A 136,868-nucleotide genomic window follows, 5' to 3' on the forward strand; every position below is an offset into this window, starting at 1 on the left:
GAGGAGGATTATGTACACCGCCTTGGGTTCCTTGGAGGAAAGAAGGCGGGATATAAATGCAATAACATGCCCTGGTGTGTTTATTGCTTCATGCAGATCCCAAAGAACCTCAGCCCCTGGCAGAACAGCCATCATTTTTCTCAGTAGTGTCTCAGTAGTAGGGTGACTATGGGCTCATCTACACCAAGCAGGATATTCCAATATGAAAGCGGTATATAAAAGGCAGGAGCCACACTACGGCTTTATAGCAGTATTGAAGTGCATTGACAATGGTTGGGGCCCTTTGACACATACCATATACCGCTTTCAAACTGCTACATCCTGCTTGGTGAGGCTTCTGCCTTTTATATAGTGCTTTCTTAGTGCAATATCCAGCTTGGTGTAGATGAGCCCCATATGAAAAGGAGGGCAGGGTGCCTGTATCTTTAACAGTTGCATAGAAAAGGGAATTTCAGAGAACCTGATGAAATTCTATCTTCATCACAACAGTTAAAGGTGTAGGAGCTATACTAGAGTGACCAGATTTAAAAGAGGGCAGGGCACCTGCAGCTTTAACTGTTGTGATGAAGAGGAAATTTCACCAGGTTCTCCATATATATATATATATACAAATGACACCTGCTGAAATTTCCTTTTCAATACAACTGTTAAAATACAGGAGCCCTGTCCTCCTTTTCATATGGTCACCCTACTCAGTAGAAGGAACAATACTCTGGGACATTAAAATGGCGCCCCCTGGCCATCCAGCATGGAGAGCCCATGGCAACTTGGAGCATGGAGCACAGAGTCCTGGCAGCCATTTGGGGATGCTACTACATGATGACATCAAGCCTGTTTGGCTTCTAAGATTTGCAAGTTGCCAAATGTTCACTTTTTTTTTTTTTTTTTTTTTTTTTTAAAGCAGCTTCTTGGGGGGGGGGGCAAGCAGGCAGAGTCATGGTGGGATCTGGTGGGTCATGGGTGATCCCAATACTGGATAGAACACAGTTTTACTGATCAGATCAGTAAAATATTGACTTGTTGGCAACCCTTATTTAGGGTGACCGTATGGAAAAGAGAGCACTGTTACTGTATCTTTAACAGTTATATAGAAAAGGGAATTTCAGCAGGTGTCATTTATATACATGCAGCACCTGGTGAATTTCTCCCTTCATCGCAACAGCTACAGCTGCAGGAGCCCTGCCCTCTAGCTAAAGTGGGCAGGGCTCCTACGTCATTTCAGCAGGCATGTCTTTAACGGCTATCCGCTGAGCCGTTAGGGCCAGAAACTTGCTTTAAAAAAAAAGCAAACCCCCACCCCCCTGCAATCTCTGTTTCTGAAATACTGGGCAGAATATCAAATTCTGTGGTTTTGTTGCATTTGCATGGAATATACAACCCTACCTTTGAGGAATGGTGTGGTAAATAAATCAATAAAGACAATATCCCAGCACTCTGAAAGAGCTGATCACACCTCTGAATACATATTTCTGTGTGGACGCTTATTGTTAATGTGTGGTTGTTTCATTTTTCTTCAAGGTCAACATTGATATATATATACGGCTAAACTTGAAATAATCATGCAAGATCTTGTCGGGTCAAGAAGCAGAGAGACTAGGGCAAGGTCATTGGAATAGACTGATTGCACAAAGTGAAGTTAATCTGGCTAGCACTGAATGTAAAATGTTAATGGGGAATGGAGGATAAATGTCATGACCTTAAACTGATAGAAACAACAGTATGACAGAAATGTAATTTTTTTCTTAGGAGGCTTTTTTGTTATTATTATTGATGTTTGCTGGCCGAACAGGAAATGCTTTCCCTATGTGATGAATGGATGTCTCTCCTGCCCCTGTCATGATTCCGGATGGTGTTAGTGAAAATTATACTTACACTCCCCACAGCTGGCCAATTTGTACCTAGTTTTTAAAAGATATTGAGAGATGAGTATGAAAGAGATGATTATCTGAAGTCAACATTGGCTTTCTTGGGCTTTTCTGTATGCTCTATATATTCCTGTCATGGCTGTGCAGTTGTGCCTCAGTGTTTATATGACGCAGCTGGTCACTAGCAGCCATGTCATGCTATTCTCTGCAAAGCTGCACATTTTCGATGTGTCATTTTGCGGCAAGTCTTTACATTGCTCCAATGTCACCCCAGTTGTTTGTGCGTGTGTCAGTGGTGGCTTCAGTTCAGATTAAGGGAGTGGGCGTAGTTGGGGGGTGGATTCCGGTGCAGGATAGGCACTAGAATACGGGGCACGGAATACAGGGCAGACTTGACAAGTCCCAGATGAGTGTTTAGTAATGGCTGCCAAGGTGTTATTAAAGTCTAGAATGACAGTAAGGACAGTTACTATGTATAACACATAAATTCAATGAACTGTGGTAGCGCAGATGCGCAGATCAGGCTTTCAAAACTACAGTGTTGTGCTGCCTCCCTTTGTTTAGACAACTTGCTGCCACCCCACAGCAGCGATACTGTGGGGTTTCGTGGCAGAGCAGTGCCAACTCAGTGTCTTGAAGGCAGGGCCCAGATGAAGAGTGTACAGTTTTGTATTCTGATCTCATCATGCATAAGACAGTGAGGACATTGCGATTCCCACCCCCTAGTATTTAACAGCCACACATGATAGGCGGAGATTCAAGGGGCCAAGCATTTCCCAATTGCCTTGAAAAACTGCACCTGCTGAATATCTGCCTGCCATGTTGCTGGGAAACTTGCAGCAGCACTGCCAAAAGAGAAAGAGAGGCACAAAGAGTGCCGGATCCTGTGGGCTGAAAAGAAGAAGAAGAAGAAGAAGAAGAAGAAGAAGAAGGGGGAGGAGGAGGAGGAGGAGGAGGATAATTGCCTATTTTTGTAACAATGACACCTGATTGCTCAGGTACGAAGTGACATATGATGTTCTTTGTGTCCTGGCATGCTACATTACATAAATTGGCTTCCTATCTTTAAATCTATAGGAAGGTGGTGGTGGAAATAATCGCACGGAAACCGTTCACAGCAGCCACCATTTAAATACATACATTGTGAGAGACTAATTAGGCTCCAAAGTCTTAGTACTAAGTGGTTTATAATGACAAGCAATATAAAGAAGCCTATAAACATTCTAGAAAGATTTTCTGTCCATTCTCTTGTCTCCCTGCTGGCAAATAAGATATATTTTCTCTAGGGTGGGCCACATTCCCCCCCCCCCCCCGCCCAACAAAGGATCAGGAGAACAGAAGTGTGTCTTTCCATAGCATTCTGCCTGTTATGCAGCTGTTAAGGGTGCAGGCTCTCAGTCAGTTAGAAAAGATGCCCTCCTTTGGGGACAGCCTTTAGCTCAGTAGCTAGGAGCTGCAGAACTGCTGCCCGAGGAGACATTGGCCCTGTTCAGACAACATGCTAAGTCAGGATGGTTAAGTGTTTTGAGCTTACCATGATGGATTAGCATGTCATGTGAATGACATTTTCCTAACCATGGTGGCTACGTAACCATGGTTTAATCCTGCTCACTAACTGCAACAGGGTTAGAGGCCCTAATTATGTCTTAGCATGTTATTCGAACAGGCCCAATGTTGAGTTAAAGCAGGAGTATTTAACTTCTTTCAGCCTGAGGGCTAAATTCCATCTTGGATGAGCTTTCTGTGACTGCATTCTAGTGATGGCTGGAGCCGAAAGTAAAAGGTGGTAGGGCCTGAACCCACCCACCCCAGCATAATTTAGCTTAAGGGTCTTACTACCAGTAATAAGTCTTTGGAGAAGGCGTTTCAACATTTGAGAATGGTGAAAGAACACTGCCCAAAATCTGGGATACTATCAGTGGAGGCTGGGGCTCCAATATCCATGGGATGGTAAATCTGCTCTGGGTTTCAATCAGGACTAGTCAGAACTCTAAAGGAGCTATCCAAAATGTCAAAACCTACCCCCCAAATAGGCCCAGCACCTTGGATAGCTTCTTTAGATAGCCCCTGGTGTCCTCTGGTCATGTTGAAATACAACTCCAATCACTCACAGCCAGCATGACCATTGTAATTCAATGCATCGGGACGGCACCAGGTTAGTAAAGGCTAAAGGCTCCTGTGTGAATCCATGGATAATTTATTCTGTTCTTTTGCATTGGGTGCAGTGAAATCTGCCATTCATTCACACACACAAAAAGCTCCCCAAACCAGGAACTGATGAGTCTGTCAAGGTCAATCTTGTTCAGGTTCCCATTTTTCCGCTGCCAGGCTCGCTCAGCCCTGGTTCTGCATCACACGGCAAACCCTTTTTCCCCTGCACAGAAATCCGTACATATTTTCTCCCCGCATTTTAGCGTGTGCCTTTTTCAAACGCACCCATTTTTGTACGCAGTTAACCATGTTTGAGTGCGTTTTTTCCATGTGCGTTTTTTTTGCGGTGAACATTTTTCTTAAACACTGTTTTGATTTGTGAAATACACAGCAGACTGGAAATACACAGATTTCTAAACACAAATTGCATTTGGGTCGTCGTTTTGTTCTGGGAGGTGCGAATTGGGTAATCTCGCATTAAAATGCTGAACCCAACCACTCTCACTCACTCGTCCCCCATCTCTGTTTTCACTGCTATTAACTGTGACAAGAAGGAGACGTAATGCTGGAAGAATCATGGCATCCATTGCCCTAAAATGCTATAACGGCTGTCCACCGTTCATTGAACTGTGTGTCTTCGTTTACATCTCATTGCCCTGTGCACCATTCCAAATTTTAGGGCATTTCTCATTTGTTCTGCCTGCTTTGCTTCACCATCAAGATAAGTAGCGCAGTAAAGAGGGAGTTGGATTCTTTTTTTGGGAATAAAAAACAGTGGTAAGAATGAAATAAATATCCCGAACATATATCCCTGCCTATAGTCCAAACATATTTTTTAAAATCAACGTGTAGTCCTGTTTCTCAGGGCTAAGCTAACGCATCTCACAATAATCATTGCATTTCTTATCAGTTGTGTTGTGAACTCTTTGATGATCTTTGAAAAAGAAGAGCGGGCACTTGTAGCAGGAACCATTGTGAGAAATCAACAGAACCCAGCCTCACTGAAACCTTCTCAAATCCATCTCAAAGCCCATTCTGACTCGAGTCGGTATCAGATTGCGAGCTTTGTTTCCCCCGCCCCTTTTCACATGAAAATCCATGAGTATTTTTATGTGTATTTTCCCAAATGTATGCAATGATTTTGCGCATCTTGGAAATATATGCATTCTCCTCCCATTGATTAAAGCGTATTTAAGCACATTTTTCAAAAGTACACATTTTTAATGCACTTTTTCCAAATGTGCATGCTGTCAAGCATTTCTTTTTTGGTCCGCAAATCACACTGCAAGCCAGAAAAACTACAGACTTTACAGGCTGTATCGCAGTTCCTGTTTGGTCTGGAAGGTAAATCTGGATCAAACTGAGTAAATCTGGATCAGAACCAAACTGAAACACATTTCTCATACATCCCTATTCACGACTGATACTCTAGGGCAGCCTTACCCAACCTGGTGCCCTCTAAATGTGTTGGCCATTGGCCATACTGTTTGGGCATGATAGGCATTGTAGTTCAACAAATCTGGCTGGTGTCAGGTTGGGGAAGGCTGCTCTTCAGGAGAGAGTGAGTTTGTTCCTAGTATCTAACAGGATTTGGGCCAACATTTCAAAACAGCTTCATTTATTGATTTACTTATTCATTTAGAAAATAGTATAACCCTAGGATGACCATATGAAAAGGACGACAGGGCTCCTGTATCTTTAACAGTTGCATAGAAAAAGGAATTTCAGCAGGTGTCATTTGTATATATGGAGAACCTGGTGAAATTCCCTCTTCATCACAACAGTTAAAGCTGCAGGTGCCCTGCCCTTTTTTGTATCTGGTCACTCCAGTATAGCTTCTGCAGCTTTAACTGTTGTGATGAAGAGGGAATTTCACCAGGTTCTCCATATATACAAATGACACCTGCTGAAATTCCCTTTTCTATGCAACTGTTAAAGATACAAGAGCCCTGTCCTCCTTTTCATATGGTCACCCTTATATAAGACAATAGCTTCTCAGAGTGGCTAATGTAATTTACAACTCTAAAAGAGCACTGTAGAATCCTCCTTGCCTGTACATAGTTAAAACACACAGGCAAATAAGATGGTAGAGTCCTGATTTGGCAGAATGGTCTGTACCACTTCAGATTAGAAGTAGGGGGTCACATTTTCAAATCTTCTCCTATGTAAGAACAACACTAACAACACTTTCAAACAGAAACAATGCCTCCTGCATATACAAAAATAGCAAAGCAAGCAATGAACTGGGCTGGGCTCTCTGAGCTGGGCTGAGCTGAGCTTTCTCCGTGATATGCTAGATTTTTTTTTTTTTAGTTGCATTGAACTTGTTGTTTTTTAAACCTAGGAGAAAGCATTAAAAGTGTCACCCACAGCCTGGAGTGGTATATTCCACTCTACTCTTCCCCCATCCCCAAACTCCAAATTATCACCTCATTCTGTTGCCTATCTTGACCAGGCCCTAATATCGTTCCCGGTGGGATGATTGTTGGGATGAATGGAAATGTTTCAGAAAGGATGCTGTCAATCAAGTCTCACAATGCAGGGCAGGGTAATTAATATATAGTGAATTGGTCCTGTCAGTAATTGCCACTTCAGATCCTCTCAAAGGCCATTTGGTTAGTTCTAGTCAGCCACTCCAAGGGGGGAAAAAAGGGGGTGGGTGGGAGAGCAAAACACACACAGAGTGGTTTCCTAGGTTTTATTCAAGTGTCTCTCAAGTGACAATTGATTGCAGCCAGTTGAACTGTCCTCCATGTTTCTTCTCTTTGCTTATCACAAGGTCAAGCTGATTTATGGTGGCCGGAATCAAAAAACAAAAAGTGACAGGGATCATACACTTTTAGCGGTTTAGAAGAGGGGATTTTGTGCAAGCTACACCTGTGTACGTTTTTCTCTTCTACACAACTATCAAAAGTGTAGGGACCATGTCATCTTTTGCATATGGGTATGTCTGTGAGGGGAAAAAATGCACCAAATAGCATGGGTGCAAAAGAGACAAGCTCCGGTGCTTAGAGAAATCGTATAGATTTTTTTAAAATTATTTGTATCCAAAGTTGTTCAACGTTTCGGACAGGGAGTCCTTCATCAGAAGCTTAGACGAATTCTCTAAGCACCAGAGCTTGCCTCTTTTGCGCCCACAATCTTTTTGCATATGGCCACTCCAAGCCAAGTAGGGATAGAGCAGATGTTTCCATTTTGCTTTCTCCCACCATTCGTATATTTTAAATCGAAAGTTCTTTCTGCCCTGAAAATGAAGAAATTTGTGAATTTTGGTAAATTCTTATCCAAAAAGAAACAAAACAGAATTCTCACCCGTCTGCACTGGCCAAATTCAATAGGTATAGCTATTCCCAGCATGGAGAGGACCATGTTCAACCTATGTGCCATAGAGCTGCTGTTAAAGATGAGAAGCCTTTCAGAAAAAAAAAGAGATGGCAGCCTTAGGGGTCATCTACACCAAGCAGGATATTCCACTATGAAAGTGGTATGAAAGCGATATATGCCTTAGGTGATCATATGACCAGATTTGCCCAGATTTGTTTGGGTTTTTGATGGCAAATCCAGGAGGGAGAAGGGAAATCCGGATTTTTTTTCAAAGGGCAGCTCTAATGGGAATTAACAAAAATGCTTATAACTCCGTCATTTTTTAAGATAAAGACAAAAAACTTGGCAAAATGGTAGCTCCTAGGAGGGGCTTTATTCATACCAAATTTGAAACAGATCCGTTCATCCATTGATTTTTTAGGATTTTTTTAAAAATTGAGGTTTTAAATTTATTATTTTTAAAATCATCATTTTTAAAGATAAAGAGATGAAACTTTGCACCATGAAAGGATTTAGGTAGAGCTTTAGCCACACCAAATTTGAAACAGATCCATTCATCCATTGATTTTTTAGGAATTTTTTTAAAATTGAGGTTTTAAAATTATTATTTTTAAAATCGTCATTTTTAAAGTTAAAGAGATGAAACTTTGTACCATGATAGGATTTATGTAGTGCTTTAGCCACACCAAATTTGAAACAGATCCATTCATCCATTGATTTTTTAGGATTTTTTTTAAAATTGAGGTTTTAAAATTATTATTTTTAAAATCGTAATTTTTAAAGTTAAAGAGATGAAACTTTGTACCATGATAGGATTTAGGTAGAGCTTTAGCCACATCAAATTTGAAACAGATCCGTTTATCCATTGATTTTTTTAGGAATTTTTTAAAAATTGAGGTTTTAAAATTATTATTTTTAAAATTGTCATTTTTAAAGATAAAGAGATGAAACTTTGTACCATGATAGGATTTATGTAGAGCTTTAGCCACACCAAATTTGAAACAGATCCGTTCATCCATTGATTTTTTTAGGAATTTTTTAAAAATGAGGTTTTAAAATTATTATTTTTAAGCTGTCATTTTTAAAGATAAAGAGCTGAAAGTTGGCACCATGATAGCTTTTAGGTAGAGCTTTAGCCATACCAAATTTGAAACATATCTGGGGCCAGCAGCAAACCCTGTTAACAACAACAGCAGCTTGCAATGAGTGAAGATACAGTCAGAAAAGATATTTGAGGGAAGGGAAGAATGTAACACACAGAGTATAGCAAAAGCTTTAAAGTACAGCAAAACCTACAAAAGTAGGAGTGAGTGAAGTTAATTTCAGATACATTGAATCTCTCACTTGTTCTTTATTTCAGTGATTTTAACATTAAGATGTTATGTAGAACAGATTTGTCTTAAATGTGTGCTGTAAAATCAGACATGTGACCAAGGCTATGTTCGGGTGGGCACGCCCCCTTGGTGCTGGACACGCCCCCTTGGGGGCGACCATGTTGTCCTCCTTTTTGGTTTCCAAAATATGGTCACCCTATATATGCCACTACTTTTTTATAGCGGTATTGAAGTGCACTGTTGGGGCCCATGACACATCTACACCAAGCAGGATATAACGCTATGAAAGCGGTATGAAAGCAGTATATAAAAGGCAGGAGCCACACTACTGCTTTATAGCGGTACTGAAGTGCACTGACAACTGTTGGGGCCCATTGACACATCTACACCAAGCAGGATATAACCCTATGAAAGCGGTATGAAAGCAATACATGGCATGTGGACTCACAGTCGGCCTTGCACCAGCTTTCCTGCATGAGCAGGCAGTGGGAGCTGCCCACCCCTGCCCCGAATCAGCCTAAGGCATCTTGGGGTGCTTTGGAACTGATCCGTTTCATATCGAGGTGCCTTAAGCTGACCCGTTGCCACCTTGCATTTGGGCTGAGGTGGGCTGAATTGCTCACCTCATCTCGGATTCAGGGGTTAGGCCCAAGGCGGTGCACAGCCCTATTAATTGGTGGTCTTTCTTTACTTTTCATGGCACACTAGAGTACCCATAGTTTGAGAATACTTGCTTTAAATATTACTTCAGCTGGTTCAATGGCTAAGAGCCACCTTCAGTTGTGTGAGACAAGTAGCACCGGGCTTCAGAGGGAAAGGAACTTTAGTGTGTGTGCGTGCGTGCGTGCGTGCGTGCGCTATTTTTTCCATTTCAACTGATAAAGGAGGAAATGTTTTTTCTTGTAATGCTTTAACTTTTTTTAAAAAAAAGGGGGGGAAGGAAGGGGGGGAAGCAGCAGCACTGAGAGACAAAGGAAAAGTTCATTCCTAAGTGCTTTCTCTTGTTTGTTGAGGCACATCCATCTGATCACTCTGCATGAAGCCACTCGAGACAAACGCTAGACTTTTCCATGCAAAGTAAAATGAAGGTCATTGGAAGTCACTGTCAGAAAGCCTCTAAACTCTCCTCTAGGTAACTATAATGCATTCTTTTAGAACATGGCCTACATTGGATGGCTCCAGTCAACAATTAAAAGATGCCTGCCCCACTAATACCTAGGCTCTCCAAAGTCAATGCGCCTTTTAGATATGTGAGACTGATTGGTTGAACAGTCCTCTCTAGAAAATCCTGGGCCCCATCTTGATGGCCTCAGGTCTGCGCCTCGGGCTCCTGAATTGGCGTTCCTTCCCAGCATCTGCATGAGAAGGAGTGCCAATTCGGAGCTGCTACTGCTGCTGCTGCCAAAATTGAGAAATGGGGAGGGACGGGGCAACTGGCTTTCTCCCTCTGAGCTCACTCTGGCTGCCCCATTCCTCCCCCACTCCCTGGTGCTTGTCCCGGCAGCGGCGTCTGACTCCTGGCTGCCCCATTCCTCTCCCCACCTTTCTTTAAAATGTGTGGAGCCCAGAGCTCCCTGTCCGGCCCTTCCAACACCCCTCCTTTATTATTTTTTTCTTAAAAGGGCTCTGCAAAGGTGCAGAGCCTGGCTCCAAGCTAAAAAGGTTGGGGTAAGTACCCGACTTCTTTAGCACAGAGCTTTAGGGCTTTGCCCCAGATCCCTTCTGAGTGGCAGCTGCGTCATGTAGATCACCGGCTGCCACTCCGAAGCTACCCTGGGGTAAAGCGCCCGTGTAGATGAGCCCCTGGAAGTGCACGTTGTCACAGAGGCCTAGGAAGGTGGTCAATTTAGCATTGCCAAAAACAGAGGGCAAAAGAGGATGCAAATTTGCATAACATTTGCATATGCTAATTCATATGTATAAATGCACATTTAGGAAAGATAACTATAATTTAAATAGCAATATGATACACCTCACCATAGTGGGGAAAACTACGGTCAGGTGGCCCTGTGTGCCTGCTGAATGCAGCTTGCTGAGGCACCTTCTGCTCTCACTACTTATTGTTAGAACATAAGCACGTAAGAGGAGCCATACTGGATCAGACCAGGGGTCCATCTAGTTCAGCACTCTGTTCAGACAGTGGCCAATCTGCTATTGACCAGGAACCCACAAGCAGGACATGAGTGCAACAGCACCCTCCCACCCATGTTCCCCAACAACTGGTGTACATAGGCGTACTGTCTCTGCTACTGGAGGTAGCACATGGCTATCAGGACTAGTAGCCATTGATAGTCTTCTCCTCAAGGAATTTTTCTAATCGGCAGAGTCTTGCTATTTACTGTTTTACTCTGTACAGCACCATGTACATTGATGGTGCTATATAAATAAATTAATAATAATAATAATAATAATAATAATAATAATAATAATATTGGTGGCCATCACTACATCTTGTGGTAGTGAGTTCCATAGTTTAACTATGCGCTGTGAGAAGAAGTACTTTCTTTGATCTGTCCAGAATCTCCCACCAATCAGCTTCATGGGATGACCCCAGGTTCTAGTATTTCCAAAGAGGGAGAAAAATGTCTCCTTATCCACATTCTCCACACCATTGTTCTTTCGCTTTAAGATTGACTCAGACTGGGCAGTCCTTCAAATAGAGGACTGTCCTGTAGGACACCTTGCCACGTCAGCATGCCAGGATTCTTTGTGGCCAACCATGACAGTTTTAAAATATATAAGGAAAATAACCTTGGTGTAGAGATCAGATCAAGCGTTAGCTTTGCACAGGCCAGTGAGGTAGGTCCTCATAGAGCTTTGGGGACAACACCTCAGTCCTGGCTTCACTTCTCCCTCTCCTTTCCTGATTGGGGAAAGATTGCTGGTGTGGGGAGCGAAGCTGAGCTGCTGCTTCAAGGAGTGCTCCTTGAGGCTGCAGCTCGGTCTGGTTTCACTCTCCCATGCTGGCTGAGTTCAGATGATATGCTAAACAATGGTTGTTTTCCGTTCTGTTCCTATTAACGCCCCCCCGTTGATTAGCATGTCGTCCAAACTCAGCCTTTGTCTCCCTCCTCTGAGGTGGTGAGGCTGTTGGGAAGGGGAGGGGCCTTACCTGAGGCCTTCACAGTTTGGATGGGAGGCCTTGTGGACTGAACTTAGCTGAAGGACCAGCCTCTATTTTGAAATAAAAACTTGATCTTTGGTGTACAAGCTGTGCCAGGCGTTTGCTTGTAAAAAGAACAGTGCAAGTGGACTGATAATCCTTATTACTACTCCTGCAGGAAGGAAGGAATGAAAGAAGGAAAGACCAGCAGCCATTTTAGAATAGAAATGTGATTTTCCCATTCACAGTATGGTGACCATACATCCAGTTTTGCCCGGACATGACCGGAAATGGGGGGGCTCAAACCAGATCTGGGGGGAAATCCCAATTTTTCCTGTTATGTCATGGAAAAGCACAGTTTACGGCCCTCCAGGCTTCCATCCGGGCCTTTCCTTGGAAATGCGCGGTTTAAGGCCCTCCCATGCTTCCATTCGGGCCTCTCCATTTCCAGCCCTACCCAGAGCTATCTGGGTGTTTTTCTGGGCCAGCACAATGGTGCTGGCCCAGAAAAAAACCCGGATCGCCAAGTGGGAAGGGCTGGAGGATGTGTTTCACAGTAAGCCCCTCCTTTTGATATTGCTTCTTGCCACTTCGTGGTCTTCTCTGATAATTCCATAAACATTATGACTGCCATCACCCCTCCTGGAGGAACATTGTGACTCTTAACAACATTCTTTAAGCATTACTTGAAACTTCCTAGATGCTTTGTCTGTACAGCAACTTCTATTTAAATGTAGTCTCTATACTCTGCCCTGAACTCCTTGAAGCAAGGGAAGAATGATTTCTAAAAATCTTTTAAAAAACATTTTTCCCTTGCTCTCCTGTGGAGTCTTTCTGTGAGTAGTTTGGGGCCTCCTGCAATCTGGCCTGGTAGAAGGAACCGTCAGTAGCATGCTGGGTACTTTTAAGTTAAAATCTAGGTACATGTTTGCTAGGACTTTTAAATTAAAATCACTCACATTTGCCAATACCCGGATCCCATTGTTAATGTAGTTTAGCCAAAGTGGTGTCCATTTTTTTCTGGATCCATTTCAATAATTCAGGCCTGGTTTTGGCACTGAAACTTCCTTTGTCACCATGTGTGGTAATCTTTGCAAAGAGAAAGATGAGGAATGTAAGCCTCTTGATTCTTCTGGGCTTCTCCTGGATTTGCCATGCTTGACTCAGCCATGGTGTCCTGGAGAGACTGTCCAAGTTGGAGGAAATCCTGAAGAATCACTTTTTGGTGATTCCAATTCCACAAGGTGGTGCTGGGGGATTTTTGATCAGATCCTTGACATTTCTGTTTTGGGGTTGCACAAGGTTTAATGTTATCACTCACACTTTTTAACATCTACATGAAACCACTGAGTGAGATCATTTGGAAATTTGGAGTGTAGTCTCATCAATATGTGGATGATACCCAGCTCTACTTCTCCTTTTCATCTAATGCAGGTGAGATGGTGGATGTCCTAATTCAGTGCCTAGAAACAGTAAAGGATGAATGAGGGCCTGTGAAGATTTCAGGATAACAGAAGCAAGGCAAAAAAGGGCTTAGAGGCCTGGGGTTTTCTGTAGGGAAAGGATATTCCTGACAGGAGTAGTTTCATTGCCCCAGTTAAGTTTCTTTTCTTCAGGTTTGAAACAGTACTTCCAGTTTTGGGAAGGAGAGGTCAAAAGGAGAGAGCTAGCTAGAAAGTGCAGAAAAGGGCAACTAAAATGATAAAGGAACTGCAGTGTCTCCCCTATGAAGGAGTTTACAACAGCTGGGGTTTTTTAGCCTGGAAAAAAGCAGGGTAAGGGGAGACCTTGCACAAAATTATGCATGGTGTACAGAATGTTGATAGGGAGTCATTTTTCTGCCTCTCCCATAATACTCCCATGAAGCTGATTGGTGGGAGATTCAGGACAGATAAAAGGAAGGACTTCTTCCCAAAGTGCATAGTCAAACTGTGGGGTTCACTGCCACAAGGTGTGGTGATGGCCACCGATTTGGATGGCTTAAAAGGGGGTTGTAAGAATTCCCGGAGGAGAAGGCTATCAATGGCTACTAGTCCTGATGGCTGTGTGCTACCTCCAGAATCAGAGGCAGTAATCCTGTACACACCAGTTGCTGGGGAACATGGGTGGGAGGTGTTGCACTGTTCAGAGGGTGGCTGGGTTGCCACTGTCTGCACAGAGTGCTGGACTAGATGGACCCTTGCTCTGATCCAGCATGGCTCTTCTTATGTTCTTATCAGCACTAGGGATGTCATCAGAATGGAGAAATTTCTGTGCATTTGGGGTTCCATGTGTGTTCTAGAGCCCCAATATGTGTACTGAAGTCCCTGGATTGAGACACATGGTTCCTGATCCTGAACTATCAATGTCCATCTTTCCATTGGTGGCACATGGTATGTCTCTGCTCATGGAAGAGCACCTCTTCGTTGTGCAAAGACACAAAAATATAGGCTTTTTCTTCATTTATTCAACTTTGACAAACCATAAGTGTTTTTTTCTTTATTTTCACATCAAGAACTATAAATTAAGACTTTTGACACATATACAGTAATTTGTTATTAAGGTAAAGGATGTCTGTTGGCACAAATAATTGAGTAAAAACCATTTAATAATAAAATAACATTCATTCTGTAGCTACTTTATTTGTCTGGAACACTCGATTTAACATATCACCTTCACAAAATAAAAACAAAAACAAAACGAAACCCAAGACATATAATGGCATTATAAAATATACCTTAAATTACAAGTATTCTTGGCAAAACTTCATAAGCTGGACTACCCACTGTTTGTTTAAACAGGAGGCGGCATAGCCATTCTCTCACGTACCCCTTATTTCCTTTGGATTGAAAGAAAAAAAATGCATTTGAACATTTATGCGAACATTACAACAACTGCATTTTGGTTAAGTATGATTTGTGAATGTTAGCATGACTGCAGTTTACTTGAAAGAAATATTTGGTTTGGCTTATTGCAGAAGAACATATAAAGCTTTTGGAAAGTTTTAACACTATTACAATCATTAACTGTCTTACCAAAAAGAAAAGAGAAACCTATTTAAAATCCATGTATCCATTACCATCTTTGGCAGATAAATAGGAAAAAAATAAAATAAACTGACTATAGTACAAAGCTTTCATTTATCACAATCTACGATTATAAGGCCAAATAAAAATATGTTCCTTTGCACTAATGTAAGCACACGTCCAGTATATTCTTAATGACAAAAGACATATAAACACGCTACTGATGTTCATGTTGGACGTCGTCTTGTATAGCAGACTGCCATTTTCCACACACCCCTATTTCTAAGTTGCACTCTCCTAAACAAAGTAAAGTGGACTTAGCAGTTTCTTTGGCTTTATGGTGTGGTTGGAGAGATGGATTTAGGCAGATTGTTTGCAAATGGGATCAATTATGTATCGAAATATAAAAGATAATCAGTGCATCAGTGCCAAGCAATTCTGCTATATAATACGTCCCTCTTGTCAAGGCTGGTTCAAATATTCTTTGCTACCATTGGTAGGACGATGTGGTGCAGAGACGGGTCAAAGGCTTTCCCTTGTAAACCATGTGCACCCCATATCTATGAGTGCACCCCACAACTGCCAGTTAAATAACAACAATTCTGTGGCACGCTCTCAGTTCGCATGAGGAGTTAGCTGTGCCAGATGTAGCACAATAGCATGGACTCATGCTATACAGCTGATAGAAAAGCCCTCAAGCAGTTGCCTACATAGTTGAGCTGGCCTTGTGCTTCAATTACAAAATGGTGGATCAGATAATTGGTTCCGTGTGGGTTTCCACTTTTGCGTGAAGTGTGTGAATCAACAAAGGTACTCCAAACAAAGAAAATTCTATCGCTCAGGCTGAAAGCACTTACATTTAGTACTCTTGACCTGTCTCCAAAATAGTTTCAGAAATATTAACTTATAGGCCCTGACACCTTACTTTGTCCTGTGAAGGCCTGAAAAAGACAGCCTGCATTTTTGGGGGGGTGGGTGGGTGAGATAACAACCAAACACCCTTCAAATGCATTTGAGAATTGAAATACAGTTGCATAGGCAAGGTAGATAGATGAGTAGCAATTATAACTGAGTTGGGGCTGTTGTTTTAGACTGAACTGCCAAACAAGCTTGTTGTCAATCACAGCAGACAACAAAATTGTAACAGACCCTGCTAATTCCGGTGGGGTTTGGTCCTGTCAAATGTTGACCATCTTGTTACAACACACCCCAAAAGGAACAAAACCCATATATCAATGTGGTCATTCATTTCGAGCAAGCTGGGAAAACGTTGCTGCGTCTCAGAATTGCAATATAAATTTGCAATAATATTACATGTATTGCTGATTTTATTTCTTTTTAACCATAAAGCCAAAGGAACTGCTTTTGTATTGGAAAAAAAATGCACAGCTGACTTGTATTCCCAATAAGAGGTGTCTTTTCCAAAACATCCACATAGAAATGACATTTGTCTTAGAAACAGGGAAATACCAATTCGCCAATCTATGTTTTTAAAATTCATTTTAAATATTATAATTAGAATCCAATTTGGATTGGGTGTATTTTTTCTTTTTTAAATGTGCACTGATCTAAACGCATATTTGAATGGAAATACCTTCGCTTTACAAACTGATATTTCAACTTTATGAGACAGAACTGTGCACATTTTCACAGTCTAAATGCATGTATACACAAACTGTTCCACAACCGCTAACGGATAACAGGCTCCCATGCATAAATAAATTTCATTAAATGAAAGGGAAACATCTATTTCCAAATGAAAAAAAAAAGTTGCTATTAAGAACCACAATGCATTACACTGCTATTTTTTTCTTTTGCCTCATGCATCAAAATGATAGCACTGAAATTATAGCAGTTGCTAATTATAATACTACACTGTTAACACAGAACAATTAATTGTTCAGACCAAGTAGCACAAATGTCGAAAATAATCATACTTTTTTTTTTCAACAGAGCAAATTAACACAGATTGTTTCTTCAGCAAAATATGAAAACTGTAAACTTTGGGCTCAATTCTGCAACTTTCCCCAATCCAGAATAAATAAAACTCCAAAGGGAAGAAAGACGGACATACATCTTTAAGCGCACCTTTTTTTCCTGTCTATTACAAAAGCACAACCTAAAACGTATAAAGCTTTTTTTTATTTCTTTTAAATCACAGTTACCAAAATGAAACAAGTGAATAATTTATTACATACGCTATAATAACATTACTCTAAACACTATTATCTATGAGGTATATCTGAGAAAATTCGGTAAGGAATTGAGCGGTCTGCTTTGCCAACATGCCCAGGTTTATATTTTAAAGCTTTGGAACCATGAAGAAATAGAGAGGAGAGGAGAGGAAGAGAAAAAGAGGGAAAAAGGACCTTTGGTATTATTATTACAAATTGTGTTCTTTGCAGGGTTGCATTGCAAAGCACCACAGTACAATAAGCCCACCAGTTACAATATGGCGGCCCAGTTGACGCTGAGGTATTCACAGGAAGAATTAAAAAAAAAGCACAGAAAGGTCTAGACTGGCAAAATCGTTGCTTTGGTTCAAGCAAGGCACTCGTCCTGTGGTAAATTCACACTTTGCACGTGAAGCATGAGTCTGATAAAAAATGCAATTGCCGTCAAAGGGTCCTGCCAATTTTGACTTTTTTCTGTGTTCAGGTTTTTCGCCCTCTTTGACATTCCCTTGCAGGGCCGGAAGTTTCCAGAGAGCCCAGCTGGGAAGGGTTAACAGTTAACACAAAGGATCTGTCATTATCTTCCATTCAGTGGAAGGCATCCTGAGAATCATTATAGCTCTATGTTGAAGGCATATAGCCATAAAACGTACACAATAAGGATCCAAGAAAGGGGGAAATAAACCCGTGCTGCTGTTTAGAGGGGATGGAGTGGGGGCAGGAGGAAGAATATTTTAAGGTGTGGGGTTTTGTTGTGTTGAACCAATGGAGGACACAGTTTACCTGTAAAGAAAATAATGCCGAACTGCTAAAATCTTATTGGAAAAGAACTGGGAGACTACGACTCTAGCACGAAACAGTTTGGTTAGCCAATAAACTTTCTGTAGTTTGTCTTCCTCAATTCCATCTCACCCACCCTCTGGCATTAACATTTTAGAGAGCAGTTTTGGAAAGATAATAATCCCAAAGTCACAGAATGGTTGTTTCAGAACGACGCTTAAGAGGTAGCTGTTTCTGTAGCAGGGCTAGGAATTCGAGCACCAGCAATTTTCGAGCTCATCTAAATTCTCCAAAAAGCACTCGGTTTGGCTTGCTCCTCTTTCAGTTTGCGATGCTGTTTTCGGCTCGTTCAAATGAGGAAAGTGCGCATTTCAAATGGGAAAAGTGAGCATTTCTGTGTGTAATTTTCAAAGATGCACACTTTCCCCCCCATTGGCTTAAGTATGAAAATGTGTGTGTGTGTGTGTGTGTATTTCAAAGTGTGCATTTTTGAAAAGTACACATTTTTTTCCTATCACAAATTCAGGAATTTGTAAACATTTCTCAAACAAAAGTGCTTTTGCTTGAGTTTGCGTTTGAGATTGAAAAAGTGACATGGTCCTGTACATCATAAATTGGAACCAGCCAAAATGTTAGAAAGTCATGGTGAGCAAGTTTGGAGTTGGCCAGCACTCTTCATCTTGCTGGATTTTGAACAAAACTGTTTGAGTTTTGACTTCGCGCATGTTGGTGGGCAAGTTGGAAACAACTGGGCGGGATGTTGTTGGTTTAAAGCCTGAAATGTATAAGAGCCAGAGCAGGCATGATGCTAAATGTGTCTCTTGCTGCATTATTATTATTATTATTATTATTATTATTATTATTATTAACAACAACAACAACAAATACAGAGGGGATGGGGATACTCTTTCCTTCCTTGCTGCGGTCTCAAAGAAAACCACTCCTACCCATGACTGTCAGTTAGCCCTGGGGAGGAAGTTTCTATTGAATGGATGAAATTACTTCCCCCTCTCTCTGCACCTACTATTGTTTCAAAACCCAACGACGGAACAGAAAATGACACATTTGCTGTTTCGTCTAGTTTGGCCTGAACACCCTTAAAATGGCACGCAGGACGAGTTATGCAGATGTAATTAGATTAACTTCAGTATCTATTGACTATATTTCAGGATCTTCCCATGTCTACTGGGACAAAGAAAGAAAGAAAAAGATAGACCCAAGTAAGCATTAGTTTTTCTATTTTCCTTAAAAATTAGGAAATGGCCATTATTTTGCTTTTTGTCCCAGTAACTCTGAAATCTGAAGCAAAGCAAGAGAAATAGCTGCACATCTTGTTGACACTAGATTTGGGAGCAGTAGGCCATCCTAGACTAGAATTTAAGTGCTGATCTAGAAATGGATCAGGGAGCCAACCAGGGAGATGTGAGCAAGTAAGTGGCAGTTCATAAGGACAACAAGAAGAGCCAAATTGTATCGGATTAGATCTAAAGCCCAGCTAGTCCAGTATCCTATTTGCACAACGGTCGACCAGATGTGCCAATGAATGGCCCATAAGCACGACATGAGTACAACAGCACCTTCCTGTCTGGCTTCCTAGCCATTGACATACAGAGGTATACTGCCCCTGATATTGGAAATAGCATATAATCATCAGTAGTATCCTTCGATAGCCTTATCCTTCATGAATTACTCAATCCTCTTTTAAGGCCATTCAAAGTTGTGAGATATCATTACCCAAGGCCTTTTTATTTTTGCCTCTGATTTTCTTCCTACAAGATGACTTTTATTAGTTTTGTGGAATTTGTTTTTCCCCCACATTTAGCATATTTTAATTATATTTATGATTTCGATGCTTATCATAAGCTATTTAAGGGCCTAGTTAAAAGCCAAATGCCATACTAACTGAAGAGAAGAAAAGAGACTTCAATCTTAAACCTGAACTTCCTAATTTGTGTTTGTTGTTTGTTTGTTTGTCCAAGTAAAACAAAACCTTTATGAATAGTTTGAATTAATCTCAAGATGTCAATACTAGGCTTAGTCTGTTTCGGCTTTATTTTTATCAGTGTAGTCATAAGAACAGGGAAGTCCTGTTGAATGAGACCTAAGGTCTATCTCTGCCTTTCCCAGTCTGGTGCCCTTCAGATGTGTTGGATTGCAACTCCTGCCATCTCAATGCTGGTTGGGTATGATGGGATTGCGGTCCAATAATCTGGAGGGCCTCCTGCTTCTCACAGTGACCAAGCAGATGAGATGTCTCTTGGAAGCCCACAAAGAAGAAGGAGGAAACAGCTGTTGCAAGCTGTTACTCCCTAGCAACTGGTGCTTAGCGGCCTACTGTTCGTGAACATAGAGGTTTCCATGTAACCATCATCATGACCAGGACTTCTGTCTTAGGGAGAGAAAGTCATATCTCTTTTTCATGTTTAACTATTGGGAGATACCAATACCAGGATTGAATCCCCCCTATAGATCTTGTGTCAAATCTCTCAGAAATTTCCAGTAAGTTTTTAGCAGCCGGCAGAAAAATCAGTCAAGATAATTTTCGAGGAACAAAATAAAGTAAAAAGGTAATAAAATATAACTCATGTTCAATACAATCGCCTTCTTTCATTTCTAGGCCCCACACCAGGATCTCAAACACATATACTCTGATCCAGTGGGTCCTTGTACAGAAGTTGTGGTAGTCATGGGATACACATGTGCACACAGCTCTCATGTGTGCAAGGTTCCCTGTTCACTTCAATGCAGAGAACTGTTTAATGCGTTTAAAGGGGCGCCTTGTAGAGTTTTCCCTTCCAATGAAGTGAAAAAGGAAACCAGCTCATGCCAGAGCTTTCTGTGTGTGATGGAGCAAACCATCTGGAGCTCCATCTCAAGATGGGCACAATCCAGAAAAACTTAAGTGCACCTAGGGCAAATTGAAGCCATTGGGCCTGTTCAGACAACGCATTAAGCCATGGTTAGACTGTTAACACTTTTGAAGCAAATGATTAGTTTGCTTTAAACCATGGTTACATAGCCACCATGGTTAGGAATGGTCACATGGCATGCTAAGTCATGGTTCACATGACACACTAAGCCATAATGTTTAGCTTAACCACCATGGCTTAGCATGTCGTCTGAACAGGGTCAATGACATGTATAATCTAGCCATGGTTGCTCTGGATCAAGTCTCACTAATGTGGTCTTAACTTAAGCATACTGAAAGGCATGGTTAAGCCCATTCATTCATTTCTTTCACCCCAATCCTAAACATGGATGTTGCATTGATTTCAGTGGAGCTTACACCCAAGTATCTGAGCTTTGGATCACGGCCTTAAACCCAGCTAGGTTTGTCTGCATTGCTCGTCTCAAGTGGATGTTAAGTTCCATTAAAATCATTTCATGTACTGCCCCACAATGCCCAAGGCCCACTGGGCACATGGGGAAGTCTCAGTCATGTTTCTGCTTCCCTTTTGCTGGATGGGCATAATGGCTGGGACCCAAAGCTCTATTTTAAGCACACCCCAGAGGAAGTTGCATCCACCCCCACCAACCTTTGCACAGTAGATCTTTCCCACATGTTGTTTATCACAAGCAGCTTTTGAAACTATGTTCCACAAGTGCTTTGTTGTGCAGGTTTGGGGTTGACGCTCTTCAAGGTCAACAAGTCCAGGATCTTGCTGTATGACCAACAAGTGAAGCTACCTTATACTGAGTCATCTATACATTGGCCCATCTAGCCCATTATGTACTCTGACCGGCGGCAGTTCTCCACAGTCAGAGGCTGGGACCTTTCCTAGCCCTGTGCAGGAGATACTTTAAACTGGAAATGCCAGAGAAGGAACCTGAGCCCTTTTGTGCGCAAAGCATGTGCCCTACCACCGAGCCACTGCCTTCTTCATTAGTTCTTTGGATCCCAGCTAATTGCCTCCATCTGGTTGTAGCCATGGACAACTAGTCCCACATATCAAGTAGTAGTTTCAGAGAGGGATATGTAACCCCATCCATCCAGTTCAGGCAGCTCCAGAAAAGAAAAGCCCCCCCCCCTCTCTCTCTCTCTCTTAGGCTGCTCCCCACAAAAAGAAAGAGATGCGTACCCCTGTCCAACTGGCTCTGGCTGCGTCAGAAAGGGAAGCGTATCCCTGACCTTTCAACTCAGGCCAGTCAAGAGAGGAAGGCACGTCCCGTCCATCTGGTTTAGGGCATTCCAGAAAAGGACGTGCATCCTCACCCATCCAGTCCAGTTCAGTGTGGCTGGGGTGAGTATCATGACGCAGATGTGAATGTGTATCCCCATCAGCTGCGTGTACACAACCTTCCTTCTGTACATGGATCTCCTTTGCTGTATCAGGACGGATGTGCTTAAGACCAAGCTGTTAGAGGCAACTTTATTTAGAAGTCGGGGGAGGCTGGCGCAGTGGCAGAAAGGTAAACACAGAAAATGACATCAGAATTAGCAGTTCCCTCTAACGGTGTTTCTTTGGGGGGTGGGTTTTCTGAGTTGCAGCTGTACATACTGGATGTAAAAGAGGAAACAGTTAAAAACGATAAAGAGCACAAGCAAAATGCAGACCGCACAGAGAAAGAAATCTTTGGTATCTTTGGTATCATCAACACGATTAAAATTACAAATGGAAAAAGTCAGTGAGGTAGCCTCTTTGGTTCTCACTAGAAATAGAAAGTTTTTTTCTCCTTTTTTTCCTGTTTTCTTTTTTAAATCTTTTTATTTTTTTTATTATTTTTTTTACACACACACACGAAGTTCATTCTTGGAAGCAGCTACTTTAAGGGTTTCTCTCTTTTTTAAAATTTATTTATTTATTTTTTGCGTGTTGTTATTTTATATATTCCCCCCCCCCCAGCTTAGGTTTTTAAAAAGCCACAAAGTTCAGGCAAAGTGTTGCAGTGTCTTGTTTTTTTTATTTATTATTATTATTATTATTTTAATTAAATCCCCTGTTGTTCCTGAATGCATGGTTTTAGATAAAAGATTCCTTGCTTGTCCAAAAATAAAAAAATAAAAAACATCACTTTGTTGTTCTGACAGCAAATAAATTGTAGTGCTTTAAGTTGATTTTATAAAAAAAATAAAAATATAAACTATACAAGGGCACCTTTAGTAGATGCTGAATAAGTTAAATAAATAAGTTATATTATGAAGGCTTTTTATGTGCCATAATAATAATTAAAAAGGTATGCCTCACTGGTTTTTGGTTTTATTTTTTTGAGTGAGGTGAGAAGGAGGAATTAACTTAAATAACTTAAGGGCTGATCATTTTATAAACCATTGAAAGCAATTATATTATATAAAACATACCTCAGTTTGGGGAGAGGGGTGGGGGATCTTTAATATTTTTGGTAACTTGTCTTTTCCCCCATTTGGGTCTGTAACAGAGTCTGAAAACTTTACCAATTCTCCCCCGCCCCCCATCCCTAACGTTAAATTTACGTGCTGACCTCAGATTTGCATCTAGGATGCACTACAATTCTAGGATTGATAAATAAGCAAAATTAAACTCTAGAAAACAAAAGAGACAACCCAGTGGAAGATGCTCTTATGCCCACCCCATTGAAATCCATGACAGTCGCATATATCTGTGTTCTTGCGCAACTTCCATTCATTTCAATAGGATTTGCTCAGGAGCAAATTCAGGTGGATTGCAACCAAAATCAGGAATGTCGTCAAAATAATCATGAAAGATCATCAATAGAAGCCTGACCCTGCAGTTTTAGCTTCAGCTAAACTTGTGTTCAAAGCCCAAGATGGTACACCGGCTCTACGGAAGCCAAAAGAAGCTCAATTTTGAACCAATATTTAACAAGAGCTAAGACTTTGGGCTTGGGTCTAGATCTAATTAGATTGATTGATAACCGGTATAGTGGGTTATAGCCCAAACATGTCAGGAAAGAAATAACAAACAATAACAAAGAGAAATAATTCCCATAATAAATATAGAGTAGGCCAAGCATAATCAACAAAGATCACAAAATACTTAAATATGGTGACAAGCAAGAAAAACATCAGAATATTTTGTTCCCCCATAGCTATGTCATTGCCACATCTCCTCTTTTTTTGTTTGTTTGGGTTTTTTTTTTTTTGGTTTTTTTTTTGGGTAAAAAAAAAGGAGGTCGCTATTCCCATAAGTCGGTCTGAGCTTTACGATTTGCTGGTTATTGTCCTTCATAGGTCTTTGGATTTAGCTTTAGTTAAGAGAGATCCAGAATAAAGCTATTCAACCGAAGTAATCAAGCACATTCTTTGTTCCTCCACAGATGATTAAACAATATCCAAGGTTTCTTGAAAGTTGAATTCATCTTGGATGTGCCCATGAAAAATAACTCCAAGTAGATAGGTAAGAAAGATGTTGGGATACTATTCTGCTATAATTTCTTTGTTATACCATAGAACGGACAGTATTCAATGCAAACAGACACAAGTTTAAGTCAATGCATACATAAATCATGTTTAAAATGGCGGCTGGTCTCCTATAAACCCGTATGCAGTCTGCCATTGGCTGAGTGGCTGATGAGGAAGCTACCGTCACATACCGTTTACAAGCAGTGCAGCAGCAACAAAGGAAAACTAAGTTCGGACAAGGAAAACAGTATCACAGAAGAGGCTGTTTGGAGTTGTCTGTAATGGTGTCTCCATCTTGGGATTCCAAGAGGAGGGCTGTATGTTATACATTGAATAGAAATAACTAGCTAAACTATCGGCTGTCCTTTATAGTTTGGTGAAAGTACAGTGGGATGTCAAAAGTTAATGCTTTTGTTTTTATTCTTATAATTAAGACAAGATGTGCTTCTCATGCCTTTCTAGACACACCAGATGTCAGGATTTGACTGGACACAATTTGGGATTATCCCTTTTCTTCAATATGAAAATTGATGGCCCAATTTAGGATAGGGACCACTGGTAAATCTATCCATTGGACAGGAACACATGGATCCATGGAAATATATATTTGTGCACAAAGCATATTCTTTAAACACTTGGGCACTCCAATCCTAACCAAAACATAAAGCTGCAGTAACCAGGGACCTGAAGCTATAGTAATTTCTGGGCTTTGCTAGTTTTCCTTGTCCTCTTCCTGTAATGACTTGGCCCTCCATAGTTCCTTTCTGCCCGTTCCTAGGGAATCCTGCAGTGCATGTGTGCGTGTAATGTCAGTGCTGACCACAAGAACCCAGTGCAATGCCGGTGAAGGCTCTATGCATGCACTTTTGTTGGCCAAAAGACATCCTGTGATTGCCTTACCCTAGGTGACAAATCCCAGTGAGACTTCTGGACTCTTTATTGTTCTGACCTATGCACTAGCTAAAAATAGAGTAAAAGAGGAAATGAAAGTCGTATTGTGTGGCAATAAATACATCTTGTCACAAAAATGCACCCCTGTTTAGAGCCATAAAAAATATCATTGAAGAAGAATGTATGAAAAAATATCCAATGTCATAACTTAAAGTAGTTTCTCCAAGGAACCCTGGGAATTGTAGTTCTGTTAGGGGGCTAAAGATCTCTAATGGAGATTTCTCAGCACTTCTACCCAACTGCAACTCATTGGATTGTTGGGGGAAGCACACCATGTTTGTAATGCACATAATGCCATTTTACTTACTTCTCTAGACTTTTTTTGCCAGGTGTAATCACCCATACAAGTTTTGCCTGGGTAGAAGTGGAATGTGTTGTCCTAGTTAATATGAGCAAAAGCAGTGGCAAGCCAATCAATATGCAATGATCTTGCATCTGATATATGGTTCTTATTGAACATCCAGCACATCCAAATGCTTGGATAAAACTGAATACATCTCCATTAATGTCTTAAATTTGTGTGTCTCCTCCACAATTCTTTCGTTAAACTAGATTGTTGTCAGCTATAGGCTACTTGCCTGCAAACCACAGAACTGAAAATGTTCATTTGTTGCATGATTTGTGGTTCACAGAAACTAAAATCCTCTTTGGATAGGAAGCTTAGACCCAATATCTAGTTTCTTCTGGTCTCTCCATAGACAGCTGAGCACAGGTTGTACTTTTTGGGTGTGTGTCTATATGGTATGGTTATTATTAGATCTTGTCCATATCTTTGTCAATAAGTTATGTTTATTTATTTATTACATTTCTATGTTGAGGACCAAGCATCTTGTTCTGATACTGTTTCAATCTGGTGATTCTGGCCCACAGCACAGGGGCAGGAAGAGAAGGGAAACCCCATGAGGGAGTGCAAAAAACAAGCTGAAGGCAGGGGTGGAACCAAGGATAATCTTGCAAAATATTATTTGTATGGAAAAGGGTTTAAAAACTTTAAATATCAGTGCAAGAGTCTCTTGGCCCCAGGTAAAGAGAGAAATTCTCCTATGCAGTAACTCCCTTACATCCTTCTGGCAGCAATTTAAATGCATGCAAAATCTCTGTAATTGACATGGTGCCAATTGATAGGATACCATGCCTACATCATATAATAAATAATCCAACATCTCCTCCTGCAATTGACAAGATTGCATCTGTCAGTGGAAGGTGATCTACAGAGTAAGCATTTGAATATTAAAAATTACCCCACATTGACAACTGTGAGAAAAGAATCAAAAGAGATTCTAGATCAGGCATGTCAGCCAAGAAAAGGCAGCTGGATTATCTCTGCTAATGTTTTCCTGCCATGTTCAGCCACAGGGGAGGAGTTGGGTGTTGTATAGGGTACACTCTCGGTTCATGCAGGGCAACAGTGAAACCTGGCCAGTGTGCAGCTTGAACTGAGCATGGACCTTAAGACACTCCCCAGAATCCTTTGCAAGCAGAATGGTTTTAGGATGGAGGTTCTGGGGTTGCTCAGCGGATGAGGACTTGTAGAAAGAATTTCCTAGGAACAGGAAGAAACCATATTCAATGTCAGATTGTCCTTCTACGGCAGACTTTCCCAACCTGGGGCCCTTCAAATATGTTGTGCTACAACTCCTAGAATTCCTAGCCAGAATTCTGGCTGGGAATTCTGGGAACTGTAGTCCAACACATTCGGAGGCATCGCATTGGGGAAGGCTGTTCTATAGACACATGATCACTGATTCCAACATGGATGGTTAGAAAGACAGTACACCTGTCCTTCCTTTGCAAGCAAAGGAGAAACAAAGGGTAATCTTTGAACAGGTAAGAAATAGCATTCCCAATAAGTCAGAAAATCTGAGAAGTATTTAAGGCGGGGGGAGTCAACAGTATTGCCTAAGTGAACATTATAGATTACAAAAATGACCCAAGGTATAAAAGAGTTGTGTAGGGATGGGCCAAATCACAGCACTTTATATTAACATTGTGATCATATTTACTTACACAAGACAGCCTATCTGCAAAGTTGCTGTTCAGTCTTTGCAAAACTCCGGCAGTATTATGTTCTACAATGAGTCACTGCAGCAATGGGTAGACCTCAGTCCCAGCATGGAATTACTGCCTTCACAATCCTTAGGATCAGATTGTTAGAAGGGGAAATGTAGATTTTTCAGTCATAAATTTTGCTTCTTTTGATACGAAGTAAAATCCACCTTTCACACCAAGCTCCTCTGAATTTCAGGGGCTTTTGTTTTGTGTCTTCAGGCAAAATTTTGCAACAAAGGTTCTTTTTGAACTCCTCTTTCTCATGGAGGAATCATGTTTGCTGTATTGGCACTAGGGTTCCAAATTCTTTTTCAAAAAGAAAATAATCATAACTATTCTTTTTTTCTTTTTTGAAAGAAAGTTTGCTTTTTGCTTTATTTAGTTTTTATTTTAAAAAAAAAACAAATTTTAGCAGCCCAAAAGGGAAAAATCATAGGTAATGATAGGTTAGAACTAAGGGTATAGTCCAGCACCATTCAAACCAATGGGAGGTTTGCCACTGAAATCTTTGTATTTGATAGAAATAATCATATTGATTTTAATGGTACCAGCATGTCAATGTCTTCAGCTACCTATCAAGCTTAGGTCATTGATTCCCAAATGGCAAATCAATACCCTTCCAAATGGTTGTAAGTGCCTTGGAGGTGGTTCACGCCATAGCTGGTGACTAGAGGTGGATTTTGAATATAGTGGTTAAGCAAATTTCATATCTAGCTCTTAGACTAGAATTAACCATATGTTCCGAATGAAGGCAGAATTCCGTTGATGGGTTATTATAAAAGGATTAGAAACATCACGGGAGCCAGAGGGAAAAAGTGGTGCAGTGTGATGATGTATGAACTAGACAGATGGGCTGAAGCAGCATAGGGGTTTGGGACCTGCTATGGAGAGGGATGACAGAAGATCTAGGCCGTAGCTAGACCTAAGGTTTAACTCAGGATCATCCTGGATTCATCCCTGCTTGAGCGCTGGATGTCCTGTGTGGCAGTTAGATGAACAGGTTTGACCCCAGGACAATCCTGGGATAAACCTTAGGTCTATCTACGGCCCTAGTAGATTGGTGGCATACTTTCTTAGTTTGATAAACACTAATCTAATAGAAAGATCTGGACTTGGATGGCCAAAAATCAATGGACATGTGAATCATATTGAATAACAAAGTCAAACTGCCTGAAGATCTGACAAAGAACTAATTAGCATTCGTATGAGATTATTCCAGTATCAAACAACAAAATGTCATTTCATTTGCATTCGCACAAAACTTTTCCTTCAACCCCTGTTGCTTGGACCATCATTTCAAAAGCATGAAACATACACAATGGCATTGAACCAAATTTAGCATTTAACTAGTAAGATGTTCCTCACACACCAGCTCTGTTTTAGAGAAGATTTGGTTTAGCTTAGTATCCCAACATCTTTTACTTGGAGCCCATGGGATCTTTGAGAAGATTCCATGTGGGAGCAGAAACTGGAAAAAAGAAAAGAACTTAAAAAAATCATCCTTTTTGTGTGTTTGTTTGTTGTTGCTCAAAAGAAACAGAATCAATTTACCTTTACACAGGTCAATGGTGCTATAAGCATATTAGCTGTGCAAGGAGAGATAATGAACTGAACTAAAAGTCGTGAGAAATCCTCATTCTTTGGTATTGTAGCTGTTGAGGTCTCGGTTGCTCTGTTCCTTGTTCTTTTGAAAAAACTGCATAGGCACAAATTAAAGACAATCTTCAACTTTAAGATTACTGAGTTGTCAAATGAAGCAGCAATCCCGTTGGCTTTTCCATTCGTTTCCTTTCTTGTCAACCCTTTCTTTGAACTCTGCTTCCTAAAAATGTCCCAAGATGTCTGTCAAAACACAGTGTGTTATCATTGGTTTGTTTCCTGACGTGCTTTCCTTATTTTGGTTTTTTTTTTTTTTTAATTATTATTCATTACTTTTCTTTTCTTTTTTTTCTCTCCCTAAATGGAACAGTTTGTTGCAGAAGAAGTAGGTGCAGAAAAAGTTTCTTTGGTTTCGATTAAGTAGTACATAAAAGAGTCTCAAGTGTCTTTAAAGGATCGTTACAGCATTTGGCTTGCTATTGAACACTCAAGTGGTGTTCCAAGGAAAAGGGGGCTATTCACTGGTAAATATGCACATTATCTGACCAGAGCAATTCTGATGAGCAAGATGGTGTGAATGTGTCATTAGGTGAACATTGGTACCCTAGCGTGGTTAAAAGTTACTGTTGTTACTTCACTTGAGAACATCGTCTCTTTCAGCTCGCTGGAAGGGGGAACTGAAAGAGAGCTGTATTTTGACCGATGTTGATTTCTAACATATTCAAAATCTGACTACATTGACGATGAGGACGACAACACCGACAACAATGATGTTAGAAAATGGCAAGGTATAATGGTCTTTGGCTTGCAGTATCCTGCATCTTTGGTGTGTTGCATTCTTACATAAAGTGGTAGGTGAAGATGGTTTTATCCATGTAACAGACTTGGAGATCATAGTTACGTAAGTGCCCCAGTGGGCAGTGACACTGTGAAGGCATTTACTTCATTTTCCTGCCTGAAAACACCAACTAACTCGAATACAGAATTGACGCGGTTAAAAAAAAACACCCCCAAACACCCCGGTATTCTTAGTGTACTCGGACAATAATGACGTGATGAAATGAGATGCATCGGAACTAAAACAAACAAACTTATTAATGATTGTTTCTTTTTTTTAAAAAAAAATCTAGAGCTTTTGAAGTGTTGCATTTGCTCTATGTGTGGTAGTATCTAGATTGCCTTCCTGAGTGTGTGTCTGTACTATGTACAAATAGAAATTGTGAAGGTCTGCAAAAAGTGTGCTTGAAACCAACATGTTCACTAACACCCCCCCCAACTCTGAGCACGTCTTGTAAAAACAGGCAAAGAGTCCAGAGCAGTTCCTGTCTTCTACATCTATCGTTTTTGTGCTTGATAGTTTGGGTTCAAGGGAACTGAATCGTACTGATCCAAGACTAATATGTCCATAGACAACATTTTAAAAAAGAAAGAAAAGCCAAATGCGTTAAATCGGATCATTCTGAAAAGATTCAATGTAACAATGCCTGAGTTCCTAAAATAAAAACCCAATGTTCTTAGGTCTAGTTAAAGTTTGTGCTCAGTACTCGTGTGTTTCAATGTTTGTGAGCTTTGGTATAGTAGTGCGGAGAGTCTAAGCATCCAGAAAACAAAATTAGGTCAGACATATTTGGATTTCTTTTGGTGAACAATCTGCTAAGTTGGGAGCCATTTTGTTGGCTGGTTTTTCTGGCTCTCAAAGCAAATGAATACTTCAACCTTTGATTGGCTCTGTCATGTTGGCCCTGGATTAATTTGGGTCATGAATGACCTACTTCTGTTTCAGACATGCTTAGACTGCCTTTAAAAGTATTTTTGACCTGCACATCAAACAAATAACTACCCCCCCTAAAAAAATACTAATCGTCACTTAAATTCAATTAAATGTCCCATGCTGTAAATCAGTATTATTGTGTAAGAGAATTGTGCTCTCAAATCACCAGTGAAGGGCCCCATTAAGAATCCATTCCTTTTAGTATATATTAGTTGAGTTGTGCCCAATTTAGATTCTGTTCTTCGATCATGCTTTGGTACAAGAGTTGGAGGTTGAGGAGGATCCCCCGGTGCTCAAGTCATCCTGCCATTTCTCGAGACTCCGCCTCCTAGCATTCATGAAGAAGTTACTGACCGTGGTAAGTTCCAAGCCCAGCTGTTGAGAGATGGTGATCTGCATTTCTTTGGATGGACGTTTGTTCTCTTTGAAGATGGCAAAAAGTGTTCTGCGTTGGAGATCAGTGAAAACCAGACGAGATTTCTTCTGGGAGTTGTTCCTATCTTTGTTTGGTTCTTGTTCTTTGCGTTTGCATGCTTGGGAAAGAGAAACAGAGAAAGAGAGAGAGAGAGAAGAATCAATGCATGCATAAGTACCAATCAACTGAGCAGGTGATACATTGAAAACATTGATGAAGCTGTAGAATAGATGTAAACTTTATTGTGCAAATTGCAGAAACGTCAATATTTAAGCTGCTCAGGCCCATCTCCTCTGACTGTGAGTGACTAATGCAGACTGGGTGCATAGTCAAAAGAAACCATTTCAGTTAATACGGAGTGTGTAATTCACAGGGTTGCTATTATTATACAGGCGGACGAGGCAGCTGCCTGGAATGGTACAATTCTAGGGTGGCTGGCAGGCTGGATGGAGCATGCAAGAATCTGGCTCACCTGGAACCCTATTGGAGAATGGAGAGGATCCTTAAAATTGTGTTTTCTTTGAAGACTCTAATGACGCAATCCTATGCATGGCAAAAGAAGTCCTACAACTCCCAGCATTCCCAGTGACTGGCTGGAGAATGCTGGGAGTTGTAGGACTTTTTTTGTTCTTAAAAATGCATAGGATTGTGCATGTTGGATCAGACCAAGCGTCCATCTAGTCCAGCATTCTAGTCCACAGTGATCAACTAGCTGCCCACTGGAAACCCACAAGCAGGACATGAGAACAACAGCACCCTTCCACCCATGTTCCCCAGCAACTGGTATACTTCCTCTGATAGTGGAAGTAGCATATAGGCATAGCCATTGTGACTAGTAGCCACATTCTCCACTAGTAGCCACATTGTACACCTCTATCAGGTCTCCCCTTAACCTCCTTTTCCCCAAGATAAACCACCTCAGCTGTTGTAACCTTCTATCATAGGGAATAGTTACAGCCCCTTGATCATTTTAGTTGCCCCTTTATGCACTTTTCCCCAGCAATATATCTTTTTTTTAAGGTGTGGTGACCAGAACTGTACACAGTATTCTAAACATGGTGGCACCATAGATTTGTATTTTTATTCCTGTTGATGTAACGACTGTACTGCAATGAGGTACTGAGGCACTTTCTTTACAACAAGAGTTGTCGTCATGCTGACCAAGGTCCTGTCTAAATATACAGGTTTCGCACTTGATGACTGATGACCACTTGATGACCACTTGGTTTAGCACTTGATGTCCAGTGAAACATCACAGAGAAGGCTTTTGTACTCCATCATACCCAAAACTTTTCAATGGAAGCAGAGCACACATTCAACTATGAGGTGATAAGAGGAAAAATGAAGGGCATGCAATATATAATGTCCAGGCCCAGGGTCAGCACCCAACACCTAGCACCCCTGGACAGTTGTTGGGTTCCCAGTGCTTTGGCAGGGTCCACCATCACTGATGTCTTCCCAGGATACATTGGGCATCTTTACATTAAGGGGAAATTGTGTTGCTTACCCGGGGCTTTTGTGCATTGTTATGGGCTGCATTACACAGGCAGAGAGGGGGCGACCATGTGGTTTGAATTGAATACTTTCCATTCATTCAGTTCCATTGAGACAGTGCCATCTAGTGGTGGAAGATCCTGCTTTTTCAGAATGTTACCATTTTAAAAGTGGTTCTTTTCATGAAGGCATTTCCAACGAATGATGATGATGATGATTTATTACATTTGTACACCACCCCATAGCTGAGGCTCTTTGGGCAGTTTACATAGGATAAAAACACTTAAAAACAATATACAAAAATTTAAAATCACAAAAACATACAATTTTAAACCACAAAAACATACAAAAACAAACCAGGCTAATTACATATTGCTAAATGCCTGGGAGAAGAGAAAAGTCTTGATCTGACACCGAAAAAATAACTATGTCAGCGCCAGGTGGGGCTCATCAGGGAGATAGTTCCACAATTGGGGGGCCACGACAGAAAAGGCCCTCTCTCTTGTTACCGTCCTCCGAGCTTCCCTCGGAGTAGGCACCCAGAGGAGGACCTTGGATGTTGAGCGCAGTGTACAGGTAGGTTCATGTAGGGAGAGGTGTTCTGTCAGGTATTGTGGTCCCAAGCTGTGTAAGGCTTTATAGGTTAAAACCAGCACCTTGAATCGGGCTCAGAAACATACAGGCAGCCAATGCAAGTGGGCCAGAGTGGGTCTCATATGTTCGAACCTTCTGGTCCCTGTTATCACTCTGGCTGCTGCATTTTGCACAAGCTGCAGCTTCTGAACCATAGAGTGCATTGCAGTAATCTAACTTGGAGGTTGCCAGGTGTTGACAACTGAAGCCAGGTTATCCCTGTCCAGATAGGGACATAGCTGTGCCACCAACCGAAGCTGGTAGAAGGCACTCTGTGCCACCGAGGCCACCTGAGTCTCAAGTGACAGAGATGGTTCTAGGAGAACCCCCAAGCTATAAACCTGCTCTGTCAGGGAGAGTGCAACCCCGGATACTGCAGGAGCCATCCTGGTCATTGACAACATTGTGTAAAAGACCCACAAACATCCATAAGTGGCCAATCTCGAGTGTGCAATAAATCGCTCGTTTAGAGGAGCCTGCTGTGCCAACCAACTGAGTCTGTGAACCACCATTTTAAATTCCCCACTATGCCCCAGAGCGATGTTACATCTGCGATGTGAAAAATTTAAAATGGTGGCCGCCAGGTAACTTCATAGCACGGGATCCACTGAAGTATAGGGTGGCCACTTAAGGATCACCAAAAAAGAGGACAAAAGAGGACAGGGATTTCCATGACATTTGCATATGCTAATTTATACATCTAGATACAAATTTAGACATTATGGTTATAAATCAAATAGAAATACTGGGCATCTTACTATCGTGTGGAAGACTGTGACCAGGTGACCCTTGTGCCTGCCTGTTGAGTCTGCTGTCCGGGTACTAACTATGGATGGGCAACAGTTCTTGTAGTTCATTATCTTTAAAAAGGAATTGGACAAATCAAATAGAAATACTGGGCGTCTTACTATCGTGTGGAAGACTGTGACCAGGTGACCCTTGTGCCTGCCTGTTGAGTCTGCTGTCCGGGTACTAACTATGGATGGGCAACAGTTCTTGTAGTTCATTATCTTTAAAAAGGAATTGGACAGGACAGCCCTTCAGATAGAGGACTATCCTCTGTCAAAGAGGGCACCCACCCTTCCTATGGTAGCAGCAGAGGTCCACTAGAAGATACTTTGCCATGGACCCCCTTGAAAATGTGAAATGGCCTTCATCCATAATCGTTCAGGCCAGGGGTTGAAACATGTAGCCTTCCAGATGTTGATGGACTTCAGCTCGCATGAGCTGTAGCCAGCATAGCCAATGGTGAGGGATGATGGGAGTTGTAGTCCTCCCTGTACATCTAGAGGGCTACATTATCCCCATTCCTGATTTAGGCCATGAAAGGTAAATCTATCCTTGCAGGAAGTGAATCCCAATCAAAACGACTCTAAAATTAATTCAGAACAAATAAGTCTTTTAGCATAGTGGGTCAGACAATCTTGACCTGATATTTTATATCTACTCCTGTGAACTCTACAGTGCTATATTTCCTGCTCTGCTGGACTATGCTGAGTAAATGCAACATTAATCTGCTAAGTTAATGCACATAGTTGGAGACAAAGCTGAGCCAACATAATTCTCTCCGCCTCCTTGTTCTGAAAATACAAAGGCCTCGCCAAATACACATTTACAAATCAGAGGTTCCCTGGATTGAAATGAAGGCCAATGTGGAACACCAACATTTTACAAGCCTATTATCTGAATCCAATCAAACAAAAGAACAGTAGCAACAAAAAACCCACCATTATATCTGAAAAGGCCAGAAACCGTTGTAACTGAGGTTTAGTTCAGACTCTTAGCTGACCATATGTAATTGCTTGCAGGAAGCAGCATGTGGGGCTGGCAAACTGCTCACAGCCCTTAATCTCAGGAGCAGGATATTTGGGGTCACTTGCTAAGGCTTCAGCGACGTCGGACCATTCCGAACCACTTCGGGCTGATCCAGACCTCCCCTGATCCACTCTGGAACTGGGCTTTGGAGGTCCGGATCGGCCTGCTCCGCTTCGGATCCAGGGATCTGTAATGGAGTGGAGGACACCCCTAGTTCCACCTCTTTTCTGGCTCTTTGCAGGGACCTTGAAAAATCCATTCAGGGAGCTAGATTCTGCCCCCTGCGACTGCTCATTGACCATTGCTTCCCTAGTAAAATGCTATCTAGTCAAGTTGTTCAGTAGGCTTAAAGTGTTTCAGACAAAAATGCAACGATCGGAATATGTACAAGGCTCTGATAATCCACACACAGTCTGGAAAGCTGTAGGTGCAGAGAATTTCCATTGCTGGCTATGGTCTTATAGGTAGGGTTGTACTAGAATTTCCTTCCAGCTTGCAAATCATTCAGAGTTGTCCAGTTCACGACCCTGAACTTGAATGGCAGCACATTTCCCCCCCTGAAAAATGTTCCCATGTTCCCAAACTCGTGATCACATTAAAAACAAACCACATTTTTTGAAAAATGTCCACTTTGAAATGTACATTTCCAAACAGACATTTTCACATTTCAGTCAATGGGGGAAAGTGTGCACTTTTGAATAATATGCACAGGAATGCCCACTGATGGAATGAACCGGGGGGGAAAACAGATTGCAAACTAAAACGAGAGCAAGCCGAACCAAGCTTTGAAGTGAAGTGTGGAGAATGCTGCAAGCTCAAACAACCCTGGTTCTGCCATTCCCATTTATAAAGGGCTTTCCGCACAATCTCTCAGGGCAGGCCTCTTCCCGCTCAATTGCACCCTTTGCATGATACACCTGCAAGTTTCCTTACCCTGATAACCATGCGGTTGTTCCTCCGCACGTCATGGCTCCAATCCATGTCCATGTCCATCTGTGCATAGCCTGACTAAGATACCATGATCTCACCAAGCAGGTTATTGCACTATGAAAGTGGTATATAAAAGGCAGGAACCACACCAAGCAGGATATAACACTATGAAAGTGGTTATATGGTATGTGTGTCAATGGCCCTCAAGAGTTGTCAGTGCACTTCAATACCGCTATAAAGCAGTAGTGTAGCTCCTGCCTTTTATAGATCACTTTCATACTGCTTTCATAGTGCAATATCCTGCTTGGTGTAGATTAGGCCCATGAATGCTGCAAATCAACTATTCAACCTGGAGACGACTTCAGGACAACTATTCAACAGGGAGAAAACAACAGGAGTAAGGTTCCCATTGTAAACACACTTACTAGTGTGTAAACCCACTTGATCGCAGTGGGATTTACTTCTGAGCAAACATGAATAGAATTCCGTGGCAAGTATACACACACACACACACAGAGAGAGAGAGAGAGAGAGAGAGAGAGAGAGTATTTAGAGTATCTAACTGGGACTATGTATATCAGTGGAGGCTGGTCGCTCCGATTTCAGTGGGGCTGTGAATCCATTCTGGGTTTTAGCCAGAACTCTAAAGAAGTAATCCAAAGTCCTGGACACTATCCCAAAATGGGTTCAGCAGCTTGGATGGCTTCTTTAAAGTACTGACTGGCTCTGACTGAAATCCAGTGTGGATTTACAGTCCCACTGAAATAGGAGGCACCAGCCTCGACTGATGTATATGCAATTCCAGATGTTGAATCAGGCAGAGGAATCATGTTTGTGACAGTGCAATAATATGCAATTCCCCATCCAGAAAGGGATGGGCGCAAAGCAGTGTGTTTCTGCATGTGTATTCCCCTCAATGGGATTGAAGTAAATTGATGTTTGGGAACAGACTTGCTGGGTTTTAAGTCTGGCAAGATGTACATTCCAGCATGCAAAATAATCAGCGCATCACCTCCAAAGAACTTTAAAATATTAAACAGAAATGAACATGATGCTCACAATCATGTCTGGAAACAAAGCCCTATGAAGAGAGACTGAAAGAACTGGGCATGTTTAGCCTGGAGAAGAGAAAACGGAGGGGAGACATGATAGGACTCTTCAAATACTTAAAAGGTTGTCACAAAGAGGAGGGCCAGGAACTCCTCTCGATCCTCCCAGAGTGCAGGACACGGAATAATGGGCTCAAGTTAAAGGAAGCCAGATTCCAGCTGGACATCAGGAAAAACTTCCTGACTGTTAGAGCAGTACGACAATGGAATCAGTTACCTAGGGAGGTTGTGGGCTCTTCCATACTAGAGCCCTTCAAGAGGCAGCTGGACAAGCATCTGTCAGGGATGCTTTAGGGTGGATTCCTGCATTGAGCAGGGGGTTGGACTCGATGGCCTTGTAGGCCCCTTCCAACTTTGCTATTCTATGATTCTATGATTCTATGAAAACAATAGAGCCGGGAGCAGTATAGTACATGCTTTGCATGGAAAAAGTCTCCAGTTCAATTCCTGGCATCTCCGGGTGGGCTGAGAAAAGCCCTGCTCTGAAACCCAGGAGACCTGTAGTAGACAAAAACTGAGCGAGATGGACTAATGGTACAAGGCCGTTTCCTAAGTTGCTTTCCTGGTGTTTGCCACTTAAAAATGGAAGTACTCTATGTGGCTAGATGGGCAAGGCAGAATGCACAACTTTAAAACAGATGTGCATAATGATGCAGGCATAAGAAAAGGATAAGGAGCAGAGATGTCCAGCTTGCTGCTGATTAAATGACAAAGCCTGGGTTTGCACAACCCTCTAACCCACACACAGTGGTTGAGTGTACATTCTTTGTTGAACCATGGGGTAGGATATTGTCTGAACCCAGGACATTTTCCACAAGGTGGCTTGTTAACCATGCAGTGTGCCTTACTTTTCTTGAACAGGCCACCTTCAGAACCCTTGGTTTGTTGTTGGGTTGTTCAGCATGGTTAAGAAGCCACACTGCACGATTAATAAGCCACTATTGGAAAATGTCCTGGGTTCAGACAACACCCTAAGACTTGATTCAACAACAACCCACACTCAACCACTAAGGGCATGTCAACCCCTCCTGGCGTTCTGGGAGGGAGGGGGAGGATCTCGTGATATTCTGCTCGCGAGATCCTCCCCTTTGGACAGACACGCGTGTGACATCCTGGGAGGAATGAGGGATGTTGCACCCGCCATTTATAATTTTTTACTGAAGGTGAGCACATGTGTGCTCCAACGCAAAAGTAAGTGTTGTTGTTGTTTTTTAAAAACACACACCACCCAATCCCTCTCCCCCCCCCGATGGGTACGGAGTGCCTGAAGAGCTCTGTGCCCATGCCGGTTCCCGCCTCCTCGCGTTTACTCGCAAGGAGGTGGGGTGAAGCTGGGATGGCTGCCCATGCCTCCCGCGGTCTCAGGAGGATCCTGAGACTGTGGGAAAAGGCATGGTGTAGACATGCCCTAAGTGTGGCGTAGCATGTTGTAGAACAGCCCCAAAGATTCAAGCACATCCCACCCAGCAAACACAATAGTGTTGAAGAATAGAATTTCCCCATGTACGAGACGTGAAGATGGAATTCTAATCTATATAGCACCATTGAGATGAGGGATGGGGGAACTTGTGGCTCTCCAGATATTGTTGGATTACAATTCTATCATCCCTCACAATTGACTATGCTGGCTAGTGCTGCTGAAAGCTGTAGTCCAACTGGTCCATATAGCAACACCAAGACTTAAAGGGCTGTGTGGAGTAGCATAAGAAGAATGGAGAGAGAAAGAAAAGACGCAGCCCTGAGAGGTTTACAATCTAAATGTTGACAGGGGAGAAAGGGAAAACTGGGGGTGATGAGCTAAATCCCAGAACATGCAATTAGATGTAGTTAGGGTCCATTTTTAACTTAGAATGAAAACCAAGGAGTAAAGATAAAGGAAGGATCTGAAAGGGGGGAAGGGAGAGAGGGAGGGAGAGAGAGAGAGAGCACTGCATAAATGTTTTTTTCAGGGAAGATTCAGAGCATGAGGAGAAGCAAGCAAGGCAAGTGAACCAGTGTGGTGTAGTGGCTAGAGTGTTGAACTGGGACCTAGGAGGTCCAGATTCTAGTCCCCCGCTCGGCCATTGAACTCACTGGGTGATTTTAGGCCACTCCCTGACTCTTGTCCTAACCTATCTTACAGGGTCGTTGTTGTGAGGATAAAATGGAGAGGTGGAGTACCTATGTAAAGCCACCTTGGGTCCCTTGCAAGAGAAAAAATAGCAGGATATAAATGTGATAACCAAGAAGTTAATAAATGAGAGGAGCTGAAGACATTTGCACGGCTGAGGGTAGATCCTATAATTTGCCAGCCCAAGACAACCTGATGCCCTGTTGGACTGCAATTCCCATTATTCCCAGGCAGCAAGAATAATGGGAGTTACAGAGGGCATGGCTGGCTGAGGCATGCTGGGAGTTGTAGGCCTTTTCTTTTAATGTTTAAACATGCATAGTACTGTACCCCTAATAATATTCTTCACATTATGCTGGTGGAAGTCCAGGAAGACTTGCAAGAGTGGGATGAATACTTTGATTAAGCTAATAACTGTCATGTGCAACCAGACATAATTCTGCAACATTTTTAATTTCCCTTTCTCAGGTTTTTAATGCCTCATTGTCCTCATTAAAAGAATCTATTGATATGTCTGGCATAGGTTCATTGTAGGGGGTGTCATCATCATCATCATCATCATCATCATCATCAGCATGCTATTATTATATTTGATAGGGTGACCATATGAAAAGGAGGACAGGGCTCCTGTATCTTTAACAGTTGTATAGAAAAGGGAATTTCAGTAGGTGTCATTTGTATATATGGAGAACCTGGTGAAATTCCCTCTTCATCACAACAGTTAAAGGTGCAGGAGCTATACTAGAGTGACCAGATTTAAAAGAGGGCAGGGCACCTGCAGCTTTAACTGTTGTGGTGAAGAGGAAATTTCACCAGGTTCTCCATGACACCTGCTGAAATTTCCCTTTTCAATACAACTGTTAAAAATACAGGAGCCCTGTCCTCCTTTTCTTATGGTCACCCTATATTTAACAAACACCTCATAAAACAGACTTTTCTAGTTACTGTATAGTTCCATTTTAAAAATAATAATGTAATAAAAACACTACAAAATGACAATAAAACAATAAAATCCAACACAATAGAAAATCAATAGATATATACCAACACAGTATAAAATTTAATATGGATACAAAAACAAAAACCACCATCAGGTGCAAGAATTAAAGCCACACCACAGGGACTAAAATAGTAGATCTTAAATACCGATATTCCATGCTGGAGAGTAATAGAATCATAGAATAGTAGAGTTGGAAGGGGCATATAAGGCCATCGAATCCAACCCCCTGCTCAATGGAGGACAGCCGACAAATGGTTGTCCAGCTGCCTCTTGAATGCCTCTAGTGTGGGAGAGCCCACAACCTCCCTAAGTCATTGGTTCCATTGTCGTACTGCTCTAACAGTCAGGAAGTTTTTCCTGATGTCCAGCCGGAATCTGGCTTCCTGTTACTTGAGCCCATTATTCCGTGTCCTGCACTCTGGGAGGATCGAGAAGAGATCATGGCCCTCCTCTGTGTTTCTGTCTACCTTCTCTGGAAGCTTGCAACCTTTCCCCTGGCCTCCAACAAAAATCATAGAGGTGGAGGGATCTTCAAATGTCACTGGGTCCAACCTCCTGCCAATGCATGAAATCTGCTGCTACTGCATCCCTGATAAGTGGCCATCTGCTTAAAACCCTATAACAACGAAAGGTCTACCTCATTTTATTCCAGTGAAGGAGCTCATAACTCCAAGTAGCTCTTCCTAATGTTTAGTTGAAATCACCTTTCTTGCTATTTGAACCTCTCATTTCGGGTCCTACCACAGGGGAGGGGAACTTACTACTTTTGGGACCATCAGTATCATTTATTTATTACATTTATATTCCCTTCCCTTTTTTTCCTCCAAAGAACCCATGGTGGTGCACACAATCCTCTTCCTCTCCATTTTATCTTCACAACCACAACCCTGTGAGGTAGCTTGGGCTGAGACTCTGTTGCTGGCCCAAAGTCACCCATTGAGCTTTCACGGCTGAGTGGGGACTAGAACTCATATATTCTGACTTTCAGTCCAGCACTCTAACCCCTACACCATACTGGCTCTCCTTATGACATCAGTAGCCACTGCAGAAGTTTTCATCCTCATCTCAGACTGAGCTGCTTTTAATCTGATGAAAGGGGAAAGGCAACCAAGGGCAGGGCAAAAACTGAACAGGCCCAGAAGCAAATGTTCATGAATGAATGCAAGCATTAGCCAGAGTTTGCTTATCAACCCAGCTGCAGCCCATGTGTATGGCCACACAGTTCAAGACACATTCTCATACACTGGTGATTATATTACTAATATACGACTATTGTTACTATTACATTGCTTCAGAGTGCCCAAAGCATACCACATAAACAATCTCAGTATCTCATGCAACAACCCTGCAAAGTAGGCCAGTACTATTATTGTCCCCACATAAACATATCAGGCCTTACCTGTCTGGAATCTATTGTCGCAGTCAGGACTCAAGCCTTCAAACCCGTGAAATCCTGCCAAAGGCAAGAGTACCTCTGAGCATACAAAGAACACATTTTCTTTACTAGTGAATAACTATAACTCCAAGAGAAAGGTAGTAACTTCCAGGGCATAATTTACAAACATCCTTGATCAGCTTTCTCTAACCTAGTGTCCTCTAGATGTCTTGGACTACAATTCCCAGCTGGCTGGTGGATGCAGGGAGTTGCAGTCCAACATATCTGAAAGGCAACAGGTTAGGGATGGCTCGGCTTGATTTCCCCTGCATCTCTGATTTTAAAAAGTAAGCATTATGTACAAAGTATTATACAGGACTGTACACTTAGAAACCCAGATGGAAGCTAGGTAGAGCAACCTTTTTAAGAGTGAAGAAATACATTTATATATTAACCGGTCATTAACTTCTCACTCAGAGCCAAATCACACATTACACAAAGACATGTGTGTACTATCATTGACCCACATCTGCCTGGTAACATGGAACTGAAAAGAAGTCTGATGCATCATTACACCATATCATCATCTCCTTGTCCCCTGCTAGTGAACGTAGGGTCGATACTTATGTATCACACAAAAATAAATAAATAAATAAATAAATAAATCCCATCACCAAAAAAGAGGATGTGGATTTGCATAAACTTAGCATGTGCTCATTTATACATATAACTGCAAATTTACAAATAATCATTTAAATAACATAGAAAGAGCCAGGCTGGATCAGACCAAGGGTCCATCTAGTCCAGCATTCTGTTCCCACAGTGGCCAACTAGCTGTCGACCAGGAACCCACAAGCAGGACACAAGTGCAACAGCACCCTCCCGCCCATGTTCCCCAGGAACTGGTGGTGTATATGGGCTTATTGTGTCGAATACTGGAGGTAGCACATAGCCATTAGGACTAGTAGCTGTTGATAGTCTTCTCCTCCAGGAATTTATCCAACCCCCTTTGAAGCCATCCAAATCGGTGGCCATCACTACATCTTGTGGTAGTGAATTCCATATAGAAATTCAGTACATCTCACCATAGTGGGGAAGACTGTGACCAGGTGAACTGCTTACCTTGCTCAACCTGCTTTCCAAGTGCTAACTATTGAGGGGCAACTTCAAGGACTCTGCTGCTCTGCCTCCTTATGATTCTTCTAATGTAGATCTAGCCAGACTGTGGCTCGATCTACATTACCGCTTTATAGAGGTATTGAAATGCACTGATAACTGTTGGGACACAATCCACGTTCCATATACCACTTTCATAGTGTTATTTCCTGCTTTTTATTCCACATTTGTAATGATTTGACACAAGGTGTAGACTGGAAAACCCTTCAGGGATGGAGAAATTGTGGCCTTCCCAATCCTATTGGACTTCAACTCCCATAATCCTTAAACACTGGTCATGGAAACTACAGTTGGAGCTAGTTGTAAAGCCCAGAGCCACAGGTTCCCCATCCCTGAAACAGAGGACGCCTTCAAATAGAGGGCTGCCCTCTCTAAAGTAAGAGACCTGGCTACCCTAAGTGGCAGCCGATCAAGCTGAGCAAGGTGAGAGCACAGGAATGTGTTGATGTCACTTCCCAGTTGTTTTCAATGGCACATTTCTAAGGAGATGCATGGAGAGGGGAGAGGGAAGGCACAGGTTATCACCTCTGATGACAGGGTGGCCATTTTGTCCTCTTTTACAGAGGACAGTCCTCTATTTGAAGAGCTGCCCAGCCCGAGTCTGTTTTAAAGATAAACAGCTTCTCTATATGAGTGATTTACTGCGCTGTCATGACTGGCCACTCACGGTCGTTTACACAATGCCATCAACCTCCAGGACATCTCTTATACCCCCTTCCTCCAGTAATCTTGCTTTGAAAAAGGACTGGAGATAATGCAGTATTTAAATTATTGCAGGATGTCCCCAGTGTGTAAAGCTAGTGTAGTGCTATAATTCAGCCACTAGAAAGTGCTGTTTCATTGAACTTAATGGCATTGCTAAGAGGGGAAGTTTTTGATTCAAAAATCATGTGGTCTCAATGTAATGGAGCCTGTCGTAAATGCGAAAAGACTCCAGAAGAAGAAACCCCAGTAAGGATGCAGGGCCTTTTCTTTAATGTAGAGACACCCAAGGACTCACCAGAAGGGAGAACTGGTCCTTGAATATGCCCATCAACACCACTTGGACAGCAGACTAAGCAAGGCACACATGTTGCTTGGTCACACTCTTCCACACTAAGTTGAGATGCACTACATTTCTATTTAAATTATAATAATTATTTCTGAATTTCGCATCATACATATAAACTGGTAGTTGTTAATTTTATGCAGACTAGTGTCCTCTTTTGTCCTCTGTTTAGGGAATTCACCACGGGTCACCCTACCTGTGACGTGTAGTTTGGGCCTCACAATATTGTTTACAAGGTAAAACAAAGAATAGATTAAAAAAACCGTTCCTGTGCTTTGCATCATCCCTGTTTTGAATGTTCGCCGATTCCTGCGATCTCCAGAACTGTCCCAGAAAATGCAGCCAGAATGTTTGAAGAGCGGGGAGAGAGTTCAAAGTCGAGTGAACTGGGTGGCCACACAGAGGCCAGAAAATGTCAACAGTAGAGAGAGAAACTAAGATAACATTTTTCTTGTTAAGAGAGAAAAATATTGAAAGGAACAATGTCCGGCCTTAGAAAGCTTGGTGTAGGGTTGTTTCCTTCCTTGCTTTTAAGGCTGGCCCAAGGTTTGGTGCAGCGGGGTGGGGTGGGGTGGGGTGGGGAGGTTAACATGGTGTGTTTTCAGGCCTTTGTGTCCTTCAGTCTCATCTGGGCTGGCATACTGCCGCCCTTGGGTTCTGTTTTCAGCATGGGTCCTTCCTCTCTCAACACTGGCGACACTGCTGCCACTTTCCCCATGCCTGACGCCCACCCACTCCCCGCTATTCCCCCCTCCGGAATGAAGGATTGGGTGGGCGGCCTCTCTGGAGAGCTACCTAGGCCCGAATGCTGTGCTTCGAGTTGTCCTTCCTCAAAGCGATACATTGTAGGGTGGCCCCGGAGAGGACCACTCAAAGCACATCCTTCAGGCCTGGGTGGCTCTCCAGAAAGGCTGCCCACCTGATCTCTTGTTTGGGAGAGGGCTCAGAGTGAGAGATGGGGGGGGTGCTCCTCCAAGGAGCCCTCCTTGCTGCTCTCCCAGTGTGGCACCCCTTGCCTGCCACAACCCATCCCAGCAAGAGTAGGGTGACCATATGGAAGGAGGACAGGGCTCTTGTATCTTTAACACTTGTAATGAGAAGGGGATTTCAGCAGGTGTCATTTATATGCATGCAGCACCTGGTGAAATGCCCTCTTCAATACAACAGTTAAACAGCCCTGCCCTCTTGTATCTGGTCACTCTACAAATGAGGGCAGGACTCCTGCAGCTTTAACTGTTGTAATGAAGAGGGAATTTCACCAGGTGCTGCATGCATACAAATGACACCTGCTGAAATTCCCTTTTCTATGCAACTGTTAAAGATACAGGAGCCCTGCCCTCCTTTTCATATGGTCACCCTATGCAGCAAGAAGACCAGAAGAATACCTTGGCTTATGGTTCTGAAAGTCACTGAGAGGTCCAATGGAACCAACAGAGGTGCATATACCATGACTAGCTCCCAGCAAAGATAATCTACTAAGGCAAGTATGGCTGTTTCTGACCAAAAAAACAAACTGAAATAGGCCCAGATTTCATTCAGGAATTACCGGAGTTGGGTGACCACTATGGGCTCAAGGACCTTACCTAGGATTACCACATGGAAAAGAGAATGGGGCTCATGTACCTTTAACAGTTGTATTGAAAAGGGAATTTCAGCAGATGTCATTTATATGCATGCAGCACCTGGTGAAATTCCCTCTGCGTCACAAAAGTTAAAGTTGCAGGAGCCCTGCTCTCTTTTGTATCTGATCTAAAGCTTTTAAAACTTGATTTTGTTCTGACTTTATACTGTTAGTTTTACCCTACCCAGTGCCTGTTTACCCTACCCTGTGCCTGTTTGCATTCTCTTCCCCTCCTTATTGTTTTATTATGATTTTGTTAGATAGGGTGACCATATGGAAAGGAGGACAGGGCTCCTGTATCTTTAACAGTTGCATAGAAAACTGAATTTCAGCAGGTGTCTTTTGTATGCCTACAGCAGCAGATGAATTTCCCTCTTCATCACAACAGTGACAGCTGCAGGAATTATACTAGCATTACCAGATACAAAAGAGGGCAGGGCTCCTGCAGCTTTCACTGTTGTGATGAAGAGGGAATTTCACCAGGTTCTTCATATATACAAATGATACTTGCTGAAATTGACTTTACTATGCAACTGTTAAAGCTACAGGAGCCCTGTCCTCCTTTTCATATGGTCACCCTATGTTAGAATGTAAGCCTATGCAGCAGGGTCTTGCTATTTACTGTTTTACTCTGTACAGCACTATGTACATTGATGGTGCTATATAAATAATAATAATAATGATCACTGTAGTATAGCCACATCACACTGTTGGCTCATATTCAGCTTGTGATCTACAAAAATCCCAAGATCCTTCTTGCTTTCCAATATGGCAGGAGTGAGCCAGTCCTGCCATATTGGAATTGACTTATGCCAGGGCTCACCTGCTACCTGAGATCCCTGGAGAATTCAGGGATTGAACCCAAGGTCTTCTGCATGGAAAGCATGCGCTCTACGACTGAGCTATGTCTCTCCCTCCAGGAGCACCTTCATTTCATTACCTCTTAGCATTCAGCCCTCCTAACCTTGCCAAACCTCCACCGGTAGCTGCCACGAAAGTGTCCTTCGGATTGCCAACTACAGCAGCAAACCTAAATATTCTTTCTTGGATGTCAGTTCCATGGAAGTCAATGGGTTCAGTGCCCAAGGGAATATATTGAGAACTGGGATGCACCATGCATTAAGAAGCCTTTAGCTGCTAAGGCTTAATACAAAACCAGCTGACATGTTTTCCACTGTTAGTTGCCAGAGGTCATGGCTTACATTACATCAAAGTACACTAGTACTAGAACCTTAAGTAACTGTGCAAAAGCTGGTAAACCAACAAATATTTTTAGTTGGGGGAAAGTTTGGGGCCAGGACAAGGGTGTGTGGCCATCTGGGGAACCCCAGAGGATCTCTTTGGAACACCAAGGGCTAATCTACACCTGCAGCCATTTCGCTACGGAAGAGGGATGCTTCCGAATGTTCCCTACTTCCACGATCGCCACTCACGGGGCACATGTGAGTGATGTTTACCACAGTTACAGGAGTACCGTTGCGGGAACACGTGTGCCCAGTTATTTTCATTTTTTTATTATTGCATTTATATCCCACTTTTTTTCGTGCAAGGAACTCAAGGCAGTGTACATAATCCTCCTCCTCCTCTCTATTTTATCCTCACAACAACAACCCTGTGAGGTGGGTTGGGCTGAGAGTCTGTGACTGGCCCAAAGTCACCCAGTTGGTTTCCATGGCCGAGAAGGGACTAGAACCCGGATCTCCCGACTCTCAGTCTGACACTCTAGCCACTACACCACACTTCCGCATGTGTATTGGTAGAAGTGGGTGGTGTTATGCAGATGACGTCTATAGGATCTCTCAGCAGCATTGCAAGCTACCACGTCACACCTGGCTATGGGGCAGAGGTTTTGTTTTTGTTAATGAGGCATGAGGCATGTGCACAAGCGCAGACGTACAGGAACAAATGGGAGCACGCAAACTCCATCAAATATGCGCTTCGGTGCAGAGCTATGGTTGTATTAAAAAATAATCAAACACACTTGGCAATGAAACACGTTGATACCCATCCAAAACATGTGGCAGAAATGGCAGACAGGTCCACTCCAACACACCTCCGATACCCATTGGCACGTCCCTCACAGCTGATTGGCTGTTTGCTGAGCCCGCAACTCACCACGAACAGCAACGACATCACAAAGGGGGGGGGCACACCACATACATCCTTTGGAAAAGAAGAGGGAGAGCCGGGAAAACCACAACAAAAGCAGTCAGGGATATTCCGGGATAAAAGAGGGGTGGAACCGAGATCACTGGGGGAGCAGGTGAATGTCATGTGCCCCATTAGCGATGACTGCAATGCAATCCTGCAATAAATGGTTGATGTAGACTCTCCTCAAGTGGGCAAGATTTGGCCCCAGGGAGTATCTCTTGCAGGCAACTGGGAATTTGGAGATGTTCTCCAGCAAAATTTGTAGGGATTCTGAGACAACCTTGTGGCCTTACCCCACAATTGAGTATCTTGTATACATCTAATTAGTATGTCTGGTGAGTATGGAATGCTAGAAGTGAGTGGGTATGGTTTGTGATGTAATAGGTAGGGTGGAGGGAAGGAGTATATAAAGAGTGACTGAGAGGAGGAGCAGTTAGTTGTTGTTGGGGGTAGTGGCTGTGTGTGTTGAGTTGCTGTGTGGGAATTGTTGTGGAGTGAGAGGAGATTAATTGCTAGGAATTTAGGATTGGTGTAGACAGAGAGGAAGAGAAGTGGTTGGTGAATTTGGATTAGGCAGGACTGGAAGCATTATATTTTCATTCAAAGCTTTTAACATTACAATAAACTTATTATTATTTTGTTAGCTACCAATTACCATGTGTCAGCTTGGCATTATTTACCTGCCTCACAGTTATCAAACACCCACACCAGAATATACCCACAATACATTTAAAAACAGATCCTATATTTCACCTGTTTCCTTGATAGCTAGGGGAAAGGTTTTATTTAAACCTAACTCAGGTTTTCAAGTGGTGATGCTTGGCCTGAGAAGGGTTTATGTGGCGGGCCTAGTACAGGTGTAACATCGCAAAACTCTACACAGCAATGCCATTGTTTATTCACTTGCGCTTTCCAGTATTGTTGTCGATAGTTGTGGTTTTGATGAGGCGAGAGCTAGGGGAGAGGCTCTTTGCTGAGGTTCCAGTAAATTTCTCGCCCTTTTATGACTGGGTGTCAGTGGAATTGCTACAGGTTTAACCGGGTCATCTGAGATTCCATTGTCCGCTCTCCTCGCTTCACTTAGGTTATTTATTTATGATGCTTGTCTCCAATCCAGTTCCGCGATAAGCCAAGAGAAGTTATGGAATATCACCAGGAGCTCTTACCTATTCAGTGTAGTTCCTAAAAGGGTTTTTGGGAGGTTATTTTATAACATCACTAATTCATGGCCTGAGCCATCCTGCCTCTTATACTTATCAGTAGCTAATAATAAATAATGCAGAGACTGCATGCCTTCTCAGTGCAATTCGGTAAATACTTTCCTCCAACTGTTAAGTTTGTGTTGGAAAAGAAATGGTAGAGGTCTTATTCCCCCCAGCCCTGCCTCCGATGTGCATCTCTCTAAAAGGGAAAAATGGAAAGCATTCTCCGTGGTGAGATCTTTTATGAGGGAGGAAAGGAGTGGGGGAGATCCCTCTTGACAATAAATCTGATTTTTCTGGGGCCCTCCCCTCTTTCCACCGCTCTGCGCTTAAAATGCATCCAAGAATGGCCAAATCTGCAATCGGGATCTCATGGCTGCAAACAAGTCAAGAGCATGAAAAATACATTCACACAAATGTGTAAAATTTGCTCAAGTAGACTTGAGAGCTTGTTTCGGGACAGAGCACAGAATTTGCAGGGAATGAGAGGACAGCCGTAAGGGATAAACACAGGCCATCATTTCTCAAGTAGTAACTTCCCATTAAAGATGGACGGATCAGTCTGTTTTTAAACCATGTCAGTTTTCCCTGTGTTCATTTTGTCCTCTTTTGAACGCATGTTCTCTCAAAATACTGGGTAGGATGATACTACCCTGGGATACATTTGCTCCTACTTAGCTATCTGTTTGGGCTCAGAGTAGGGATACTAATGACTTTTGTGAATCACCCAGAGAGCTTTGGCTATTGGGCGGTATAAATAAATAAATAAATAAATGTAGGGTGTGAAGGTTTGAGGCCTACAGAGGCAAAGTAAAAAGGCCAGGTCTTAGAGGCCTGGGGTTATTCTATTGGGAGGGGGCATCCCTGGGGGGAGGAGTTTCATTTCCCAGTTTAAAAGTTTTATTTCTCCAGTTAAGTTTCATTTCTTCAAGGTTCAAATAGTACTTTCTGTTTTGGGGAAAGAGGGTATAAAAAGAGAGGAGAAAGCCAGCCAGGGAAAGAGCAGGAAAAGACAAGAGCATGACTAAAAAGCAGCTGGAAAAGCCTAAATGCAGCCAGGGTAAAAGAACTTGGGTTTTGCATTTTCTTTTCTTTTATTATTATTATTATTATTATTATTATTATTATTATTATTATTATTAATTTATTTATATAGCACCATCAATGTACATGGCTTTGTATCACTCAGCTCTATTGGCTAAATAACTTAATTGTAATTTGCTTGTTTTAATTTACTAGCAAATTGTTGTGTTAAGTCACAAATGTCTGGAGTGTGACTCACCCCACGTCTACACCCTAAACACCACATTATTGGGAAGGGGAAGGTAAAAAGAAGGAAAGTAGGTCTGGAGGCAGAAGATCATGAAGGAGTTGCTCCATCTCACCCTCTGAACATTGTGAATGTCTTCTAATTTTTTAAACCATGTACTGATTGTGTTAGGTGCTGAGGTTTTTTTATACACAATCATCAGGGTTATGTTTATGTATCCTGTTTCAGGCCAGGTGGGCTGGCAAGAAAGCAGGCCTAGTTGGAAGATTTATTTATTTATTTATTACATTTTTATACCGCCCAATAGCTGAAGCTCTCTGGGCAGTTCACAAAAATTAAAACCATAATAAAACAACCAAATAAATAAATAAATAAATAAATAAATAAATAAATAAATAATAATAATAATAATAATAATAATAATAAAATAATAATAATAATATCAGGACCTTGGTCAGCTCTCTGTGAAGCAGGAGTTGGATCCAGGCAAGCTGTTGCTTCGGCAGCTGTCCACAGCCCATAGTCCCATAGTCAGGAGGTTTTTTCCTAGTTCTGTCCCCTCTGAAAGAAGCAGTTTGTGGCTTAAAAGAGCCATGCTTTATTTCTCAGGCATTAGTTCTGGCAGGGTTGGGGAGCTTCCTGCTGCCTCTGGCTGTTGGGCAGTAGCTTCAGTGTTTTCTCCTACACCATGGAGGCTTCTGAGGAGGAAGAGTCCTTGGTACCAGAAGAGAGGTGGCTGGCAGTACTATCTTCTCGGGCAAAGCAGGTGCTGACAGTCCTAACTCCTACAGCTCCCCTCTTTTGGGATTCTCCTAAAAGCCTGGTATTTCTGGACTCTCTCTGGACATGTTTCATAGGAACATAGGAGGCTACCTTATACTGAGTCAGACCATTGGTCTGTCTAGCCCAGCACTGACTGGCAGTGGCTCTAGGGTTTCAGGCAGGATTTTTCCCATCCTACCTATAGATCAAATCTGGGTCAAATCTGTGACCTTCTGCAAGCAAAACATGTGCTGTGCCACTGACCCATGGCCCCTTTCAGGTCTCCTTCCTTTAGTCTGTGCCATCTTCTAAGTCATCAGGGTTTTATCCCAGGGGCATGACAACAAGCTGAGAGTCAAAGAAGCCAGGTTCTGCTCATAATTCAAGAGAGTTTGGGCCCGTCAACCTTGACCCTGTTAATTTCTATGAGGACATTAAGAATATGTTGGGTTATACCTACTGAATGGTGAGGCACACTGGTTGCCATGCAGACCTTGCCTGGTTTCACTTTACACTACTCTACATAGCAGGGGTATCAAACCTCTTTCAACCCAAGGGAGGCGATTTTCACTGATTCCCCTTTCCTCTGCAGCCCCTCTGTGTTCTATGAAACATTGACTGGGGGAGTTGGCAGACCCTCCAGAACAGCATGGGAGGGGTCACTGGGAGCTGTGGGAGGAACTGGCAAAATCACCTCTGCCCCAACTGCTTCCACCTGTGGGATCCTCCATTGGATCAGAGACCTTTCTGTTCATGGAAGGGCAAACTTGTGATTTAAGCCTATGTAATTTCTAAAAATTTATATCCTGTCTTACTGCTGAAACCTCAAAATGCCTAAGAATAGTACACAAAAACAAACAACTCTAAAAAAAACCCCCAAGAAACAGCAGATAAAAGCAAGAATCAAAGTACAAGAATAATTGACATGGGAGAAAAATCAAACCAAACCATAAAAGCAATTAAATGCCATTAAAAGCTTGTGAAAGCAAAACAGATTTTGCCAGGCATCTAAAAAACAGTAATGAGAGTACCTGGTCTGTTCATTGAGTTCATTGAAGCTTACTCCTAGGTAAGTGGGTATAGGATTGCATCCTAAAGGTCACATAATTGCTCACTGCAAAACCATCCATGCTATAATTATAAATCCTCTATATGCATAAATATCTAATAGTTGGTCACAAACGATTGAACCCTCTCTTATAAAAGCCTTAGATTAGAACAGCCAGCCACAGCAGGCAGGTTCAGCATGGAATATCTGTACCTATTGAATTTGGCAGGCGTAGATGCATGAGAATTTCACTTCAGTTCACTTTATATATGAATTTACTAAAATTCACAAAGTTCTCCATATTTGGGAGAGAAAGAACTTGAGAGTTAACTAATTTAAACGCAGGAGGGAATGAAATTGCCAGATTCACTCATCCTTAAATTTAGGGATGTTGAAGAAATTCGAGATGGACTAAAATGAGTTCAGATTTCTAAGGATCCAACTTGCAGAATAATAATAATAATAATAATAATAATAATAATAATAATAATAATAATAATAATTTTATTTATTTCTTACCCGCCTCTCGCTTTGGATCAAGGCGGGGAACAACATTAGAACAGGAATCAATACATCTTAAAAATTCTTGATTTTACATTGATCTGGATAGAATCCCAGGCCATGCGGAGTCTGCAGGCTTCTAGATTATATATTTACTTTCCCAAAATTTACCGAAATTCATTCAAAGGAAAATGTGCAAATTTATGCTGAGACATATGCCATGCTGGTAAATATACATGGGGACAAGTCAAACGGAATAGGGGACAATACGTTAAATGTTACGCACTAACATAAATTATGTAAATTGTTGCCAACTTTTTCATTCTAAAATTTTCAATTTACTATTGTATTCAGTTTTCTTACAGTGGGGATGAGAAGGGTTGTTTTCAGGTCCCTTGTCTTAAGAGACTGTTGAAAGATATGTTGTATTTCTCTTGGAGATGCCCCAAACCTGCTGATACCTCCTCCTTGCGTGTGTGAGTGGTGCCATTTTTAGCTACAAATGCAACGGCACTGAAATTCGGAAACACAGGGAATAATAATTATTATTATTATTTATTTATTTATATAGCACCATCAATGTACATGGTGCTGTACAGAGTAAAACAGTAAATAGCAAGACCCTGCCACATAGGCTTACATTCTATTAAAATCATAATAAAACAATAAGGAGGGGAAGAGAATGCAAACACGCACAGGGTAGGGTAAACAGGCACGGGGTAGGGTAAAACTAACAGTATAAAGTCAGAACAAAAACCAAGTTTTAAAAGCTTTAGGAAAAAGAAAAGTTTTTAGCTGAGCTTTAAAAGCTGCGGTTGAACTTGTAGTTCTCAAATGTTCTGGAAGAGCATTCCAGGCATAAGGGGCAGCAGAAGAAAATGGACGAAGCCGAGCAAGGGAAGTAGAGACCCGTGGGCTGGCGAGAAACATGGCATCAGAGGAGCGAAGAGCACGAGCGGGGCAATAGTGTGAGATGAGAGAGGAGAGATAGGAAGGAGCTAGACCGTGAAAAGCTTTGTAGGTCAACAGGAGAAGTTTATATTGGATTCTGAAGTGAATTGGAAGCCAATGAAGAGATTTCAGAAGTGGAGTTACATGGTCAGAGTGGCGAGCCAAGAAGATGATCTTAGCAGCAGAGTGGTGAACAGAAACCAATGGACTGATGTGAGAAGAAGGAAGGCCAGTGAGAAGAAGGTTGCAGTAGTCCAACCGAGAAATAACCAATGCATGAACAAGAGTCTTGGCAGAAGAGACAGACAAAAATGATCGAATCCTGGCAATATTATACAGGAAAAAATGACAGGATTTAGCTACTGCCTCAATAAGAGGAATAAAGGAGAGCGAGGAATCAAATATAAAGCCAAGACTACGAGCTTCCTTGACTGGAGTAAGCGTAACATTATTGACAGTAAGAGAGAATGAGAGATGAGGAGAAGGTTTAGGAGGAAAAACAAGCAATTCAGTCTTTGCCATATTAAGTTTCAAACGACGATGAAACAGCCAGGCTGAGATATCTGAGAGACATGCCGAGATACGATCGTGAACATCAGGAGAAAGATCCGGAGAAGAAAGATATAATTGTGTATCATCAGCATACAGATGATATTGGAGGCCATGATACCTCTATTTCTAATCAGAAATAGAGGGGAATGGAAAGGACTGGAAATCTGAAATCTGGTGAAACACTTTGCAAAGTCATTAGCATTCACAGCCAGAGAAGAAAACTTCCAGAGCTTCAGGTTATTTCTCAGAAGCAAAAGCCTCGAGAGATGAAAAAAAGAGGGGGAAAGACATGTCAAACAAGAACATTTTTAGTTCTTACCAGACATGTAACAACGCAGACCCTGGTAACTAGAGGACAAGGGGCTGGCTGCAAATATGAATGATGATACAGAGATAGTCAGGAGAATCAAGACACAGCATCCTTTTATGAACAGTTCCCCAAACTTTTAATAAGAAAATTTACAGTGCTTTATTTTATTTAAAATGTTTATATACGGCCCTTCGTTAACAAATTCCAGGGTGGTGTACGCCATTCGTTAAAACAACAACTTACATTGAAATAGAAAGCCACCACAAAACAAGAAGTCTTACTAAGCTGGGCATTTAACTCAGCCAATGCTTGGTTAAAGAAATATGCTTTTAACAGGCACCCCAAAATCACCAGGGGTCAGCACTTGTTGTAGTGCAAAGGGGAGAGGATTCCAAAGGTGGGGTGTCACAACTGAAAAGACTCTCCCTCTGGTTGCCATCAAGGGGACAGAGCAAGCAGGAAGTCCTGGTCTGAAGAGCTCATTGAGTGGCAAGTTGATATGTGAGAAGACCCTCCCTCAAGTAAAATGGTCCCAAGTTGTTTATACAGTATGTCAATAACGTTTCCTTGAACTTGGCCCAGTAACATATTGGCAGCCAGTGCAGTTCTTTGAGCAAAGGTGTACTGGGCTCAAGATAGGCTGCCCTATTCAGCAGTCTAGCTTCCATGTTCTGCGATAGCTGTAGTTCCTGGATCAGCCTCAAAGACACAGACATTTGCAGGGGATGGATGGGGGCTCATCTATTGCCAGATTTTCCAGCCTATAGCCACCATTGGAGGCATTTTCCTCCCTTACCCTGTACCCTCAAGTATAGGGGTAACTTAGTTATTGCTACTGTTAATAAAAAATATTTAAAAGTAGGGAGAAGGATAGGTGTGTGATAATAACCAGATGAGATATATAGCTGGGTGGAAGAGGATCTATTTCTTCCAGTCCTGGAAACCTCATCTAGACCCTGTCCTAGGCCTTAGCTAGATCTAAGGATTATCCTAGGCAAATGGAGGGGGTCGTCCCTGCCTGCTCCCAGTATCCCCTGTGTGTCATTTGGATGTACAGGGATGATCCCTGGACGATCCATGGATATAGGCCTGGTCTAGCCATGGCCTTAGTTTCTAAACCATGAGCAAGATTTTCTTATTCAGGGTGCCTGACACAGCTGGGCTGTGGCTGTAAGTGACAGTGGGCCATACAAGGATTGAATGGACAAGCTCTGCACAAAGACTCACACTCTAAAGGGAGACCTGACAAGTGAGAAAAGGGCTGCAGGTGAACATTATGGATATCATAGAATCACAGAAGGGTAGAGTTAGAAGGTGCCTATAAGGCCACCAAATCCAACCCCCTGCTCAATGCAGGAATCCACCTTAAAGCATCCCTGACAGATGGTTGTCCAGCTGTCTCTTGAAGGCCTCTAGGGTGGGAGAGCCTGCTACTTCCCTAGGTAATCAGTTCCTTTGCATTCCAAAGTAAAGTTATGGGCATGTTGAATGCTTGATCCCCTGACAAATGGGGATGCTTGATCCCCATGACAAATTCATGGCAGATAAAGCTATCAATGGCTAGAAGTCTTGATGGCTATATGCTACCTCCAGTATCTGGGCCAATAAGACTATGTATAGTTGCTGGGGAATATGTGTGGGAGGGTGCTGTTGTGCTCATTTTCTACTTGTGGGTTTCCCACAGGCAGCTGGTTTGCCCCTAGGGATGTAGGGACGTTGTTAAATCCATTCTGTCTGTGATTCACCTATTGTCAGCCTTCTTTCCTTCCATCATCCGTTCATTGACTGATTTTTCACAGGGATGCACAAGAATTTAGTTCCACTCATGCAAGTGCGAATTAGCAAAAGGTGCAAATCCACTCCAAAAGTTAAAAATGAAACAAACAAACAAAAAACAGTCCACAAATTGGTGGACTCCACATGACTCAGAAAAAGATGGCCCATTGTGGAATCCACAGGTCGGATTCCTAGAAATCTCATTTGAATCCAGTGAGTGAACAGAAAGCTGGACTAGATGGACCTTTGGTCTAATCCAGGATGGTTCTTCTTATATTCTTAGGACTAGTGCAACCTACTTTAACCTGAAATGTGGATCTAAGGCCTTTGTGGGGGCCATATTTGGGCTTTACCCAAGGTTCCAAGCAAATGTCTTAGTGAGCTGTCTGGTGATCTTCGCATGGTTCAGTCCTGGCCTCAAAAATGCCTGGTTTATTTATTTATTTATTTAAAATATTTATATCCCGCCCTATATCACTAAGATCTCAGGGCGGCGTACAGATAAAAACATACAGTATAAAACAATAAATATACACAGTTAAAAACAAATTAAACCATAATCCAAGTTAACACAATATATAATTTAAAAGCAATGGTTCACGTATGTGTACTCTTGATAACTATAACATCTCCCCAAACAGCTTTCCTTCTCAACTCATCCACTACAACTTTTCAATCAAGTCTGGTCACAATTCAAGGGCCTGTAAACAGGAACTGTTTCACACGTGTCTGTATTCCACTTGAAGATGGTAACATCTTGCTCATGTGAATTGTGCATTGCATATGTAAAACCACAGAAGAGTGCCTCCCATCACTTCAAATCCAATTCAAATTATACACTTCTTTAATTCTTTCAGTTCACACACCCTGCTGCTGTTCATCACCAGCTGGTTCACACATACAGTACCTGCACATCACTCGATGGGTTGGATCTAGATTCTGTACAACACAAACGGAAGGCATGCTGTGAAGGCACAACAACCTTTTCCCCATTGTGTGATGTCGTTCCGTTAATGCCAGGATCCTGACCCAGAATAATGGGTTTTGTAAGTGCTAGGATCTTGTGCAACGTTGTGCACAAGAGCCTAACACTCTTATTTCAAGGCCAGATTTCAACCTGTGTATGTTGTACTAACGCTTGCACAATGTTGTAGAATTCCATTACCACTACAACTCTTCCATGAGCACGTATCTGGATTCAACCAATTTGCAATATACTAGGTTATTGGGCTCACGACTGCTAGGTACCACAATTGTGGAATGAATGTGCTACCTGTAGTATTGTATCTGTAATGGCCCATTCATGCATGTTAACCACCACTTGATGCTGCAGTGAAGTGATGCACATGCATGTGACAACAAGCCCAGAGTCAATGGAAGTCCCCTCCCCGCCCCCCAGTTGATCGAGAAGCATGACAGCAGGTCCGCCAGATACACAATAGGAAGCAGGTGCATATCTCTTTGCAACGATCAGGGTGACAGTGTTCAACTAATTGTACAATCCATTCCTTAACTCCGGGCAGAGCATCATAACGTCCCTTTGGATGCATTATGGAGAAGTGATCAGATGTGTAATGAGGACGAGTGATTAATGAATCACTCTATATGTATGAACTGGAAAGCTGGTTCAATTAGCGTGAGATCTTTAATGAAACAAGCTTGTAAGCCCGTCCGTTGCAGAAGACTAAAAAATGCACACTTAATGCTGACATTAAAAGTGTTAGCATATTAGTTGATCCTGTTGTGAGATTAATAGAGGGCAGGGAAGTTCATGCCTCCTGAAGCTATCTTTCTGAGCCGTCTCAAGTCTCTGTGCTTGCACACACAATTCCCCTAGTCCAGTAAAACACAATCTCTGCCTGGAAGCTCAGGGACCATTTAAGGAGGATGCCAGCCAGGGGCTGGGTGTGTGTGGTGGGGAGTGGGGACTGTCTTCTCTTTCCCATGTTTCAGGTTACATGTAGTTATTCTTCAGTAACAACTATATTTGTTGTTACCACAATACCTGACGGAACGCCTCTCCCAAATTGAATATACCCAGTTACTACGTTCAACATCTAAGGTCTTCCTCCGGGTGCCTACTCCGAGATAGGCTCGGAGTGTGGCAACGAGGGACAGGGCCTTTTTGGTGGTGGCCCCCAGACTATGGAATGATCTCCCTGACGAGGCTCGCCTGGCACCAACGCTGCTATCTTTCCGGCGCCAGGTTAAGACTTTCTTCTTTGCTCAGGCATATGGCGACACATCTTAATCACCCACATGTTTAGTTTTTTTTAACGGTTTTAATGTTTTATGTGTGTATGTTCTGTGTTTTAGAATTTTAAATTTTGTATACTTGTTTTTATCTCAATTTTAGAATTTCTGTAAACTACCCAGAGAGCCCTGGCTATGGGAGCGGTATATAAGTGAAATAAATAAATAAATAAATAAATTTCTGGCTGCTTGACTGGTTCAGTCCATGAAGTGATTCCAGTTACAAACAGTTTTAATGGGGCCTGTGAAGGTGAAAGAGACACATTCCTTGGTTTAGTACCCCCCACCCCTTAGCTTCTGGAAAGCTGTTCCAACTGATGTTTGCCTGGTCCCTTCATTGCCAGATCTCAAGTGGATGCTAAAGACTCACCTGTTCCCTTTGCCCTATCATTGAATTGCAACCTGTCATATGTTACTGTCTGGTGTTAACTGTTCCTTTTGATCTTCTGTTTTTACCATTGTTTGATTGTATTTTATGGCTTTTAAAAGTTTCATGGTACACCACCTTGGGGTGTGTGTGTGTGTTACCCTAAAAGGTGGGTTATAAATAATAAATAAATAAATAAGGGTGGGTGGGTGATGGATGGACTTAGGTTGATAACTTTTCAACCCATTCTTATGAAACATTAAGAAGCAACCGTAGTAAGTGCTCTTACAAAATCGCCCCAGTTTGAAAATCAGTGCTATAGGAAGCACACAAAACACACACACACTGTAACAGAGAAGTGGATGGAAGAGTGATGGACAGGAGGGGAATGTGATAGAATGGCGTGAAGAGACAGAGTGAGTGACAGGGAGTCAAGAGTAAGTAGAGAAATACACTTAAGGCATGTCTACACCAGGGGAGAGGAGGCGGAGGATCTCACGATATGCTGATCATGAGATCCTCCCCCTCAGTCCACATGCAGCATGTGGCGTCCTGGGAGGAAGGAGGACGTTGCGGCTGCCATTTTATTATTATTATTGAAGATGAGTGCACGAGCGCTCCAACAATAAGGTTAGGGTTTTTGTTTTGTTTTTTAAAAATGATCCTGCTTCCCCCTCCCACCCCCAATGAGTACGGCGCTCTTTACTCGCGAGGAGCCGGGATGAAACCGGGATGTCCGCCCACACGTCCTGCGGTCTCAGGACGATCCTGAGACTGCGGGAAAAACTGGGCTAAAAGCCGTCCTGGTGATCCCGGGGAAATGGAGGGATCATCCCTCCCTGCCCCTGGGATCCCCTGTGCATTATGTGGATGCTCAGGGATGATCCCCGGGATAAGCCATCATCTAGACATGCCCTTAGAGGAGTGAGTTGAAGACAGAAGAGTTAGCGGGATCAGAGAGAGAGAAAGTGAAAGACAGAAAGAGAGAAAGAAGGCATAGACAATCTTCCTCAGCCTGGTGCCCTGATGGGTTAGACTACAATTCCCATCATCCCCACACAGTGACCATGCTGGGCTGGGAATGGTGGGGGTTGTAGTCCAACCTGTCTAGAGGACAGTAGGCTGATTTGGGTTGAGGAAGGCTGACAAGGGCAAAAGGCCAGAGCTGAGGATAACCTTTGAAAAGAGTTCTATTGGGTTAAGTTATCTGACGGAAGCGTTATTTTTTTGGTGCTTCATCAAATGACAAATTGTTCAGGTGTCAGTCAGAACTCTAAAGGAGTTCTCCAATGAGTTACCCCCAAAGTACCCCCAAAGCTCAACTAAAAACTTTTCTTTTTCCTAAAGCTTTAAAACTTGATGTTGTGCAGACTTTATACTGTTAGTTTTACCCTACCCTGTGCCTGCTTACCCTACCCTGTGCCTGTTTGCATTCTCTTCCCCTCCTTATTGTTTTACTATGATTTTATTAGATTGTAAGCCTATGCGGCAGGGTCTTGCTGTTTACTGTTTTACTCTGTACAGCACCATGTACATTGATGGTGCTATATAAAATATAATAATAATAATAATAATAATAATAATAATAATAATAATAATAATAAGTAGGTTCGGCATGTTGGATAGCTCCTTTGGAGTTCTGTCCGGTTCTGAATGAAATGCAGAATAGATTCACTGCTCCGCTAAAATCAGAGCCACCAGACTCCACTGGCTGTAGAAGAACCGAAGAAGAGCCCTGCTGGATCAGACCAAAGGTGCATCTTGTCCAGTATTCTGTTCACGCAGTGGCCCACCAGCGGCCCACGGGAAACCTACAAGCAAGACATGAGTGGAATGGCACCCTCCCACCCATTTCCCCCAGCTACTGTACATAGGCATACTCAGTGGAGGCTAGTGGCTCCAATTTGGGTGGGGCTGTGAATCCATTCCAGGTTTCTGTCGGAACCTGCCAACACTCAAGGAGCTATCTCAGGTGCTGAACCTGTTTTGGGGTTGGGCTCAGCACCTGGGGTAGCTCCTTTAGAGTTCTGGCTGGTTCTGTCAAAAACCTGAAGCGGATTCAGCGCCACACTGAAACTGGAGCAACCAGCCTCCGCTGGGCAGACTGCCTCTGATACTGGAGGTTACATATAGCCATTGTGTCTAGTAGCCATGGATAGTCTTCTCCTCCAGGAATTTGTCCAATCCCCTTTTAAAGTCACCCAAATTGGTGGCTATCATTACATCCTGAGGCAGCGAATTCTGGAGTTTAACCATGTATATCTGTGGGAAAGAGAATGTGGAGAGGGAAAACCCAATGGTGAAAACAAAACAAAACCCACAGGGAACATTCAGTCAAAATTAAGCATTTGCAAGCCTTGCTCACATGAATGGGAGAGATGATATTATTATTATTATTATTATTATTATTATTATTATTATTATTATTATTCCGCCTTTTCCCCAGTACTGGGACTCAAGGCGGTTTACAAGATTAAAACATGTAAAATTAAAACATATAAATTTACAAAAGTTAAAATAGAACTAAACCTACATTAAAATTAAAAACATGTTTTTAAAAATTAAAAACAGTAACGGATTAAAAGGGAGGAAATGCAATACATTAACACACATCCAGAGTGGTTCCAAAGGACTGCCGGAACAAAAAAGTTTTCGCCTGCCTCCAAAAGTGTAGCACAGAGGGAGCCAGCCTAGCCTCCCTGGGAAGAGAGTTCCAGAGCCTTTGAGCAGCCACCGAGAAGGCCCTCTCCCGCGTACCCATCAGGTGTGCCTGGGATGTTGGTGGGACTGAGAGAAAGAGCTCCCCAGAAGATCTCAGAGCACGAACAGGCTCATATGGGAGAATACGGTCTTTCAGATAACCTGGACCTGAGCCATAGAGGGCTCGGGACCAGGTATGCCGTGGTGCCATCACGACTGGACTTTGGGGGCAGAAATCCAGGCCTCCAATCATTGGAATGAGCACAAGGACCCCCAAATGCAACAGGGCTGGCTACACTTACTGCATTTTGAATGGAAGTAATCCCCCTCCCCCTAAAAGCATTCAGTCCAGAGTCCAAAATTACCTAACTGCACCATTGGAGGTACAGCACAATCCAAGGCTTGTTTACTCACTGTTCAGTGGGTCTTTGGCTAAACCTGGAGTGGGGAACTTTTATCTGCACTCACTTGGGGGTAATCTTTTGGGGCAGGGCTAGAGCCAAAAGTGGGCAGGGCCAGTCCTTTCACTCTCTGGCTTCCTGACACCCCTTCTCTCTCTCTCTCCCTCTCTCTCTTCCTTCCCATCCCATCAGGCCGCCGGGAGAAGGGGAGATCACTCTTACCAGCGTCCTGAAGTGATTGCTTGCAGAGGGCTTTTAAAATTTTGAGTGAGTTCTGCATGAGATTTAGCCAAGATTGCCACCTTTGGGCTGCACCCACTTACCTGGCAGTGTGCCCCATTGAACTCAATGGAACTTACTTCTGAGTAGCCATGCAGAGGATTGCATTATTACTTCCCAGTAAGTATTCTTAGCAGCAGTAAAGACTGGTGACTCCGATATCAGCAGGGTGGTAAATCTACTCTGGTTTTTTTGTCAGAACCAGTCAGAACTCTAGGATATTTAAACCTACTCCTTTAGAGTTCTGATCTGTGCTGACTGAAACCCGGAGCGGATTCACCACCCCACTGACATCGGAGCCCTCAGCCTCCACTGGAGAACAGCCTTACTTAGATAGATCCTGTTCAGATGACATGCTAAGCCATGGTGGTTAAGCATTTTGAGCTAAACATTATGGCTTAATATATCGTGTGAACCATTCCTATCCATGGTGGTTACGTAACTACGGTTTAAACACGCTCCCTGTCCATTTGCTGCAAAAGGGTTAGCAGCCTAACCAGAGCTTAGCGTGTCGTCTGAACAGGCCCACTCTTAAATCTCTCCTTGAACTTTGACTGGACCATATCCATAGCCAATTTATTCTTAACTCGCTCTATATTTTTGCAAGCGAAAAGCTTGCATATTGATTTATTATACGCTGTTTTATATGTGTGCTGAGTGAATCGAGCTCAACTGAGTTATCTGCCCGATGGAACTAAAAAACAAAACAAAAACAGTTCCTCAATTTGATTTCAAACAGACCTCAATGTGAAGGGAAATTCAATTACGTCAGTAATGCTGAGCGCAATGAAATGACTGTCAAAAAAAGGGCTTCCCAAGGTTTAAAATGTTTTCCTTTTCCCTCTAATTTAGTTACAGCAACCTCTTGTATATCTGTGTTAGTACAATCTCTTAAAAAGTAGGCCCCAGAAATCAATTTGATTACCTCTCTGAATTAAGTATGCACAAATGAGAGCAATTGAGATCGATATAAATTAGGTTAAGTACTCCGCTGTGTACAAAACCATTATGTAACAAGAAACAATTGGAATGAAGACACAAATAAACATAGCGTAAGAGGGAGGTTAGGATGGTGAACATATTTATCTGCTTATTTCTGTCAGCTAGATGCACATTAAGCGTGCCTGTTATTTTTAACCTAGGAATACCCCCGAAAGGCACTTTACAGATCACCATAAAACAGGCATTCAAAGGCTCCTATTCAAGCAAGCTAGACACCCTCTTCCTATCGGTGTATGATTTTCCCATCCTTTGTAAAAGCCGGGTGTTCAATCCGATTAAATAGCCACTGGAAGATCTCAGCAGTAGGCCCGGTTCAAGCATGGCTTTTCCGGCATGGTCCCAAGCTCAGATCACGTTGCATTGATAACAACAGAGTTTTCCCATGATATAAGTCACATAGATCTCATGGGTGCTTCATATATCAGCCCCAGTGGAGGGTGGGTGTGAGCATTCCATTCATTCATATATGTACATCCCACCTTTCTAGACAAAGTGCCCACTCAGGACACTGTATATTTACAGTCACTCTCTCTAATAGCAAACTCAGGTGGTGAGTGACAATAAAAATCAAACCCAAATGGGACAACTGAGAAACAAAAGGGTGGTACGTCAGCCTGTTTGGGGGAACACTGAGGTTTTCAGAAGTACAAAAAAACTCCCCCCCCCATGAAAAAAACTAAAGGGGCTTGCCCCTCGCCCAGGCTCAGCCAAATGTGGACTAAGCAAACCCACTAGCCATGGGAGGCATTTTGTTTTGGGGTGACCATATGAAAAGGAGGACAGGGCTCCTGTATCTTTAACAGTTGCATGGAAAAGGGAATTTCAGCAGGTGTCATTGGTATATATGAAGAACCTGGTGAAATTTCCTCTTCATCACAACAGTTAAAGCTGCTGGAGCTATACTAGAGTGACCAGGTTTAAAAGAGGGCAGGGCACTTGCAGCTTTAACTGCTGTGATGAAGAGGAAATTTCACCAGGTTCCCCATATATACCAATGACACCTGCTGAAATTTCCTTTTCAATACAACTGTTAAAGATACAGGAGCCCTGTCCTCCTTTTCATCTGGTCACTCTGATTTTGTTGCAGGTCTCACTTACTGTAGATTATATTAAAACACAATATAACCAAACAAGAGAACGTTATCATTGAACAAAACTCACAACAATGAAAAGAACAGGAAAAGAAGAGCTAAACAAACCATCAGAGGGAAATGAAATGGTCACTGAAGTAATGCAGTTTTCAATGCCTGCTTTAAACAAGGCAATGGAGGAGGGGGGGGAGTAGCTGGATCCCTTTAAGTGTTGAAAATATTCACACGATCTGAATGAACTGCATAGTGGGGGTGAGGGTGGGGTACTGCATATGCTCCACGATGTCACAGAGGAAAACGGGCACATGTTTGCATTGCAACACCCATAGACTAATACCAAGAATCACCTGTTACACACCAAAGAGGGCCCTTTTTTGCCCACAATTTGTTGTACCGTTGCCTTTTACATTGTAAGGCTGCAGGCAGAGGCTGGCTTGTTTCATTGATTGTGTGTAAGCTGCACTGGGAGCCTTTTTGGCTAAAGAGCAGGGTAAAAAATGATGCTTTAAATAAAATAAAATAAAATAAAATGCAGTGTATGTGAACTGGTAGGCTGTGCATCATCATCATCATCATCATTATTATTATTAGCATAGGACTTCCAATTTTTTAAAAAACCTTCACATGCATTACAGCAACCCTGTAAAGTAAGTCAGTATTCATAGCCCCCTTACTGCAGATGGGGGAGGACGGAGACTGAGGATGAGAGAGAGATTTGGCTAAGGCGAGATTTGAACCCGGGGCTTCCTGATTAGCCATGACACAACACAAACTCTCACTATTGCACAGTCCGTTATGATGCTTGCGCATGCATTGACATGCGTATGTCCTACAGACAAGATACATCCATCTCCCCTTTCAGAAATGTAACTCCTGCTTGTCTAAGGCTGCCGAGCAAGTTCAATTTTGCAGAAATGTCTTAATTTGTGCAAGTTTCCCCTGTAGACTGAATCAGCGCTGATCTTGAACATGGCTTGTTCGCCCCTCCATACTTGAGACCTTCTGCATAATCTGTATGAGCTCTACACTGAGTTGTGGTCCTGAATGATGAAACAGTATCCACAATGATGAGAGCTCTTTGCCACCATTCTGAACATGCTTTTAAATAGTACTGGGCCAAAATCTGCTCCCACCCCCACATTTTTGGGAACTTTCTCTCTCCTTGTAAAAGAGGCATTGTTTTTTTCTGTTTCTTTTGCAGGGGGGGGGGGAAATTTTGAGAATTTTCTCCTTGGGGAGGGGGACAGGATTTCCACATACCTTTTTTAAGTGTAGCTGGTTGTTGAGGGCTCTTCTTCCTATTTTCTAGTTTTACAACAACAACAACAAAACCCACCCCCTTTCTCCAACATTTGGGGGAGCCTAGCAGTTCTTAGTGAATGCCTATTGGAGACCATGGCCTTAGCTAGACCCCCAGGGTCGTCCCTGCCTGCTCCCGGGATATCCTGTGTGTCATTTACATGAACAGGGATGACCCCGGGATGATCCCGGGATAAACCTTAGGTCTAGCTAAGGCCCATGTGACCTTGCCTCCTCCAATGAGCATCCAGTAAGCACTCCTGGGCTCCTGAAAATGCCGGTGTTTTTTATTTAAAGGAAGAAATAAGACACACACCCCTCAACAACTGGCTACATTTTAAAAAGTATATGGAAAACTTGTCCCCTTCCCCAAGGAGAAAATTCTCCAAAGTTCTCACTTCTTGCAGCCTCTTTCGCCCAAGTTTTCCTTTCCCCCCACCCACTACGAAATGCCAAAAATGGAATGGTCGAAATTTTCAGGACAGCACAGCAGGAGAGGGCAACTCGTGACCCTTTGGCCTACATCTCCCATGATCCCTCACTATTGGCTATGCTGGCTAGGGCTGATGGGAGTTGTAGGGCAAAACAACTGGAGGGCCACAAGTTACTCACCCTTACTCTAGAGACATGAAAGGAGAGGAGGCTCATGTGGATTGCACTTCCTCTTCCATCCCATTTTTGGAAAGACCTAAATTGTTCTCAGTGTGCCCTGTGTGGCTACGAAGCAACTTGGGTTGCAAAAACAAGCTGCCTTGGTTCCTTCGATGTGCACTTCACAACTAATCTGATGTGTTGGCAGTCCCACATTTTCACAACTTAGCAGCTTGGTTCCATATCTCTTGCTCTCTACCAACCAAATGACTGTCATACTTCTTACAGTTGAAATCAATGGAAGTCTGGTTGACTATTGAATAGTTTGCCTTATTGCTGGAGCTATTTGAGATAAGAGTGCAATCCCAGACACTCTTCACATGCAAATCTCAACCAGAAATCAATGCCTGGAAAAAACTGTCAGGAGCTGGCTTAGACAAAGGACCTTTCACTTCAGTAGGCAAGCCTGTTTTGTTCTCAGGACTTAACGTGAATGATACCCCTTTATATATACCAGTGCAACACTTTTCAGTGAAAAGGTGAGCTAGCTTGGGCTTGGAGACCCACAATATGGGTGCAGGAACACTAAATCCAGGAGGATTTCAGTAGCTCAGAGACCTTTATTTGAGGATAAAATCAAAAAGTATGGAGAGGTGAAAATTGCCTCTTTTGCTCCACCTGCCCTGTTGGAAGTAGCCTGGTAGGGCACAATATTCTCAGAAGCCTCCAAAACCTTGATTCAAATTAGGGCTGTGCACTGCCTCGGCCTGAATCCGAGGTGGTGCTGGATCAGTCCGAGGCTGAAGCTCGGAGTACCAAAGCCTCGGAGCGCCTTGGGCCAATTTGGGGTGGTGCTGGGCCTCTACCTCCCCACCTGCCTGCTCACCTAGGGAAGCCAGCACAAGGCTGGCTGTGAGTCCAGGAACCCGCAAGGCCAACCTGCTTCGGTGGGGAGTGAATCTCACTTTGGCTTCAGTACCAAGGCAAGGCAAGTTGGGGAACCCACGAAGCACCCCAAGTTGAATTAGGGCCATTTCAGAGGCTCCAAAATGGCTTCTGGAGTGAGTCAGGGGCCTAATTTAAATGTTATATTATACAGATATTTTATTAGAATATTTGTAAAAATTACAAAGACAAATAGCATGCACTTCCCTTACATTATTTTAATAAAAAACAAAACAAAAACAAAGGTACTGATAACTGTCGTCACAGTAATTACTTTTAGCAATTTATGCAAAGAACTGTGTGTGATATTCTGATAATCACTCATCTATTTCAACAGAGTTCAACTCTCTACGACTAAGATTGTTGGGGCACTTCCAATTTCACTGTCACTACTTATTCATTCCATTTCATTCTTGAGACATATATGTACTCCAGTGAAATTTATTGATTGATTTACAATATTTATATGCTGTTCTATATCCAATAAAGTTCCCAAGTGGTGAACAACGAAAAGGAAGGAGGGGGGGAAAAGAACCAAAATACAGAATTAAAATCTTCAAAGTCAAATGATGGTAATATAAAACCATGGCTGACTACTCAGAGAATTCTCTCACATACTTGCTAAGGATAATCACCAGAAAAACACGAATTACAACTTTGAAACTGAAAAGACTTGCCGAATATTGTAATTGCCATGGGTATCCATTAAGTTTTATCAATACATTCATGAAATGGAAAATTTTCTGCAGAAAAACAAAGCAGCAGTTGGCCACTGTGTGGACAGAAGGCTAAACTAGACTGGCCTTTGGCCTAATTCTACACAGCTCTTAAGTTCTTATTGTCTCTGTACAAAAGATGTTGCATTTCTCCAGGTTACCCTGGTTTCTGTTGAGGTGGTACATTTGCGCTGATACTTTTTGCCAGGGGCGTAAGACATTCTGCTGCTCGAGGCAGCCTTAAACACAGAGGCCCTCCTCACTTGCCCCCCTTTGAGGGCAGTTAGGTGGGCAAATACATAAGGAAGGGCCTTTCCTGCAGTGGCCCCACACTTCTGGAATAAGTTGCCATCAGGAGTCTGCCAGGCCCGATCATTGCAGGCTTTTAAGAAGGCCCTGAAGACTTACTTGCATACTCTGCCCTTCCCCTGATTATGTTTTATCAGACTGAGTTTATAGACCTTTGCTAGTAGGGATGTGCTCCGCTTCTAATCGGACCAGAGAAGCAGGAGTGGAGCGGGGGGCTTCGCCTGCCCTTAAGGCGGAGGCGAAGAGGATTGGGAGGCCCGCGGAGCATAGCAAAGAGGATCGAGGTGAAGGCGGATCCTTCGCCTCGATCCGGAGCTCCGCCGGAAAGGTAAGTGGGGTTTACCGGGCCCTGCCGCTGTCACCCATACGGCGACGGCGGCAGGGCCCGGTAACCCCCCTCCCCGCCCTCCTCTCCCTTACCTGCCTCCGTCCACGGTCCGTCTACATCTTCAATTGAGCCCGCGGTTCCACCAGGAAGCCTGGGCTGCTTGTGGCCCAGACTTCCTGGTAGAACCGCGGGCTCAATTGAAGACGGCGACGGACCACGGACGGAGGCAGGTAAGGCCCCCCTCTCCCTTGGTCCCTTACCGGGCTCTGCCGCCATCGCTGCATGGGCGGCAACGGCGGCAGGGCCTGGTAAACCCCACTTACCTTTCCGGCGGAGCTCCGGATCGAGGCGGCAGGGCCCGGTAACCCCCCTCCCTGCCCTCCTCTCCCTTACCTGCCTCCGTCCGCGGTCCGTCGCCGTCTTCAATTGAGCCCGGTTTTCATAAATTCCCCAAAAATCAGGGGATGATGGAACTGTCTTGAGTCTCGGCGTGCGTATGTATCCCTGGACAAGCTATCATGGTGGCGAGTTTGAGATGTTTAACGTGCAAATTGACGGAGCTATGGAAAGGGGTGTGAATGGGGTGCCCGGTTTTCATAAATTCCCCAAAAATCAGGGGATGATGGAACTGCCTTGAGTCTCGGCGTGCATATGTATCCTTGGACGAGCTATCATGGTGGCGAGTTTGAGATTTTTAACATGCAAATTGACGGAGCTATGGAAAGGGGTGTGAATGGGGTGCCCGGTTTTCATAAATTCCCCAAAAATCAGGGGATGATGGGACTGCCTTGAGTTTTGGCGTGCATGTGTATACCTCCATGAGGTGTCATGGTGCCAATCTTGAGGTTTCTAACTTTAACAGAAAAAAAGTTGTATACTTTTTTAGCTTAATGCAAGCCTATGGGGGGGGGGAAACGGAGCTCCGATCCGGATCCGGAGCTCCGAGCGGAGCGGGGGCGGGGTGGAGTGGCCCGATCCGCAAATCATGGATCTGGAAGTGAAGCGGAGCGGGGGGTCCGTGCACACCCCTATTTGCTAGACCTACCTCTCAATCCGTGCAGCAGGAGGGGCGAGCCCGCGGTGCAGCTACCACAAGCTGTCACTCTAATCTAGATGTCAGACGCAACGGGCTAAAGGAAAGCCCCGTCGCATCTGCCATTCTTTTTGTATTTAAACGGCCGGATGCACACGAACGCTCGTGCGCTTAGGCAAGTATTTTTTTTTTTAAAAAAAAATCATTCTCCCACTCCCCCTTGCCCCCGATCTCTCCCCCGGCTCCGATCCCCCCCAATCTCCCTGGTTCTGATCTCCCTCCCCCCAATCTCCCCCCTGGCTATGATCTCTCCCCCTGCCCTGATGGGCACAGCGCTCCTGCGGAATGCTGAGCCCCATGCGCGGCTTCTCCCAGCTATGCTTAAGTAAGCAGCGTAGCCGTGGAAAGCCGTGGAACGGGCTAGACCTTCTGTGGTCCCGGGGTCAGCCCAGAACTGCGGAAATACTGGGCCAAAAGTGGTGCCCGTTACCCCGGGGCCAGGCAGGGTTGACCCCTGCCTGAGCCCAGGATCCCCTGTGTATCGTCTGGATGCACAGGGGCGAGCCCGGGTGTCAGCCCAGGCTAAAGCCTGGTCTAGCAAAGCCCACAGTTGCAATTGTGTTGTAGATTCTGTCTTATGTTGGTGCTTGTTGTTTTTTCTGGAACATTTGCTATTTTTATTACTGCATCAGTTTTTTATTATATGAGTTTTATTGCTGCACGCCCCTTTGGGATGGCTCCTACCTTGAAAGGTTGCCTAGAAATATTTTAAATAAAATAAAATTGCAAATGGTGCATTACTTCCACCTACTCCAAAGTCAAGTTGCATAATATCCAAAGCCAGCCAAGTTACTTTGGCACTAGTGGCCTGTGGAATTTAGTCCATGAAAACTTATACAACTACAGGCGCACTCCAGAAAGATGCCTTAAGAGAGAAAGAGGCCTGGCAGAAGCCTGAAGTGGGAGGACATGCACCACCCCCTTTCTCCACCCCTCTGAGGGCAGCAGCAGCAACAACCATCGCTACCACCCTCCTCCACTTCTTCTGTTCACCCTCTCGCTTGCCTGACTCCCCCTCAACACCTCAGTTGAGGGGTCCTTCCTCAGAGCAAGGCCTTGGTGGGGAGGAGGCCCTGGACACTGCTTGTGCCATGGCAGCACAGGGTCACCTCACCCAGAATGCTGGGGAATGACCCTCCTCAGGGTAAGGATTTGGGCTAGGCGGGCTCTGTGGAGAACTGGGCTATCTGATGCAACAGGGAATCATCTGGCTGGTCTCCCTACAAGCTCCCCACCCCTTGCTCTGAGGACTCCTCAGAGTGAGGCAAAGGTGTTCCAGAGAGCAGCTGACATGGTTCCCTGGAGTGCCTGTCCCTCCTAAACCTCACTTTAAGAGGCAGCAGTGGCAGACCTCATAGCTCCTCACCCATGGGGCATGTGGGATCTGCCACCCTTCTGGTTCCATCAGAATGCCAACACACTTTCTCTTCCCCTTGGCAGGAACCTCCAGGCCTACAATGATCCAGGACGCAAATACAGCCACCCAGTAGGAACTACCTAGGCAGCTCTCTCTCTGCACAGTCAGGTAAAACTAGTTGTCAATAATGTTAAGTAATTTTCGGAAACTGGACTTGCCTTATTGGCCCGCCCTCATATCTCAAAGATGTATCACTTCAGATACTTTAAAATAGCAGGTATCCCACCCCCATTTCACACCTGCTACATTTTTGATATGCTAAAAAAACACCAGGCATGATATCAAGGGTAGACATGGTTGGGCACCAGCTGAGGTCCCACTCCAGTGGGGTCCCACTGACAAGAGCCCCATGGAGTTGCTCTTCCTCTTCTGCATGGCAACATGCACGTTCTCCTGCCTCTCGCTCTGGTCCAGACAATGGTGGTGGTGAGAAGGAGGGGCAGGAGATGCCACGGCCTATTTGCTCACTGTGAGGGCAATGATGAGAAAGAGGAGGAGGAGCAATAGCAGATGGTGACAATGGTGGTGAGAAGGCAGACTCGTTGAGGGAGGGGGGCATTGAGGATGTCTTGCAGTCACCAAGTGACTAACCTAAACAAGTTGGCCATTCTATACTTGGCCTCCATGAGAAAGCACAAAACCATTATCTATCTATCTATCTATCTATCTATCTATCTATCTATCTATCTATCTATCTATCTATCTATCATGCAATCAAAGCAACTGCCCTTCCTAGCCACCTCTTCAAGCAGGTTTTCTGTGAAGGGTGACCTGGTCAATATGGTGATTCTTAAGTAGTGATTGTTTTACTGTGTTTTTGTTGTTATATATTATGTTTTTATCATTTCTGTAAACTGCTTTAACAGCCCACTGTAAAGCAGGATATAGATCTATTTAATTAATAAATAACACTGCTATGGTTATTGTGACATACACACACGACACACAGACACACAAAGACGCCCTGTTTTCCAGCAGTTGAACCTTGGATATCTCCAAGATCAGGATCAGGACTGTGCTAAATCTTTCTACCACCACCACCAATAACAGCAACAATGAAAGCTCTTTGATCCCAACCCATTACAAAAATCTGGAATGGTGTCCCTTGGCCCACATTCTTGGGTATGATGTTGGCATTTACGGACATTGAAGCATGATTCAGCAATTGGGATATGTAAACAACTTATGCAAGTGTTTTGCTCATCAACCCTGAACCAAAAAAAAAAAAAAAAAAAAAAATCAAAAAGGTGAAAGTGTTCGTAGATTGCAGAACAAGACCCTTCTCTCTTTGGTTGTTCCAATAGACTATCCTTGTTTGTACAGTAGGCTTACTTGACCCCTTGACCTTTGGCTTTTGCGAGCAGCCAGGGAAAGGGGCCTGGGCAAACTGCATTTGCTGGAACCCCTCATTGTACAAACAAAAGGATCACTCCGTTTCAGGACCATTTTTATTCATCTTTGATTTCTCCCCCCTCCCCACTCCAATTTCTGCTTTTGCCCTACAGGTCAGCGGTACCAGTAAAGCAATTATCCAGTGGACAATAAAATCCTGTTCTCTTATTCAAAGGGGATTCCGAAAACAAGGAGTATTTAACAAACAAAACGAAACGTGCATTTTATAACCAAGCAGAACAAGACGGACTTACCAATTTCACAATGCAGTTCCTTGTAAATAGAATTCATCATGGCATTGCCCAATGTGGAACTGTTTACTCAGCCAGGATTCGGTGCAGTGCCTCTAACCGAAAATTGCTTTATGCTTTGCAGGAACAGCACAGAGACCTTAGAATATGGCTTCTTGTGTAATTAACCTGAACCGCAGTTGAACCCTGGCCTCTGAACTCTTCAGGCAGATATCGTCAATCCATTTACCAATGCAGAGAGCATCCATATTTTGTCCATTCTCAGAAGACAACCCCCCACAAGGAGCCAAGGAGCCCACATCAAAGAAAAGATGGAGACAGACAATTGCTTGTACAGAGAGCCAAGAGGAAGCCTGAAAGACCATTCACTGCTTGTAGTGCAGCACACATCCCACTAATAAAACAGGTTTTGTAGGCATTTGTATAGCTTCAAAAACCTGAAACACCCGTTTGACTAGAGGTAACAGAGGGGCAAAAGTAGTATACGTATGTGTACACAATGGGAAGCAAGGACCATTTCTACACCTGCCTTTTCCCCTGAGATCGTCCTGGGATCATCCCTGTGCATCCAAATGACACACAGGGGATCCCGGAAGCATGCAGGGTTGATCTCTCCATTGTCCTGGGATAATCCTTAGGTGTAAAAAGGGCCAAAGATCAAACCATTTTTCAGCTCCCTTGAAAACTATAGGCTGCCTCCAGGGAAAAGTTATTTGGAAGTGGGATGATAAAGGCCAACCAGATTGAAGGAGGGTCCCCAAAGTGACGTCCAGTGGGCCCTTGTTACATAAGGGTCATCTTGATGCTGTGGGCTTCTTTGGTGGCTATAAAGGCCAACAGGAGCTCCAACCAAGTCATGATTGTATTGGCCACAATGTCCCTTACAGAGTATCACTCTAGGACTTGATGAGAAATCTGAATAGCAGCTCCTAGAGCCCCTACTGGTGTGTGTGTGTGTGTGTGTGTGTGTGTGCCTTTTCAATTTCCCAGAGTGCACTGGGGTGATGCCACATCTGGAGCTAAGGTGGCCACTTGTGAATTGCCCCCAAAGAGGAAAAGCAACACACACACAAAGAAGAGAAAAGAAGACACTGATTTGCAGAGTGTGTATATATGCTAATTCATCAGTATAGGTGCAAATCTAGAAATAATTATGATGATTTAAATACAAATACAGTACACCTAACCACAGTGTGGAAGACAGTGATCGGCGTAACTTACATGTTTAGCCTGCTGGCCCCACACTAATTGTGGAAGGAGAGCAGTTCTTAGGGCTCACTGTCTTTAAACTGGTATTAGAGAGAACAGCCTTTCAAACAGAGCAGGGGACATCCAATGGAGCCCACAGGCACCCATAAAACTTTTTTTAAAAATGATCTTTTCCCCAATTTTTAAATATACATACATAGAGGGTGTGAGGAGCTGGTCTGCTCCATCACTCTGCCTGTTGGATTACCTTTCGGAGAACTGTTGCATTTTCAGATAACTGTCTAATTATAGCCTATGGGAAACCAAAATGCTTAGAGCAATGTCATTTTTAAAGACAAAGAGATGAAACTTGGCACTGTGAGAGCACTTAAGTACTGATTTAGCCATGCCAGATGGAAGCAAATCCCTTCATCTCTTGATTTTTAGGAATTTTTTTAAAGTTTGAAGTTTTAATTTTAAAAAAAACAGCACCGTTGTCATTTTTAAAGATAAAAAGATGAAACTTGGCATCCTACTAGCTCATAAGCAGGGATTTAGCCATGCCAGGTTGGAAGCAGACCCTTTCAACCTTTGATTTTTGAGAATTTAAAAAAAATATTCTCCCTCAAACCATTCCTCCCCATACACACAGACACACACACATCCGAAACTGCACAGGACCTTTTACCCTTACTTTGCTGATGCATAATTGTGCATCTTCAGTTTATAAAAACAGAGATTGGCTGCGTTCCCTCACCATTTACTCTAATAGAGTGAAATGGGGGGGGGATGCTCTCCCTATGAGAGGTCAGACAAGAACAAACAAATATAAATACCTTTATTTTTTATATATTTTTTCAAAACATATAAACTTGACTCCTGTCTTCAAAACAGGAGATACTAGTACTAGCAATAGCCCGGCTGAGTTGCGTCCATATTTGCAGTACACAGATCAGCCTTTGGCACAAGATTCTTTTCCATATCCTAATATTGGTTTGTGAGATTGTTTGGATCTGCACTGCTTGGCAGCAGTCATAGAATCATAGAATCATAGAATCATAGAATAGCAGAGTTGGAAGGGGCCTACAAGGCCATCGAGTCCAACCCCCTGCTCAATGCAGGAATCCACCCTAAAGCATCCCCGACAGATGCTTGTCCAGCTGCCTCTTGAAGGCCTCTAGTGTGGGAGAGCCCACAACCTCCCTAGGTAACTGATTCCACCGTCACACTGCTCTAACAGTCAGGAAGTTTTTCCTGATGTCCAGCCGGAATCTGGCTTCCTTTAACTTGAGCCCGTTATTCCGTGTCCTGCACTCTGAGAGGATCGGGAAGATATCCTGGCCCTCCTCTGTGTGACAACCTTTTAAGTATTTGAAGAGTGCTATCATGTCTCCCCTCCCATCATCACTTCCTGGGACAACTCATTTACATGGAAGGGTTTTCATTATTTTCATAACGTGAGCCATTTCCCCTAAATCCTTCCTTTCCGCCAACATCAATTTTTCAAGAAGTGAAGAAAATTGGTTGTATCTTCATTCTGGTTTAGACACAGCTCCCATAATTTAAACACACATGGTGATGGGGTACTTCAATTTTTGTAGAAGGTTTCTAGGTTCTGAAAGTTCTGCAAGCTCTCTTAAGAGAATCATAGAATAGCAGAGTTGGAAGGGGCCTACAAGGCCATCTAGTCCAACCCCCTGCTCAATGCAGGAATCCACCCTAAAGCATCCCTGACAGATGGTTGTCCAGCTGCCTCTTGAAGGCCTCTAGTGTGGGAGAGAAGTGCACATGGGGAGTGGAACTTGGAATAAAGAAAACAAGAAGACCAAGCAGATGCAAGGTGAACAAAGAAAAGTGGAAAGAAGCAGAGGTTTTAGCTAGACCAGCCTTTATCCCGGGGCCAACCCTGGGATCGGCCCTGTGCGTCCACATGACACACAGGGGATCCTGGGATCAGGGAGGGATCATCCCTCCCTTGCCCTGGGATAGAGCCCTCTCCTTTGGGCCCGCTTTTTCTGTGGTCCCGTTGCCGCGGCTTGACCTGGCTCCGCGCAGTTCCTCACACAGAGCTGGGAGCTGCACCCATTGGGTTTAGGGGGCGGGGAACAGGGAAACCAAATTAAATTTTAAAAAACACTTACCTTCAGTGCATGAGCATTCGTGCGCTGCTGTCGCTTTAAGAATTTTTTTAAAAATGGTGGGCGCGACGCCTCTCTTCCTGAGGTCATCGCACCTTACATGTAAACGGAGGAGGGATTTTGCATTAATCACAATGTGAGACTTTCACTCCTCCATTGCGTGGTAAAAGGTAGGTCTAGCTAAGGCCAGAGAGAGACTGCAAACAGCAAAGCAAGCAGGTGCTCTCTCTCAATGATCCTCTATCTCTCCTGCTTCCTTCCTACTGCTCCACAAGTTAGCAAATGAATGAGCAGGGGAAAATGGGTTATATCATTTGCAATCCCTCCCCCTAAGCACTGTGATTGGAGGGGGGACACAGGGGAGACTGTGGCTACTGGTTAGCCACTGATGTCAGCCACTGATGTCAATCTCTAAACTACCCCTCCTTCCCCCATCAGCGTCTTCCTAATGGAAAAGTGTTCAGTTAGTCCATCAAGTTAAAACAACTCCTCACAAAGCCTAAAAAATCTTTGGATACTTGAGATACCTTCGGAGCTTCAAATGACCTTTGCTCCACACTGCGGAGATCTGACGACCAATTTCCTCTCTGTGAGAGCGGACCTCTGACGGACCTCCAACAGACCCTTGCTTTTCCAGAGAGGAGTGCACACCCCTAGTATATAGGCATACAACTTATGCATAGACTTTAACAAATTGGACTAAATATCCAAATAAATATCCGTTTGAAGGCGGTATCTCTATGGCACCCATTCAAACATTGAAAGTGTTGTAAGTTCCTCAATCCATTGCTTTATAGGAGGTGAGTGTTTACCCCTCCAATGTTGTAAAATCAGTCTTTTAGCTGTCAAATAGGTGCAGAGAATCCATTTACACTGACCATTTGTGAATTTCCATGCAGCAGGTAGATAATTTAAAAGAGTGTGTGCCTCACTGAATATCAAAGACTGTTCCAGTACAAAATTGATCAGTGTAATAATCTCCTCCTAAAAACAAGCAACTACTGACATTGCTAAAACATATGTTTAAAAGAAGCATTAGCTGAATTGCATCACTAGAAATTAGCCAAAATAGATAATCCCTTATTAGAGAGATATTGTGGTGTCCAGTAATCATGAAACAAATGTTTTTGCTGAATAAAACACAGCTTAAGATCAATAGACATGACAGGTAGGTAGTTGCCAAAGCGCTGATCCACTGACTAAGCATTTTGTGGTGAGAACACTGTCTAAACAGTGGGTTTAGGGTTGCATCCTAAAAGACATTACCAACTATGCCCTATATGTAACAAAACCCTGAAAATTCTGTTGATCAGAAATGACCATTAAAAGAGCATGGGCAACGTTCCTCAACTGAGTCATCTTACACCATCAACACTCTGGGGAAAATAAAACCTTGGTCTGCCTCCTGCCAGAGAAATCAGAACCTCCTTATTTCTTCCTTATGAAACTAAAAGATCGTTGACTCAGCTAGAGTGACCATATGGAAAGGAGGACAGGGCTCCTGTATCTTTAGCAGTTTTATAGAAAAGGGTATTTCAGCAGGTGTCATTTGTATGCATACAGTACTTGGTGAAATTCCCTCTTCATCACAAGAGTTAAAGCTACAGGAGCCCTGCCCTCTTTTGTATCTGGTCACTCTAGTATAGCTCCTGCAATTTTAACTGTTGTGGTGAAGAGGGAATTTCACCAGGTGCTGCATGCATGCAAATAACACCTGCTGAATTTCCCTTTTCTATGCAACTGTTAAAGATACAGGAACCCTGTCTTCCTTTCCATATGGTCACCCTAGACTCAGTAAGACATAGAGGCCTCTACAAAGAATGGAGCCTGCTTAAACATTTTTCCTCTGTGGCAATTCTCCTGGAACGATTCCCAGAAGATATTGTATCAGTTTTGAAATGAAATTCCAGGTAGATCTCACAGGAAAGATACATAAACAGGTGGTGGCAGGAATCCAGTCTCCTCTGGCAGTGAGTGGCTTTTCCCTGAGTCATACAGATTCCAGTTTTTAAAAAACTTTCCAAAATTGTACACAAATTTAGTCACAGAGAATTATGTAAAATAAAATTTAAAAAAACACAGCTGAAAAAGCAAGAAAATTAGGTATTTTATTAAAGCATCATAATAAAGGAAACTTGTTAACAAAAAGTTAATGAGGCAAAAAAGAAGTTAGGATCAGCTACATGCTACACCTTTAATGTAGCATGCAGTTTTGCTCTCTTGCTCTATCACACACACCTTTTACTTTTTATATGATAGGATAGACCAATGGTTAAAGAGATGGGGCTACCACTGTCAGTCCAGGTTTTTTTTTTGGTGGGGGCATCATTAAGGCACCCTCAATGGTCCCTGTCTCTCCATGAGTCTACCTCACTGGGTGTCTCAGAGGATGCTGTTGCACTCATGTCCTGCTTGGGTTGCAGGTTGGGAGTCTGAGGTGGTTCTCAGGTCTGGGACAGTTGAAGACCACTGGTTTAGACTACAATTCCCATCACACCTGACCATTGGGCATGCTGGTTGAGACTGATGGTAGTTGTGGTCAACACCACTTAGAGGCACTTGGCTAGAGAAGGCTAATTTAGCATTAAGTCCAAACTGGGCCACTGTAAGCTAGGTTGGGGCAAAAGGAGTAGAACCATATTAAAAGGCATAATAGTCTTTTTAATGGGATTATTTTGCATTCCTTTCTTAACACCCTTGCTGCTGTTTTGATGATGGCAAGGAGAAACTGTGATGTTTTCAGGTAGCTTCACCTAATAATTCCAAGATTTCTTGGAGGAAGTAGAGCTTGCTTTCACCTTGGTTTTCTTCTTTAAATACCATCCATTGTTACCTAGATGAAACCACTTAAAAGAATATTGCAGCCATCAAGGATAAATCGCGTGTGTGTGTGTGTGTGTGTGTGTGTGATGGGTGTGGGGGGAAGGGTGCCTTTTAACTATGCGGTTTCCTTAAAGGGAAAGATTGGATCAATTGGATCAATAGAAAAGGTTTCCCTGGCTATGCATAAAAAAGAGACAGAGGCTGGTTTAACTTCTCTCTCCAACAAATGCAAATCAATGGATGTGTGTTTATAAGAGATCCCCTTAAAAGACTGAACTTGGAGAATGCCATCACTTAAGCCAATGGTTGGAAGAAGAGAAAGAAAGTAAGGAAGAAAGACAATAAATGCAACAAAGACATTTGTGCTGGACATCTGCCAAAAGTCTTTGGGTCACCGCCAATCTACATAAAACGGAAAGCATGGAAACTGTCCTTGTGTTTAACATGGAAGTGGGCTCTAGGGATTCAGAGTGAAGCAGGGAAGCTAAAGACTGCACTGGCCTCCCAATTAGGGTGACCATATGGAAAGGCAGACAGGGCTCCTGTATCTTTAACAGTTGTATAGAAAAGGGAATTTCAGCAGGTGTCATTTGTATGCATGCAGCACCTGGTGGAATTCCGTCTTCATCACAACAGTTAAAGTTGCAGGAGCCCTGCCCTCTTTTGTCTCTGGTCAAGAAGGCAGAGCTCCTGCAGCTCTAACTGTTGTGATGAAGAGGGACTTTCACCGGGTGCTGCATGCCTACAAATGACACCTGCTGAAATAGCATTTTCTATACAACTGTTAAAGATACAGGAGCCCTGTCCTCTTTTTTGTACGGTCACCCTACATTACAGTCAGGTGTAACAGTTTGGCTATCTCCAAAGCCTTTGGTAGGCAATGCGATCAAACCAGATTTTTTAAAATTAACAATAATTTATACAGTGCCATCAATGTACACACAACACTTCACAGAGCAGAAGGCAAAGGAGGAGGAGGAGGAGGAAGAGGAGGAGGAACCAGACATACCATTCCATCCATATAATTCATCACAGGAATATGGGTAGGGTGACCATATGAAAAGGAGGACAGGGCTCCTGTACCTTTAACAGTTGTATTGAAAAGGGAATTTCAGCAGATGTCATTTGTATATATGGAGAACCTGGTGAAATTTCCTCTTCACCACAGCAGTTAAAGCTGCAGGTGCCCTGCCCTCTTTTAAATTTGGTCACTCTAGTATAGCTCCTGCAGCTTTAACTGTGGTGATGAAGAGGGGATTTCACCAGGTTCTCCATATATACAAAGGGCACCTGCTGAAATTCCCATATCTATGCAACTGTTAAAGATACAGGAGCCCTGTCCTCCTTTTCATATGATCGCCCTAAATATGGGAATCTGCCTTATACTGGATCAGACCATCTGTTCATGTATTGTTGGCACAGACTGGCAGCGATTCTTTGGGTATTCAGACAGGATTCTCTTCCAGCCCTACCTGGAGATGCCAGGGATTGAACCTGGGACCTTCTGCATGCAAAGCAGGTGCTCTACCCACTGAACAACACAGCCAGCACCAGGGATAGAGCCCTATTTTGTGAGAGCAGCCACCACATTTTCTCAGCATTCCAAATGTGCCCACTAACCTAAAAAGGTTGGGGACCTTTCATGGCTCAGAGTGCTTAAATATGGTAACTCAGACTCCTAAGAATGCCTACGTTCTAGAATTACTTTTTGGTCAGGTTTTCAATCATCTAGAGATATACCTGGGTGAGGGGGGAATTATAGGATGTTTCTGCTTTTACTATTTATACAGAAGAGATAACTTGAGCATGTTTGTGCAACTTCAGCCACCCCTGCTGACTGGGGATGGAACAAGTGATGCCTGCTAAAAACTGTCCTTTATATACTCACAGCTATTTAATGTAATGAAAGTAATGAACTACTTTCACCCTGTCCAAAATCCATTTCAGAGATGCTCTCTCCCCGTCCCTTGGTTCTGAGGCTCCATATTATCCTGAGGAAGACTGCTCAGAAGTAAACTCACTTGAGAGGGTGTCCTCAGCACCACCACCCCATTCTATACCTGCTCAGCCATAGGATGTTGCTTTTCCATCACCTGCCTCGGGGGATGAATTTCCTGTAGCCTCCTCTGTTCCTCAGCCACACAGGAGCATGAGACTATAGAAACTGACACTGGCCCTTTAAGAACTGCAGTCGGTATCCAGCAGGGGTGGAGCCAGCAAAAGACCAGGCTCTGTCAGGCATCTTAAGGCCTTGACTGCAGACTTTTGCTGGGACAACAGCTCCCTATGGGAGAACCCTTCAGTTAGTGTTACATGCAGTGCGCTCTCCAAGTCTACCTTTGCCTGATGTGGATTCTGCCTTGCTTAGCGTGGCCCAAAACAGACACTGAACACTGTGGTGCAGACTGCTTCCCCTGGGCCTCACACCTAGCCATTGGGGACTGCATTCCCATGGTGGGTGGAGTCAAAGGGAAAAGAATGGGCGCCAAAACACACAAAATACTGATCAGTTTTAGCTTGAAGCTCTTACTGCCATTAACTAGGCCTTAGCTTAGGCTGGGACTGGGGGAATACTCCACAAATGATCAGTGGGAAGGGGTGTGGCCTTCTGGGGAGCCCCAGAGGGCTGTTTTGGGTCCCCAGGCAGACCAGGTTTGGGCCACAGGTGAGGTTGTGCATGGGTTGTATTAAGGGGAGTGGATCAGATGTCATGGAGAGACCATTTTCAGTGGCATCCCTATGACAATCGTGCTATGGGCTCCATCAAATAAAGGACACGATCCCTATTCCAGGTTGAATCTGGTTCTGCTCACCCTACTTTTCAAGCCTGGAAGCTGGTCTAGAGAATCCGACTTGACAGAAAGAGAATGAAGCTGATGGGATGCAAACGATGAGCAGCGGTCAGCAGTTTGGCTGTCCACAATAACAGGCCAGCCAGTTATACAGGAAGGACTCCCAAATGTAAATGGGTCCTCAATTATTAAACAGACCTTATCCTGGTGTGTTTAGTTGGGCAAGATTCCCTGTGGTTCAGCCGGAGAGGGAACTTTCACTCTCGGTGGTATGCAGATCAACACCCTTTGCCACATGTTATTTTGCCCCTTTACTGCTTTTCCCATTCATGTGCATTGTCCCGTTCCCCAACTGTGTGATGCTGCCCTTATTTATTTATTTATTTATTTATTTATTTATTCCATTTTTATACCTCCCAATAGTTGAAGCTCCCTGGGTGGTTCACCAAAAAAGAAAAGGGAAAAAAAGATTTTCGGAAAAAGATACCAGATATTCAACTTCATCTTTTCCCCATCTCCTGCATAAAAGCGTACTACAAGTGGAAATTTGCACTGGTTTTCAAATATATGTATATTCGTTTAAGGTATTCTTAAAATAAGAATATGCCATCACAGAAACTCATTAAGGAATTAATTAGTCAATAAACATCCACTTTGCCAAGATATTTCTCGGAGTTCATTCCATGGTTTGATTTTCTTCCCAGAAAATCATCTCTCCTAGCTTCTCAGCAAACTAAACAACAGACAATGTTAGTGCATCATGGGATATTTCTCACAATGCAGCAGTACATCTTGTTACACCCTCACACCCCAATTCTCTGTCTACTCGGGTTTTTTGTTTCCTTCGAAGGAAGAATTTTGTAATACTTGGTTATTTTCAAATATACAGGTTGAACACAGGTGGAGATTCACAGCTTAAACCACTCCAACAAACGCCACTACCCAATCAGATTTTGAAGAGAACTACCCACGCCATTCAATTCTTCTTGCAGAGAGTGACTCAGCTCTATGTGAGTCTTCTCCACTTTCACTCCAAAATTGGTAACTTCACTGTTGGTCTCCTGTTCACCTGGCTTTCCCCTTCATTGCTAGTGGGGGGAATAATGATGAGACATCTCCTCCCATCACCTATGCCTTCTTGGGCCATCTTCACTCCTACTGAGGCACCTCACCTGAATATCAGGGGCCATCAATTGTCAGATGTTAAGAGGTATTACTCAGGTTTTTTGTTGTTTATTCGTTCAGTCGCTTCCGACTCTTCGTGACTTCATGGACCAGCCCACGCCAGAGCTTTCTGTCGGCCGTTGCCACCCCCAGCTCCCCCAAGGTGAAGTCTGTCACCTCCAGAATATCATCCATCCATCTTGCCCTTGGTCGGCCCCTCTTCCTTTTGCCTTCCACTTTCCCTAGCATCAGCCTCTTCTCCAGGGTATCCTGTCTTCTCATTATGTGGCCAAAGTACTTCAGTTTTGCCTTTAATATCATTCTCTCAAGTGAGCAGTCTGGCTTTATTTCCTGGAGTATGGACTGGTTTGATCTTCTTGCAGTCCAAGGCACTCTCAGAATTTTCCTCCAACACCACAGTTCAAAAGCATCTATCTTCCTTCGCTCAGCTTTCCTTATGGTCCAGCTCTCGCAGCCATAGGTTACTACGGGGAATACCATTGCTTTTACTATGCGGACCTTTGTTGTCAGTGTGGTGTCTCTGCTCTTAACTATTTATCAAGATTTGTCATTGCTCTCCTCCCAAGAAGTAAATGTCTTCTGATTTCCTGGCTACTCAGGTAGCCTTTCCCAAATTGGTACCATTCAGTTGTTTTGAACTTCAGCATGGCCAATGGTCAGGAATCCTGGAAGTTGTAGTCCAAAACATCTGGAGGGTTAAGAGAAACTGAGGCTAGATTTACACTACTGCTTTATAGCAGTATTGAAGTGCACTGATAACTGTTGGGGCTCATTCCATATATTGCTTTCATAGTGTTAGATCTTGCTTTTTATTCCACATTCGTAATGATTTGACACAAGGTGTAGATCTGGCCTGAGTTTCAAGGGATCCTGGGGGCAAGGGACATCTAGAACCCCACCCCACCCACCCCCAACAACTTACAAGACCTTATTTTGGCTTTAGTTGAGGAGGTGTGTGCTGGATGTGGGAAGCGAAGACTTGGCTGAACCAAGGAAAATAAACTTCAAATAAAGGAAGTTAGCATTAGGCACAGTCCCTTCCACTTTTGAACCCTAGAAAACCAAGCCTACAAGAGATTGCAGTGTAGGTTGTTTGGAGGACATTTGCCAAGAAATGCCCATTTCTGCCTTATTAAACACACACACACACACACACACACACACACACCACACGTATATATAGTCCGTGTGTCCTCTACAAAACGTCTTCAATTATTCTTTCCTCTTAATGTAACTTTGCTCCATCCTGATTTCATATGATTAGTACTTACGACATGCTCCAAAGTCAATACTGGCTATATACATTTAAATTATTCTCTTCCTGAAGGAGAATGTGTATGTATATTCGATTACTGGAGCCAAAGTCCAAATGTGATTAAATTACGGTCGAGGTATACTTATAACCCCGACAAAGCCTGCCTGTTTCCATGAGAATAATTCATCTTAAAAATGATATAGTGCACCAAGACATGAATGCTAATATTTCCCCCCATATTAATATTTTGGCCTGTGCCTCTAGTGCCTGGGGAAAACACTACTACTGAATCCAGCAATACTTGGCTCAGGTTGTGTGTGCTGTGTTTTATAAAGCTTCAGAGATCTGGCTGTGCTTCCATTAGAATCAATGACGCAGGGAGGTAATTTCAGACCCTGGACTTAATGGTCTTATGGGGAATGGAGCTCCAGATTCCATGTGTAAAACTTCAGCTGTGAAGTAAGAACTTAAGAAGTGCCAAGCTGGATCAGACCAAGGGTCCATCTAGTCCAGCACTCTGTTCACACAGTGGCCAACCAGCCATTGGCCAGGGACCAACAAGCAGGACGTGGTGCAACAGCACCCTCCCACCCATGTTCCCCAGCAACTGGTGCACACAGGCTTATTGCCTCGAATACTGAAGGTAGCACACAACCGTCAGGGTTAGTAGCCATTGATAGCCTTCACCTCCAGGAGTTTATCCAACTAACATTTCAGTTCTCACCACCGTCAGCATTATTATATGCTTTATAACTGCTTCTACATTCTTTACATGTTGCTCGGAAAAAAAGCAAAAACGACGGAAACAGTTTGCCAATCCTGATAAAGAAAAGCATGTGCGCTTTTGCATTTTAAACTCACTTAAATCATAGCACCATCACAACAACAGGAATAAAATAGACTTCACTTTTGCACGTTGGTTTGGGAACAAGCACCATATTGTGGTAGAAAATGATAATATATAAACAGTTAGAAATAATAAAAAAGCACATCTGTAACTATATACATCAAAACATAAGAAGACACCTTATACTGAGTCACACCTTTGGTCCATCTGGCCCAGGATTCTCCCAACAGCTGGAATTGTTTAACTTGGAGAAAAGAAGAGTAAGACATGACAGAGTTGTACAAACTGATGCATGGCATGGAGAATGTGGATAAGGAGACATTTTTCTCCCTTTCTCATAAAATCAGAACCCAAAGCAGTCATCCCATGAAGCTGATTGGTGGGAGATTCAGAATCGATAAAAGGAAATACTTCTTCACACAGCACATAGTTCAACTATGGAATTCACCTCCACAAGCCATGGTGATGGCCACCAATTTGGATTGCTTAATAAGAGGATTAGACAAATTCCTGAAGGCTAGTCTGGATGGCTGTGTGGTCTCTCCACTATCAGAGGCATCATGCCTATGTACACCAGTTGCTGAGGAACATGGGTGGGAGGGTGCTCTGGCACCCATGTCCTGCTTGTAGGTTCCCCGTCACCAGCTGGTTAGCCACTGGCTTCCCCCCTGTCTAAACATGCAGGATTGAGCCCTTAGTCGGAAGACAGAAAGTGGCAGGAGTTAGTAGCAGACATTCAAATTTGCTAGGTGCTGTGAAGGTTTCTAGTTGCACCTAGAACTGTCCCTAGGCCTCCTGAGTTGAAAAGACAAACAATGCCACATTTCCAAAAATATTAAATCCACCTGTTCCCTAGATGTGTCTCCATTGTTAGGAGAACACACAGGCTGCTCTACCAAAATGTCTACATCCTCTGCATGTTTACCCAGAAGTAATTGTCTGTGTGTTTAATGGTGCTTACTCCTGGGTAAGTATACCGAAGATGGCAGTCTTAAAAACTGTTCTGATTTTAAACCCAAGCACAACTATGCAATTTGGTTGTGCATCGGGGCTACAAAAAGAAAAAGAAAAGGCTGGTTCGAGCTGCTGCTGGCTTAACTGGATTGGGTCGCACCACGTGATACAAAGAAATCAATCGCTAAGGGCAGGCTGAAATTTACAAAAGCTTTCTCGCTCCTTCCGCTGCTGTTTCTCAACCTACTTGACCTTCTAAAGGGTCGGGGAGGGAGGGGGGCGGTTTGCTACCGTCCTCCTGCATAAAGCAGCGCACTTCAATTCTCAACAGTTGACATACGAGGTTCGAATTTCGAGGAGGAAATGTTTTTAGGGATATTTGAGTGGGAAGCATGTTTCAAAGGGCTTTCCCTTCTCCCTTCTTTTATCCCGTGTACGAAAATGGGTAGTGTCTACATTTATTTGGTAAAATCAGACGAATTTAACTCCATCTGGCCTGAGTTTCTTAGTGCTTGCTGGATGGGTGGGGGTTGCGGTAACGCAGTTTTGAGTGGAATTCGCTCTGTACATGCACCGAGACACTCTCCCTTTCATCCAACCTATGGATATAAGCAGAAGTCCTGGGTAATGCTAAGGCATGGGAAGAAAGTTAGGGGTCTGAGTCCCACTGCATAAATGAAGGCTTTGATGGGGATCAGAGGCAGAGACGGGGAATTGCTGCTAAATGGGGGTGACACACAAAAAGGTTTACAAGAGACCCTATATTTAGCCCACAATCCAAATAATCCACAGACCTCGCCCAGGGCAGCCCACGAATCCAGTGGAGGCTGGTGGCCCCGATGTTAGTGGGGCAGTGAATACATTCTGAGTTTCAGTAAGAATCAGTCAGAACTCTAAAGGAGCTATCCAAAGTCTTGACCCTATCCCCAAAGTGGGTATCTCCTTTAGAGTTCTGACTGAAACCCAAAGCAGACTTCCTGCCTCACTGACATAGGGGTCACCAGCCTCCACAGCTGGAATCTTGCAGCATCCCAATTTGGGCTTCTGTAGATGAATGCTTCTATTCTTTTATGATGCAATGTCTATTTGGAAGCCAGGCCCATTGAGGTTAGTTATGTTTGCTCCCAGGAAAGTGGGTATAAGATCACAGCTTTGGTTTTGTTCATTTGTTTAATTAAGGCTGCGGCCTTAAACTCCTGAATTGAGCGTTATCTCAAATTGAAACGAGTCTTAGGCCACAGCTACACCTAAGGTTTATCCTGGTATCATCCAGGGTTCGCCCCTGCCTGAGCACTGGATCCCCTGTGTGTCACCTAGGTGAACAGGTTTGACCCCTGGATGATCCAGGGATAAACCTTAGGTCTAGTTATGGCCTTACTTAGCTTACGATCAAGATTTTCTAAGCACGCTGATCTGGAAAAGTTCTGGCATGCCTCTGATCAGGCTGCACGTTTTCTTTAATTGGGTGTCAGCTTACTCCCAGAAAAATGTCCCCCTTAGTGCAATCCGCTAATCAGTTGACTTGGAATTTACCCTCCAGTGAAAGGAGTCCGTTTCATTTATCCACAGGACTGAGTCAGTGGTGTAGTGCTTACAGTGTTAGATTGGAATTTAGGAGATCTGGGTTCTAGCCACCTCTCAGCCATCAAGCTCACTGGGTGAGTTTGGGCCAGTCACTGATCTTCAGTCTAACGCACCTCACAGGGTTGTTATGAGGATAAAATGGAGAAGAGGACCATGTAATCTTAATGGGTTTCCTTGCAAGAGGAAAAAAAGGTGGAATATAAATGATAGATAGATAGATAGATAGATAGATAGAGCCAGTGTGGTGTAGTGGCTAAAGTGTCAGACTGGGAGTTGGGACATGAGAGTTCTAGTCCCTACTGGGCCATGAAAACCCTCTGGGTGATTTTGGGCCAGTCGAAGACTCTCAGCCCAACCCACCTCACAGTGTTGTTATTGTGAGGCTAAAATAGAGAGGAGGAGAATTATGCCTTGGGTTCCATAGAGGAAAATAGGTGGGATATAAATGCAATAATAAAAAAAATTAAGAAATAGATAACGTCCTGTTCCGACTAGGCACTTTGACTTGGAAGTAAACATCATTGATTCCCATAGAACTTACTTCAAAGCCAGTAGCCGTTTTTCAGAGCAAGAACAACACCTTTGCTTGCAGCACGATCCTAAGCATATTTTGAAAGAAGAAAGTCCCATTGTGTACAATAGGAAGGTACCCTCCTAGATGTGTTGAGGTGTGTCTCAGGTTGAGCTTTTATATTGTTTTTTTTATATTATGGTTTTATACTGTTGTTTTATACTTTGAATGTTTTTAATTTTTGTGAACTGCCCAGAGAGCTCCGGCTATTGGGCAGTATAGAAATGTAATAAATAAATAAATATTTGCCTTGAAATCAATTTATAGTAGAATCCCATACATCTCTATGGAGAAGTAAATGCCAATACATTCAACGGGACCTGCTCCCAGGGATGTGCATACAGGATTGCCGCCTAAGTTAATTTCAAAAATAGGCTGCAAGCGCTGTGCGTTCTTTCGTGGAGGTAAGTCCCACTGAATCTAGCAGGGCTTACTTCTGAGTAGAGCCATTGTTTGATTCAAGACATCAGGCCCATCCTAGGCATGTCTACTCAGAAGTGAGCCTCACGAAGTTCAATAGAGCTTACTCTAGGGTAAGTGTGCATTGGATGCAGCCAAGGGCAAGTTCCTATACTTGTCCGCACAAAAGTATGTTTCAGAAAGTTCAATGGGGCAATCAGTGCAGGCTGATGGCTCCAATGTCAGTGGGCCTGTGAATCTGCTCTCGGTTTCAGTCAGAACTCTAAAGAAGCCATCCAAGATGCTGAACCCTATCCTCAAAATGGGTTTAGCACTTGCATAGTTCCTCTAGAATTTTGACTGGGTCTGACTGAAAGCCAGACCAGATCCACAGCCCCTCTGGTATCGGCTTACTCCCAGGAAGGAGAAGCATAACATTATGAGTTTTGTTCAAATAGATCTGCATAGGGAGAAAGCAACAGATTTTTTAAAAAACAAAACAAAAGATATACTTTATTAACTTGTTTTAGAGTATATCCATATATGTCACAGCAAGTACTATTTCAGAAGCGGGGTGGTTCCCCCAGCAAGGGAGAATGCCTCGTCAAAGACAGATGGTGCTTGTCACATGCCATTTTTATAAGTACTATTCAAAATAATTTAAACTATTTTAAAGAGAGAGAAAAAAGAGTCCGATTAATTGGTCGGGCGCCTTTTTAATCGATCAAGAGGTTTTAAATTAATCCATTTTACCGAATAGTCGAAGAAACGAGGGTGCCCTACTTCCCAGACAAACCTGCATAGGATCCGTTTGCGCAGGTATTAAGGGATGCAAAACGATGACATTGTAGACCTCCTACTTTACGGGTGTGGCTTGGAGAAGACAGAACTCTGCCAGTTACATATTTCTGCACCCCACTGTTTGGGATGGGGAATAAACAGCTGGGCGCAGAAATATATAACAACTTTGCTGGTGATATGAGCTAGCATAACTATTCACAAGCCACCGGCAGCCCGACTTTATGCATGTTTACTCCGAGGTAAGCGTGCATGTACAATTGCAGCCTTAAAAGTTTGGATTTCAGATGGTCTGCAATGCATGACAGCTCGATCCGAAACGCAGTTAAGTTACTCTTACTCGGGAAGGAAGGAAGGAAGGAAGGAAGGAAGGAAGGAAGGAAGGAAGGAAGGAAAGAAAGAAAGAAAGAAAGAAAGAAAGAAAGAAAGAAAGAAAGAGAGAGAGTTGGAAATAAGTTGCATTGAAATCAATGAGACGTATTTCCAAGGAAATGCATTTCGGATGTAGGTGTTAGATTTTTTTTTAAACAGCCCAGCACCCCCGCATCGATCGATCCCATCGATTACGCTGGCATTTTACTTCCAAATCAAATTAAGGCAATGTTTAAGTCCAAGCGATTTCCAATGGACTAGCGGCTTAGGTTATCTAATCGTTTAAAGAAGAAAGGTGGTGGGATCTGTAGCCTAACACCCCGTCTTGGGAAACACAAGCCTTGCGATCCTGGGCACACCGCGCGGGGGGGGGGGGGGAGAAGCCCTACAACTCCCAGGAATCTTTAGCCAGCCGTGCTGGCTGAGAGAATGCTGGGAGTTGTAGGATTTTTGTTTCATCTCAGGCTCCATAGCCTTTTGTCCGCAATCGCGCTGAACGCGTCTCATGGTTTGCACTGGAACTAACTTCCAGGTTAGGTTAGGGTCGGAGCCTGAAACCGATTTGGGGGAGGGGGGGAGTCGAATTCACGAATGGCGCTTCACTGGTGTAGACGCAACCTTTCCACTAAAGATCTCTCTTTCTCTCTCCCCGCCTCTAGCCGTTGTCAGAACAGGCTTCAGCGCCAGACTTCGGGGAAAGACTCAGCCCCAAGAGAGAAGAAAGAGGGGTGTGCGGGCAACCCTCCCGCTCCCCCGCCAGCCTGGAGAGCGCGAGTGGAGGCTGGTGGCTCCGATGTCAGTGGGGCGGTGAATCTGCTCTGGGTTTCAATCCGACGCAGTGAGAACTCCCCGGGAGCTCTCCCCGGTGCTGCACTGGGGATTGGAGGCGGAGGGGCGGTAGAAGCGAGGCGCTGGTGGCGGTAGAAGCCTCCGCCGCCTCCGCTGCGTGCTGCTGGGAAAGGCGAGTGCCACCGGCTCGCTCTTCCTGGAAAGGCGCCGGCTCTCGAGTTCCTCTGGCCGATCAATGCGGGCTCGGGCGCGCACGTTTCTCTGTTGTTGCCAGCATTAATGCGCTTTTAATCTTCGCAACATTATCAGCATCGATCCGCCTCCATATACACATCGGCTTGAGAAAGTGACACAACCGCAGGGGCGCCGAGGCAGGCGGGAATAAATAGAAACAAACAGAGACGGAGGAGGAGGAGGAAGCCAAGCCGAGAGCGGCGGGGTGGGGCGGGGGAAGAGGGAGCGAAAAGGGTCTCCCCAGCCCTGGGGCTCTTCAAGGGAGAGGGCTAAATCAAGCGCTTTCTGTTAGCTGTCCCTTCCTAATGCCCGTTTCCCAACAAATCAAAACACCCCCTCCCCAAGAAAACCCTCATTAAGATCAACCAAATTTCCATAAAATTCTGCAAGCTTCTGAGTTCACCAGAAGTGTTCCTCAGGCCAGGTGGAAACAAAAAGCCCACTCCCAGCTGTCAAAGGGGATAATTCAAAAGTTGGCAGCCTTAGTAGCTAGGTACTAGCTTCCAAATCACGTGAGGTACTGGTTCCTCTCTATTCGGGCCTGGTTAGGCCTAATCTAGAGTATTGCGTCCAGTTCTGGGCTCCACACTTTCAAGAAGGACGCAGACAAGCTGGAGCGCTGGAGCGTGTTCAGAGGAGGGCAACCAGAATGATCAGAGGTCTGGAAACAAAGCCCTATGAAGAGAGACTGAAAGAACTGGGCATGTTTAGCCTGGAGAAGAGAAGATTGAGGGGAGACATGATAGCACTCTTCAAATACTTAAAAGGGTGTCACACAGAGGAGGGCCAGGATCTCTTCTCGATCCTCCCAGAGTGCAGGATACGGAATAACGGACTCAAGTTAAAGGAAGTCAGATTCCAGCTGGACATCAGGAAAAACTTCCTGACTGTTAGAGCAGTGCGACAATGGAATCAGTTACCTAGGGAGGTTGTGGGCTCTCCCACACTAGAGGCCTTCAAGAGGCAGCTGGACAAGCATCTGTCGGGGATGCTTTAGGGTGGATTCCTGCATTGAGCAGGGGGTTGGACTCAATGGCCTTGTAGGCCCCTTCCAACTCTGCTATTCTATGATTCTATGATTCTACTCCAACCTTCAGTTCTCCTACAGTCCAGGGATGGGCTACTTCTGGCTCTCCAGAGACTTTGGTCTACAACTCCCATCAACTCTAGCGAACATAGCCAATGGTGAGGGATCATGGGGGCTGTAGGCCAAAACAGCTGTAGGGCCACAAGTTACTCAGCCCTGCTATAATCTCACTAAGCCTTTTCCAAGCTGGTGCCTTCCAATTGTTTTGGATGTCAACTCCCAGCATTTCTGGACATTGGCTATGGTGGCTGGGCCAGATGGGAACTGTAGTCCAAAATGCTTGGAGGGCACCACGTTGGGGAAGACTGGTTTGGAAAACCTCAAAAGCTTGCACAATTTTGTGGAATTTTGGTTGATTCCAATAACAGCACGGCCGAACTGTTGACGTTCCAACAGAGGATCATAGGAAACTGCCCCCAGATCATTGCCCTCACCAATGTGGTCCCTCCAGATAGTTTGGACTACAACTCCCATCAATCTCAGCCGGCATGGCCAGGGATCATGGGAGTTGTGGTCCAAAACATCTGGAGAGCCCTGGGTTGAACAAAGTAGGTTCAAACTATTTGTCTAGCTAGCTAGCTAGCCCCAGGATTGTCTACTCCAGCAATGGGCAGAAGGTAGGTCAAGATCTACCAGTAATCTCTGGATGGTTTGCAGGAGATCAGCAAGGGTTCCTGACTCCCAGTTGTTGAACAATGGTTGAGAGCCAGTGTAGTCTAGTGGTTAAAGAGTTGGACTGGGGCTCAGGAGAGCTAGATTCCAGTCCCCACTCAGCCAGGAAACTCACTGGGTGACTTTGGGCTAGTCACTGACTCTTAACCCAACCTACCACACAGAGTTGTTGTGAAGATAAAATGGAGAGGACAATGACTATGTGAGCCACCTTGGGTTCTTTGCAAGAGGAAAAATAGGTGGGATTTAAATGCAATGATAAATAAACAATTGCAAGTAAAATGGAAGTTAAAAACAGCCACCATCTCCAAAAATCTCTGCCATGGCTGATCTTGTGATCATTGCATCTCTCTGAGCCTCATCTGCCAAACAGACATATTAATTGGTTGCTTCGTGTGGCTCTACCAGCCACACCGAGAGGCTTGTGTTAGAATCCCTGATCCATAGTAACTCAGATGGCAGGCTGTATTTGTATATAATGACTGGGTTTACATGGTCAATGGAGCCACTATAGCTTATTTAATGGGGGTTGTGATGTGTGTGGCTCCCCTTTTGAATAGTCAAGCAGATGGTCTCAATGGCTTATTGTATTATGCGAACTACGCAAGGGTGGCTTATTTGAGGGTTAAGTAATCCTGCATAACCCATGGGCTATTTTGCATAAATCACAGTGGGCTGCAGCGATTGTATGAATTCTCCAACTGTGTATGGCTCATGAAATGCAATTGGTAAAGGAGTGCCTCCCTATTTTCCACCTGGGTTGAATCAGGGTTCTAGTAAAAACCAAAATAGATCATACAAGACTGAAATCTGTCCACCCCTGGTCCAGTGCCTGGCTCTCCAGGTTCTTATACAGAAGCCTTCCACATCAGCTGCTGCCTGATCTTTTTTCTTCAATTGGAAAGGGCAGGGATTGAACACAGGACATTCTGCATGCAAAGAATGTACACTGCCTCAGAGCTATGATCTTTCCCCAAGAATGCTAGCCAGGCCCACAATCTATGGATTCTGGAGCACTGAGGAAGAATCATAATATATCATGTGTACAATGCAACTGCAGGCAGGTACATTTCCTTCCTTCCTTCCTTCCTTCCTTCCTTCCTTTCTTTCTTTCTTGGAGAGAATTACTAACATACATTCAAAAACCTTTCCCAGTAAAAGCAATGGGATGTACAGCCCCATCTGGCACATAACTATGCATAAGTGTATAAAAGGGTTGTTTTCAACCTTAGTGTCCTCAGTCTTGATGGCAATTATGCATAATAATACATGGGACACAATTTAGCAGCAGTTAACCAATCTAAACCCCTGTAAGCAATCTAGAGCTAAAAATTGGGCATTAAGCACATGGCAGTGAAACAGATTAAAACTGTAACCATGTCCTGGGCATGTTTACTTACTTTTAATTATTAGCAAATATGAGGTTACAGCTTCAAAAAGTCCTTCACTCTGGCTATCCCCTGGCTTTATTTATTTATTTAATATATACCCGAATTGCTCCTCCGTACTGATTTACAATAAAAACATAATGAAATGTAACATTTCCAAACTAAAACATCATTGTTTAAATGTATATATTGCAATAAAACAGGTTTCCTCCCCCCTAAAATCAAAGAGCAGCATTAATCAGTAACAGCTTGGTGGAACAATGTAAGATTGTATCCAATGTGAGTCTAATTTAAGTCCAGTTCAGTACAATGGGTCTTCTCTAAGTAGGACTAACATTCCTTACAATGCATAGTTTTTGCCAGCTGTGTAAAGGCCAAAAGCAAACTAAAGCCTTCCCCAACATAGTGCCCTTCAAGTGGTTTTGGACTACAACTCCCAGAATTTATGACTATTTGCTATACTAGCTGTGGCTTTTGGGCTCTTGGGAGATGAAGTCCTAGCATTTGGAGCACACCAGTAAACTTCAGTATCTTTGTACCATTTTCACTGAGTACCCAGAGCACTTCACAAAAGTTCTCCTATTCATCCTTTCCTGAACTCTGTAAGGCAGGAAATAATAATAATAATAATAATAATAATAATAATAATAATAATGTGGGTGCAGGGTGAAATATTAACTTATTTGTTTATTATTACATTTATATCACACCTTTTTTCTTTCTTTAGGAGCCCAAGGTGGCATACATAATCCTCCTCCTCTACTTTTTATCTTCACAACAACAACCCTGTGAGATAGGTTGGGCTGAGAATCAGTGACTGGCCCAAAGTCACACAGTGGGATTCCATGGCTGAGCAGGGAATGGAACCCAGATCTCTTGAGTCCTCATCCAAAACTGGAACTGCTACACCACATTGGCCCTGTTCAGAAGACACCTTAAACCATGGCTTTAACCATGTTGAATAAGGCATGAATAAGTTGCATGCATACAGATGACACCTGATGAAATTCCCTTTTCTATACAAATGTTAAAAATACAGGAGCCCTGTCCTCCTTTTCATAGGGTCACTCTAATAGAAGATTAACACCCAAACCTTCCATATACCAAAGTAGACCAGTGGTCCTTCAATGTTAGGGTTGCGGCACATACCTTATGCCTGGAGGGGGTGGCAAATTTGGCCCTCATGGATTCCCAGAAGGCCACATCCCTTCCTTGGCTCCACCCTTTCCCCCCAAACCAACAGTCATTGGGCAGCTTCTCTGGTTTTGTGTAGCTTTTTGTCCCCACTCTAAAAGGTGGAAACACCTCTCCAAAAGCTTAGTTATTGGCAGGAAGACCGCCTGGCCCCTACACTGTAGTCCTTTCGTCGCCAGCTGAAGACCTTTTTATTCTCCCAGTATTTTAACACTTAATTTTAACTTAAATTTAAATTTTACTGTTTTAACTCTGTCTTTTAATTTTATATCAATTTTGCTGTGTGGTTTTTATTCTGGTTGTGCTTTTTATATTGTATTGTGTATTTGTGCTTTTAACCTGTTGATTGTCTTGCTATGATTTTAATTTCTGTGAACCACCCAGAGAGCTTCGGCTATTGGGCGGTATAGAAATGTAATAAATAAATAAATAAATAATAAATTAGGCTAAAACAGGCTCGTAATTTTAGTCCCACCTCTTCTGCCTTTGGTCCCACTCACCACTGACATGTGGCTCAAGGGAGCTTCTCCAAAATGGAGGCTCCAAACCTCTGTTCTAAGCCCACTCTTGTCTACCCTGGCTCCAGGATCTCAGGCGAAAGCACTGTGCAGCCTGCTAACTTAAGATACTGAGGATTGTGCTCAGATTTCTTTCATGCCGGGCACTTCCTGTACTGCTGACCTACGGTCTCCTCCCCAGTACCTGCAGGTTTTACAATATGCAAGAGCATAGCCTGGTTCAGGAATATATCAAAGATGGGTCTACGCAATGCATTGGAGCTGTGGTGGCTGGTGCTCATTGGGGCTGGTGAGGCAGAGAGCAGGGCAGACACGCAATATTCCACTGAGATTGTCAGAGGTTGGCAGGAGAAGAGGATGCTGTTCTTTCATTAGCATTGAAGATTCAACAGTCCAGTGGATTTCTTTAAATGGCATGGAAGGGACTGCCATCTTGTCCTTCACCTTGAGCAGCAAAATGTCTTGGGCCTGCCCTTCCTTCTTAAAAATAGGCCTAAGCTTTTCTTTATTAAGTTATAAGTTCAAAAAGACCTATATATTGAGATTTTTTTGTAGTATGCAAACTAATACATGCATTCAATCAAATGGTTAAAAAGTAGATGATATATAAGATACAGGAGAGACTATGTACTTCTTAGAAGTATCAATATTGAGATTTTTTTGTAGTATGCAAACTAATAAATGCATTCAATCAAATGGTTAAAAAGTAGATGATATATAAGATACAGGAGAGACTATGTACTTCTTAGAAGTATCAATATTGAGATTTTTTTGTAGTATGCAAACTAATAAATGCATTCAATCAAATGGTTAAAAAGTAGATGATATATAAGATACAGGAGAGACTATGTACTTCTTAGAAGTATCAATATTGCCTTGCACTTGTGGCAATGAATCTTCTGGACACTGATTGGCTGAGTGGTGTGATGGCAAAGAATGTTCACAAACATTCCAACCACTCAGGGAACAAAGCTAAGCTGTCAGAATGTCTACAGTCCCTGCCCAACTTTTGAAATTTCACTCTTGATTTGAACCAACCATCCAATTCTTGGTTTCTTGTTCTAGTGGCATTCTCTGATGCATTATGTGTAGCAACTTACATAATTAAGAGAAATTAATTTTTGACACCTGGTTCAAAATACAGAATATAGTATTAAATGCAATGGCATAGCAAGATGGTTGCTATAAAGACACAGATAGACTTTAATGTGAATAGGTGTTCCAAGAATTATCTATTTCATAATATTTTCACTACTTATAATTGTATGTTTCAGTTTCAGGTTATATAATGAATAATATTCATGGGTTGATGTATACACAAATCTAGGCAAATGTTGGAATCCTTTCTCAGATGCAACTGGGAATTAACATGATTTGAGTACACTGATTCTCTATTTAACAATCACACTTCTGCCTAATGCTATTTGAGGGTTACCCCGCGCCTCTTCTGTGCAGAACACTTTTTAATGCATAGGTTCATATCCATAAACAGATGCCTATTTCCACATGTGTATTGCTCTTGTTAAATCATGATGACATGTGCACATGTAGATTCAAAATTTCATTAGAAATAAATAAAATGTTGAAATATTATTCGAAATGAGCATTATTATATTAACCAAGTTATAAATGTTGTCATTATGCTGCTGTTTTACTTTCTCTCTCTCTCTAGTAGAACTTTGCTTCTAAACACATGGCTGAACTGTAGCCATTAGGTACCCTTCAGCCCATTGATTTCAAGAATGCTTAACACATTATTTAGATTACTCAGACGTCAGTACTTATCAGCTCTATAGGGCTTGCATCCAAGTAAGTGTAAGTGTGCAACCATAGTTAAGGATGAGTCCCATGACCATTACAAAAATAATAATGTGTGTTTAGTTATGGACAGTGACTTTAATGCTGTGCGAATTGCAGCTTTACAGTGCAATCTACACCCACCTACTCAGAAATCAGTCCCATGGAGTGAGACTTACTCCCCAAGTAAGTGTGTATAAGATTGCATCCTAAATGTGATAAAGGAAAATGGAGATCAAGATTCTGGTTGTAGCAATCAGGTAGGAAGGCGTCAGAGTAAGGCTGTTTTGTGAATATTAACCCACAATGTATGGGCACAACCCACGGTTGTGTCTCCTGCAAACGCTCCATGGAAATAAGCATGTAAGGACCGCACTAGGCTCTTGTGCACTCCCCATTCATGCCTATGGTGGCTGGGCAGGAGCCATTTCCAGAAGACTGCATCTCACTAATTTATTACATTACACTAACTGATCTGCATGTTTCATTATGACTATTCTTGCATTACTGTTATGCAACTCACCTTCACTTTTGAAGGGGTTTGTACAAAAGACAATCCCAGTGTATTGTGCCTAGCATATTCCTGTTTCTGTTTCCAATACTCTTAAGCCAGCTAAAATCTCAATGGAATGCAAATATTACAATAAAAGCTAAAAAGAATAAAACAAATAGCAGGGATCTATAAGCAGGCATTTATTCAATGAAACAAATACTATAAACAAACACAGGCAAAAGATTCAGCTACTGTTTAAACACTTTCAAGTCCTATTGATTCCAACGGGAGAGGCTGAAGCATATCTTTAAATCCTCCCATTGAAATCAATGGGGCTTAAAGGTGCTTAATTGTGGTTATAATTTGTGCCATAGATTATTACAGGGCCTGATCTTGTACATTCCGTAATTAATTATTCTTCTGCCTGATCTTCCTGTGCCTTTGGTATTAGGGTGACTTTAAACATCTGGATGGATCCTCAACTTGCATTCTTCCTACGAAAAGGCACTTGCACACGAGTGCACCCACCATAACTTAGCTCGACACTGTAAACCCCCCCCCCAAAAAAACAACAACAACAACACCCGATTACTGAAGGGTCCTTTTGGGATTGCAGTGTGAATACAAACCAATTGCTAAGAAAGAAAGATAGTAAGAAAAAAGCTGTGTAAAAAAAGGTATGCGTGTTCCTTTGCACACTAGGAAGGAAGCGGGGATGAGATGGGGGGTGGGTGGGTGCTCCTGTTTTCAAAAGCGATGCATTTGCATGCTCTAAGTGGGAACTCGGCCATGTGCCCCTGTGCCAATTAGTCGCACATCTGATGCTCTGGAATTGCGCAACGGCCATTGCGCATTCAGAGCTAACTAGAACAAGAGGAGGAAACGTCAGCAGGGCTGGAAGTCTCCCCTCCCCCGTAACCTCCCTAGGGGGGAGATGCGGAAGACAAAATGAGGGGGGTGGTAATTAAGGAACACCGGGTGTTAATCGAAACCACGGCTTCCTAATAGCACTAATATTAGCCGGGACAGGCAACTGCGGGGAAAATGTTGCCACTCCTTCACAATCAAGGGCGCACGAGCAGTGGAAGGAATATATGAATGTGTGAAGCAAATGAAAGAGTTCCTCCTCAAGATCTTCGTGTGTGTAATCTGTGCATGTGTTATAGTGATTATCTCCCCTCCCACCCCCTCTTTCCTCTTGTGATGTTTCCCTCTCTAATTGAAAATCGTTCCGTTTAGGGTTGGGTGCAGAGAGGAACTGGGAGGGAGAGCGTGGCCGCGGCGGGGCCCGTTTTGCATAAGTGATATTTATCGCAAAGGTGAAAACAATTAACTGGCGTGTTTCCCCAGCGAGGGCAGGGCGACTTGAAGATGGATACGACGAAACGGGGAGTCCAGAAAGAAAGGCAGAGAGGAGCGGGGGTTCGCCTCTCTGCCGGGGCTCCCCTCCCCGCCTTTTTTCTTTTCTTTTCTTTCTAAATCGATCAAATGGCACCCACCAACGCTCTCTGCTTATTTTTTTTTATTTATTTTTTATTAGAGGTGGGTTTCTGCTCGGGCAAACAGCCTTAAATAGGCATTAAATATGTAAAGAAATCAGCACAGCACAGCGGCCCATCTCACCCTGTGGGGGTTGAACATGAATTTTTTATAAGTCCGAGAGAGGGCGGAGGTGGGGGGGGGGAAGAGAAGAGAGGGAAGAAAAAGAGAAGCCGTCCTCATCACCCAAACGCGGCTCTTGAAATTGACCAGACCCTCTCACGGTAGCCCTTGGACGCAACGCTCTGCTGTGAAATTGACTAAACCAAAAATCTTGAAATAGGTGGACGCCTCAATGATACATTTAATTAAGTACCTTTCCCCACTCCCCTCTTTCCCTCTTGTCTGCCAAGTTCTTGGTCGGTTCCTGCCCAGTGTGCTTGCTTGGCACACAGAGACACCACCCTCATGATTCCCCATTTCCTGCTCCCCACCTCCCCATAACTACCGATATTTCTTTTAATAATTCATAAAAAGAGGGCTTTTGTTCTCTGTGTCCTTCTCCTCCCCGTCAGTTCCCACACACCTCTTTTGCGGGTCTCTGCAGCCACTGTATGGTACCCGAGCCATTTACTCCTTAAATCGGATCTTACTAGAGCCAGCCAGTTTCCCTACACGACCTGCAAAGGTGAATTTGATCATATTGGGTGTCTACATGTAGCAAAGGGAACACCCCAGATTGTTTTGCAACAAGTGTGCCGGGGTTAGTTCACATGCCGCGCCAGATCAAGACCCGCGCCACCCAAACTGGGCCGAAGTACATGCGTTCATTAAGCCGCTTTAGGACGCACCATCTTCTGTGCCGGTTTTAACAGGTGTAAACCGCACGTCTGTGAAAGCAACGGGGAAATTAAAACGGCTCCGTGGCTAAATCAGACATTTGCTCAAATAAACAAGTTTGTTCGGCTTAACTAGCCGGTTGCCCCATCTTCAAGGCATTTACTAGAAGGAAACTTCATGGGTTTCAATGCTCTTACTTTCGTGTAAGGAATTTAGGCGAGAGATACAAGACAGCCACCTAAAAGCACAACCTCTATACCTGTTTACTCAGTAGTAAGTGTAAGCTATGTTCAATAGGGCTTACTCCCAGGTAAGCGCAGGTGAGATTGCAACCAGCATAAATGTTTATGGCATCATCTTGACTTGAGGACGAGGCATCTTTGAAGATCAGCGGAATTCTTTTTAGAAAAAAGTTTCGAAATACCAGCTTCCATACGCAATATCCGAGGCTGATCCCATTGAAACCAATGGGCTTTACTTCCAAGTAACACTGTCGAGGATTTTTTTTTAAAAAAAAATACTAGACTTGTGCGCCCGTGTATATTCCCCCCCCCCCCCATCACGAAATTTCTACTACTCTGTTTAAATCTTCGGTGAGAAATCAGGCAAGAATCTGATGTGATCGTCAAAATGTGCCAAACCAGGAGAAAACACAACCGTAAGCCCCGCCGAAGAACCGCTCTCCGTCCCCAACGCTTTATTTTATTAGTGCAAACAACCTTGCTATTAAAAAGGGGAACACCATGCAAAAGGCTGGTCGATAGACCAATTCAGACGTTTCTCACGTTAATTATCCTCACTAAGACCGAATGAGGAACGGGGAGGGGGGAAGGGGGTGGGGAGCTCATCTTTGGCTACACGGTGTTTCCAAACTGTCTTGTTAGGAAAAGGGTGACAAGTGCAATTACACACACACACACACACACACACACACACACACACACACACACACACAAGGATATGTAGCCACAGAGCCAGTAACACCAGCGCCGGATCATAGCCAAACGCTATCTATTTATTTATCCATCTATTTCCTATGCTAGTTTTCCATGTGCTACTGGACTGACTCATAATTAAGCGAGCAGGGATGCTAATTAATAATAAATCACCCTAGACATGCAGATAAAGCACCCCTTCTTCCTTCTTCCTTCCCTTCCCCCTCGCCCCCCCCCCCCGGGATTTGAAATGGCCAGAAAACACCGATGTATATGTATATTCAAAGGGAAGGATAATGGGGGAGGGGAAAGGGTGAGGCGGGGGGGGGGGGAGAGAAGGATTTGGAAACCAAAAGTCATCTCTGCCAAAGGTATTACTGTGTAGTCCCCCCTCCTAATCAATACCAGCCAACGATTAATTGCTACAGAACAGAATCAATCAAACTACAGGTGAATGAGGCAATTGTCAGCAAGAGGCGGGATTCCTTTCCCTTTAAATGCATTTGTAAACATCCTACGATGGCATTATTATGCGCGTGTGAATGGAAATCTCTGCCTAAACATGTCTAGCTCGGAACACGTATGAAACAAAAGAAGCCAACGCGCTCCGTTTGACAGCCATGGGCATCTCGGCTACATTGTGGTGGGTGGCGATGAAAGAATTATAGGCGCATCATGGGTGCGAATTCTCTCATCCACACTTTTTAATGATCCGCTTCCCCTTTGTAATGCATACACATAAAATAGATCTATTTTAAAACAGCAGCAGCAGCAACAACAACAACTCAGGCATCATGATTCCCTCGCCTTCTGGCGTCTCCAAGCTTTTAGAGACCGTTCGGCATAATTCGTTTCCTAGAAAGATCGCCGATCAGCTAGCACACACATTTCCCGTGTCTATTTTTCTCAGGATGATTCATTTGCCAACAGTCCGTACTGCGATATTTTTCATTACACACATAGCAAACCTTAATGGACGAAATGTCTTTGCCATCTTTAGAACAATAGAAAGATAGGAGGCTTCCCCTTCCTACCACTAGAGGGCGCTCGCAAATAACTCGGCACACATCAAAAGAACAATATACCAGCCCCCCCAAAAAGTGATTGTTCTCCCTCTATCCTCCTTCACTTCAAATACATCCAATCTGTTCTGCAGAAAAAAGCGCCCATTTCCCCCCCCCTCCGTCCCTGCCTTCCAAAAGAACCTCGAAGCTTTCTGATGCATTCATCTGGTAGCTCAAATTCTCATCTCCTCATTTTTCACAGCCCAAATGCGGCTTTTAATTTTCTTGTTGCCACCGATGATGACTTTGGAATGATACAGACATACCTGGGACAAAGAGGGTGGCAGAAATACAGATTCCCAGCTCCACACACCTGCAAACATTCCCCGATTCATCCGGCAAAGCGTGTTAATTCGGAGCAAAGATGAAAGCTGTGGTTTTATGTTACATTTCAAAGGGATGATGATGATGATGATGATGATGATGATGATGATGATGATCCAAGAGTGGAGACCCACATCTGAGAAATCTCCTTTTAAAGCATAGGCATACATACACAAACTGCCCCCCCCAAAAAAAATACCCTAAAAACTGAAAAGGGAAGAGCAAAGCTCTCCAGGGAAGTTTATCGAGAAGGAATGAATGCAACTTCTCCACACTCCATAACCTAACACAAGACAAGCTTCGCCAGAAGTGTTTTCATTTTGATCATTCCTGTTGGGAGGTTTAAACGTCAGGGATTTTTTATTATTGTTATTATTATTTACGGATGGGGGGGGGGAGGAGAGGAGGGTGCTGGCATCAAGAAACACCAGAAGCCCAGGTCAAAACCAAGATTGGAGACAAACATACACACAGGAGGGGGAAGAGAAAAACCTGACTAAGACATTGTCTTGTTAGCACCGCCACCGTCGCCACCAGAAAAAGCAAGACTGTTGGTTCTGTGGACAACACAGCCAAGTTCAAAAGCCTTGTGTGGAAGTAGCTCCGAAGTGAGGACCCCGGGTTGTCTAATTCACACACGACGAACCCAGGCTTCAACGCCCGCCCACCCCGCCGCCGCCCCGGGAACAAACAGGACTAGCCGTTTGTTACTGGGAAGGGATGCGGAGAGATTTGATGCTCCGCCGTGACCTCCCCTGGAAGTCAAGAGCGGGAGCGAAACTTACCAGCTAGTCTCAAGGCTGACATCCTCTGGAACTCGGGTTCCTGCAGCCATTTCCACATTCTCCTGAAGGTCTCCCTGCCCGATTTCAGTTTACTCCAAGGTTTAGGGTTCCTTAGAAGGTCTGAAAGAGTCCCCTGAGAGCGGCACAGCACCCTCTGGGCGAAGATGGCCTGCGGGATGCTGTAGCGCTTCAGCTCTGCAGTGATTCTCTGCGCCACTTCTTTGGTGTTGATCTCCTCCAACTGGCCCGAGCTGTTGACCTGGGGCCCCGAGGAAGAGGAAGGCGGCCTCTCCCGGCCCGAGGCCAGGACGGGCCCGTGGGGCGGGGGGTGCCCGCCGCCCCCGCCCCCGCTGCCGCCGCCGCCGGGATGGCTGGGGTGGTGCATCCCGTTGAGGTGGGACATCATGGGCGCCGGAGGGGTGCCCAGCCCCCGCGAGAGGTGCTGGTCGCCGCGGGCCAGCATGGCCGCGTGGGCGTCGAAGCCGGGGCTCAGCATCTTGTCGTGGCCCGCGGCGCCGTAGCCGTGGAGGCCCTGCTGGCTGTTGTGGAGGGAGGCCAAGCCGTTGCCCAGCGGGCTGCCGGCCAGCGGGGAGAGGCTCTGCCCCATGCCGGGCATCTCCTTGTAGGGCCCGTAGAGGTTGTTCATGGCGGGCAGCCCGCGCTCGTCGCGCATGAGGGTGAAGCTGCCGCTGACGTTGCCGGCGGAGAGGCGCTGGTGGTGGGGGTGGCCGTGCGGGTGGTGGTGGTGGTGGTGGTGGTGGTGGTGGGCGTGCGGGTGGTGGAACTTGTCCGAGACCGTGGAGATGGGCGGCAGCGGCTGCAGCGGCGTCAGCGTGGTGTAGGTGCTGCTCATGCCCATGCCGGGCGGCGACGAGTCGCAGGGCATGCTCATGGCGTGGTGCAGCGGGATGGAGAGCTCGGCCCGGTAGTCCCCTGCCCCGTCCAGCAGCGAGGCCATGCTGCTCACCATGGCCGAGCGCGACGAGGCGGACGCCAGGTCCTGGTGGGAAGGCGGCGGCGGCCCGGGCGGCCCGGGCGGCCCCGGCGGGTGGACGCGCAGCGCCCCGGCGCTCCGGCTCGAGGGGTGGTGGTGCGGGCTGGGGCTGCCCATCAGCTCCTGCTCATGGCTCGAGGGCCCGCCGTGCAAGGGGCCCAGCGTCTCCAGGCTCAGCGTCTCCGGGTTCATGGCGCAGCTGTCCAGCTCTTTGGTGAGGCATCGATAGGAGGTGCAGGCGGTCTTCATTCAGGCCATGGAGCGGCGGCGGCGGCGGCGGCGGCGAGGAGGAGGAGGAGGAGGAGGAGGCTCCTTCCCAGGCTGGGCTTCCCCGGGCGGCTGCGGCGGCTGCTGCTGGCTGGGTCCTGGATGGGCGAAGCTGCTGCCGGAGGAGGAGGAGGAGGAGGAGGAGGAGGGCGAGGATGCTGATGCCGCCGCTCTTGCTGCTGCTGCTGCTGCTTTTTGGGGGGGGAGGAGGAGGGGGCACGGGGGTGTCTCGATAAGGCCTCTCAGTTGTGTGCGTGCGGGTGTGAGTGTGTGGTGTGTGCGTGCGGGAGGAGGGGAGGAGGGGGGAGCGCGCGACCGGGGAGCCCAGAGAGGGAGAGAGGGAGAGAGAGAAAAGAGAGAGAGAGAGAGAGAGAGAGGGAGGGGGGAAGGGAAGCCACCAGCCGCTCCCGTCAGCCCGGCCAGCGCCGCTGCTGCCTCCTCGCCATGTCCGAGCCCTTGCCTGCTCTTACGTCTTCTGTTTGGGTCGCGGGAGCTGTCCAGAGTTAGCGCTCGCGCCTCGCCTCCCCATCAACCTAGCCCGGCCCCGGCGGAGGGGGGGAAAATGAGCGAGAGAGGGGGGGGGGAAGAGAGAGAGAGGAAGGGGGAGGGGGCGGTGTCCCGGCCTCGAGCGACGGGCCGCGCGGCCACTGAGACGCCGCCGTGCCGCCAGCCGGCTGGGGCCTTGCGGGGGCTAGGCCAATGGCGAGGCCCGGGAGGCGGAGCTCCGCGTCGAGAGGCTTCAAGCTTGCCTGAAGATTCCCAGGCACTGGAATCAAACGCCAAGGAGAGGCCGAGAGACGCACAGAGAGAGGGAGGGCGGGGGGAGAGGGAGGGAGAAACACACACACACACACACACACACACACACACACACACAGAATTTAAAGGTGCAGCGTCCTTCTGTTCTTGGGCGCCCGTCCGCGCCCAGGCGCAAGTAGGAGCGCACGCCACGCACAAAGAGAACGGCCCTGGACACGGGAGAAGGGGGTTGTGTGAATAGGGGCGGGGGGAATCGAACCACGCCCGGGAGCCTTGAAGAAGAAGAAGAAGAAGAAGAAGAAGAAGAAGAAGAAGAAGAAGAAGAGATGATGATGATAATGATGATGATGATGATGATGATGATGATGATGATGGACTGGGTGCCAAGACGCGACCTTCGTAGCTGGGAACGGGGAAGTGGGAAAAGGACGCAGATGCCCACTCTCCCCAACGATGTGGCTGCAAGAGATGGAAAACGTGGCCGCCTCTGTCCCCATCACACACACACACACACACACACACACACACACACACACACACACACATCGCCAGCACATGCACGCGCGCACACACGCACAGACACCCCAGCTAGCCAGGCTTGGGCAAAAGGTTGAAAACGTCGCGCCCTCTCGTCCTCCCCTCCCCCCCTTCCCACAACCACGGTGCACCTCCGCATTTCCCCCCATCTGGGGAATCCGGACCCCTCGCGAACCCCAGACTCGTAAGGCTGCAGGCCGTACAGACACCGTGGGCTTACTTCCGAGTAGGATCGGGGCCCTAGAGACACACAGGCCTCGCCTCCCTGCGCCGGATCAAAGTCCGTCGGAGGCGCTGTTCTGTTTCCGAAAGGGCCCTCTGGATAGCTCTTGGGCGCCTTTTTCCTATGCGCCCAAACTGACCCCCCCTCCTTTAAATACTACTGTCTCTTGGGGGGAGTGAGCGGGTGCGGGTGTAGGGAGGAGAGCGGCCTGCGAAGCTGTGCCTGGCCGATCCCCCTCGAATACAGAGAATATTTCAGCCGCTACCCCCCCCGCCTCCCCCCCCCCGCCTCCTCCAGCGCGCTCTCCCTTCGGACGCGCCGCCGAACTTAGCAAAAACTTCGCTTCATTATGCAGTAGCCGCGCTCATTAGCGGTTGTGTTGATAATCGCAGCTGAGAGGCAGCGAGCGGACCTGCAGCGCCCTGCTTGGTAGACGGCGGCGCTGGCCTGCGAAAAACAAACAAACAAACAAACAAACAGGGGTGGATGTGCATAATGTCTGTGCTATTTATGGAGTGGGGGGAAGGTCCCGTTATGAAGACGTCTGTTGCAAAACCAGAAGATTGGCGGCTACGAATGGGCGCCTTAGGGCTGCTCTGAGTCAGGATTTTAATCAGCTTTCACCCCCCACGTCCCCCCCCCCAAAAAAGGTTTTCTGGAAAATCAGCCCCCACTCCGTTCCCCAATCGGCGCTACCGATATTATGGCGAGGTGATTCTTACTGTTATCATTTAGCTATCAGTGTGCATGGAGTCTGAACAGGATAATATAAGTCAGGGGGAGGAAGAGAGGTCTCTGCCCCGGGGAATTCCCAAAGCAAAAAAGACAAGGAGAAAAAAGAAGAAGAATTGACTTCCAGAATGCGTGTGTGTGAGGATCGCAATCCTATACCAGCCTTCCCAATTCTGAACACATTTGAACTGCGATCCTAAGCGCACTTCGAATCTCATCGCAGGAAAGTTCATGGGTCCAATTCCTGACGTGGGTAGCCAAAGCCAACCGACTGGATTCCCATTTCAATGGGAGCGTACAGCAGGTGCTCAACTCTGTCAATGGGATTTTAAAAGAATTCATTTCGGCCGGATCGTGCTCAGTACGTTTAGATGGGTTTGGGAGGAATCCCCTTCATTCTGTTGGCCTTCACTCCCCAGGAAAGTAGGGGAGGATCGCAGCTTGACAAACACCCTGCTTCTAAGCACATCCACTCGGAAGTACATCTCATGCGACTTCATCCAGGCTAGATAGAGTCGCCGACGTGGCTTGTATGTGGAGGGAAATCCTAGTGTAATCCGTTGGGTTTGCTGCAAAGGGCTTTTGCTTAATTGGCGATGGGGGCTGTATCAACGACCCTTCCCTTGCGCGTTGACGCCGGTAGGCCAGCTTAGACAGTGGAGGCCCGATGTCAGTGGGGCGGGGAACCCAAGGCGCTTCAGGTACCTTGGAGAGCGCCTTTAGAGTCCTGACTGAAACCCTGAGCGGATTCTCCGCCCCATAGACATCAGAGTCACCAGCCGCCAGTGATGTTGGAATCAGTCTGTGGGGGCCTCTTTAGATGGGACTTGGGCTGTGTGCTCTTTAGAGGGTAAATGACTTCGCTTCCTTCAACATGTGGTTAGGCAGACTGCTCATTCTCTTCAATGGGGCCCTGGACACCTGCCCCACAGTCCTACCCCATGGCTCCATTGCTCACACGGCGGGCGGTGGGCTATGGGGATGGGGGCGACGGGGGGGGGTGGGCAGAGCTTCGCACTCGCTTCTTCCTCTGACCTCCAAACGCCTTGGGGAAGCGCCATTCCCTCAGGATTTGGAAGGGGAGAATTCCCAACGGACGTCCAAGGCCTGCTGCGTTTTGAACGTCTTCACGTGTAAATCGCAAACAACCATCAACAGAACAAGCGTGATTTAAGAAATCTGTGTTTTTAAAAAAGCATTTCCGGGGGGCTTTTAAAAAGTTCTCCAAAGGATTAATCCCGTGTGATCTTTGTGGGATACAGAGAATAACTTCCTTGCCTCCCCCGCCCCTTTTCTAAGAAACGGACCCCCTCCTCAATATGTTTACTCAGAAGTAAACTCACTTCAGTTCCGACAAACCTTACCCACTTTGTCTAGGATTGTGGCTGAAATAAACTTAGGGCCGTTTCCTTTACCTCCTTACTTGGGAGTAAGCTCCATTGAGCTCAGTGGGGCGTTGCCTCCGAGTAAAACACACCTAGGATCAGACTGCACGTTTTACGTTGACATCTGCTTCGTTCTTTAGGCCGCAATCCTGGGAGTTGGCGTGGGAGCAGAGCTCCATTGATAATCACGAGACTTGCTCCTGAGTAGACATGGACGGGATTGCACTGTCAACCAAGCTTGGAGGGCCCATGGGGAATCTAACCGCGCCAGCGTAAGCGTGTTTACTCGGAAGCAAGCTGATCTCAATGAGGCTTACTTCTAGAGGAAACGAGCCTAGTATCAAGCTGGAAGCACGTATCCTTGAAGCTAAACCCCGTTGGCCTCAGTAAGGCTTACTCTCGAGAAAGTGGGCTTACAAGCCGGGTCCTTTGCCTTTTTCACTGGGAAGTCAAATCCATGTAGATGTGGGACCAGGATATAAAGAGCAGAGGTTGAGGGCTCCGATTCTGGCGTGGCTGTGATTCCATTCTGGATTTCAGTCAGAACCATCCAGAACTCCAAAGGAGGCCTCTAAAGTGCTGAAACCGAGCCCCAAAACTTCGCCCAGCACCTTGGATCGCTCCTGTAGAGTTCTAGCTGGTTCAACCCAGAATGACTTCACAGCCCCACCGAATTCAGAGCCAATAGCCTCCAGTGTAAATGTTGTAAATAAAACAAACAAATAGAAATAAATAAAAACAAACAAACAAGCCAGCCTCCCCACTGAGTGCAACGGGTGCGTGGGTGGGGCGGGGCCTCATGCACAGGATTGCAGCCTTTGCGGGTGTGTGTGTCCTAGCTTCCTTCTCCATCCCTTCCAATGTATTCCTTGCGCACACCCATTTCTCTCGTGCAGTGGTGCCCATCAGGGCAGGACTACGAGGCAGATGTCCCCCCCCTATCCCCCCTCCACAGAATAACGGGAAGCCCTAACCACACTGTGAAAGAGGCGAAGTCATACACCAAAGTCCGGACTGCCCCACGGATCTCCTGCCCTCTGCGAGCCCCGTTGAAGGAGAGACCATGCTCCCCCCCCCCGCCGCCCCCAAAAGCTAGCCGGGCTCCGCTGCGGATCGCAGGCCCTTCCTGAAGTCCCAACTTCTCCGAAAGGGGGGAACGAGAGCAGGTTGCTCAGCTGAAGGTCTGAAACCGGCTGAGGTTGCGCAGATGTTGCCTTTGTTTAAAGAGACAGTAATTAAGGGCAGGAGGGACATAAGTTTGAAAAGCGTGACCTATTTTCTTTTGATCAGCTGTCAAAGGAAGAGCGGGGGGTCTCCTTAAGACAGCCCCTTTCCAACCACTTCCAGCTGTTAGAGAAAACTTGGCTCAGAAAACAATGTTTGGGGAGGGGGGAAGTCCCCCCTCCCACTTTTGGACTAGAGGGGGCGAGGAGTGGAGGGAAGAAATGGTTTCAAAATAAATCTTGGGAGGACCCATAACTTAGACATGTTTTCAGCATGGAGGACACACATCACGTCCATCCTCCGACGGTACAAAGTCTACTCGGAAGTAAAGGCGGTGGAGTTCAATGGGTCTTACTTCCAAGAAAAAAATATGTTTAGGTTTGTGTTTTAGTGTGATTGGGATGGAAGTTGTTTCTAAGAAAGGCTTGTGGCTTTGTGGGGGAGAAGGGGGCTTACTCGGAAGTAAAGCCAGTCTATTTCAAGGAAGCTTTTACTTTCAAGAATAATCATGGCCCATCCTAAACTTGTTTACTGGGAATTAAATCTCGTTGCATAGAAATAAATGGAGAGGACTTTCTCCCTAGGAAATATGGAAGCCTGGGGATTTAATCCTGTGCACACTTACTTGGGAGTAAGACCACACTGAACTCAATGAGATTTGCTTTTAAAGTAAACCCGCATGAGGATCACAGCCTTAAATCCACCATTTAAGCCTTAGGATTCTAATGGCAGCTAAGAGGTAGCTTTGTCCTCCAACCATTTACTGCTCAAGTAGACCTATTGAGTCTAGTGGGGGAATCTTCAGAATAATGGTTCAGCCACTTTCAGGATCGAGACCGTACTTGGAAGAAAGTTGCATAGACATCAATGAACGTAGTTTCCCACCTCGTGTTTCCGCTGTCACATACAACAACAGTGTTCCTAGACTAGCTCAATGCACCTTTGCCTGTCAGTCCTACAAGTCAACTTTTCTTATGTTGCATTAAAAGATAAAATGAGACCAGAATTATCCTGCTATAGATATTATTAATATTAATAATAATGCAAATAATAATCTGTTTTTTCTATATTTTCCATAAAGGGAAAAAAAGCAAAAGCAAAACAAAAGCAATTATCTGAGGCTAAAATGGCCGGAAGTCACTTTGAGATGCAATGTGTATAGACTGTTTGACTTAGAGCAGGGAGACGTGAGTTCAAATCCCCAACCACCCTATAGCTCCATTTATTAACTTGTGGTCGGTTATCGTCTCTCAGCGCTGTGCTACCTCACAGGGTTGTTATGAAGATAATGGGTGGGAAGAGACTCGTGCACCTGTTATGACTCCTTGGAAGACAGGCAGAATAGAAATGTGATAATAAGTGGTGTCTAAACATATTTCAATCCGGAGTGCCTTCGATTATGGTCACGCATTAACATTCAGATTCTATCCGGATCCATACAGAAAAGAAAAGAACACACACACACACACACACACACCCGTGGCATGCAGTTTTTAGAACACCATAAAAATCCATTAAAATTGAATTCAAACCCTCCTTCACATTAAAAGCTTGATCCCAGCAGTCAGAAAATGACCCTCCGCCCAAGATTTTCCAACTCGTTTGGAAAATGCTCGGGTTCGACCTTTGGCGAAACTCCTGTGCGTAGGATTCGGCAAACCTACGCAAGTGGCAGCTTGAACTTGGAGGCGGCTGCGATTCATGGGAGTGAAACCGATTCATGCCTGGAAAACGCAGTCGCGCCATTGATTCGGTCTAGGAGCAGGGCATGGGGGCTACACCGCACTGAACACTATTAGCTCGGATTAGCAAGGATGTGGGATTCTAAACCCGTTTACTGGAAAGTAACTCCAACTGATCTCGATAGGACTTCCTTCCAAGGAAGAGCGTATCCACACGCGGCTGTGGCACACCTAAAGCCGAGGAAGTCCTCTTACTGTTGTCCCTCCGGTTGTATGTGGATCGGGCTGGCAGATCTATTGATCCAGGGTGATTCGACTTCGAATCTCTCCAAATCCGATGAAGGCTTGGGAAAACCTCCCTGGGGTCAAAACACGAACAAAACACAATATCCAGTAACCCCTAAATGCTGCGCTATTTGTAGCTTCAGCGGCCTTTTTTACGCACCTACGTTTGGAGTTAGAAAACGACAAAAGAGGGGCGCTTTCCTCCCCCCCTCTAAATATTATTAAGGGAAGGGGGGTATCGGCTGGTGTATTGTCGTTGAGAGGCGGGGGGGAGTTGCGCTTGGAAAATCAACCTGTTTTCTGTCTGCTGAGCTCCTGGATCACGTGGGCGAGAGTTTAAAGGTGAGGTGTTGCCTGTTCCCACCTCCTGATCGATACTCGGTTTCTATGTGGAATCAGGCCGGCTGCCTCTTTGTGTAGCAGGAGCTAGGCGCCGCCGCCGCCCCTCTAAATTCCGGCAGGTTTTCACGTTTTGTGCCTCGAAGACGGAGGGCCCCCCCACTTTTTTTGGGGGGGGTATGCGTCAACGTCCCTTTTGTAAGAAAGAGACACGCGTCGAGAGGATTCTGAATTAGATCATTTGACTCAAGGCATTGAAGATGGAACACAGCCCCCCCCACCCCCGCACAAATGTTTTCATTAAACGTCTTGTTCAAAGGGATAAACGAGACGTGTTAACCTGTGCTATAAACATTGTCAGATTTATCTTCATATTTCATTATGGGGAGCGGGGAAGGAGCATGGTTCTCTCGTCTGCACCAGGGTTTTGACTTCTTTGCCATACTATTTATTTTATTTTATTAAAAATGTGTGACCATTAATTTGGGAAGAGCTGATCTCTATCCCCTCCTCCCCCACGCTAAGATTTCTCTCTCTCTCTCTCTCTCTCTCTCTCTCTCACACACACACACACACACGCGCGCGCGCGCTAGTGAAAAATTACTGGGTTTGTCACTGGCTGCATTTATCTATCTATATATTCACGAGATAGCAACTACACATAGTTTCTTATTAAAATTCTATTTTCGGTAATGTTAGATACGGAGCTTTTGTATATAAGATTGAAGAGGGGGAGAAGTTACATCATATTCAACTATCATATTCAACCATCATATTCAAGTCCCAATAGTGGGCACGAATCACTTTAATGTAAACACTTCGAAGTCCCATTAATCTTTAGTGTGAGAGATTTAAGCTCATGCTCTTCCCACATTTGACTTAATAGGATTCCCAAGTATATTGAAGTATATGCTTTGTATGGGGCAGACCATTAGGTGACTATATTCAAGCAGCAGTGCTATGCACATTTGCTCCATTGAACTCAATGGGGCTTACTTCCAAGTTAAATATCCTAATACCGTCCTTAAGGTCCTACTCAACTATTGGAGACTTCTAAATGGATCTCTCTCGGTCTCTGTCTTACACACACACACACACACACACACGTAGGCGTGTTTTTCTTTGTAGTTGTGCTACCTGTCTGCTTTTGTCTATCATGAGGGACACGGGGCATATGCGTTCTTCGCAGAAAATTATTTTTTAAAATATAATTTAAACATTTACTGTTGTTTAATTTGTAAAGATCCGATAAATGTGTGAACAGATATTGCAGATGTTTTACATTTCATAGATATCTAGTAAACAGTTAAATGTATGAATAGATTGCAGGTTGAACACGGGCCCTTGCGCGTGCACACACACTCATGTGTGAACATTTCAATAAACCTGAGGTGCATTGCAGGTGGCTGTACTCTTGTGTGCGACGCCTGTGCGCCCGCCTGTACTCCTTTCCGTGCTGTGTGCGGGTCGTGTGCATTGTGCTTAATTATGATCTTTGGAGATGCCTCCATATCCCCACGTTTTAACCCTTTAGCGCCTGATATAAAATAAGCACTCGTGTACACGTGTTTAAATATGTACTTTATCGTGTTTATGTGTGTGGGGCGCAAATATACATTTTTTTCAGGGAAATAGAGAAGGACTCATTTCCTAGGATGGAACACAGTGAAAACTTTTTTTAAAAAAATCTTTTTAATTTATTTTTTGCAGGTGAAGATTTTATTTTAACCCTTCCACAGGTCTGTGGGAGACCAGCAAAGTCGGGGAGAGTGGGGGGGGGGGAGAGACTGAACTCTTTAGTTTGGTAAAGAGTTCTCCCACCCACTCCTTCCTCTCTCTCCCAAAACCATCTGGCACGTGAGTGCGGGGGTATTGATCAAATCCGTGTGTGCTGGTGACCCCATGCTAATCTATAGCGTTGCTGGCCATCAAATGCATCTGCCTGCCCTGCAGAGCTCCCAAACAGACCTCTGATCCTCCCTTAAAATCCCCCTTTGCCCCAACTCCAACCTCCATTCAGGGGTAAGTCACTGTCTTTCTCCTTTTATTAACTTTTTTTTCGGGGGGGCGGGGCGGCGGCTGTGTGGCTAGGAAGTGCTGGGGGAGGGGGGAAGAAGGGGGAAGAAACATGCTTGCATACGTTTTGCGAAGTGCTCTGATTTGGTGGCATGGCTTTTAAAACAGTCATGCTGACAATCAGGGCAGAGAAATGGATGTGCAGAAAGGCCTAGAGATGTGCCAGACCACAAAGGCAGGGCAAAAGAGACTCGCTGGAGGTCCTTTGCAGGCAACATCTGGAGGTGCTTCGTGTGTGTGTGTGTTTCTCGCCTGCATCCCAGTGAAAGTCCCACGATTTCAAATTGCCCACGGTGTTAACGGGAAGGGACAAGAAGGCTTTCAGGGCTGAATGAACGCGCGCAATTGGAAAACAGCAGCAGCAACAACAGCAGCTCATTAAAGAGGCGTTGAGGTTGTGCCTGCAACAAGAAAGCGAAAAATAAAACAGGCCCAATTCCCCGTGGCTCATAGTTAGGAAGATGATCGGTAAGGAAAGGACCCCCAAAACAGAATCATTTCTTGGAGGAGGGAGGATTTTTGGCGTGGGGTGGGGTGGGGTGGGGTGGGGTGGGGGGAGGGGGGATAGCCAGCATTTTGCCAGCATTTCGCGGGGAGGGAAGGTTGGCTGTGAAACCGAAGATTTATGTGGGATTCGCCGAGGAGAGCGGCTGTAAATGCCAGAGCGAAAAAGAAAGCAAAAAGCGACTGGACCAGGGAGCAATCCTGCTTTTGTGAATGGCGATTTGAATGGAATTGGGGGTGGGTGTGCAGGAGGGAGGGAGGGAGGGAGGGGGGGAGAGAGAGGTTTCCAAAACTGGGCACCTCTTTGATCGAGGCAAAAGTGGACGTAAAATTGGCCACCTGTCAGGATTTGGGAATGCTGAATCCCCTCCTTCTCTGTCTCCCCCCTCCTTTCCCCAAAGTTTGGGGAGACTAGCTGTGGCGAAGGGGAGGGGGCGGAGGGAACAAGGGGGGGCGGTAGAAAACGGGGGTAGAAAACGGCGAGAGGGCTTCCAAGTCGGACCTCGCCTCAGACACCTCGCTGGGTTTCCTTCCACTCTAGGCAGGGTCGCAAATTTGGGGAGATTCGAATTTGGCAATGTCTTGTGGCACCCTAAAGACTGGCAAGTTTTCGTGGATGGGAGCCGATTTCTGCTGCTGGGCCAGTCCACAATAAATATGAGCGTGATTGTGGTTGTTATTGTTATTATTTATTACCAAAGTACCTCTCTCGAATTTATCAAACTTTTCACCCAGATTTTTAAAAGTCTCTGTTTGGAATCTCTCCTCTTTTATTTTCATTCAGCACCCCTTATTTTCCCCTCCCAGTTTTAAATCAGCAACTTTGAAAGGAGCCGCCCCCCCTCTCTCTCTCTGCCTGACCCCCCCTCCTTGTTTGTCGGGCAATCTTATCTTTTGCAGCCTGACGGCCCTCTTTTGTTTTGTTAAAACTGCCCTCCATCCCATCTTTTCAACTCTACCCCCGCCCGCACCCCCCCACCCCCTTCCAGGAATCTGTTTGTTGCTAGTGCTGTTGCTGGGAATCGCTAGATGAAAATGTCACCTTCTCTTAAGGTCAGAGAAAGTTAATCCTGTTTCTATTCTAACCCACCGAGGAGGACATCAGGGAGAGTTTCAGATTTGTAATGGGGAGTGGGCTGGGTGGGTGGGGTGGGGGGCAGGAGGGTGGCACACACATACACAAAAAGAAAGAAAGTGAAGGGTGGGGGGAGAACCTCATCCTTCTATCAGGATAGCTCAATTATACTATTTTGTTTTTTGTTGTTGTTGTGTGCCAAAAGCCACAGGTTTGTTTTGCGGTGTAGGGAGAAAGAAAGAAAGATACTTTGAAAGGGGACAACGCGATTTACACTACCGGAGGCTCATGCGATTGCAATTTGCTGCAGGAGTGAAAAGCGTTTGGAAAAAGAACTTTCCCTATATGAACAAAGAACTCGGTATTTAATAACTTTCAAATTAAAGGAAATGAAAGAAGAAAGAAAGAGTATGGGAATATTGTTTTTCTTCTGCTCCTCATTCCGTTTACACCGAAGACATCCTGGGATTTAGGCATAGTGGCATCTCATCCTCATACTTGCCCTATTGATTAGATTTCGGTCCAATTTATATTTCCAAGTGCCTTCAACAGCACACATGTCACCTAAAAGCCAAGGCATTTGGCTTAAGTGGGATATGGATTCCACGTGTACATTATCTATGACAGGTGTGTCTGCCTGCTGATGTGAATGTATGTAGATATAGAATCCAGGTACACAGATATAGAATCCAGGTACACAGGCAGGTTGGTGACACATAACATTACAATACAACCCAAATGCAATGGGCGTTTTAGTTACTTCAATTTATAGACCACTCCAATCCAAGGTCTATCACCTACTTTATAGTCTTGTAACTTACGCAGCACTTTTCATAAATATACCTCCTTTTAGCACAGGCGTGCCTTCTTTGTGGGATTATACTAATGGGTAGATTTCATTTGTACTTTTGAATATTAATTTAATGATACTCTCCAACCTTTATCTATCTACATGTTTTCCTTTCTATATTTTGTACGACAGATTTTCTTTCTTTCTCTCCCTTTTCCTTCCTTTTACGTGATCTTCCTCTCTGCGGCTTAGAGGTTCCTGTCATGTCTAAAAAAGATTTTGTTCACTACATTTCTCCGGCCTGTAATGTCGTCTGATTTCAATAGGGACCTCCACCCCGTCCCCAAAAGTGGGTCTAAAATTGAGTTCTTGATCTCGCCCCTTCCAACCGACCCACCATCCGTGCAATGGGCTTGCGGGGGAGGGGGGGGAAGTGAAGCAAACCGGCGCGAGGTCTCTTTGTTCCGGTCAAGTTAGGCGTGAAATCTTTTTGTTGTCCTTTCAAAAGGGAGGCAAAAGTTGCTGCTGATTGTCAAAGGGACAAATTTAACTCTCCGAAAGCGGAAGTGTGCGCAAGTTGGCCGTAGAGGAGAAACTCGGGGGCGCGCTTTGAATTTATCGCCACTTCGGGAAGAACTTCTTCGCGGAGGAAATATATATCCCCATTGAACCGGTTTGAAAAGCCCAGACATTTCACCGGAGGCCACTGTTTCACGGCCCTGGTCCAGAAGGAAAAAAACAACCACCCAAGAATTAAAATGTTCAACCATTTTTCTTTCCTTTTTATTATTATTTTTTTTTTAAAAAAAGACGAAACCCGGGAAACTTGGGCCGTAAACACATCTTTTGCGGCTCCTTTGGCGAAAAGTTTGGCACTTGTTGGAAATACAGTGAGTGAAAAAGAGAAGTTTTCCTTTCGCTGGATCTGAGCCGCTGAAACGCGGCTTCGATCTGAGACCTTTCAAAACTTTGTTTAGACTAGATGAAAAATTATATTCCTTTCTCCCCAGCCTCCTCCTCCTCTTTCTTTCTTTTCCCGTGGAAGATATTTCAGTATCAACCACCTTTAGAAATATCTTTCTAGGTGGTATGGAAATAAACACTCCGGCTTTTGATTCTGTGATCGATGCGGATGTAGATGTCTTTACATACATACATACATACATACATACAAACATACATGTTTCCCCACCCATCCCCACCTCAATTCAGGGCTTGACTAAAGACAAGTTTTCCAAAAGTCAGAGTTTCTTCAATGGTCTCGCCTTCCTCGCCTCTGTCCCTCCCACTCCAAAAGCACAATCAACTATTTGGTGGTAGTAACTTTAGTTGAAAGCGGCAAACGTCTGATTAATTGGGCAAATCCAAGCGTTTGGAAACGGATGGGTGTCTCTGAGATGTGTGTGTGAGAGAGAGAGAGAGAGAGAGAGAGAGAGAGAGAGAGAGAGAGAGAGAGAGAGAGAGAGAAGGAGACGTCTTCCTTTGAAACCGGGTTTGGGTGAGCCTTCATTCAGCTGGAAACACAAACCATAAAGAGTGGATTTCAAACCAGCTCTCAGATCCATTTAAATCCAAGCCACTGAAATCTGTTTAGCTGATCCAGTGTCAAAACGGAGAGCCGGATGGGAGAAGCTGCATTTTTAGATGCGATTATTACTCCTCAGATTTAAAATTCTGGTGTTTATACCTGAGCTCAGATGGGCAGATCTGAAGAGACACATAAGTGAAATCTATACGCCTATGCGGGCAGACAAACATTGTGAAGCGTGCAATTTGTAGTGAGCTTCATGCATTGTAATGTATATATTGGAATCTGTCAAGCTGTGTTGCAATAATATATATTATATTATAATTTATTATACTTTTTAACGGCCTATCACCCATGTTCTTTGGGAGACCTACAATTTATTATTATTCTTTTAAAAATGCAATATAAGCAATAAAACAATGAAAGTGTGTGTGTCTATATCATTTGAAGATGAAATGTACATTCTATATAAATATGCAGGACTGTATTTTTATACTTATATGGATGCACACACATACACACACACTATGACGTTTTACATGTAATTTCTTAATTTGGGGTGCGGGGAGGGAAGAGTAGCCAAAAAGTTATAGGGCTGAGCCAACTTTTACTGAATATCGTTTGAGGAGACACCATCTTTGTCCTAAAATTCGGATTTTCAGAAAAGTAAGGAAAGAAGGATGGAACAGAGTGGGGTGGGGTGGGGAGAAGCGAAAAGAAGGGGGGGTCAATAAAGAAAGTAATTCATCGGGGCTGTTGGAGGTTTGGTTCTCTGGCTGTTCCCCACCTAGATGCAATGCTAAAAACACGGGCTGTGATGCCCAGAATCGTCTAGATCCAAGCGAGGGGCAGGACCTCCTCAAAACCCCCCCGCCACGCCCACCACCCCGACTCACAATTTCTAAAGTCTTTGCTTGACCGAGGAAAGGGCAGGTTTCTAGCCGTGGCTGCTCGAGCGATCGTCTCTGCTGCTGGACCAAGGCACGAGAAAGAGAAAGTAGCCTTTCAAGGAAAGCAGAAACAGGTAGTTTCCAAGGTCCAGGGCCGGCTCTACCTTTAGACGGAGTGGAACAGGCAGCTGACTTTTGATATCAGGAAAGGGCAGGAAAAATTGCTATTGAATCTAGTATGTTTGTATTTTTATTGCCAGAATAAGTAAGGGGGAAGAGACGCGCTGGTGGGATTTTCTCTTTGGGGCACCAAAAGAACTTGGCTGGCCTTTCCGTGCTATGCAGCTTGACTCGGGGGTGGTTCTGGGGCATTTACTGCTGTGCCTTAGGCAGTAAAACGCCTTGGCCCCATCCTAGGAAGGATAGTGGGTTGGGCTCCCCCTCCCCCGCCGGAATCAGGTTCATTGTCTCTAGAAACAGGATCGGGCCCTGCGGTAGGATGCCAGTTAACAATAAAATGGAGTGCCCCACCCCCACGTGCCATAATTAAGGTTGCTATCCTGTCATGTACATTTGCTCAGGAGTAAACGCAATTGAGCTCAGTGGAGCTTACTTCTGAGTAAACACGACTAGGATTAGGCAATCCCGGTGCACTCACCAGTGTGTTAAGAATTCCACTGAAGCCAAGAGGACTTACTTCCGAGTAAACAGGTAGAGGATCGGGCTGCAAGGGTGCAATTCTCCCTCCTTGATTTCAACGTACATATTTATAGTGCTTTAAAGATGTGTCTATTTCTGTCTAGGTGTAGATACTACATGCTACCAATCCTATGTATGTTTAGGCAGAAAAAATCCCTACAACTCCCAGCATCGCTGGATGGGGAATACTGGAAGTTGTAGGACTTTCCCCCCCTGTCTGAACATCCATAGGATTGTGCCTTAACTGGAGTAGGTGGTTGAATATAGAGATACGTTGAGCTAAAGGGCCAGTGTGGCGTAGTGGCTAAAGTGTCGGGCTGGGAGTCGGGAGATCCGGGTTCGAGTCCCCACTCAGCCATGGAAACCCACTGGGTGACTTTGGGCCAGTCACAGACTCTCAGCCCAACCCACCTCACAGGGTTGTTGTTGTGAGGATAAAATGGAGAGGAGGAGGAGGATTATGTACACTGCCTTGGGTTCCTTGCAGGAAAAAGGCGGATATAAATGCAATAATAATAATAATAATAATGGGAGATATATACTGGACTACAGCAGAGTTATGTGGTTCTTTAAAGCATTGCATGTGACAGTCTGAGGATACAGTAGTAGTGGTTTGGGGATCCCCTTGCCTTCGGCGGAATGGTGTTTGGCTTCAGCTGTGTAACTGGTGTGTTGAAAGAGGAAAAGAAATATACAACTGACTCTTGAATTAAAAGATCTTGACTATACCAGGATTTAGTTGTTGACTAGATAAGTTGTTGTTGTTGTTGTTGTTAAGTTATGGCATAATCCTTAGTTTAAAATGATGTTCCAAAACCGTTTGCCTGTGTTAGAATGGTCAAGAGCTGAGTTATGAACCAGGAAGATCTTGGGTCAAATATGGACTCTGCCAATGAATGAATCTATTGAATGTTATTGTTTATAACACCAGGTCATCACAATATATGATCTCAGCCAGAAACTCCTTATTTGGGTTCTGGATGAGTCCAATCCACTCTTTCTCAGCTTACACCCTCTTCTGCAATATCTGGTCAACTATACTGAAGGGATATCCACAACAAATCAAAATGACATCAGATTTCAATGAATCCAACCCACAGAATCTGTAGCCCACAGGCTTTTCTGAGTCGTGCAGATTCCGCAGGCTTGTGGACCATTCAGGGAGGAAAAAAGCTTTGTTGAATTGTTTGCAGATTTGGTCATACGAAATTATGAAAGTTGCCGTAAAGTACACTAACATATACACCATTTTAAATAAATAAATAAATAGACTTACAATGTTTTATCCACCTCTGATCTATCTTCAGCCTTCGCTGTGTAGCAATTGGTTTTGTGTGTGCTCTGCTCATTGGTTTTATGGTGAATGGAGAAAAATGCCCAAAATGTTATGTACTAGCAAAAGTTCCATAAATTGTGGCGATTTTTTGTGTGGGATCTGAATCTGTCAATGAGCAGATGACAGAGGTGACAATGCCTGGCAATATGAAAAACACAAACGGACAAGATTAAACACAATTCACACATCCCTACAATACTGACCCACCTCACAGGGCTGCTGTAAGGTTTACCGAAATAATGCATGTGAAGTACTTTGAACACCTGAAATGTGCTTTATATATGCTGGATGTTGTTGCTTTTTATCTAGCACCTCTTTTTGTACGTCCAGTTTTCTCTCAATTTAATACAGGAAGCTAGCCTTCCATCACACACACACACACACACACACACACACACACACACACACACATTCAATTACTGGAAAGAAAACATTTTGCAAAGTTTCTTTTCTGATCTGCGCCACAGAAATTCCCGAAGGTGGTTTGAGAAGGAAATGAAGGCCAATTCACATTAGTTTTCCTACATCCATAATGCTCGAGTGGAAGATCTTGCATATCAAAAGCCACATCATCTTGCTTTCACATGTGCATTTTCATGGCACGCCATTGCAGCACATTCTTAATATGGTGCATTTTGTGGCGTGCCAATGCGATGCATTCTCTCTTCCCCGCCTGCATTCCTGCCCTTCCAAACTCTAGGATTGACAAACTTTGCTACCCGCTACTGTGGTTGTGATGTCGACAGCAGCTTGAGAACCAAATATTAACAGGTGATCACGCTTATCTCAGTGCTGTGAAAAAGATTCACCTGCTACGTTCTGCATTCGTGGGCTCAAGAGGCACGATGTCCACTGCTGCACCAGGTCGTTCGGTAACCCTACTTGAGTTTGACCTTTTCTATGAGTTTGCCCCACTGTCAGTGGATACAATTGGGTTCTGCCTTGAAGAGGCTGGCGTTAGGAAATCCTGGGTGGGTCTTGCTGCACTTTCAATGGAGCATCTCACATGCGATGATCTAATGAGCTGCCTTTATCTATAGGCAGCCTGAATCCACCTCACCCTGTTCTTCTGAGGGCACAGGGAAGCAAAGGTCAGCACCTTCAGGGAAGGCCTTTCTATTATCAAAGGCTTCTTATTTGTGGGCTGAGATAAAACAAACGGCATGGTATCATCCAGGGGGAGTTCAGTAAGGGATTTGCCAACACACAAACACACTGGCTGCAATGTTTATTTCTTCATTTAAATTTATTTAAAATTCTGAGACCCCACTCTTTGTCCACAAGGAGCACAGAGTTTACAATATTAATAAAACAAGCACCAGTAGTATTGTTTCCTTCATAGGCAAATGTATGCAAATTTACAGTGTAAGCCAATGCATTCTACTCAGAAGTAAGTCTGATGGAATTCAATGGGGGTTACTCCCAGGTAAGTACGTATAAAACCAGAAGCTGCCATATAGCAAGTGACACCATTGGTCTATCCTCTGGCCTCATCTACACCAAGCAGGATATTCCACTATGAAAGTAGTATATAAGTGGTATATAAGAGGCAGGAGACACACTACTGCTTTATAGCGCTATTGAAGTGCACTGACAACTGTTGGGCCCCATAGACATACAAACCATATACTGCTTTCATAGTGCTATATCTTGTTTGGTGTGGCTCCTGCCTTTTATATACCACTTTCATACCACTTTCATAGTGCAACATCCTGCATGGTGTAGATGAGGCCTCAGTATTATATACACTGACAGGCAGTGGTCCTCCAGGTTTTCAGTGGGAGATCTTTCTCAGAACTACCTGGAGATGCCAGAGATTGATGCCAGGAACTTCTGGGCTCATCTCCACCAAGCAGGATGTTCCGCTATGACAGTGGTATGAAAGCAGTATATAAAAGGCAGGAGCCACACGACTGCTTCATAGCGGTATTGAAGTGCATTGACAACTGTTGGGGCCCATTGACACATACCATATACCACTTTCATACTGCTTTTATAGTGCTATATCCTGCTTGGTGTAGATGTGTCAGTGGGCCCGAACAGTTGTCAGTGCACTTCAGTACCACTATAAAGCATTAGTGTGGCTCCTGCCTTTTATATACCACTTTCATAGTGAAATATCCTGCTTGGTGTAGGTGAGCCCTCTGTATACCAAGCCGGTGATCTCCCACTGATTTTCCCTGTATTTAAAATGTATTAAAAATCATTGCCTTTATACCTCTCTCTCTCTCTCTTCTACCCACCCTCTGTTTCTGTCCTGTCCTCCCACCTTTAGAAGGCTCCATTGGTAATTATGCATTAGGAAACCCACTGAATTTTTCACAGTACATCTAGCACATAGCTGGTGCTAAACAATTTTAAAATTATACTTTATTAATTCTTTTTTAAACAGAACAAGTTCAGTAAATATTCCTTGTGGTAAAGACAAATTCATCCTTCAACTTCAATCTGTTCATGATATATTCCTTCCCCCCATTAGCACTCTAATTGTTACACACACACACACACACACACACAGAGTAATGAATATGAATTCAAGGGAGAATGTGCATAAACACTGAAAGCATGAATAGATGATTTTGCACATCTTCCAGTCAACATGCACAGTCTCCAAATGATGTTGGAGAATGTGCACAAGTGAACAACATAAATTGGGTAGTGTTTACGTTGGCTGGTCACTATATGTTTTCTCTGCTCGGGTACTATGCATACTGGCTATACACTATATGAAATATCTGTGATCTTCAGGTTGTCTGCCATCAGTTGGCAATTCTTCATATTGACTAGGGAATGTGTGAGATCCCCTCTTGATCCTGTGAATTTGTGTACATTTTCTACATCTTAATGCAAATGTACACAATTGCCCATGTTTATGTACATTCTTCATTAAGCTTGCATCAATCGTTAAATGAATGCATATTCCTATATTACATGTGCTGTGTATAATATACGGTATTGTTCAATTCTAGAAATAAGAGCTCCTGTTATATCAAACATTCATATCTATATGCTCATATGGGGGAGGTGAGGGGGGAGGCACTTGGTATACACTTGATGGCTCATTATGAAATTACCTTCTATTTTAATATATATATATAGTTTTCTCATATAGCCTTATTTTCCCCTCCAAATCACTTTAAACAATCTCCTTCATAAATGGCTTCTTCTTTTGCAGCCAAATTTGACACCTTTAAAATTGACACAACTGTAGTCAATTTAAACTTCCCCTATCACTTTTTTTAATTTACAAAGTTCTTTTGTGCGTACGTCACCTTCACAACAATCCTGTGAAGTAGACTACTTGTCAATTTTACAGGTTGGGACCTGAGGTTCAGGAATATGGTGACTGGCCGAAGATCATATAATGCCTCATTTGAAGAAAACGCTCCTCCCCCCTCTAACCCATTAGTTATGGATTGTATATCAAGGGATTCCTGTCCCCCGCCCCATGTGTGTGTGTGTGTGGAGCTCCTCTCAGTTCCACCGCCATCACAGGCAAGCCTGGTGGGAACACGGGACAGGGCCTTCTCGGTGGCTGCTCCAGTGCTTTGGAGCTCTCTTCCCAGTGAAGCTAGACTGGCTCCCTCCTTGATGTGCGTTAGGAGGCAGGCAAAGACTTTTTTGTTCTGACAAGCCTTTGGCGAATAATCTAGACCTCTGTCTGTGCCAAGGACTTTTAAAACTGTCATTTAAAATGTTTAAATATTGGAATATATTTAATATATATATTTAACTTTGTATATTTCTTATAGGTTTTATTTATTTATTTTATTACATTTATATACCGCCCCATAGTGGCTTACAAACGTTGAAAGTTCTTTTAAATGTATGTTTTAAATTTTGTAATGCCACCTTGAGGCCCAGCATTGGACAAAAAAGGTGGGTTATAAATAAATAAATAAATAAATAATCTTGAAAAAGCTAAAATGTAGTTGAAGCATATTTTAACAACATGCCTGAAAACTCTAATACTGAAAGAAAAAACTACAATAGTTAGAAGGGTGTGAAATGCTGCAGAACCTGGAACCTTATGTTTTTATTATTTTTATGGTAATGACAAAAAATAATACACCAACAAAGCTGGGGCCTGAATATTGGGGACTCTGTTCAAAATTTCTTCTCTTTATTGCAGCCCTCTGCCTGTCCGTTCTTAACTCCTGTATCCTTTCCTTCCAGATTCTCTTGTTTGTGCTTGGAAGTTTGTCCCTTAAGAGTCTCTGTACACTGACTCTGAAGACTACATTTCCCAGGATGCTTTGAAGGCTGAAAGGGAGGAGCAGCTGGAGAAGAAAGGGGACAGAAGAAACAGGCTGTGGAAAGATGTTTAGAAAATTAGGAAGACGAGGATGAAAGCATGAGGAGGGAAGGGGAGGTTAAGGACCCAAGTTTGTGATTTCAATCTTGCTTGGTGCATCTTCCTTGACCAAGACAAGCTACAAAACCTGGCTTGTTCTGCTGCAAAAATGCCTTGCTTAAATACAATGGCAACTGATAGATTTTATGGAATGAGAATCAAGCGAGGTGTGTGTATGTGAAGACATTGCGGACATGCACACTTCTATCTCTCCACTACACACTTCTATATTTTACTGTCATAATTTTCCCCCAAAAGAATTCTGGGTAATTTGGGGGTGATGCTGAGAAGCCTTAGTTTCGAGATTTGCTAGCCCACTCACAGTTCCCAGGAAGAAAGGGGATACCTGTAAAACCGACGTAAAACGGGGCGTTCTCGCTAAAATAAATTAGCACAAACATACACACTCTAAATTCTGCCTCTGAGATTTTCAGTTACCAACTGATCCAGACATCTCTATGGCCATCTCTACTCCCTGGAATCGTCCAGGGATCCTTCCTGTGCATCCAAATGACACACAGGGGATCCCGGGAGCAAGCAGAGATGATCCCTCCATTTGCCTGGGATAATCCTTAGGTGTAGAAAGGGCCAAAGTCACCCCCCCGCCCTGCACACACACACCATTGGCCAGGGATGGGGAGCTTCGTTCTGTTTGGGTGCCAAATTCAATTATCAGAGAAGCTCTTGGCAATGGTGAGGAAGGAGACATAGCAGCTGGTAGCAATGGTGATGAGAAGGTAGACTTGCTGAGGTCTTCCAAAATCTGGAGCCAGCATTATGTTCTGGGCAGGGTTCATAGCTTGGGAGTCCACCTTGAACCATGGCTGGGAACAGTATGAGGCTCCTCTTGATTGAGAGGTGTGAGGAGCTTTGTATAGCTTTTGGGCCAGAGACTCCCTTCCCTTGATTTAAAGACAGGCAGGCAGACAGACAGACGTTGCACGGTGGGAATATATTCAGGATGGATGCATTGTTGTGAAAAATACTGCGTTGGGTCCAAATTTATGCTGGATCAGGTGCACTGGTGGAAGTGGACTCCCCCAATGACTCCTTTCCATGGCAACCCCTCCAGCCACCCAGAGAGTCAGGAGACGCTCCTGATTTTTTTAAAAATCTAATATTTCATTTATATCCCACTTTTCTTCCATTGTGAAACTCAAGGTGGCTACATGTGGTTCTCAGGTAGTCTCCCCTCCAAGCACTGACTAGATCCAGACCTGCTTAGCTTGAAGGGTTTTGTTTGTTTGTTTGTTTGTTGTGATACCATGGGTTGGAGGAACAGCCAAACAGACAGTGCAATTTTTGATGATCCCATGGAGGGATCATCTTTAGCTGTGTTTGGAGAAAAATAGAATTCCATCACTTGATATCTCTGACATGATAACTCTTAGTTCTTTAGAAAGCTGTGGGATGCCCGGTGGTCTCCTGACCCTAGTAGGGATGGCATCAGACTCCAGTGGGACCTTGGCATAATGATGCTGATGGGCCCCTACTGCCCAAGCACCCGTTAGAACATAAGAAGAGCCCTGATGGATCAGTCTGAGGGTCCATCTAGTCCAGCACTCTGTTCTCACAGGGGCCAACCAGCTGTCGACCGGGGACCCACTAAGCAGGACGTGGTGCAACCGCCACCGCCCACCCACATTCCTCACTGTTGCCAAAGCCCCCTCCCCCGCTCCCCACATTGCCACTAGCATGGGGCCAGTGACTGGGAGAGGAAGAGGAGGATGGAGGCAGCTGCAGCAGGTTGAAAGCCTCCCCCTGCTCCCCCTGATGCTGGGCCTGAATTCTGGTACTGACCATATCTATCCACCTTACTTTCAAGAACACTAAGCTGCTCCAAGCTCATTCATAAGCTCTTAGGACAGGGCTGCTATCTCTCCCCCCCCTTTTTCTGGCACAACTGTTGTGGCATTAACAACTGTTTGACAGGGGGGCTGTTTTCATGGTGCCAGGTTGGCCCCGCCTCCCTCCTCAACCCTGTGCTTTCCTTCTCCCGGGGAAGTGTCGGGTAATCCTGACACTGAAGAGGGACCACAGGGTTTCTGGGTGGCCATCTAGTTCCGGAGCTGCCCCATCCTCTTCCTAGTGGAAGGCGACCAATCGATGCTCACCTTCCACCAGGCTCCACCCCCAGATTGGCCAGAGAGTGTTGTTACAAGGAGGAGGCACCATGTTGGACGTCACTCTCTTTGAGAAAGTCGGGGTAAATCCCTGACTTTTTCAAAGTGTACTGTCGTGGGGAAGCCCCTGCGGTGGTTGCGAAACTGAGAAAGGAATTTCATTAGGCAAAGACTAATCCACCACGGAGATGCGATGGAATGGGAAATGCTTTGCTTGTTGCTAACGATGGAGAAATCTGTCAATTTCAGTTTCTCATTTTTCATATTTTAAGTTCGGCTCATCCCATTTACACATCAATGTGAGATTATTATTGTATTAAAGCTTCCATGAAAATTTGTATGCATTTTTAGTGCACATTTCTCTCAAACTATGCATTTTCCTCTGCCTATATTATTTTGCCTAATGTGCACATTGTTGCCAGCAATTTCCCTCAATACCATGCATTTTTTTAATCACTCTTTTCATGTATATATGGATTTTTGCATGTATTTTTTTTGATGGGGGAACTCCATCATACAATTTGAAGAAATGCAAATTTGGAAGGATAGCTGAATTTTGGTTTGTGTATAGGTCTAAAATGCAAAAATATTAATTTATTTGTTTGTTGATTTATTTATTTTAAACATTTGTACCCCGCCCTATATCATTAGGATCTCAGGGTGGTATACAGATAAAAGCATACAGTAGAAAACAATAAATATACACAGCTAAAAACAAATTAAACCATGAACAAAGTTAAAACAATTAGGTAATCTCTGCTTCGCTGTCCCTGCCTGTTTACAGCCAGCTGCTAAACTCAGACTTCTGTGTCCTTTTCATCTGTCATGCAACCCTTCAAGGTACAGAAGAAAAGGTGAACATCCATCCTCAGGGAGTTTCTGCTGCATCTTTCTGCTCCCTTTCCCTACAGCAGAACATCAGACATGTGGTTTCCCAGAAGGCCACATTTCCTTCCCTAGCCCCCCTTCTCCCCTGACCCAGCCATTGTGAAAGCTGCAGGAGCCCTGTCCTCTTTTGTATCTGGTCACTCTAGTATAGCTCCTGCAGCTTTAACTGTTGTGATGAAGAGGGCATTTTAGCAGGTGCTGCATGCATACAAATGGCAGCTGCTGAAATTCCCTTTTCTATGCAACTGTTAAAGATACAGGAGCCCTGTCCTCCTTTCCATATGGTCACCCTAGCATAGCACACCCCTGGGTGCCAAGATAACCCAATTGTCTCCTTTACAAGCAGGAATATAAGACATTTACTGATGAAGGGTGAATTTTAAGAACATGACAGAAGTTTACCCAATATTTTTGGTTTACCCTATGTGGTTTATCCTATGTACCTGCCCGGACCCTAAGGTTATCCTCAGCGGTCCTTCTCCGTGAGCCCCTGCCAAAGGAACTGAGGCAGGTGGCTACCAGGAGGAGGGCCTTCTCTGCTGTGGCACCCCGGCTGTGGAATGAGTTCCCTGCGGTTCGTTTGGCACCTACATTATATTCTTTTAGACGCCAGGTGAAGACCTCTTTATTCTCTCAGTATTTTAACAGTATATAAATTAATTTTAACTTTGCTGTTTTAAATTTGTATTTTAAATTTGTATTTTTGCATTGCTGCCATTTTTATCTTGGTTGTGCTTTTATATTATATTTCATATTATGGTTTTACTGTTGTCTCAGGTCTCGAAATTAATAAAGAAAAATCAATTCTTATGACACTGAACACTCCCCTAGAGACTACAGATTCTCTGTGTGTCCAAACAGGCTTCAACCATGCTATGGGGGGTTTTGCTACCTAGGAGTGACTATTACAAAAGACCCACTGCAGCTGCTTAAAAGAAATTTTGGGAAACCGTCTAATCAGATCCTCCATGACCTTACTAAATGGAGCCAACTAAAACTCACATATCTTGGCAGAATAGACGCAATAAAAATGTCTTTATTGCCCAAAATATTATTCCTTTATCAGGCCTTACCTATAAATATCGCTCCTAAGTCCTTCTCCAAATGGCAAGCTACACTAGACCGCTTTGTCAATCACGGCAAACGTTCCCGTATAAATAAGGGGACGTTATATAGGAAACGCACAAAAGGAGGCCTAGGAATGCCCAATTTACTGATGTACTTTGAGGCCTTCCAGCTTAGGCAGCTAGTCAAAATAATCAACTGTGAGACTAGTATTCCCTGGGTACAAATAGAAACGATATCCCAACAACCCACAATCCCAGCTCTCCCCTTCCTAAGAACTTCCTGGACCATCGTCAAACAAATCTCCAATCCATTCACACGCCTTACCCTAGCAATATGGAAAAAATGGTCAACCTATCTCTCTCCCCCAGAGTCTCCAATGCTACCTTTTTTAGATCATCCATCTTTTAGACATGAAGATAAATATGCCCAGTTTGCTGTGTGGGATAGTAAGGGGATCTATTGTTTGAGGGACTTTTTAGTCAAAGACCAAATAATTAACGATAGTCAACTAAAAGACAAGCTAAAAGGGATCAATCCCTCTTGGCTCCAACTGACACAAGTCAGAACATTCTTAAACAAAAGATTCAGTAGCGAGACGGATTTTCGCCCTCTCTCCCCCTTTGAGCATCTATGTGTGAGATCCAAAGGGAAAGATAAAGGCGTGGCCTCAGCAATTTATGACCTATTGCTTGAGAAGGGTGGTGGCTTCTCCCTGGCTCTGAGGAGCATATGGGAAACTGATCTACATATACAGATTGAAGATATAAAATGGAAACAAATTTGGATAATTCCCCCCCTCCTAACAATATCGTCCCGCATACAGGAGTCAGCCCTCAAGTTTATATTAAGATGGTATATAACTCCAATTCAACTCTCACATGCAACGACTTCAATCTCCCCACTGTGTTGGAGAGGATGCGATGAAAAGGGCTTTTACTTACATATGTGGTGGGAGTGTAAGGCCCTGAAGCAGTTCTGGGAAACTATCTTCAATATAATTTCTAAGGCCACTGATCAGATAATCTTTCCAGAACCAAGCCTGGCCCTGCTGGCCCTGCCCAACGCTCTAAACCCCTCCCTTACCCATAAAGAATTGGTATTTATCCTCCTTACGGCAGCTCGTTTAGAAATCGCCGAACACTGGAAGGATCCGAAGGGCCCTACACTCACTGGATGGAAAGGGAAAGTGTGGGATATAGCCTGCTCTGAAAAATTAACCTACCACCACAGAGTCTCATCGGGCCAACTTAGCTATGACCCATTCAATGAAATATGGTCTCCTTTTCTCAATTACATCAATGGTACAGATGTGGCGTCCAACTCTGGTTTAACAAATCTTCCTCTGACCACAGTAAATTGAAGGAAACAAGCTCGGTTCGGCATCTACAGAAATCGTGTTTGTGTATTTATTAGAAACGCTGTCTGACTTGTATGTTTTTTTTAAAAAAACACCTGTTGTTTTGTTTTGAATTGTCTTAATTTTGTAAACCGCCCAGAGAGCTTTGGCTATTGGGCGGTATAGAAATGCGATAAATAAATAAATAAATAAATTTTACTTGGTGCCACCATGCCTAAGGGTCATTAACCATGTGGCCACTGCTGATATTGCAAATATACCTGCAAAGTCACAGAATTCACAAATCCCTTTGACCAGCAGGTACATCTTTTAAGACATTTCACCACCTGCAGCAGTGCTTCTGTCATTAATGCTATCCAGTGTAAATACCCCAAGATTTATATAGGGAAAACAATCAGACCCCTAAAAAGACGCATAGGTGAGTACCTGAGCAATGGAAGGGGGAAAGGCCAGGTGCTGCATTAGTAAACAATTTTGCAGAACACCAGCATTCCTATGTGGATTTAAAATTTTGGGCACTGGACAGTCTTAATACACAGGATGACAAACAGCAACTAAGAAGGGAAAGGGAGTGGATTCTGAAATTAAAATACTCTGAATCTGAGTGCCCTGAATGAAGATCTGGAAGTATTACCACTTATGTGACTTAGGGAATATTTGCAGAAACGCCCTTGCAATAGCAGCAGTGTCAAATTATGAGACCTTGGACTTGTCACAATTACATGGAAACACCTGGCAGAGCCCCCCCCCAATAAACTTAGATTATAGGGATGAATTTGAAGATTACTCTTTCCATTCGCCATAGATGATTACAGGAGACAATTTTTTTGCTAGAAGAATTTCTGCAGACACTAGCTTCCAACAAGTAATAGCATGACCATACCCACCGGAGAATTTCAGATTCCTCCTGGAAAAGAAGGCCAACCGGACTAGCCAGAGTTGAGGACAAACTCAAGGGCAAAACCGGGGTGCCTGGCCATGCGGTTCATGTTGGCCTTCTTTTCCCCATCGGTCTGGCCTTCTCCACAAGGAAATCAGAAGTTTCGCAAAAATTCCGGCGAGACTTCCGGTTTCTGGCGAGACTTCCAGGCCCAGCTGAGATCTTGCACGATTTTAGAGCTGTCTGTCTGTCTGTTCTGCATTCTGTGCAGAAGCAGCACCCAGCGTGGGAGCAGTGAGATGCGGCAGCAGCAGCAGCGGGTGACGACGACGACCACGACCACGACCACCACCACCAGTAGCACCGAAAGGTAGGTGGCTGGGAATGTGGCCATCCTGCCCCATCTCTTCAAGTGCAAGTCAGTTCTGTTGTCCAGCCTGGGCCTGAGACCACACAAGGCCCTGCGTGGGAAGTGGTGGCCAGGCCTGCATCTGCCGGTGGCGAGGAGGGCAACTCCAGACGTGCCCAGGGGGAAGCATGTGTACCAAGGGCTGAGTGGGGGCTTTGGCTTGGGCCACCTGTAGCGCGGCCATCCACCATCTCATCCTCAGCCACGAGGTGCAGGCAGCTTGGATTTCACTGTCCGGGTGGGTAGCTGGGCCAGCACAGCCCGGGGTTCCCAGTCCATCTGCCTCAGCCATATGGATCATAGTGATAATGATGATGGTGATAATTAGGGATGTGCTCCGCTTCTAATCGGACTGGCGAATTAGAAGCAGAGCGGGGGGCTTCGCCTGCCCTTAAGGCGGAGGTGAAGAGGATTGAGGGGCTGGCGGAGCGTGGCGAAGAGGATCGAGGTGAAGGCGGATCCTTCGCCTCGATCCGGAGCTCCGCCGGAAAGGTAAGTGGGGTTTACGGGGCCCTGCCGCTGTCGCCGCGACAGCGGCGGGGACCGGTAACACCCCCTGCCCTCCTCTCCCTTACCTGCCTCCGTCCGCGGTCCGTCGGTGTCTTCAATTGAGCCCGTGGTTCAACCAGGAAGTCTGGGCAGGGCCCAGTAACCCCCCCGCCCTCCTCTCCCTTACCTGCCTCCGTCCGCGGTCCGTCGGCGTCTTCAATTGAGCCCGCGGTTCAACCAGGAAGTCTGGGCCGCTTGCTTCCTGGTTGAACCGCAGGCTCAATTGAAGACGCCGACGGACCGCGGACAGAGGCAGGTAAGGCCCCCCTCCCCCTTGGTCCCTTACCGGGCTCTGCCGCCATCGCCGCACAGGCGGCGATGGCAGCAGGGCCAGGTAAACCTCCCGCCCTCCTCTCCCGGCCTTACCTGGCGCCACTCCCCTCCACTGCGGAGCTCCGATTCGGAGCCGGAGAAGAGGAGCGGAGTATGGGCGGAGCGGCGCGGAGCGGAGCGGGCCGATCCAAAATTTTCGGATCAGCCCACGGGGCGGAGCGGGGGCTCCGTGCACACCCCTAGTGATAATGATAATGGATGATGATGGTAATAATGGATGGTGATGATGATGATGGTAATGATGTTGTTGATGATAATGATAATGATAAGGGATAATGATGGTGATATAATGATGGTGACAATGGATATTGATGGTGATAATGAATGAGGATGGTGATGATAATGAGGATGATAATGATAATGATGATGATAATGATGGTGATGGTGGTAACGATAATGGATGATGATTAGACATGTGACCAAGGCCACGTCCCCTTGGAGGCTGGACATGTCAAGTTGGCCTCGCCTTGGGGTGGGCATGTTGGGGTGGCCACGCCTCCTTGAGGGCGGCCATGTTGTCATCCTTTTTGGTTTCCAAAATATGGTCACCGTAACAAGTAAGGATTTGTATATTGTACTTTTGTTACAGCTTTATATGATTTTGAATAATATTACAGAGACCCTAGTGGCACCTAGTTATGCTAAAAAGTTTGTAACACTTACATTTAGGCATAGGCCCTTGTGGCAATGTGCTTAACCTAAACATCTCATCTTATGTGTTATCTCAATGTATTTGATTGTACGATTAATTTTACAGCCCCCTGAGGAAGGTCTTTGAATAAAAGTACAGGCCGAAATGTGCTGGGCCTTGTGAAAATAAACATTTTGCGTCCCGAGAATGAGTTTCTCCTTTTTCTGACTTGTGTTGGACACTCTTCTACTTTTGTTTCTGGGAAGAAAAAAGACACAGAAAGGCCCTGTGGGGATGGTACAGGTTTCCAGTGCACAATAAAACATTTTATTTAAAAACAATGCATTCAATATCATGTTTTGGCACATGAGTCAATGTGGCAGGCACATCCACACCCGACAATAACATTGTTGAAAGATTCAAAAGGAATCATAGCAAATTCACCCCACCCCTGCAAAAAAACCCAAACAAAACCAAATTCAGTCACCACAGAAAGTATGCAGAATTCCTCTACAAGAAAAAGAAAAGGAAAAACAAATAAAACTCAGCATGTCTTGGTGTACAATCCAGCCACAGCCACCTCTTGATTTCAGCTGTACAAAGGTGGGCAGGTTCCTAATACTCCCATTGAAATCAATGGGAGCACTGAAAAATATTTAATTTTAGCAGGATTGCACTCTGTGATTTACAAGCCAGAGAAAATATTTACATGTACATTACATTGTACAGATCATTTTCCAATCTCAGAGTTGTGACCCTGTTTCATACATCTTTAACTCATAATATCCTGGAGCTGAACCAAGTTCTAAAGAAGCTAGGGACATAATCCACTAGGAACTTGTCCTCTGTAAGCTCCATTGAAAAGAAGGGAAGTTGGGTATTTGAACAACTCTTCCAGTGCAATCCTATGCATGTTTACTAAGAAGTAAGTCCCTCTGTGTTCAATGGGGCTTACTTCCTGGTAAGTGTCTTTAGGACTGCAGCTTTAATTCATTTCAATGGAGCTTGCTGGTGGATTGGTCCCCCTGGGTGAAAGCTCCATTGACTTCACTAGCATAGCCTCTGGTTTTGCATGCCACCTTTTTTGAAACCTGGTGCAGTTTTCCACACCACTCACCTGAGATTATATCCTGACTCTTAAGTGTACATTTGCTACTTGAAAAATAAATACTTTCTAATATGGCTATTTAAGAACGAATAGTTGGTAGGTTTTTGTTTTTTTATGATGTGTGTATGATGTTGATGCCCCTTTACATGGAACACTAAGATCCTTACTAAGAGGACTTCATAATTATTTACAGGATTTTGTTCTATGTTCATAACTTCCATTCACCTGTACTATTTATGTGCATTTTGGGTGGCGTGTGTATGTCGGGGAAATTGGGAGCAGTGTTCTTGTGTGTGTTCAATCAATCAGGTCTGCAAAACTTGACACACACTCCTAGAAGCTTGACAACCCACCTGGTTATGTAGGCAGGCATCTCAAATGCCCTGTTGACTAAATTCCGCCCCCTCTTCCCTCCCCATCTGCCTTTCCTTGTGTGCCATGGCTTTTTAGATTGTAAGTCTGAAGGCAGGGAATGTCTTTTTTTCTTTTCTTTTTGGCTGATAGTTTGAAAACCACTCCAGGAGCCCTTTTTTGGCTGAGAGGTGGGATAAAAATACTTTAAATAAATAATAATAAATGGGAAGTTTTCCCAAACTTCTAGTGGATTATTGTGCATGGCTGGGAGTGGCAGGGGCGAGTGGGCTGCCTTTGGCTTGGTCAGGGAAAGGTCAGGCAAGCCGGCTTTAAATGAATGAATGCCTGGAAGTACAAACCTACACAAATACTTATGAAACCAGAACAGGTAAATTATGTTTATCTTACCCACTTTTGGAACATCTTGTGTGCTATATTGGGGTGGGCAGACTTCAGCTTTGCCGGATCTGTTTTCTTAGATGAGAATCCTGAAGGCCACCAACTCGAGACCAGTGCAAAATAGCTCAAGGGGACAGATATACACTTAGGATGAAGGAACAGGGCAACAAAAGCTGATGTCAGTGGGGATGTGAATCCATTCTGGGTTTCAGTCAGAACCAGCTGGAACTCTAAAGGAGCTATCCAAGGTCCTGAACCCATTTGGGGGACAGGTTTCAGCACTTTGCATAGCTTTTTTGGGAAAGAGTTCTGGATGGTTCTGGCTGGAACTCAGAATAGTTTCAGAGCCCCATCAAAATCAGAGCCACCAGCCTCTCCTGGAAAAGGGTACCTCCACACACTGGCTCAGCCAGTGATGCAGTTAGGAAATCTTAGCCCCTGGACTCATTAGTTTAATTGGGGTCCCCTTTAGATTTCCATGTGTATTATTTCAGTTGTGGAGTACACCGCTAGAATTCCTTTCCTCTTCCCCCACCCCAACAGTCACTTCATGCTTTAAAACTGCATCTACATTCCTGATATGTTAAAACAGCAACCATCACATTGTTTGCCAACCCTGATTAAAAATGTTTTTTTAAAAAATGCTCTGAGCATGTGTGGTTTTGCATGTTTTACTCACTTCAGTCATAGCATCATCATGACTACAGGAATGTGGTTCGGAAGCTGCAGCTAGTGCAGAACGCAGCAGCTAAGGTGTTCACTGGACCCCTAGCTCTGCCCACATAAACCTGTGTTAAAAGAACTGTGCTGGCTACCTGTTAGCTACTGAGCCACATACAAGGTTAGGCTGTTATCCTACAAAGCCCTAAACTACTTGGGACCAGCATACCTAGCAGACTGCCTTCCCTTATATGCACCCAGACGGCAGCTACAGTCCTCAGAGGAGGTCCAGCTGGCCATTCCAAAATGTATGGAATGTCGCCATGAAGAACCTCGGTGGCGGGCCTTCTCTGTGGTGGCTCCCACCCTCTGGAAACCCTCCCTTGTGCAGCTCAGGAGGCGGAAAACGTAACATCTTTTAAATGCCTCCTGAAAACACACCTTTTCACACATTCTTTCCCTGGTTTTTGACTTAGCTGTTTTTTCATAGAAGCATAGAATAGTAGAGTTGGAAGGGGCCTATAAGGCCATCAAGTCCAACCCCCTGCTCAATGCAGGAATCCACCCTAAAGCATACTTGACAGATGGTTGTCCAGCTGCCTCTTGAATGTCTCTAGTGTGGGAGAGACCATGACCTTCCTAGGTAACTGGTTCCATTGTCGTACTGCTCTAACAGTCAGGAAGTTTTTCCTGATGTGCAGCCGGAATCTGGCTTCCTGTAACTTGAGTCCATTATTCCATGTCCTGAACTCTGGGGTGATTGAGAAGAGATCATGGGAGGATTGAGAAGAGATATTTCCCTTTGAACTTTTAATGTTTTAAATTTATCTATACTTGTCATATTTAATAGTTTTTAATTGTGCACTGCCCAGAGAGCTTCAGCTGATGGGCAGTATAAAAATAAATAAATAAATAAATAAATAAATGAGAGTTTGCTTCTTTATGTGATATTTTCTGGGCATTCACTTGGGGGCCGACCTGGGCTGTGGAGTCCTGAGACGTTGGCTCCAAGGTCTAGCCCTAGCTGCACTGCTGTGCTTAGTCCCAGGAATTTGTTTTCAGCGCCAGAAATGAGATTACAGTCCTTTTGCACAAAATACTCTTCTGGTTTCCCTCTCAATGTCTTTTATTTCAGTAGCCTCATTTGGGGGAGGGTCAGGGAAAAGTCTTTAAAGGCACAGTCCTATGCATGTTTAGATAGAAGAAATCCTACAAGTCCCAGCATTCTTCAGCCAGCCATACTGGCTGGGGAATGCTGGGATTTGTAGGACTTTTTGTCTGTCTAAACTTGCATAGGATTGAACCCTTAGTTACTGTAAAATAGGGGTGGCAGTGTCAGAAACCCTTGTTTTACTTTTGCAAATCATCCAAGTCCAAGTCTTGTATTTAGTAACCAGCCATTATACAGTTTCACATTTCGCAAATCATCCAGAGATCTACCAATCTAGATTCTGTCTGCCCTTGTTCTATACTCTATGAACCAAAAGAGAAATCATGTAAACCAGCCTAAATGGATTTGCATTGTATTCATTGAGATAACAGTGTTAAATCAGATAATAGCCAAATTCTGAAATATTGTTCTACCTCAATTGCCAGTCAAACAGCCAGCTCTATACATGCAGGTTTGATTGTTTCCGTAATGGCATGTTTATTATTATTTTATTATTATTTATTACATTTATATACCGCCCCATAGCCGAAGCTCTCTGGGTGGTTTAGGGAAGGGAAGGAAAGGAACCTCTTGTGCAAGCACTGAGTCATTACTGATTCTTGGAGGGATGCAAGCTTTTGCTGAC

The 136,868-nt window shown here is 44.3% G+C and overlaps 1 protein-coding gene across 1 annotated transcript; it reads right to left on the reverse strand.

Annotated features, from left to right (window-relative positions):
• Positions 1–14,233: 14,233 nt before the first annotated feature.
• Positions 14,234–103,904, reverse strand: ONECUT2 (one cut homeobox 2). The gene is made up of 2 exons (XM_063128215.1): positions 102,635–103,904; positions 14,234–30,979 (listed from the first exon to the last, which is right to left on the reverse strand). The coding sequence occupies exons 1-2, from the start codon at positions 103,875–103,877 to the stop codon at positions 30,693–30,695; spliced, it is 1,530 nt and encodes a 509-aa protein (XP_062984285.1). The 5' UTR covers positions 103,878–103,904; the 3' UTR covers positions 14,234–30,692.
• Between the last annotated feature and the right edge of the window lie 32,964 nt (positions 103,905–136,868).

This window comes from Elgaria multicarinata, chromosome 6 (genome assembly GCF_023053635.1).
Source record: "Elgaria multicarinata webbii isolate HBS135686 ecotype San Diego chromosome 6, rElgMul1.1.pri, whole genome shotgun sequence".
Taxonomy (NCBI): domain Eukaryota; kingdom Metazoa; phylum Chordata; class Lepidosauria; order Squamata; family Anguidae; genus Elgaria; species Elgaria multicarinata.

Excerpts from the sequence above, each read along its gene's own strand:
- ONECUT2 (XM_063128215.1), bottom strand. The coding sequence starts at position 103,877 with ATGAAGACCGCCTGCACCTCCTATCGATGCCTCACCAAAGAGCTGGAC. Across the intron at positions 30,980-102,634 it reads GTCAGCCTTGAGACTAGCTG|CATGCAAACGCAAAGAACAA; the intron begins GTAAGTTTCGCT and ends CTCTTTCCCAAG.